The 144,179-nt window shown below is 43.0% G+C and overlaps 1 protein-coding gene across 7 annotated transcripts; it reads right to left on the bottom strand.

Annotated features, from left to right (window-relative positions):
* Positions 1–25,529: 25,529 nt before the first annotated feature.
* On the bottom strand, positions 25,530–143,286 carry SERTAD2 (SERTA domain containing 2). 7 transcript variants are annotated; one of them, XM_086700994.1, is made up of 4 exons: positions 142,502–143,286; positions 76,728–76,831; positions 51,179–51,268; positions 25,530–30,845 (listed from the first exon to the last, which is right to left on the bottom strand). In XM_086700994.1, exon 4 carries the CDS (start codon positions 30,839–30,841, stop codon positions 29,882–29,884), a length of 960 nt encoding a protein of 319 aa, XP_086557120.1. In that variant the 5' UTR covers positions 30,842–30,845; positions 51,179–51,268; positions 76,728–76,831; positions 142,502–143,286; the 3' UTR covers positions 25,530–29,881. The 7 variants fall into 7 exon arrangements, with proteins under 7 accessions (XP_086557120.1, XP_086557121.1, XP_086557119.1 ...); XM_086700995.1 differs by lacking the exon at positions 76,728–76,831; XM_086700993.1 differs by lacking the exons at positions 51,179–51,268; positions 76,728–76,831; positions 142,502–143,286 and adding exons at positions 47,855–47,935; positions 48,388–48,727.
* Positions 143,287–144,179: the final 893 nt, after the last annotated feature.

The raw sequence follows: 144,179 nt of genomic DNA, 5'->3' as shown, positions 1-144,179 counted from the left end.
CACCTGAAGGTTGAGGCTCCAGAAATAACTGAGCGCCCCGCCCCGGGGCCGCCAGGAGATGCTGGAGGGGCTCCGGGAGCGGGGAGGGGGCAGGCAGATGGCAGTGACGTCGGCAATCATCCAGAGAGACCTCACAAGGCATTTCCATAAAACGTGACCCCTGACAGTCTGCTCATGTTGTTAATTGTTTCGCGGTGAGCGTCAAGGGTAGGTGGGGTGTCGGTGTTAAGGGGCGAGTACTCAGTCCCACAGAGACCATCCACTCATTCACCTCCAATTAAGCAACTGAACGCCAGGTGCTGTGCACATTCCCTTCCGGGACACAGAAAGTGCACCCATTGGGGTCTGTCAAGTATTTAGGGCCCAGCCAACTCCAGGAAGGTGGACCATGTCCCTTGGGGCATCTCATTCCCTTCCTTGAGCCATTCTAGACCTTAGGTATCTTAGATCTTATTTACTTATTTACTTGGGTGAATAATTTCAGAATAAATTATGGATATCATCACATGTCCCTGCCACACACATCAACATCATATCAAAATACAGAGATATTCTCATCTGACCTTAATACTATTATCACACTTAAGAAAACGAACAATAATATACAAATACCATTTGAAAACCAGTCCATTTGAATTCCCCAGAGTGTCCCTAAAATGTCTTTTATAGCTTGGCTGCTCAAACCAGGGTCTGCTCAAGGAGTATGCATCCCATTTGACTATATGTTCCTTTTAATCTAGACCAGTCCTCCCATCCTTTTATTTTTTATTACAGTGTGGTTGTTTTCTTTAAGAGGCCAGGCCAGTTGTGTTACAGAATGCCCCACATTCTGGACGTACCTGACTGTTTCCTGCCGGTGTCATGTGACTTGTTTCTCTATCCCCTCTGTTTCCTCTAACAGGGTCTTAGGCCCTTCAGGCTGCTTAAACAAAAATACTTCTCACAGTCCCGGAGGCTGGGAAGTCCAAGGTCGGGACACCAGCCTGGCTAGGTTCTGGTGAGAGCCTGTGTCCTGATTCATAGACAGCTCTCTTTCACAGCATCCTTACATGGCAGAAGGGGCGGAGGGGCTGTCTGGGGTGCCTGCTAGGGGCACGAATCCCATCCCAAAGGTTTAATCACCTCCCAAAGGCCCCACCTCCAAATACCATTGCACTGGGGGTAAGGATTTCAACATACGAATTCCGAGAAGGCACAAATCACGCGCATTCAGTCTACAGCAAACAGGATAGCCTTTCTTAAGGTCAACATCTTGAAATATCGCCAACTCCATCCAGCTTTCAGCAAAAGTCTTGGGCTCTGCAAAATGTAGGTACAACAGGAGGTGTAAGGCTGAGGAAGAAACAGCCCTTGGGGTGCTCTCAGCATGGAAGAGAGGTCCAAGCACGCAGCCAGGAGGGACCTATGTAGCCCTGGGAAAGGTTCCGCCAAAGGGCTGGGGACATCCCAGCCTTGCCATCCAGAAACCCCCAGCTGGGGGAACTGACCCTGTGGGTCCTCAGTCATGCTGGGCCGTCCCAACCCAACCTGGTGGATGGCCTTCCTTCCGCCCTGGGACCCCCCTCCCAGGCCCCTGCATGGCTCTGTCCCTCGTCCCCTAGGCCTCTGCTCAAAGAAGCCTTTCCTAAGCACTAGCTAGAATAGCACCCTGCCACCCTGTCTAGCCCCTGCCTGCTGTGTCTTTCTTCTCAGTACACATTACCATCCAACATGTATCTGTTGTTTATTTTGTGTTATCTGTCTTTCCTGCCAAAACTGTAAACTTCATTAGGACAGGGACCTTTGTTGCTGTGTTCACTGCTGTATCTCTAGTGCCTAGAACAGCTTCTCATGTGTAAGGAAGGCACCTAATAAATCTTGGATGAATGAATGAATGAATGAATGAATGAATGGGCCCCACAGCATAGAACCCAATTCCAAGCCCATAATTAACCTTAAAGGGAACAGACACTGTTTGAGTTCATCATCTTCCCAGAAACATGTACTAAAATTCGGAAACTACACTTAACGTTAAGTAGATAAAGAATCACACGAGTCGTGAACAATAAAATCTCCCCCTCCAAGCTGTCTGATCTCCCCAGCCCCGTGCCTCTCTTCCCTGCTGCCGGAGTTTGGGCAACTGAATGAATTGCTCAACTTGGGGTGAGCCCAGGGCCTCTTGGTCATAAATACCATTTAGTCCCACTCAGCGAATAAGAGCCCTGTGAATTACGGCGTTTGGCTTGGAGGATGATTCCTTCTGTCTGATTTTTTTTTTACGTTGAGTCTGCTTCTTCTGTTTCTTTTCTTCCCCCCGCCCCCTGCCCACCCCCACTTCCCCCCCACACCCCGTTTTCAACCCTCAAATGCTGAACAGGTGCTGTTTTTAACTCCTAGCCAAGGGTCATGGCTTGATGTAGGCTCTGAGTGAGGGGCCCTGGGGAGAGGTAACGGGGGGGGGGGGGGGGGGGGGCACTCGAGCCAGGGTGGAAGCCAAGGTGCCGGGCACTGATGAGTGGAGGAGAAACAGCTTTTGTTTTGTTGGAGTAAGACCAACAAACAAGACGTGGAGGGTGTATCATCTAAAGAGGGGCTTGTCACCCTCACCCTCGGGCGGTCTAGGAGTCCCCTGAAATTCTGTGCAACATATTGTGAGTATTTGCTTCTTGAGCACCTGTCTGGGGATCCATGACTTTCATCGGTTTCCCAGCAGAGTTGGTGATACCGCCCCGCCACCCTCCACCATAAAGGGGAAAAATGGGTAAGAAAAACACAGAGACCGGCATCTGGCAGCTTTTTGGATAGCGAATCAACAAAGCTGTGTCAAACTCCCGCCACATGCAGCGCTAGCTAACTGCGGAGATAAGGCCCGATGAGAGGAGGCAGGTTAGGGTGTTTGGGTTTGTTTTCAAGTTATTTCATGGGGGTTTCCTATCCACACAGCTCAATGCCCAGCCCTGTAGCAACAAAGCTGGCACGTAGTAAGTGCCAGGCACAGCTCAAAGCGCTCTCTCGTTTATTCTCCCAACAGTCCTAGGAAATAGGTGCCATTCTTCTCATCTCCCCTCACAGATAATAAAACTGAGACCCAGAAAGCTTAAGTTAACTTGCCCCAAACCCCCAGCAGACAGACTGGATTTAAAGCTGGAGTTTAAAGTCCAGGCGCCATTGTACCTCTCGAGCTCTGTAATCTCATTTGAGACTCACACCCACCCCCTGAAGTATCTACGGTGATTATCTCCATTCCACAGGTAATAACACTGAGGTTGGGCAACAGGCCCCACATCACCCGGGGCTTTACAGACCTCCTGCTGTGAGGGCTGAGAGCCAAAACAATAGTCAGAGGAATCCAGAGAGGTGAGAGGTCACTCTGGGCAGGGGTGACCAGGGGAATAGCTGAGCACGGAGCAATGGGACACTGGAAGGCCATCAAGCTCAGAGGTGTGTGCCTCAAGGACAGCTCCTGGGGGCTGACAAGCAGGGATCCTAGTCCAGAGTCCCCAGCCTGGAAGAGATGGCTCGCAGAGGTGGGGCCCACCCTCAAGGTTAACAACCCCCCTCGCTCCCTCTTCTGCATCAAAGTCATGGGGTCTTTCTTCCAAGGAGTGCCTTCTCTGGGTAGAGAGAGATTCGCGAGGCAGCCTCCCCAGTCTGTCCCCTCTCAGCCCTCCTCAGCCCCCAACCCAAGGGCCTGCCGTCCCACTTTCACCCACGAGGCACCTATTGGCACTTCTTCCAAAGAGGCCCGGGTGAAGCGGTCTGGGCCTCAGCAGACCTTCCTCCAATGCTCTGCGTGGTTTGCTAAGGATTCCCTTGCTCTAGATGTTTGGAGAAGAGCTGCTGTGGTACTTCAAGTCCCTGATCTTGGGACAGCCGGCACAGTCCTGCTGCGCCCGAGCCCCGTCACGCCCCTGCCCTTCCTGCTGCCTAGCATTCAACCTTTACGGTGAATCCGTGAGGCAGATGCACGTGTCAAATGGCACACGTATTTATATATTCTATAGGTGCGCTGATCTTTAAGCCACTTGCAGGGGCATTTGTGCCACTTGCAACCGGACCATCTTCTGTACTTCTCTGAGCCATCTGGACATCCTGTGGGAGCCTCCCTTCTTGCAGAGGGGGACAGGCGTGGGCTGGGGAGGACCTGAAGGCCTCCGGGTTAATGTGTTGGAAGCTGCCGCCAAGCTCATAAATTAAGAACTAGTGTCTTTAAACTCATTCAGTAAATCTATAGGAAAAACGGATTTAAGTTGAAGATAAGGTCATTTCCACACGATCTTGGGAGCACGTGTGAAGCCTCAAAGCTTACTAGACACTGTGTTCAGGGGCTCCCATCCGGGTGGCGGCTGCGGCCCTGGATGGGGCGACCGGACAGCAGGGCATGTGATGCGGGGCCAGGGCCAAGCCGGCCTCCAGCCCCGGTGGGAGGCGCAGCCAGGAGCTGTCTCCTGTCCAGCTGGATTTTCCAGTCAAGTCTGCACGTTCCTTCCTGTTCCTTCCCTCATCCTCTAGCAAACACGTGACCCTAAACCAGGCCCTCAGATAGTGAGGGGATTCCCACAGGGACCTTCCCTTTTGGAGGCCAGGCTGCCTGCCTCCCAACTCATCCTCCTTCCTCCTCCAGGGCGTACGTAGCTCCCTGCCTATCTTAGTCCCACTCACACCGTCAAGATGGACAATCCCAGCCCTCCAGAGCTGGAAGGGACCTCAGAAACCATGCCTCTCCAACCCGGTTGCTTTACACAAGGAGAAACTGAGGCCAGAGAGGTGAAGTGAGGTGCTGAAGGCCACATGGCCGCGAGATGGTTTCCAGGTCGCTAGACCGGTGGTCTGGGGGCGGGAGTGCCCTTGAAGCCTCCTGTCTCCTCCCGTGGGCAAGGAGGCGAGCCCTGTGCCCTCGCCACAGGCAGCTGGGGAAGAGGGAGGGCTCGAGAGGCCCAGGCCCGGTGGGCCGGGAGGCAGAGCAGAGAAGCCTGAGTTGCCGCCCTCGCCCCCCCCCCCCCCCCCCCCCCCCCCCCCCCCCGCTACCCTGCGCGAGCCCCTGTGGGCTCTGGCTCTCCCCCAGCGGCGGCGCCCGAGTACGGGTCAGCGGGCCGGGCGTCCCGGAGCCGCCTGCCCGCCCGCCTCGGCCGCTCCCCTCCGAGGGCCCCGGGTCCCTGGCGCCGCTGCCCCTCCTCCGCCCGCTCGCGCGCTCCCGCTCGCCCGCGGCCTGAGCCCGTCCCGCCGCCCGGAGGCGCCCCTGCCCTCCCCGGGACTTGTTAGACCCGCAGACTCTCGGGCCAGCCCAGACCCTCGGCATCAGAGTCTCAGCACCCCGCAAGCTCCGAGACCCGCAGGCCCTCCGAGACCGCCGCGTCCGCGGAAGTTTGAGGGCAGCGGCTCTGGGGCGCCCGGCTCTGTCCCGCAGGCCACCGGGCCCCGGGAGGACTCCCATCCCGTCTTTGTTCGCTCAGTTAGCGGCCGCTCCGCGCAGCCATTCACGTCTGCTGCTGAGTGCCTGGGGACACGGGGAGAAGTGTTCCTACAGGCGGCCCTGGCGTTCTTTAATGAAAACTGTCTTTCCTGGATGATGACCAGGGGTGACTTGGAAACTGACACACATTTTCTCAAAGAACTGATCCACTTAGCATCTCTTTAGATTAACCCCAAATTGTTAACAGCAGAGCTGGAAAAGCACTCTGACTGTCTTGTCCGTGGCCCTGAGGAGCTCACAGCACCTGGGGTGGCTCCTGTGCCCAGCCTCCTGCTAAAGAACTGTGGGCCACTGCTTTATGGAGGTCATTTACAGGCAGAATGAAAATCCATCCAAGCAGGGTTTGGGGATACATTCCAAGATTCTGATCTAAAAGCTCCCTCGGGGCGCCTGGGTGGCTCAGTTGGTTGAGCATCCGACTTCGGCTCAGGTCATGATCTCAGGGTTCGTGGGTTCTAGCCCTGTTAACCTAGTGACAAAGAAGGATAGCCTAGTACTCATGGTTTAGTAGTCATGGTCTCCAGCCAGAGACGTTTTACAAGCATCTGAGCCACACTGCCCTTAACCCAAGGAATAATTCTGTTGATGGAGTCCAAGTCAGAGAGCGGGAGATTTGGGCGTAGGTTGGCCAGGCCCCTCCAGTCTCACGTACCAGGTGACCCTGCCACCTGCTTCTGAGCAGGTGGGTTAGGAATGAGAGGGGGCCCTAGAGAGTTGGGGCCTCTGGCTGGTCAATGGGCACACCTGAGTAGGTGAGACAAGAGAGGGTTTGGGAGAGCAGGGGTTTGTTCAGAGCCAGCTGTGATATGTCAAGAGCCTTGCAAATATCTCTTCTCTTTGTCCCAGCAATTCCATTTCAGATATTTCTCTTATGGGAATAATCAGAGAAACTGTAAACGAACCACAACACTATGGGAGTGTTTTAGACAGGAAGGGGACCTGTCACATGAGAGAACAAACTACAGCCATCAAAAATCCCATTTTCAAAGAATTTCTAATGATCTGGGATTTGCTCATGATATAAGGTTGAAAAGCAGCATAAAAATAATATTGTAGGGGCACCTGGCTGTCTTAGTCAGTGGAGCTTTTGACTCTAGAATCTCAGGGTTGTGGGTTTGAGCCCCATGTTGGGTATAGAGATTACTTGGGAATAAAATCTTTCTTAAAAATGGTCTTGGAGGCGCCTGGATGGCTCAGTCGGCTAAGTGTCCTTCAGCTCAGGTCATGATCTCACGGTTCATGGGTTCAAGCCCTGTGTCAGGCTCTGTGCTGACAGCTCAGAACCTGGAGCCTGCTTTGGAGTCTGTGTCTCCCTCTCTCTCTGTTCCTCCCCCGCTCATGCTCTGTCTCTGTCTCTCAAAAATAAATAAAAATGTTCAAAACAATGGTCTTGTATGTTGTTCCACTTTGTGCAAAATACGTATTTGTCTAAATTACATATATATGTTATATATATACATGTGATTAGAAGGAAATTCACCAAAATATTTGCAAAGATTTTCTCTGGGTGGTGGATTCACAGGTGATACTTGTTTTCTATTTCACTTTTTTTTGTTTTCCTTTTTTTTTTCTAGAATGAACACTTTTTACTCTAGAATTAGAAAAATAACTTAAGAACCTACAACGTTCTAAGCATTGCCAGACTCGAAGATGAACAAGATAACAAAAGCATATTTTCTGCCCTGGGGGAACTCATGGTCCAAGGAGATAAGAGAAAATACCAATTCAAGGCAGAGTAGGCTAAATCCTAAAGAGATGAGCAGGGTGCAGGGGGAGTGGGGGAGTGGGGGCGTGGAGAACACCTACTGGAGTTTAAGCTCCTTGGGGCCAGGCACACAGGAGAAGGTCAGTGTATATAATACAGAGCACAGAGCATGGTGGCGTGAGAATTCAGCTCTGTTCCCTAATGCCCTGTAATTTTAGGCAAGCTATGCAGAACTAGTCTAACTTTCCTCCTCTGTCAAATGGGATGACAAAAGCTTCCTGTGAATAGTTACCCAGATAATGCAGATGAAGCATGGTCCCAGGCACAAAATAAACTCAACAAAAATTAGTATTTACTGTAAATACTTTGGTCAGGCCTGGGTGGGAAAGCGCCAGGGCTTTGGGGAGTGTGGGGTTCTCAGGGAGTGGGGAGAAGATGAGGCAGGGGGCTCAATGCAGGTGGAGGGGTACAGCTTCTGGTGTAGGCGGGGATTGGTGCTGCCTCCTTTGCCTCGCAACAAAGGAATAAGTGGGGGACACGGGGATAAGAAAGAGGGTGGGAATTCAAGCTGGACTCAAAGGCTTCAGGTTTGACTGGTGAAGGTAGAGAAAGGATGTGGAGGGACGTACACGGAGCACCCCTGGCATTTACTCGGGATCCACAGTGAACTACACTCTGCTTTTTTGGTCCTCTTGGCAACTCTACTTCCATTTTACAGATGAAGAAGAAACTGAGGTTCAGGGTCACGTACCGGCACAAGGTGGAGTAGGATTCATGCATGGCTTCCACCTTCCTCTGGGGCAGTAACACCTAGAAGACCCAAGTTTGCTGGCCACTGCAAGGCTTCAGCCACACGACCTGGATTGGCACCCCGCCAGCCTGGGGGTTTCCAGGGAACTTCCTGAGTGAATCACCAGAAAGACCCTTTCATCCCATCCTATGCACCAGGTGGGACCTGTACAGCCTGCACCAGGGTGGAGCAGTGGGCGTGGGGCGGATCCTTCGGGTTTTAACAGAATTCTAGTAAGTTTGCTCTGACAATGTCATAATCCCTTGACAGGACAAGAGGCAGTGGAGGTGGCCCTCGAACCCCCTGGGAGACCCCCTCCTATATTCAAGGCAGACCTGTGAGCCAGGGGGATAGTTCCCTCCTAGAGGACCCGATTCCTTGGACCTACAGTCTTTTCCCATGCTGGCAACTGAAAGGGGAGCAAATGCCTTAGAGAAGACTTTAATTCTAAACCTCGAAGCCCCAGAGAGGGCAAGATTGCTGCGCGCCCGAAGGTGGATGCAACAGAGAAGCAAACATGTTGCGCGGAAACTTAATTTCATCCCCCTCCACTCAGAGCTCAGGCTGTCTTCAGGGAAAGCCTTATGGCCTGAGCGAGCATTTTTAATTTCTTCCAATCCACCTGGCACAGAGCCTGACCACAGCATCTGCCTCACCCTTTTTCCTGAAGCCCTGGCCTCCTTGATGGGATTTATAGAATTTAGGAGGGCGTGCTGTGTTGCTTCCCAGTTCTGCGGCCCATTTTTCACAAGAGAAAACTGGTGTCAAAGAAAGGAGAATAGATTCTGCAATAAAAGCATTCGGAGCCAGACAGGGAGAAATGTAATTTATAACGAGGGTTCTCAGCCACAGCTGCAAATTAGAAGCACGAGGGCACTTTAAAAAATACTGATGGCCGGGCTTCACCAAATATTTACTCTGGGATGAGGCTTTGTCCCTCCCTCCCTCCCTCCCTCCCTTCCTTCCTCTCTTTCTTTCTTTCTTTCTTTCTTTAAAAAGTCTTCCAGGTGATTCTAATATGCCAGGGTTGAGAACTATTCACTTAAATAAGACAACTATGTTAAAAAGATTATGCAATAGAAAAATGGACGCAGGATGTGAATGGGTAATTCAGAGAAGAAATAAAAATGGCTAATAGGCACATGAAAAACTGTTGACCTCAATTAATAATTAAAGAAACGCTAAATAAAACAATAATGAGATAGCATTTCATGTATCAAATTGTCAACCTTTTTTTTTTTTTAAATGAAAGAATATTCGTAGGAATGGCAACAGGGTATTGCGAGTGTGTTTGGGGGGTGGGAGGACCCCCAAACATTGTTTTATGAGAATAAATGGCCACAGTCTTGCCTGAGGGCTCTTGGGCACACCTTTTGCCCCATCAATTTCACTTTGAGATTCTAGAGAAGGATGTACTGAGATTTTAACTAGAGTTGTTAATCATAGCAAGAACAAAAAATGGGAAATTCCTAAATATTTAACATTAGGAAATTAGTTCAATGAATTATGGTGTAGTCATAGAACCGAAATGCCACACGGCCAATGAATATGATATAGTAGATGAATAAATATGTCCCTGCTTGGGAAAATGTTCAGATAAATTATTGAGTGAAAAAATGATTCCAAATAATAATGGTAACAGTTTGCTTTGTTAGAAAAATAAAGAGTTTGACAATGTGTATGTGTGAGTATGTGTCTGCACTTAGAAAGGAACTTATAAAAATATACATAAGGTTTTAGAAGTCATCACCTCTAATACAAAAGTGACATTTTAATTTTTGCTGTTCTGTATTTTCTAGCTCTGCCCTACAAAGGACATACTTGTTTTCATCTAAAGGAAAAAAATATTTTTAATTTAAAAATTTACTTTCCAGAGCAAAATTTGCTACTCCGATTTCTTCTGGGGGGGGGGGGTGGGGTCGACATCTTGAAGAAATGAACTCTCCAGATAACCCCCTGACCACTCATGTCCCTCTCTGCATCTCATCTTTGACCAAGAAGCCAAAAGAGAGGCTCAAATTGGATTTCCCCCCCTCCTTCCAGGCCTTTCCCACATTGTTGAACTCTGAAACTCTGAAATGGCTGAGGGAGGTGGAATTGGGGAAGAGAGGATCCAGAGGTCTGAGGAATCCCCATCAGGGTGGAGGAGAACCCAGGGACTGAAGTCCCGGATGCACCGCTATTTAGCTATGTGACCTTGGGTCAAGCCCTTAACCTCTCTGAGTCTCAGTGTGCGCTCACTCAGCTATAAAATGGGAATAATAGTCCTGACCACATACCTGGCACAAAGCACTCAATAAATGGCACTTCAGATCATTTCTGATTTGGGAAGCCCGACCTTTCCCTGCCCAAGCAGCTGCACAGGGAGCCTCTGACGGTCCTGACACTCACAGAGGCCCTTCTGACCATCTCGGGAAGGAAACTGGAGACAGAAGCCAAAGCCCTGACCCACAGACTCCAGAAGGGCCTTCTAGACTCTGTGCCGGACCTAGGAGGCCACCCATGGTAAGGGCTCTAAACCACAGTCCCTTCTCCACATGCCCAGTGCCTTCTTTCTACAAATGCCCCCAAAGCCCGGTGCCTCGTCTTGACCATTCCTCTGCAGTAGCTCCGTTCATCACCGCCTACTCGGGGACGCCTCAGGGCCACCCAAGGCCTGCAAACTTATCTTGCCACTGTTCGCCGCCCCCCAGCCTTGCAATGTGGAACTAAGGGATTAGTCCCACGTTCACCTCCACTCACCCATCCTCTCGACCCCCACGACCATATCCATGCTGCCAAGCCCCTCACTAGCAACCCAGAAGAAAGCTCCCACCAAGGTGGCCCAGCTCTTCAGTACAGAGTGACATGTCCGCTGGCCCGGAGTTCTCCAGTGAGTGCAGCGGCAGGGACCTTCACCCAGGCTCGCGGAGTTTCCCCAACGACAGCACAGATGCCCTCTGGCAAAACTGGGAAGAGTGGTTCTCTGGTCTTCTAGAAGGCTCCATCTGGGAGCTAGAGAAGCTGTGCCTGCTCCCTGACCCAGAGGAGGCCATCGTCCCTGGAGGCAGCAACCAGCCTACCTATTCTGCACCTCCCTCCAGAGCAGGGCTGCCTGCGACCAGGTCCTCAGAAACGGTGTTGGGGGGAGAGAGCCTTTACAGCAGCACAGTGAGCACCTGTGAGGCCCTCTTCCCTGAAGACCAGGAAGGGTTGGGGGAACAATCGAGATTTTTTAGTATAAAGGACCTACCTGGTGGGCCAGCCTGATTTCACCTGTGCTGAATGAGTGAGGGGATGAATAAATGAATGATTTGAGTTTATTTCCAGAGTTGGTTAAGATAGAAGAAAACATTCATGTAAAGATGTGACACACACACGTGCGCGTGTGCGCGCACACACACACATACACACACACACAGAAGAATATTATTCAGCCCTAAAAAAGCATGCCATCTTGCCACTTACAATAACATGGATGGACCCGAAGAGTATTATGTTAAGTGAAATAACTCAGACTGAGAAAGACAAATACCATATGTGGAATCTAAAAAAAAAAAACAATACAAATTAATAAACAAACAAAAAGCAGAATCAGACCTATAAATACAGAGAACAAACTGACAGTTGCCAGAGGGGTGAGGGGGAGGGGTGGGGATGAGCAAAACTGGGGAAGGGGAGTGGGAGATACAGGCTTCCAGTTATGAAATAAGTCATGGGAGTAAAAGATACAACATAGGGAATACAGTCAATGGTATTGTAATAGCCTCGTGTGGTGACAGATGGCAGCTACACTTGTGGGGAGCACAGCATAAGGTATAGAGAAGCTGAATCACTATGTTGTACACCTGAAACCAATGTAGCACAGTCAAATAATAATGCTTGGGTTTTTTTTTTAATGTTTATTTTTGAGAGAGAGAGAGACAGAGCACTAGTGGGGAAGGGGCAGAGAGAGAGAGAGGGAGACACAGAATCTGAAGCAGGCTCCGGGCTGTCAGCACAGAGCCCGACGCGGGGCTCGAACTCACAAACTGCGAAATCGTGACCTGAGCTGACGTTGCACGCTTAATAGACTGAGCCACCCAGGTGCCCCCAAACACTCGGGTTTGGGGGGGTTGTTTTTTTTTTTCTTTTTTTTTTTTTTTGAGAGCAAGAAAGAGAGGGTGAGCAGGGAAGGGGCAGAGAGAGGAGCAGAGAGACAGGGAGAGAGAGAATCCCAAGCAGACTCCGTGCTGTCAGTGCAGAGCCCAACTCAGGGCTCGATCTCACGAATCATGAGCTCATGACCTGAGCCAAAACCAACAGTCAGACGCTTAACCGACCGAGCCACCCAGGCACCCCAAAAATGTTTTTAAAAATATGTTAAGTGTGCACAACCATTAGAAAATAGTCAAGTAAACCCAGAGGCTTAGTTGAGCACACAAGTGTCAGTCGGGAGTCACATTTTGCATCTGCTGCTCAGCAGCTAAACCAGAACTTGGCCTGCAGAGCAATAGTTCAGTCAGCTACCGAATGGATGAATGAATGATTTTAGCAGACATCTCACAGAAGGTCGGGAAAAGGGGAGGAAGCTCTAAGTGTGTCTCCACACCACATAGAGTTAAAACCACTTGGGGCGCCTGGGTGGCTCAGTCGGTTAAGCTTCCGACTTCAGCTCAGGTCACGATCTCGCGGTCCGTGAGTTTGAGCCCCGCGTCGGGCTCTGAGCTGATGGCTCGGAGCCTGGAGCCTGCTTCCGGTTCTGTGTCTCCCTCTCTCTCTGCCCCTCCCCCACTCATGCTCTGTCTCTCTCTGTCTCAAAATTAAATAAACGTTAAAAAAAAAATTTAAAAAAAAAACCACTTGTACTTGGTTGGGATCTGAAAACTCGGTGAACATTTGGAGTCAAGCACCCACAGAGGGGAAGCTCATTTCAAAAAGTGAAATGAACAAAGCAAGGAGGGGCAGGGGCAGATCAGGGGGTTTCCACTCACACTCCAGGCTGCTCTCCCAGCAAAGTAGTAACTAGACCAGAGCTTTGGCGAAGTAAAAGAATCACATACACGCCCGCCTGTAGGTCTTCCCCCTCAGAATTGCCTGACACACCCCCCGCCCCTCTCCCCCCACACACACTCAGACCCTGTCCTGGGCTATTCTGAGTGTTTGATGCTTGAGCCAGAGTTAGGGTTTGTGTGGACTGGATTCCCTGGAGGTTGAGCTTCTGGCTGGGACCAGGTGCCCGAGAACTTCTAGGGAGAATCCAACCCAGACCACTAGGCAACCTATTGCCACAGGGCCTCTGGCCTTATTGCTGTGTTGTTGACTCCCTAGGGTGGCTTTGAGGCTCTCCCTGATCTGGACCCACCCCCACCCCTCCCGGGGCTCCAGCCTTCTGCCTGGTCCCTATCTCCAGTCTCCCAACCCTTGGACTCCCCTAGGCGATGGGCTGCCCCTTCTGAAAGGGGCAGTGCCCAGGCCCTGTCAAGCTGGAGCCTCAGCCCCAGGCAGCATCTGGAGTGCAAGGCAGACCCACGAAGCTGGTGTTTTTCTCTTGGGGAGTGGCCCCTTTTTGTGACTCAGACCCTGGGAATTTGGGAGCCTTGCTAGACTCTCGCCGAAGCTGGGCTCCCGGGAGCCCCCACCAGGCTCAGAGTGAATGCACTTGGGTTTCTTGGCTCCCCTGGCCCCTCCCATTCCCCTCAGTGGGTTCCTTTTGTTGTCACTAAATCCCCTCCAATCTCCCTTTCCAAAAGCCGGCAGATCCAAGTGGAATTCAACACCCAAACACTCACACAAAAGCTAGGATTAATAGCTGGCTTTGTCTGGGCACAGATGTGCAGCAGCTTGGAAGGGGGGGGGTCGTTTTTCCTGCCACTTGAGTCAGCCCGGCTCCACACTGGGGGAGGGAGGGGCTGCTGCGTGGCCTCTCTGGGGAGCGGGGAGACCATGCCCCACCTCTCCGAGCTGGTGTGTTCTTGGGGGTCTGGCCCCACCAAGGAGGAGACAAAGGTCCCCCCCTCAATGGGAGGCCCCTCAGTCTCTCCTCCTTCCCCTTCCAGCAAGTCACACTTGGAGGCAGCAGGCTGGTGCTCAGTCTCTGGACTGGGTCCCTATTCTTCTGGAGCCTGAGCTCTGAAACAGGGCCCAGCAATCCTCAAAGAAACCCTGTGAGCTGAGCAAGATAACAGGTCACTGATGGAAGACCTGCACTGTCAGGCAGACAGGAAGGGCTCTCGGAAGAGGTGGGGCTTAACTCTTAGCTCCAAAGGACAGGCAAGGTCTGGTTAGGTACCAGGGGAGGAAGGACTCCAGGAAGAATCCACGGGGCAGGAGAGAGCAGGGTCCGGCAATAGGAACCACCAAAAGTTATAGATCCGGAGGAACACTGGCCAGGGATGGGGGTGGGGGGGTCGGGGGGGGTAGGTGGGTGGAGGAGGGTGGTGGTGTAAGGAAAGCCCTTCTGTTCTGGAGTAGAGGATAGGCTGGTAGGGGTGGTGGCCAAGGAAACAAATGGGTGTTGCTGGGACAGAGTTGGTTCTTACCTGGTGCTCTCTGCCTCCAATAGAATTTCTTTTCTGAACAAGCCATGCTACTGTTCAACCACATGACTTTGAATTTGGTCCTCAACACTTATGGGGAAAATATCATGTTTCCCTTTTGTTCTATGTCAGATAAATCAGGGTCTGTTCCCAACAAGAAAACTGGTTGGAAATATGACGTTAGTCAAGTTTTTGGAGTGGGGGAGGCTTCCCCTTCCCTAGAATGGTATAAATATCTGGGGTCCCCAGCCCATCTGGTCTCTGAAGAATTTATTGGCCAGGAGAAGTTCCCTACTGTTAGGAGGTTTATATACTACAGGCAATAAATGGGTAATAAACAAGGAAGCAAATAAATGAATGAGATGACCTCACATGGTGATAAATGTTATGAAGAAAATAAAACCGAGTGATGTGTCTGGCTGGCTGGAGGTGGGGTTGGGTGGTCAGGGATGGCTATTCTCTGAGGAGGCAGCATTTGAGCTGAGTCTTGGAGGATGAGAAACAGTGGGATATATTAGGTAGAACCCCATGTAATCACACATATTTACTTTTTTGTGGTCTACAAAAATACTAATTTCATAGGGTTCAACAAAATACAAAGCTAGAGGGGAAAAGAACAGCAAATGCAAAGGTCCTGAGGCAGACCCAAGCTTAGAGTGGTGGTCCAACTTCAGAAAGTCTAATGGAGTGGCAGGGCACTAAGCAAGGTCAAAACACTTAGGAAAAATGAGGTTGGACAGGGGGACTGGTCAGGGAAGGAGTTGGGAGTTTAAGTTCAGTGGGAAGTTATTGGAAGGCCAGGATGTAGCTTGTTTCTTGCTTGGAATGTTGAGATGTTGAATGTTTTAGAATTCGAAATCAAAAACAACAGTGGGGCACCTGGGTGGCTCAGTTGGTTAAGTGTCTAACTCTTGGTTTCGGTTCAGGTCATGATCTCATGGTTTTGTGAGTTCAAGCCCCACATCGGGCTCTGTGCTGACAGTGCAGAACCTGCTTGGGATTCTCTGTCTCCCTCTCTCTCTGCCCCCACCCCCAACATGTGCTGTCTCCGTCTCTCTCAAAATAAATAAACTTAAAAAAATAAATAAAAACATATCACCATATCTCTCAAAATAAACAAACTTAAAAAAATAAATAAAAACATATCACCATAAAACATCACCATATTAACACTTTTTATACTTAGGTATAAATCTAACAAAATATATGTGCAAAATAGATATAGATAAGGAAGGAATAAAAAATGCTGATGAAAGAAATCAAAGAAGATTGAAATAAATGGAGAGGTATTCCATGTTCATGGAGAGGAAGACTCAATATTGTTCAGATGCCTATTCTTCCAAGCTTAACCCGTAGATTCAACACAATCCCAATCAGGGTCTGGTTAGGTACCCTGACACATATACCCTACTCTAAAGTGTATATGGAAAGGCCAAAGACCCAGAACAGCTAACACAATATTGAAGGAGAAAAACAAAGTTTAAGTTCTGACCACCTGGCTTCATGACTTAAAGCTATACTGATCAAGACAGCATAGTATAGGAAGAAGAATAAATACAGATGAATGGACGAGAACAGAGTACCTGGAAATAGACCCACACAAATATAATAACTAATCTTTGATAAGAGCAAAGACAATTCAACGGAGAAATGATAGCCCTCTCGACAAAAGGTGCTGGGACAACTGAGCATTCACAGCACACCAAATGAATCTAAACACAGACTTTGTACTCGTCACAAAGATTAACTCAAAACAAATCTCATAGGCTTAAATGTAAAATGAAAAACTACTTAAAACATCTACAAGATAACGTTGGAGAATATCTAGGTGACCTTGGATTTGGTAATTACTTTTTAGATAAAACACCAAAAGTATGATGATCCATGAAAGTAAAAATTAGGGGCACCTGGGTGGCTCAGTTGGTTCAGCGTCCGACTTCGGCTCAGGTCATGATCTCATGGCTTGTGGGTTCAAACCCTGTGTCAGGCTCTGTGCTGACAGCTCGGAGCCTGGGGCCTGTTTCCGATTCTGTGTCTCCCTCCCTCTCTGCCCCTCCCCTGCTCGCACTCTGCTTCTCTCAGTCTCTCAAAAATAAATAAACATTAAAAATAAACCAGTAAAAAAGAAGTTAAGTTGGACTTCAGTGAAATTTAGCATTTCTGCTCTGCAAAAGACACTACCAAGAGAATGAAAGGAAGCCACAGACTGAGAGAAAATCTTAGCAAAACACAAAAGTGATCAAAGAACTGGTATCCCAAATACACAAAGAACTTTTTAACAATAAGAAAAGAGCCAAACCAATTAAAAATGGGCAAAAGGTCTGAACAGACTTGAACTACATCAAAGAAGATATACAGATGACAGATAAGCATATGAAAAGACCATCAACATCATATGTCATTAGGGAATTGCAAATTAAAACAACAGTGAGGTAACACTACCAACCTATTAGAATGGCTGAAGTCCAAAGCGCTGACAACACCAAACGCTGATGGGGACGTGGAACAACAGGGACTCTTGTTCATTGTTGGCACTACAGCCACTTTGGAAGACAAGTTCGGCAGTTTCTTACAAGGAATACTCTTACCATATGATCCAGCAATCGTGCGCATAGCTATTTATCCAAAGGAGTCGAAATCATATGCCCGCACAAAAGCCTGCGCACGAATGTTTATAGCAGCTTTACTCACAACTGCCAAAACTTGGAAGCAACCATTCATAGGTGAATGGATAAACAAATTGTGGTACGTTCAGACAGTAGAATCTTATTCAACAATAAAAAGAATTGAGCTATCAAGCCATGAAAGGACACGGAGGAAGCTTAAATGTGTATTGCTGAGTGAAAGAGTCCAGTCTGAGAAGGCTACATGTTCTAACATTCCAATTATATGACATTCTGGAAAGGGCAAAACTCTGGAGACAGAAAAAAGATTAGGGGTTGCCTGGGGCCCAGGGGGAGAGGGGAGGGATGAACGGGGGATTTCGAGGTAGAGAAACTATTCCGTATGGTACCGTGATTGTGGACACATGACATTATGCACGCGTCAAAATCTATAGAATGTACAAGAGGAGAAGTGAGCCCTAATGTAAACTGTGGACTTTAGGTAATAATCATGCATCGGATCCTGGCTCATCAACTGTAACAAATGTAACACTCTAATACAAAATGTTATAATGGCGGAAACTTCAGGGGGGCAGGGAGAAGGGATATGTGGGAACTCTGTATTTTTTCACTTTTTTTCTATAAGCCTAAAAATGCTGTAAAAAGTCTATTCATAAAAAAAAAAATCTTCAAAAGCAATTTCAAAAAGATTTCTGCTGCCCACTCCTCTCTCCTTCAGGGCAGGGCTGGGCAAGCCCTCTCTCTCCCTTAGCAGCAGCCACCGGCAGATGCTGTCCCCTCCCCAGCCAGTGCCCTGGGAGGGCTGCGGAGGGAATGGCTGAGGCTAAATGCACAGAACTTTCTCAGTTGGGAAAGGGAAATATCTCTCACCTGGCAGCAAGACAAGCACGTACACTATTTCTCCCAATCAGTTATCTGGCCTAGGATGATGTCCCTTGAGCACAGCGATTCCCTCCAGGCTGGAGCCAGTGTGACCCCACCATCCCATCCCTCACCAATGCATGGTGGGGGGTGGGGGGAGACCGTACACAAGCCTGGGACCGATGTGCAGTCCCCCTCCTCCCCCCGCTCCCCCTGCCCAAGAGCACAGGGGAGTGGAGGCGGTGCAGGGGAGGCCTCTTCTCCTCTCAGCAGGTTGCCCCCAGCTTTGCCCTTGAGGGAGGATAGGGTGAGGAATTCAGGTCACTGGCCCGGGGGTGAGAAAGTGGATCCCTAAAGGGCAAGCAGAAGGCTGCCCTGAAATGGGAAATAGTTGGCAATGACAGAGCCTACCTTACTGGGCTGTACTGGGGTTAAAAGAGATACTTCATGAAAAACATTTAGCCCAGGGCAGGCACAGGAAGAGACCAGGAAGTATTCATTGACCACAACCGTTGGGTTACTCAACCCCATGCCCGTCCTGCCGGGGAACAAGGCTGCTGATGGCACGAGGACGGGTGCCATCTGTTTTGCTCAGTCCTGGAGCCACGGCGCCTAACGGGATCTAGTCCATCCATTCCATCAGCAGCAGGTAGTTACTGAGCGTCACTTCCCTCTGCCAGGCACTGGCGATGCAGCCACAGCAACACAATGCCAGCCCCCGTGGGCTGTACAGTTCGGTGAGGGAGACACCGTCATCACATAAACACGGCAAGGTATGCCATTAGGAAGCAGAGCGTGCTGGAAGGATAAGAAGGCGGGTGGGACTAGGTCAGAGTGAGTGGGGAGAGGGGAGACGCGGGGTCAGGGAAGTAGCGGGGGGCCACAAAGGCCATGAGGAGAACTTTGGATTCCATTCTGGGAAAGCCAGTGGAACACTTGGAGCCCGGGAGTGACATAATCCGACACTTGGCTACTTGATGTGTGGTCCGTGGGCCAGAGTCTCCGGGAAGCCTGTTGGCAATGCAGGTGCTCAGCCCCATCCCAGACCTGCCGAGTGAGGGTCTGCATTTCCACAGGATCCCCAGGTGATTCACGTGTATGTTTTGGGGAGCACAGCAATGATTCATATGTCTGAAGGATCATTCTGCTGTTCTGTTGAAGACAGACGATGCAGACAAGGCTGGGAGCGGGGAGACAAGCTGGGAGGCTGTGTGATAATCCTGGTGAAAGGTGACGGAGCCAGTAGGGCCCGCCTCTATCTGGAAGGCAGAGTTTACAGGGTCTGCTCATGGTGGGGGTGTGGGGGGGAAAGGGGGAAGGTCAGGAAGGACCCCAGGGATTTTGGCCTCATCGGTTAGGTGAGTGGTGGTGCCATCTGCCGTCCTGGGGATGGGGGGGGGGGGGGGGCGGGGGGTGAGCCAACAAAGGCTAATTGAATGAAAGAACAAATGAGACGCCACGAGGGCTCCCTGACCTGGTCTGCCCCCGTCGGTCTTCCTGCTGCTACCGGCCATCACATAAGCTCCCAGGTTGTTTCCAGCTGAAAAGGGGTCTGTCCCCCGGTTGTTATGACCCACAGGGATCAGTCTCATTGGGAGGGAGCTCTTCTCCCACCGACCACCCCCCCCCCCCCGCCCCAAGACCCCAGTTACCAGCTGTGCCGCCTTGGACAACTTGCCTAACTTTTCTGGGCCCCGGTTTCCCTGTATGGATCCGTGAGAGGGTGGCTAGAGAGAGGCCCGCGCCAGTGTCCAGCAGAATGAAGTTGCTTTAAAGAAGGTGGTCTCGCCTTCCTTATCTCCCTAAGGGCACAGGCCCTCAGCCCAACCCATCAGGCCTCCCTTGGGGTCCCGCGCAGCCTCGGCCCACACTGTGCAGTCTGTTTGCAGACCACTTGGAACAGAATGACCCAGGAGTCTTCCAATGTCCATTCCCCGCCGGCACCGCTGGCTCCTGTCTCCCTCAGGCAGACGCCTCGCCTCTGTGCAGAGTCCACCTCGCCCGGCACTGACTCCCCACCAGCTCAGCCAGCCTTCCCCCTGCTTAGAATCTCCCTCCCTGCCTGCAGGCCGGCTGTGCCCAGCCCAGTCAGAGCTGTGTCAGGCCAACCTGGAAAACGGAGCTAAAAAACCTCTTAACCCTGACTGACCCCGCAGCCAGGTGGCTGGGCGGCCCCAGATGGGAAGGCGGGGACTGAGGGGGCAGCACCCTGGCCCCCGATGAACAGGTGAGCCCCCCTGCCCCGGGAACCACCCCAGCCCTACCAGGACTGTGCAGGGGCTGAAGCCCAGCTTGCCGGATCCAAGGGCAGGGAGACCTGTGCCATCCACAGACTCTGGCAGCAAAGCTTGCTTTGAAGTACGAAGGCCAGAGACGGAAGGATGGAGGCAGAGAGACTGAGACCGAAAGGGCAAAGAAGGGAGACCGAGAGACTGAGAGTCAGAGACTGAAGGAGGGAGTGAGACAGAGAGAGAGACGGAGAGACAGAGAGACAAAGAGACTGAGGGCTAGCCCTTAGGCAGGTGGAAGAAATTCAGCACTGGCAAGGCTTAGGGGCAACGGTTTGGTTTGGGGGTGGGGGGGGGACTCAGAATTTGTCTCCAAGCTGGGACAACCCAGGACAACCCAGTCAGAGACTAACTTTCCTTGAGGTTAAATGTTTGGGATGGCACTGTGGGTCACGAACGGGCCTGGGCCTGCACTGGCTGTCCCCCCCACCGCCCCCGCCTCAGCTGCTGTCGCCTCCCTCAACTCCAGGGACGAAAGAAGAGGGAGGCTCTCAGAGAGAGAAAGGCGGACACCGTCAATGACTTCAGTTACCCCTGAATCTGTTACAAAGCTCCAAGACAAGGTGGGACTTCTGGCTCCAAGCCTTGCTGTTAACCACTATTCCTTTTATAACTAAGTTTCTGGCCAATTTCTTTAAGCTCTGAAATACCAGAAGGTAATGAAGGTTGGAGCCCAGAGCTTGGGACTGCCTCTCCCCCACCTCACCCACCAGCCCCCATGGGCCCCTCTGTGTACCTCAGTTTTCCCAGGCCTGCTCAGCTTCCCCCATCACCACGCCTTTCAGAACAGTCATGAGAATCGAATAAAATGAATGTATCACAGCTCTGAGCTGTACACAAACGTCGAGGATGATTGTCCCCGTCGCTGGAACCTCTCCAGGCCCGAGGACACGTTCCCTAAGACACGCATGTGGATTGGATCGACTTCGAACAACACCATTTCAAAAGCACTTAGCCACCTGGCACTGTTTTCAGGCACCCGGCTGGGAGATAAGTGACCAAAATTCCTTTTCTAGAGGCTGCCTGACTGTGCACTACCCCCCAAAACCAGTGACACACCCTTCCACGGAGGATCACGTCTGGAGAAGACGAGTGAGGAGAACAGGGCGGTGGAGGGGGTGGGGGTGGTTACATGTGTTTGCCCACCGGCTCCTGGGGCGTGCGGTCGGGAGACATTTCCCCTGCTCGCCCCACCCCTCCCCCTCTCCTCTCCAGCCTCCCCGGCCTGTGCTCCTGCAGCCATTGCCTGTCACTGCTGAACAATAGGCCCTGCGAGCAGCTGGCGGCTCAGCCGCCCTGCCTGGTGGGGTGGGGGGAGGGAGGGGGGCTGCCAGCAGGCTGTGGGGCTGGGGTTCCCAGCTCCAGGGACAATGCCAGCGTGTGCGCCTTCTCAGTCATGCACACACTGCGCCATCCCAGAAGCCCCCAAGGCTGGCACTGGTGCCCTCAGAGCAGCGGGCTCCTCCTACCAAGTGTTTCTGCAAAATCCCCGAGGCCTGGCCCCAGCGTCCAGAGATGCTGGCGGAGTCCCCAGGATTCTAACTTGCAGCCAGGGAGAGCCACGGGCCCCAGCATGTGGCGTGTGCGCAGTCCTGCCCCCTTCTTTTGCCACTGAGCCAACCGAGTCCCCGAGACAGGGAGTGGCTGGTCCAAGGTCCACAGAGCGCCAGGATGAGGGAACGTAGGTGGCATTCAGCCCTGTAGAGCGGTCCTAACTGCTGGTTCACTGCTGGCCTCACTGGGACATCTTCCTCTTGTCCCTCAGGGCAATGCCTCAGTGTGCCAGAGGGATCCACACCCCTATGAAGAAGAGGAGAGGTGAAGGGGCTTGTTGGAGGTCAGGCAAGTGGAAGAGGTAAAGCTCAGATTGGGATGATGTCTCCAGATTCCCTCACCTTGCCCGGCCTCGGGGCATTAGCCCGCTCCCCCCCCCCATCCTCCATGACAGCAGGAGCAATGAATGATGGGCCATAGAAGAGGGTGCTAAAGGGATTATAAGAGTCAGAGAGGCCCGCCCAACCCACAATCCCAGCTCTGTGACCTTCGGGAAATTTCTTAACCTCTCTGAGCCTGGACTCCCTCTTCTGGAAAGCTGAGGTGGTAAGATAAACCTCAAAGGGCTGGAGCAGAGTCCATGAGATCACACGCCAGCACTCATGGATGTCTGGCACATGTGAACGCTCAGTAAGTGGTAACCCTGGAGACCGTTACTCGAGATTCAGTCAAAGATTCCTTTCCAAGAGGAGCAAAAAGGAAATGAAAAGCAAAGATGAAAGAGGCAACAGGCACGCTGGGACCCCAGATTGCCACACACGCTCAGAGCACAGTCCTCAGTAATCAAACGGCTGACCACCATGACAAGTATGGTGTTGGGAAATGGTAGTGTCCCCACACAACGTGCCTTCTGCATCAAGATGCCCCAGCTTTGCCTTGCGGCTCAACCTGAAACACACTGAGTGGAGACGTGGATTTTAGCCTTGCCCACTGTTGTGCTAAGCCACAGCTAATGTTTGTGGACTTCTTTTTTGAATGTCCTAGAACTAAGTACTTTACCTGTATGGACTCATTTAATCACCACCATCGCGTGAAATCAGCTCGGTCATTACCCTCATCTTCTAGATGAGAAAGCCAAGGCACAGGGAGATTTGGGAGCTTGCCCAAGGTTACAAGCTACGAATGGCGGCGCCAGGATTCAAACTCAGGCAGTCTGGTTGCTGAGCCAAACTCTGAACCCCAAAGCCGTAAGCCATGTCTTGCATTAGACAATAATCACCTTCTCTCTCTGCGTCTCAGCTTTCATATCTGTAAAATGGGGCCTTTTCGCCACAAGAGCCATGTCTAAGCCTCCTCCCAGGTCTTAAACTCTGTGAAGATGTCCACTCTTGTGTGACTTTGCTGACTGTTCTGCCTTCTCGGGCCCTTGCAGCCCCACCCCCAGCACCCGGTACCCTTGAGACTCCTGCCCCTGAAACCTGTACTGTATCCAGTCTACATAAGCCTTTGAGCACAGGGACAGTGCCCTGCCCCACTACGGGGCCCCAGCTATGATCAGACACCATCCTAAGCATTACATGGTTTGCATAGACCAGGGTTCGGCAAACTTTTTCTGTTAAGGGCCAAATATTTAAATTTTGAGAGCCATATGGTATGGTATGGTCTTGTGCCGTTGTACAGGACAGCAGCCACAGACAATACACAAATAAATAAATGCGGTTGACTTCCAACAAAAGTTTACCTGAACAGGCAGTGGGCAGGATTTGGCCCAAGGGCTGTGGTCGGCTGACCTCTGGCAGAGATGGACATCACAAGGTCACAGAACAGCAGAAAGTAGTGGAGGGAACAGATGGTGCAGAGCTAACCTAAGACAGGGCAGGACTTGCTAAGAGCATTTACAGAGGTCTGCAGAGCCCCCGGCAAAGGAAGAGGTTGGCTCTGAGTCAGGAGATGCAGAGAAAGCTTCCTGGACAGGCTCCTGAGCTTGGCCTTGGAATGACGGGTAGAATTTCTACAAGCAGAATAGGGACACAAGCAAAGGCACACGTTGTGCTGGGAATGGGGGCATCTAGAGGGTTGGGATGGGAGCGGCCCTGGGACCCAGACAAAGAAGACGGAGTTCTGTGCTTCTCCCATATGGTAGAGAAGAGAACAATAGGGCTTTTCTCTTCTTTTAATCCAACAGAAATCTTGAGTGCCTACTATGTGCTAGGCACGACTGTGGGCATGAGGACAGACCGTGCTCGTAATTTGCGTTTTCATTGCACCGTTAACATTTTCGAAGACTTAGGAGCTACGACTTTATCTTGCCCTCACAAGCTCGGAGAGAGTGAGTGATTTGCCCAAGTTCTATCTCTAATTAATAGCAGATGCTCGTATTCCAGAGACAAACCACTCTACCGAGCAACAGATTCTTATTTCTAGCTGCCTAATGAGTATCTCCACCGGAATGTCTGGAAAGAGCTCACCCTGCCTGTTCCTCTCTCCTACAGGAGTTTGCTAGGGCTGCCCTAGCAAAGTGCCACAGACCGAGAGGCTTAAACCACAGAAATGTTGCGCGGGCTGGAAGTCAGAGATCCAGGTGTGGGCTGGGCTGGTTCCTCCTGAAGGCTGTGGGGGAGGATCTGCTCCGCGCCTGTCCCCTAGCTTCTCGTGCTTTGCTGGCAGGCTTTGGTGTTCCTTGTAGGCCGATCTCTGCCTTCATCTTCACATGGTGTCCTCCCTATGTGCTTGTCTGTGTCAAGATCTCCCCCTTTTTCTAATAAGGCCACTAGTCAAATTGGGTTAGGGCCCACCCTAATAGCCTCATTTTAATTTGATTATTTCTGTTGAAGACCCTATTTCCGAATTAAGGTCACACTCTGAGGTACTGGGGGGGGGGGGTTAGGACTTCAACACATTTTTTGGAGCACACAATTCGACCCATATCACCTCCCCAACACCAACCCCCCCCCCCCAAATATTCCACTGCTGGTTGAATGGAACCCTCATTATACAGGCCCCTCGTCTCTAGCTCCATTTGCTCACCAGCTGGTATGGTGACCCAGAATTGCCTGGGCCAGGCAAGGCTGGACCCCATGACTCCCATCACAGATGGCCCAAGGAGCTGGCACAGGATCTCCTCCATGAGCCTCTGGAAGATGAGGGAAGGCCAGATTGTGTAAACTGGGGATGGGAGGAAGGGGCACCGCTGGAGGACGTGGAACACATTCACGAACCACTGGTGCTTTGTAACGTCAACTGTAGCAGCAAGGGTGTTAGAGAAACCACTGTGGTGGTTACAGTAGATAGGAAGCTAGATAGGAAACGGCTGCAGGCAGGGAGGGGAGAGGGCCAGGGTTTGGGGAAACTGTGGTAGGGATGGAGAGCAGGAGGCAGGAGAGCTCGGACATCGGGGAACAGAGTGGCTGGCACTGGAGAGAGGCCCGAAGGGAAAGGATCAGCCCCCCGTGGGGAAACACGGTGAGTGTGAGATGGCAAAGGTTGGCAGATACTTAACTCCAGAGCTCGGGAGAGAGGCAGGAGCTGGAAACGAGTTTTCAGAGTCATGAGCGGATTAGGTCCCCCTGGGAGAGAGACAGCTGGGGGAGAGAAGGGAGAATAGGGAGGTCAAGAAGAGCCCAAGAGGCGGGGGGGGGGGGGGGGGGTGCGGAGAACCAGGAGGGAAATGTGCTCCTGGGGCTGAGAAGGTGTGAGAAAGTCAACGGCCCCAACTCTGGCACAGGCCGAGGGGGGGCTGTTCCTCAACACAAGCAAATTGTGACGAACCAACGAGCTGGTTGCGCTCCAGTCAGAAGGAAACTGCGAACACGCCTCTCTCATCTTTTAACTGTTTATTGTATAATATAAAACTACAAAAGTAAGACTGCTCATTTCCATGTACATTTAATCTGTCCAATTGTTTAGATTACAGCCCAAACCTACACGTGAATACAGCTATCTGGGTTCCGATGTAACGTCTGTAATATTGCATAGAAAAGGCACAGCTCTCAGGTCTGTGGGGGAAAGGTGACACCTCCTTTTTGACAAAAGGCTTCCTCAAAAACCATGCACCAAACATGTCACTATGTACATCTTTTCCAAAAGCTTGTTTGCTTGTATGGACTGCACTTCTCTTCCAAACTTGGTATCCCCAAAAGACATCCAACATTTTTATTGGCTTTGTCTGCAATAGCATTTGATCCTGGCTAATTTTCAAGAACCATTTAGACTCACCCTTAAGAAGCACTGAGAACAATTGTACACAAGCAGGACGCACACACCTCGCTGCCTTCGGCAGTCGCAGGAAGTTAACCATTTGCAGCCAGAACAAGTTATATATGCTCTTTTCAATATTCTCAGAAAATGGAGAAAGGTCCAATTTGTAACAGCAAGGTTTTGAAACTAAGACAATTCATATAGCGGGTAACAATCGCTGCACAAAGTAGAGTCTTTTTTTTTTTTTTTTTTTTTTTTACATCTGTCATTTAAGAAGGCTGCCCTGCAGTATTCATAATTCATTGTTTACCACAAAGGTGGTTGATAAATTTAAGCTTTAAAAACGATCTGTAAGATGATACTTTGGCTCTTTGGAGCTTATGTATTCAAGAAATTTTCCTTGATTGACCTCAGGGCAGTTGGGATATTCCACGGGGATATGGCAATAAAAGCTCAATTGATAAAGACACTCGAGGTGCAGTGGAGGCTCTGGCCAGTTCCCACCCTTTGGTGTGAACGAGGGTGTCGGTGTGATTGCCCCTTCTGTCAGGAAGAGAAAGTGTTACTAAAAAAAGTTTTAAAAATATCAACCCTTTGATGCTTGATTTTCTTAAAAATTTGGAGGTATTGAAACATTCCTCATCCATACCTTTTGCATATTTCAAATAGACCTAGATGAGAGAAGAGGAGAAAACTGAATGTGGGCTGAGCATACACGATGAGAAGACCCAGGGGTCTGGCTCGGACCCCCTCTGAATACAGATTGACATTCCTACAAGAGAACACATTCCTACCATACATTCTGCACATGTTACGATCCAGATGTTGTTAGAGCTCCACAGTAAAATAAATATATTTACATGGAAAAAAAAAAAAGGAATAAATAACTTATGAAAAAAAAATCACTTCAAATTCAAAGCTCTTATTATTCTGCTCTCATCTTGTCACTTCATTGCACATCACTGTCAATAATTTTCCTCTCCCAGCCCCACCCGGCACGTCTTTCCCATAAAAGCACCTCCAACCGCCTGCCTGACTCTGAATGCCACGCGATGTCCTTTAGAAAGGGGGAAGGCGCTGCTGCCCCATGGCATCTGGAAGCACATCCCACACTCAAGACGGGGACTTGGAGATCACACCCAGGCCCGCGTGCTTCCCCGCTGGGACACCGCCTTGTGAAAATAAGACTAAGATAACTTGAACACTCGATGGTTTTGTTCTTTTAGAAACAGGCCACCGATTTCCCATGTCTTCCTCAGCAGACCTCCAATGTCAAGCCTTTGTGGCAAGGGTGTCCAGAGTTAAAAAGCATTTGCCCGCTGTTGTTGGGGGTTTTCTGTTTTGGTTTTGAAGCCCAGCCTTACAAATATGAGAGAGTCAGAGAACCATGTTTGGGCAACACTTTGCTGTGCTTATTTGAACTGTTGCCCAACATATGGGATTTGTTTAAACACACGATTTGCTAATCCAACCAAAGTACAGTTGTTGTAAGTTACTGTAAATCAGTTTTTAACAATGGCAAATCAACCGCCTTCCCGTTATTGTTCAGAATAATCAACACTATTGTGTCTGTATACGTGTGTGTGTGTGTGTGTGTGCGCGGCATGTGGTGAGCCCGCCGGGTCCTCCCGTTATCGAAAGCATGGCGTCTGGGCTGACTTGTTCTCCACAGGAAAAGGAAGCTCTTAAAATGGACAGGCACAGTGACACCGGAAGCGTCTACAACAACCCTCACCTTAACTCTATGGTCCCCGGTCCTATCAAAGGAGATGACGCGTCTGCAGCAGTAAGAGGTGTCCAGGCAGAGGGTGCTCGTAGGAGAACAAGTGCAATTTGATCTGTTTCTCACTGCTCTACTGAGTTGACAATTAGCCTTTAAAAACACATTCAAGGGGGGGAAAAGTAAATTCGAATACAGAAAAGTTTAATCATATCATACAGAAATCGTTTGCTTAGACGAGCAGTTCCTTCATCACAAATGTGTTTGCTTTGCCATGTGCATTATAAAAATAAAACTATCTATGGCTTGTTTAAAGTGCCATTTTATAAAGCTGTCTTTTTTTAATTGGCCAGAAGGACTCAATTTTTATCCATGGCAAGAAGTGAGCAGAACTGGTGACTGAATATTGACAAATGACCAACAACAAAGACAACAACAACAACACAAATCCCATAATTTAAAAATTCTTAAATAAATATAAAAGTTATTCCTAAAGAAGCCATCTGCATTTCAACAATATAGGTTGTAACCAGCTAAAGTACCATTGGAAGAAAGAAAAAAACTGAAACGAAAAGGCCATCAACAATTTCGGCAACAAGCATGACACACTGCAAGTGTTTTAAAATTAAATGTACACCACTAGGAATAAAGAGCGACTTCTCAAGTGTTCTGGGTGGGGGCGGGGGAGGGGGTGGCAGGGAGGCAAGGGGAAGGGGGAGAAACATGCATAGAAAGTCCTGTCTGTGTTATTTGGGTAAAACAGCCTTGTAAAAGTGTAGTTAAAGCAGTTGATTCAAGGAAGCAACCAGATTGAAAGCTGTGACATAATGGTACCAACTCCAGGTTCTAGAGCCACGGCTGTTACAAGACAGCATCCCCAGGCTGGGCAGAGGTGAGCGGAGCTCGCTGTGGTGATCATGAAGGTGACATTTTCAGCACTTAGCAACAGAGGGAACAAAAGCTCTAGGGAAGGGAAGCTGGAAAAGACAACTGAGCAACACGGTGGATGCCTTCTGGGGGTAGTTTCTTCCTTACGAGCCCTAAGCATCTGCAATAGGGTTTCGTTCCACAAAGAGGTTGGTTAATTTTCAGAAAATTTTGTTCTCATGTAAAATTTCAGGTCATCGTAAAAATTACGCCAAAAGGGAAAGATCTGGGGTTTTGTTTAAAAAAATAAAAACAATTAAAAGCACAAACTTGGCATAAATACAGTGAGTATTCAGTGGGCTTCCCCTCAAGAGAGGGAGCTAAAGAGAACCATCACTTCAACCCCCCAGCTCCGTGGCCATCTCCCGCCAACTGCTTAATGCAAGTTTGATGAGCAGACGCGGCTCTGGCTTTGGAAGTCACAGTGCTGGCGGGTGTTCATGCCAGGGGGTTGGTGCCTGTGAAATTTGGGTGTGATATTGCCTGGCCCTTTCTGAAAGCAGTGTGTGTGTGTGTGTGTGTGTGTGTGTGTGTGTGTGTGTGTGTTTGCATTTGGGGACATCAACTGCGGATTAATTTGACCCAATTTTCTCTTTGCACCAAACACATATAAAACATTACAACTCTATAAAAGTACAAGTGCAACTTGTACATCTGAAGTTTGCAGGAACTATGTGAGCAAATCCTATCAAAATAGCTATCTCATATGTATAAACAGCATTTGTTTTTAGAAAAACAATATCATAAACTGCAGAATCTGTACAAAAATATAAAATAAATTTGGGCAGCAGTTTCTAAACAGCCATGTAAATGCAACACTTAGGAGGAGTAGTTAATGCCTCTAAAAAGGCTGAATTGCCAAGTCAACCTATACAGGGCGAAAATGCCAGAAAAGGTACTGAGATTATCTAAATAATATATATATATATTTTCTCTTTTTACCTCTTGCAATAAAACTTATAGAAAAAATAGACAAATATGCACATGCAATTTACAGCTTTTCCAACTTATTCCTTGTGCTTCACTTGAACTGTTTATTTCTGTCATTCAGCATAGCCACATTGTCTTCAAAAGCATTCTTTCCTACTCCAGGGCAGTAGGTCTCCGAGGACCACTCAAAAAAAAAAAAAAAAAAAGCATATTAAAAGTGGTCAGACGTGGATGAAGGCACTCCAACTCTGCTCAAAGCAAAAACTAGTGTGATCCTTTTGTAAAACGATCTTTTCCTCTGAAAAAGGCAAGCAAGGGTGCATGCACAGTGCGGAGAGCTGTGGGGTGCAGGGACACTCGCAGGGTCTGGGCGGCGCGGGCGCCGGGCCGGGGCTCTTAGGACCCGACCAGCACCTCCATGATGTGGTCCAGCTCCGTGAGGTCCATTTTGAAAGGCTGACTCGGGGCGACCGGCTGACTGCTGTAAGGGGCCAGAGTCTTGAGGAGGTCGTCGGCCGACACCGGGGCCATCTTCGAGGCCGGCCCCGAGGCCGACGTGCAGGGGTCGAAGTCGTACATGGACGTGTCGATGTCGGCAAACAGGATGTCGTCCAGGGTCAAGTCTGTCAGAAACCCCGTGGACGTCGTGATTTCGAAGTTCCCGGGCAGAGAGTCCATCAGCTTCGGGTCTTCGGGTTTCGGGCCGCCCGGCGCGCCGCAGCCCCCTCGGGAGCTGTCGGGCGCTGCGGCTGCGGCCCCGGGGGAGGTAGACGTGGGACAGAGCTCCTCGATCTCGTCCAGGGCGGAGGAGAAGCTGTCCTTCTCCGGCGGGGGCGCTGGGGCCGACAGTCTGGCGGCAGCCGCGGGCGGCGCGGCCGGGGAAGTGCAAAACGTGTCGTCGGCGTCGTCCTCGAGCAGCGAGGCGGGCGTGAGGCAGGCGTCCAGCGGCGTAGTGCTCCCGAGGTCGCAGGCGTGCGCGGGCGGGGGCGCGGGGGCGCTGAGGGCGGGCGGCGCCGCCTCCCGGTAGCTGTCGCTCAGCGAGTCGGGCGGGGGAGAGGCGGTGGCGGCGGCGGCGGCGGCGGCGGCGGCGGCGGAGGCGAACACCGGCCTCAGGCTGCCTTCCTGTTTGAGCTCCTCCTGGATCCGCCGCAACATGTTGTTGATCAGAACGGTCTTTTGCAAGCTGGGCTCGGTGAGGGGCCTGTGGTTATAGAGTTTCATAAGGGAAATGTTGAAGATAGTCTGGCGCTGTAAGGTGTAAGACACCTTGGATGGCCCATCGGAGGGAGACAGGATTTTGCCTTCCAGCCCATCTTCATGCTCGTCAAACTTCCGTTTTTCTCCTTTACCCAACATATATCTGCGAAGGAGAAAGGAAGGAAATGGAATCAACGACACGAAAACTAACTTCGACCCTGAAAAAGACGCTGATTCGGAGGTCGGGCCGGGGCCTCCGGTTCCTTGCCCAAGGTTACGTAGAAGAGTCAGATTAACTGGGGAGAAGATCTTTCGGAATACGAGAGTATTGGGAAATCTACCTTTGTATGCTGGTGGAGCAATTTTTATCACTAGGTAGTCTGGTGAATGTATTTCTTGAGAAATGTGTACGACACAGACAAGTTAAACGTTACCATGGAAACCATGATTTTGACTTTCTCCACTCGTGCGCTTGCGTTCGCTTGCCTAACATTACCATGCAGGTTCAATTTCCCTCCCCTAAACAGATTTATTTTTAAAGCCCAAGAAAACACTTACAATGCTAGGACCTAACAGATAAAGGTGTCACAGATTACATCTCGAACACATCTTGAACGATTAAAAGAACCAAGCTGGAAAAGGGGGGCGGGGGGGGGGGGAGGGATGTACAATTTTGGTAGAACCTTGTGTGCTTTCAAAATGCCTTTTCCTTCCTCATTATGCATAGAGACTCTCTGCCTGTTTGGTGACATGTGGTGAAGCACTTGGCCTGTGTTAAACGACCACAGCGATGGAGCCTCCACTGCTTTTCAGCCTAGAATAAAGTGGAGGAATGCGGTTTTCCCAGTCCAAGTTCCTTGGCTCACTTTGATTGCATACAGTTACGTCTGAATGCAACTGGGACGAGTTTAAAAGTACTTTGTTCTGATTATAAGCATTGTTGTTTGAGGACGTGAGACACTTCATAACAAAATACCTACTGTGATTCCAGAGATACGTATGTATTTCAAAAAACCCAAACCACCTGACATCTCAGACCTTGATCATCTGGGAATGGTTTGGCTCTGAACTGCTGCCCCGCCTCACCTGAGGCTCACAGCCTAGGCCGGCTCCTCGCCTGCCCCCCCCTTAGTGAAGACCCCCCTCAGCTAGCTGCGTCTACTGGAGAGGGGTCCTTCCTTTCGGAACTTCTGCCATCTAAATAGAACGATTCCAAGTCCCCTGGCCTTTGCCTCACAGACCTCACTTTCGAACCATTTAATCAAGAAAGTTGTTCTCGTGCCATCCAGACCAGAAGACGCGGTTCCAACTAAGCCAGGCCGGTGCTTGCTCGCTCGCTCACCCTCTCTACAGCACCTACCCACAGGCGAGTGTTAATCCTCTCATCTGTGCCACTCACTCTTTGATATCTTCACATACAAGCACTTTGTACTTCGCCAATGTTTTCTTCTAAAAGTGACCTGCATGGGGCGCCTGGGTGGCGCAGTCGGTTAAGCGTCCGACTTCAGCCAGGTCACGATCTCGCGGTCCGGGAGTTCGAGCCCCGCGTCGGGCTCTGGGCTGATGGCTCAGAGCCTGGAGCCTGTTTCCGATTCTGTGTCTCCCTCTCTCTCTGCCCCTCGCCCGTTCATGCTCTGTCTCTCTCTGTCCCAAAAATAAATAAACGTTGGAAAAAAAAAAATTAAAAAAAATAAAAGTGACCTGCCTTTTACTGGAATGCTTCAGTGGATTTTGATGGAGCCTCATTCAGTCCTTTAGATTTACTCGTTCTGCATCTATGCTGTCTTGGGCACTCTGCCCAAGAGTCCCATCTAGGAGTCCCACAGATGAATAAAGCCTGGTCTTCAAGGGGCTGAGTATCATCTCCTACACCTCATTATCATTTTGAATTGAGTCTCATCCTAAGGGAATAAGGCTAACCATAACAAAACTGCACAGATCTTCCTTGCAACACTTTGTTAAGGAAGGCCACGCTGCCCCCTCCCCCCCGCCAAGATGGACAAACAACATGCAGGGGGTCACAGAGCCTGGTACACAAGTTCCACTGGGAGTGACTGCCTTCACATGCCTCGGTCTCTGGGAGAGAAAGATGGCCACGACCCGTCAATGTCAGAATCAGCCTGAGAACTTGTTAATGTTCATAAAGAATATACAGTTACTTATATGAAACGCCTTCCTTCATAAACATGAAGAAAATGGATGTCAATCACAAGGACCAAAGACCAGCCCACAATGTTCTCTGAGGGAAGGCAGATGTGACTTCTGTATCTAATACTCCCCATGACAAAAACCTTTCCTACTGTTCAGTACTAAAAAGTCTCATTTGTATATATACTTTGCATAGAACATTTCCTATCTAAAGTACCTGTGCTACTATTAAATGTGAGTGTGCATCAGAGAGGTGATTTCACTTCACATTACAGGACACTTTCCCCTTTAGGCCTTAGAAGTGTTACTGGATGGCTGTGTTTTGCGACAGTTACACTATTGTATCTCCTTAAAATTTAAGCATTTAAATATTCATTTCTAGAAAAATTCCATTTTTGCCAAAGAGCTCACTGAGTGCATTTAATTCTCATATAAGGCTGTTAGATGGTCTATGTTGTAGGTTATAATGTAATCTCACCCAATACATGTGAATCTGTGTGAGAATACACAAATTCATACAAATACACTCTAAATGTGTGTTTCTCAAAGTGTGGTCTGTAGAACGTGCCGGTCTGTGAACTGTTACTGGCCCACGATGAGTTAAACAGAGATACTGTATTATTTAGAAACGTTTACAGCAAATTTACAGAGTAACTGTATGTCTGTAAATCTAATTTCTAAAATGAGGCTTCTACTTTGTTTTTGTATATATTTTTTTTTTTGAGAGAGAGAGAGAGAGAGCAAGCTTGAGTGGGGGAGAGCGGCAGAAGGGCAGAAAGAGAGAGGGAAAGACAGAATCTTAAGCAGACTCTACATGCAGCACAGAGCCCGTTGTGAGGTTTGATCTCACAATCATGAGATGATGACCTGAGCTGAAATCAAGAGTCAGACACTTAACTGAGTGAGCCGCCCAGGCTCAGTACTTTTATTCCATTTCTCTAGTAAGTATTTTTATGTTTTACTAGAGTAAAGGAAAGAACAAGCAAGATGGTCCTTCATCACAAAAAGTTTGAGAAGCACTGTCCCAAAAATGTAAACCAAATAAATAACTAGAAAAAAAATTAGTATCCTCACTGCCACTTGGAATTTTCTGGGGGAGAGGTAACAGGTAAGACATCCTTTTCTTTTAGTCATCATTATAGGACTGTCTTTTTAAAGAGTTGTTGCCAGGTTAACAATAGGACTTTTTCAATAACTTTCTCAATAAGGATTATTTCTCTAGAAAGAAACACTGGATCTGTGAAACTCGAATGTTTACCAAGCATGCAGCACCACAGGCATTTAGAGGAATTCCCACAGCTGAAGGAGATCGGTGGAGATGTTTTCAAAGAGATTTCAATGTGAGAAGCACTTAATTTCCAATTAGAATGAGCCAGCTGGTCATAGCTGTGTGATAATCCTAATGCTTCAGGGGCAGCCTGATAAGACGCTGTAATGCTGGAAGGGGAAGGAGGAGGACCCTTGTAAGCAAAATTTGTGGGCAGGATAGACAAATGGAAGCTTGGATGCTTTTCAGATGTGTAAATAACCCATGATACAGTATGTCTCAAAGCAGGTTTGCCTTCATTTCTCTATAGCATTTTATGAGGCAAAACTGGCTGCACACACCCAAGTGAGATTGCAAAACACACACAATCCCCATCTGTAATCCTGATTCTATCTAAATCTTGCTAGAAAGGATAAAATGCAACATAATAGAATGGAGTCCGCATCTTCACTTAGAAACTTTAACTCTTAAAACCATGTTTTTAATTTTTTTATTTTTAAGAGCTAAAGTTTCTGCAGAGTTTGCTTAACACATTGTTTGAGTCAAGTCCTCCCACTGACCACGTTCAGAAGAGGCCTCCAACTCCTACAGGAGGGAGGTTTTGAGAACTCTCACTCTCAGTGCGGTGTTAACGACCACCTCCGGGAGCAGGGCACAGTTCAAAGAAGGAAAGACAAGCCACTCAAGAACCTGAGGGCAAAAAGCCAAATGGTGTCTCTGGGCCTGGGGCTCAGGCTGGCCAAAGCCAGGGTCAGCAGCTCCTGAGAAGCCTCGCTCCCCAGGCTCGCTAAGAAAACAACAATAGCTCTTTAAGCACGCTATTGGCGAAGCACGTGACCTTTTAAAAGGCCTCACTGGGCTGCAGCTTGAAGACCAAGCAGTAGCTGGGGCTCATTAAGGGCTTCAAGGTAACACTTGAGAAGGGGGTGTTCTGCTGTTCCTGCCTGAAAGGCCCCGGCTGTGGAACAGGGACACCTACACCGGGACAGAAAGGAGGGGCTTGTGACAAGTGTGGCTTCTAGGTCATCCAGAGACCTGACACCCCTCTTTGTCTCCTCCCTTGGCTTGTGAAGACTTAAGCCCAACACACATGTCTTTTACCCAGTTTTGCAGCCAAAGATCCAAAAAGGGACCCCGAACCTCAGGGCTGGTTAGAGATCCCCGGATGCAGGAGGGAGGTGGTTGTTTCCTCCCTTTTCTGCCCCTCCAAGGAGCCTAAAGCCAACCATACCCACTCTTCTCTTGCATATTCGGTGGTTTCTGATACAAGGTTCCCGATAAAACACCCCCTTCCCAATAAACTTGCTAGAAACAAACTCCTAGCATCCTCATTTTTCTTAACATAAACTTTAACAAGTGTTAACTACAGCAAATTAAGTTTTAAAAATAAAGAACAAAACTCATGGGTAGCAATATAAATGAAAACCTCTCTTCCGGAGTTTTCCAAGAAATTTAATACTGAATACAACTCTCTGGACCCAACTTGGCTCTCAGTGGCACGGCTTTCATCAGAAGGGACCCTGCCCTCAAAAGCTACAATCTGCTTGGGCAGATGATCAAAAGTAACACGGGGTCACTAGGACATTCCATAGGACCAGAAACACAGGGGCTGATATTACCTGACTACCTGGGGGTGTGCAATTTCAGATTCTGAGTGACTCCCATAGCAACGCATCAGAGAGGTTATTATAAGCTGGAGTGATTAGGGAAGACTTCTGGAGACAGGGTTTGAGATTTGTATTAAGATGGGATGGTCTCTTAATGCCTATTTCCTACTCCAGACAATAAGCCCCATGAGGGCATAGACGGTGTTTCATTCACCTCTGTATCCCCAGGACAGGGCAGTCCTCGCCACACACAAGATGCCCCACAAACAGTTGCTGACTGAATGAATAGTAAATGCAATGAATGAGAAAAGACTGCGGGACAGCCAGGGAACTGTAAGACGGTCATGTGTGTGTCTTTGTCCCTGAGAGGGAGGATCTGAGAAAGAGGAGAAGTGAACAGACCTCAGAGGTGAGAGCTGTACAGGGCGGGATGTGGGTCAGGAAACTTGGTGGGACTGAGACACATGGGGTGGGCAGGGAAGGCTTAGCTCAGAAAGCCGTCTAGTGAATGCCCGTCACACTTCTCCAACTTGGGCGAGTATCCCACTCACCTGGAGGGCTTGTTAACACAGAACGCTGATCCCCCTACCCCCAGGATTCTCATTCAGCAGGTCTAGTGTGGAGCCGGGGAATCTGCATTTCCGGGTTTCCAGGTTATGCTGGTCTGGGGACCCTAACTTCCTCTTTTCCCCATCCAGCCATTTCATGTGTAAGCCTGTGGATATTTTTATCCAATTTTACTCCCAATAGGGAGTCTAAAGGTCTTCCCTATTTGTGTCTAAGCAAGTAAGGAAAAAAGGAAATGAACAGCGTTTTTGCGATGGCAACTGACAACTGACATTAAAAAAAAAAAAAAAAAAAAAAAACAGACTATATGCAGAATTAAGGTGCCTTCGATTCAATTTTAATGGTAAAGCCCAGCTTCTCAGACTGATATATCACATCCCACTGGCTAGCAGGACCCAGATTCTTCTTGCCTGATCTTAGAGTGCATGGCAGTGAGGCCTTAAGCCCAGCATCCAAAGAAGGAACTGAAATAGTACCTATGTGTTAAAAGCCTAACATTTCATAGCTTTTATATTTTTAAGGCATTAAGGAAACAAAATGTAAACTTAAAAAACAATCAGAAAGTTCTCTTTACTCAATGTTTTTCAACTTTTTAAAAGCGATGTCTTTAAAATGAACAAATGAACACTCTCCTTTAATGCTATTTGAACTGTCAAAAATAAATGTTCTATTTAAATTAAGAATATTAAGAAGAATTAAGAATAAATTAAGAATATTAAGTCTACTTTTGCAAACTACCACTTCTGTCGTCCCCCCCCCCCCCCCCCGGTTACTTTAACCTGCAGGGTCTCCAGAGCCCTCTGTGGCCTCCCACAGACAGGCCCACCGAGGGCAGTGATGCCCCTGTGGGTAGCATCCCTGCTGGGGCCCCTGGGGGCCTGAATGGGAAGCCTCCTCAGCCCACCATGGGGGCTGCCTTTCTGACTACCTACTGGTGAAAAAAGGATGAAAATCATTACTTAAAAATACCTCCACGCCCAACTAGGTCATACACTGTGTCCATTTTTTTTTTTTTTTTTTTTTCAACGTTTATTTATTTTTTTTGGGACAGAGAGACAGAGCATGAACGGGCGAGGGGCAGAGAGAGAGGGAGACACAGAATCGGAAACAGGCTCCAGGCTCTGAGCCATCAGCCCAGAGCCCGACGCGGGGCTCGAACTCACGGAACGCGAGATCGTGACCTGGCTGAAGTCGGACGCTTAACCGACTGCGCCACCCAGGCGCCCCCACTGTGTCCATTTTTAAGAGCCTGTTCTGATTTCCTTTTGTACTAGTAAATAAAAACTAGAAGTCCAGTGTGATCCCATTCAGGAGCGTAGCAGGCCTCACCATTAAGTGACACATTGTTTTAAAAGGCAAGTAACAAGGCAGAACTAAGCTGTGGTATCTGTGGTCAGGAAAGGGTAGTTCCTTAGTGGGTCATGGCTTCTGGGGAGTCTGGTCACTGGCCTGCACACTTAGGATCTATGCGTGTTTCTGTATGCATGCTAGACTTTACTAAAAATGTATTTAAATTTATTTTTTATTTTTTTAATGTTTATTTATTTTTGAGACAGAGAGAGAGAGAGAGAGAGAGAGAGAGAGAGCAGGGGAGGGGCAGAGAGAGAGGGAGACACAGAATCCAAAGCAGCCTCCAGGCTCTGAGCTGTCAGCACGGAGCCTGATGCGGGGCTCGAACTCACGGACTGTGAGATCATGACCTGAGCGAAGTCGGATGCTTAACTGTGCCATCCAGGCGCCCCATAATAAAAATATTTTTAAAAAATACTCGTTAGTAGCTCTCAAGGAAAAGCCTCCCAATTCAAAGGGGAGCTTTAGGAAGCCATCTCCCTAATCTCTGCGACTACATCTTCCTATGTGACTGCTGGTCGCTGAAGGGTACAGAAGTACCAGTGCTGACACTAAAACTCCTAAAAGTGAAAAAACATTTACAGTGATGCCAACAATTCAGAGCAATGGTTTGTCCTCATGGATCAACCTCCCTTGAAGAGAAAAAAAAAAAAAAAAAAAGCTAAGAGAAGATGTGTGACAAGTGTCTTCAAAGAGCCTAGCAGGGGTGATTTCCTCATAGGACATCCTGTGCCACCAAAACCCACAGCCCTTTAAGTGGAAACACACACATTCTTCCAGTTTCTTATGGGGGTAGCAGCAAGGGCCCCTGGCAAAATTGTGCGTGTGTGTGAGACTTCCAAGACCCAGAGAGAGGCCGGCTGGAGAAATGGTTCTGAGACAGCCTCTGCAACACGGGATGGTCTCACTTCTCTTCTCGAGTCTACCTGCCTTAAGGTGCATTCTGGATCCTGTTTTTGAGGCGGTCCAAACGGAGAGCCTCTGGTCCTAAGAAAGGACTCCTCCCACCAGCCCCAGGGCAGAACTCTGAGAAATGGTGCTTCCACTGTCAAGAATGTCACACAGCAACTCCCAGGCAGGAAGGAAAAGCCTGATCCAACTTCAGTGGGGGGAAGCCACATTTGCTTAGACAACTCGCTACACTGTTAAAATATTACACCTTAAAAAACACACGGGACTCAGAAATCTGATAACGTCGGCGCTTTTAACACTCTCCCTGGCGCAAGTTAACAACAAAACACACCCGGAAAACACAAAGGCCACCCTGAAATGGACATAGTAGGTGGCGGTGCTGGCGAAACAGCTCACAGAATCAGGCCCAGTCCTCCAAGGGCTCCCTACCCGCAGCTGTGCCACGCCACACGCTCCTCCTCGCAGTGACCACGGATCCCCTAGCATGGGGGTGGGGGTGGGGGTGGGGAGATCCGCTGAGCCTCCAGGAGGGTGCAGAAAGTGGGGGGTGGAAACCGCCCTCCCCAAGGCCGCCTTTCAGACCCCAAAGTGACTGACTGCCTCTGGCCTCGGGGAATGGCGGAAACACAGGGGCAAAATTCCAACGGGGAGAAAGCCTCCCTGCTTATTTACAGGCAGGGTAAGGACTCCCCGAAGACAGGGGAGAGTGTTACTAACACAAGCCCTAAAGCTGCCTGCACCGGGAAAGCTTTTTTAGCAACAAAACAAAACAAAAAAAACAACCGAAGCTCATCCAGGACGAGGTCCCCGCAGTAACATCCATGCTAATTGGTAAGTAAGACAAAGCCTTCCCTAACAAATCAGCAATGTAATTATGAAGCCAGTCACTGGAGGAAGCCAGTTCGGCGCGCTCGGGCGCTATTCTGAAGCTGTAACCCGACACCACTGTTTGCCGCGGCGCCGCCTCCCGGCTCGGCCCGCTGCGCAGGGGGCTCCGGGCCGCAGGGCTCTGCACCGGCTGTTTGCTAGGCGTCAGACACTGCATTTCCACGGAGACCCGGGGAACAGTCCTCTCTGCTTTCTTGACACAGCCTTAAAGCCTGGAGACAAAACCGAAATTCGGCCAGGAAGTCAACCCCTAACTAAAGTAACAAAACAAAACAACCCCCAAAAACTTGGACTGTTTGGGAATGTCTTCTAATGTCCACATTTAAGAAACTCTAGCCGCCTCTCTCGTGATTTTTGCATACTTCTATTAAATTGAAGCCTGCTTCAGACACTGTCGGTTTGTCAAATATAATCTTTTCTCTTGGAAAAAGAAAAGGCAAAATTTAAATGTTGACAACTAACTGCAGTTAGTAAGCAAAACAGACTCAAATTCTGGGAGAGAATGTTTCAAGTAAATATTTCTTTGGAATATAGTATGGCCTTGTTAATAAACATCTGGAAAGAAAAATAGGCTTTTTCGAATGTTACTGTTAAGTGGTATAAAATGTTTCTAATATCCTGTCTTATTGGTTCCTCCACCAGCTGGGAATTTTAGGTTTTAAAGCTAAATCTTATGAAGCTAGGGACATCAGTCACCTTCTTCCAAAGACAGTGGAAATGCTAGCAGTTATTTTATTTTACTGAAGGATTCTGGCCAAAAGCACCCCACCCTTGAAGTAAAAGACTGAGCAGAAATATACAGTTTCTGAAGTTAAGTTTAACAACAACATACTCAATATTTGCTTCAAAATCCTCGAGAGAAAACCTGGACACGGAGCTGAAACAAAATTGACGAAATGTTGACAACTATTGAAACTGGGTAATATGTACAAAGGGATGCATGACACTCTTACTTTTGCGTGTTTGGAATTTTCCGTAATAAAAAGTTAAACACACACACACACACACACAAAACATGTCAATACGTATGTTTCAAATTCTACAAACTAAAAAAATCAAATAAGCACAATAAATTATTTACACCCTCAGCGAGAACTATTCTATTAACTTGAGAGGTTAGTTTACACAGAAGGCGGCTATTAATGCTCCGTGTAAACTAAGTACGCCAGCCCAGTACAGGTCAACTCCTTTCAAACTCTGAAAGACAGCACATCACATTCAGCCACAAGGGGGTGCAGGAGAGCAACAAGGCACGCCTGAATTCTGATTATTCACTGCAATTCTACCTATAGACTTCTCAAAGTATACACATTTCAGAGATTGTTCCCAAATTGCAGTCTACACAGGACACTGTTAAGCGAGCCAAGAGGCTTGCCAAGGCCAAACTAAATTACATTATGCTATGGTTCAGACTGAATAATAAACTATATGTAGAAAAAGGCTGTTGCCTGTGTATGTGACACTGATGTTTCAAAAACCATGGTTAAAATCCCTGGAGGATTTCTGAAGTGAGAACACACACAACAACAACAAACATACAAACCCAAGTATAAGATGAGAACTTGGAGAAGCCAACAGTTCAAATTTTCCAGTGGAGGTCCTAACCACAGTGGACTCCCAACCACACGAGTTAGTCTCAATGGTAGCATTAAGAATTTTACTAGTATTGAAAAGCCTTCAATAATCTTATTGCTTCTTAAGAACTGGAAATTACTTCCATACTGAACAGATATGGCTTCGGGCAGTTATTTGGGAAAACTTCAAAAGGGATATTGGGGGGGCGCCTGGGTGGCTCAGTCGGTTAAGCGTCCGACTTCAGCTCAGGTCACGATCTCACGGTCCATGAGTTCGAGCCCCGCGTTGGGCTCTGCGCTGATGATGGCTCAGAGCCTGGAGCCTGCTTCTGATTCTGTGTCTCCCTCTCTCTCTGACCCTCCCCCGTTCATACTCTGTCTCTCTCTGTCTCAAAAATAAATAAACGTTAAAAAATTTAAAAAAAAAAAGGGATATTGGGGAGGAGTCATTTAACTATAAAATGTAACAGAGTTAACCTTAGAGAGATAACGAAACCAGTTACTGTGTAACTACTTGATGAACTATTTTTCTACTCAATTACAAGTTGATGTTCTATGATGATGTATGTTCCATAATAATGTTCATAAGAAATTAACTACTATCACCAAACTTTCCATTTGAAACTTTGTAAATACAAACATTATTATTTTTTATAATAATTTATTATAATCATTTAAATTCTGATGGTAGTAATTCACGCTTATTTGGTGTCAGGATCATCTTTAGCATGCTGAATTTAAAGATTCATAATCAATTAAGGAAAAAAAATTGTTAGATTTGAATTTCTTTCCTTCTCTTAAGATAATGTGCCTGTAAAGTCTAGCCAGCCTTGCCCCACCCCCATTCCCGTACATAATGAAAATATTTTTTTCTCCTGTATTTATAATTGCTTGGATGGGATTCTGGTTTCAACCCTCCTATAGCACCTTTTCCCCAAAGATACCTTGTTTTTCCCCCTCACACTAGAGACCTTTAATAAACAATGTCAGGGGGAATAAAAGGCTTTGGGTAGAAACCAATGCCTTGCCAAAAGTAAGTGACAGGTTTGCTTTTTGTTTTTTTGTTCTGTTTTTTTTTTTTTTTTTTTTAAAGAGGGCCATCAGATATATAAAACAGTCACACTGAAACAGGCAAATGTACTTTGTTCAAATAAATCTGTGCAAAATAAAATTGCATCTTTAGTTAAAACAAAAGGTTGCCTTCCACGTTTTGTTAGCCAACTAGTTACCACTAGTAACACCATCAGGAAGTGTTTTTATGGAAGTGTTTCTTAAACATTATGGGGCGTTTTTAATCTCCTTTGCGTTCAAATTCAGAATACTTTACTGTATACTATACTGTATTCTGTATTACTGTGAAAGATCACTTTAAAGAAGACAGATTATAAAATATTGCTCACAAATATTGAACATATTTCATCTTTTAACTTCCACATGCAGTCTAGTTATTTTTTTTTTTTTTAATTTACTTACTGAGTCAAACTAAACCTTGTACTGTATGGTCCAAATCTGGATTCCTTCAAAAAAATCTCTACAACATGACACAAGAAGATAAAAACTGAAGGTATAGGGTAATAGAAATAAACTTAAGAGACATGTAAAAGGGAGGGAACTATTTTGCTGTGTAAATCACAGTCCCATATAAGCCACATCCATACTCAGAATGTTTTAGTCACTCCTAAGAATTGGGCAGGCTAGTGATAAGGTCTTACAAAGACAATTTAAACTTTATATAGTATACTTGAGAAATTCACAAAGTAGAGAAAGAAAATGAGGACACAAACTAGACTCAAGAGCTGTGAATGATACTTTATAAATATGGCAGCCATTCATTTTTACAAATAATACTTTGGGGCCACTTTGAGATGAAATGTGTTTCTTTCTGAAGACTTCTACGTATTGATAATTAATGACCCATGGAACACAAAGTCACTTAGTCAAAGACAATAAAAATAATCAAAGTACCACACTGAATATGATAAATATTTATTTTCTAAGGAACTGACCTCTTAACACTTCAATGGTCTCCAATGATCCCTAAGGAGAGCGGGCCTCCAGTCTACCACACTTGCGACCCCTGACATTCCAGTCCTCCTGCCTATCTTCAGGGGTTTCAGAAGCAAGAAGGCAGGTGCCACTTGAGGAATCCACATTTTGAATTTAGAAACCAGCTACCATCAGGCAGCTAACAATCATCATCAGGTCAAATCTACTTTATTTTACATTCCTGGATTCGGTAAAAAATGCTTTGAAGAAAGCAGCCTGTTTTAAAAACTATTCAGAAAGGACCACCACCAGGTTCAAGACAAGCAGAAAGGCAGCACAAAAATTTCTTGTTCAGCTGCAGACCACAAAACTCAAATTCCTCTGCTGGATGGCTTCTCCAACCGCGGGGAAGACACGGAGGTACACACGCACATGGAGATTCCCTCCTCAAAGAAGGAGAGAAATCTGAAAAGCAAGTCTGTATCAGGTATTATAAAAATGGGATAACCACTCAGGGAGGCTCGGTTTAAAACAGGTGCCGCCTCATTATCTCCTTACTTAGCGTGGCTAGAATTTTACGCAAACCTGTTCTGGTGTAGAGATGACCTTGGGACTTTCAGATTCCCTGAGCTGAACTCAGGCAGCACTTCTAAACACCAGGGTGGGGTACTCCAGCAGCCCTGCTCGAAGCCCCAGGAGCCCCGGCGTGGCAGGGAGTGATAAGCAGCAGGCCAGGAGAGGAGAGCAAGGAGCTAAAGGTTGATGTGCAGCAAGTGGCGTATCCATCCGAACGTAATTTGAATGCAATCGTCTAACCACGGCATATCCAAGCGGTTCTTTTCACTTTCTGTTCAGCAGATTCACACAGCCCACTGTAAACATGAGTGTGTGTGTGTGTGTGTGTGTGTGTGTGTGTATACATAAAATGCCCTTAAGAGCTAGAATCCCTTCCCCTTCACTATTCTACGTGAAACCCCCTAGAAGCACAAAAACGCTTGGTTCAGCATCATCTCCTCAGTTAACCGCCTATGAAGATTGTTAAAGCAGAAACCTTGGAACTACTTAATAACTCTGCAAAGTTACAGGCTTTTTGCAGAGAGACAAAAAGATAGTAATTCAGACACGAATTCGTTTTAAGAACATAGGTTTGCTGCTACCTGGAGTCACTAGAGAAACAAAGCTGCCTTTGGGCACCTAAAACTAGTCAGACCTGCTGTAGCAGTTGCACAGTGGCTCCAGACCTGCCCTCCACTCTCCTCCCTCCAGCCCCCACCCCACGCATCCGCATAGCTCACTCCACTCCGGGCGGTGCCGGGCCGGGCACACTCACCCCTCGTCCTGCCGTCCCTGCTCATGGCCAGGGCCAGCGCTCCACACACAGCGTGCCAGTGTAAGGAGAGGCCACACAGGCCAGCAGGAGCTGACTCCGGTCTGAGCTGAGAGCAGCCCTGGGCATGGCATACAGCTTACGTGGTCCTGGGTTTCTAAAATAGATAAATCAAATTGTGGTTGTTTGTGTCAGTGAATCCTGGCAGGTATTTCTAATTAAGTTCAGATGAGGGACAGAAGACCTTGAGAGGAGACAAATGAGGCTTTCCAGCTTTTGGAGCCATCAGACCACAAAGGGAGCAGAATTTCCAAAAGGGAGTTTGCATGGTCTATATGAAGTGCTTAGTTTAAATGATAAGTATTTGTTTTGCTCTATTAAAAGTCATACGTTTTCAAAGATACTGTGAGGTTTTTATTTTGAAATTTTTATTTGTATGTCAATGAAAATTTTTAGACAGCCAAGCATGTTTTGTCTCATGATCTTTGAGAAAAAAGAAAAAAAAAGAAAAAAGAAAAAAAAAAACCCACAAGGCATCTATTTATTACCCAGAATAGGAATGTCGTCTTATTGGCCTGACATATGCCATTCACAGATTCATACAAAGAATGAACTGCCACACAGTGCTCATGGAGAAAGACACTGCTCCACACAATGAGTGATGGGCGCTCCAGGGGACAGTTCTGTTCACAGGGTTTCCCAGCATCTGCACAGAGGGCAGAAGTTTGCTTTTCATACCAATTGCACTGGCCATTGGAGACAATAATTGTTTTAAAAGACACGCCAGCTTTGGTTAGTAGCTGTTTCCTTCAAGAATATTAAAACTAAGTTGAAAACCCACATACTTTTTAAGCAGGAGTCCCAGCTTACGGGTTTCTATCATTTGTTGAAGTAATACATAGTAGCAGCAGGTAGAAAATTATGATTTATGCATATGCAGTGGCCAAATCTTAGATTTTCATGTTCTGCTGGCCAGTATTAATTCATGGAAAGACCTATGAAGGTAGGTGTTACCTTTCCTGCGAAGCCATTTTTCACTTAAAACTGGAAGCTTGCCCTCTGTGGTGCCTTTGGCATACGTGTGATCTTTGGACTCAGTAATCAGAGATACCTCTCTCTTTCTCTTTCTGTCCTTTGCCAAGAAACTACTGCAACGAGAACCATCTCCTATAGGATAGATCTTAACAGTAAATATGAAATTTCTGTAGCAACAAAGGTTTTAAAAAATTCTAAAAGTGAACTAAGGTTCACACTCCTCAATGCCATATTTCCCTCTACATGTATTTAATCCACATAGAATATTGACAAAGTGGTCTTCATTTTTCTGACAGAAATTAAATACAAAATAAAACACCATGCTTTTACTATAGGTGTTAATGAGGAACCACAGCAAAAAACAAACTCAAAAAGTTTCTGTTGTAGCTTTTACCTTTCTCAGTTAATTAAAGTAAAATATCGAGGCACCTGGGTAGCTCAGTGGGTTAAGTGTCTGACTTTGGCTCGGGTCATGATCTCACGGTTCATGGGTTCAAGCCCCACATGGGGCTTTGTGCTGACAGCTCAGAGCCTGAAACCTGCTTCAGATTCTGTCTCCCTCTCTCTCTCTGCCCCTCCCCCATTCACACACCTCACTCTCTCTCAAAAATAAATAAACATTAAAAAAAATAAAGTGTAAAATATTTTGACGGAGGGTAACCTTGTAGTAAAACTTCATACTGATAATCTGTAGTATGCTACTTTGACAAAACAAAAAGACCACTGTATGCATTTGTCTGTATTTTTGACCTCCTCCACACCTTTTTTTTTATGTTTTGTGTATGTGTCTTTCTCAAGTAGTGTTGTACTTTTATTCTGCCATTAGAGTGTTATGTAAAATAGTGGATGCCAAAAGCTATCAGTTGCTATACAAATTTGAGTGAGTTTTAAAATATCAAGATTTTTATTATTTTCTATACTCATTATTGATAATTCAGTGCATGACAACTGGGTAAAATTCACATTTCACCTTCTCACTGAAAAAGCTTTCAAGGGGGACAATTCAGCAAACAGGAGTCTAAAGGATTTCAAAATCTCAATTAATATCCTTCTCTTAGTTCTTAAAGGGAAACAAACCTGAGCAGCTGTTACCTAAGAAGCTGTGACACTTGCCTGACAATAAAACTGTTCCTTAGGACATCTTGTTGTATACTTGGCTGGTATTATAAAATGTGAGTCCTCTCACCTATCCATTGTGATAAAGCAAGGAACACACGGAGTGTCAAAAAAGAAAAGAAAAGAAAAAAAAAAAAGGCTCTCAAATCCATTTCCTAAGATTTCTCATCTGACAGCAACACAGTTATGTACGTTTCAATTAGGAAGAGAGGAAAAAAGTAAAAATTATTTTCAAGGATTCCAAACTTGAGGAACAACATAAATAACTTTACATTAGCATATAATCCCCTCTAAGTAAATCAATGAAGCTAAAAGAAAACTTTCTAACATTCATCTTTTTTTTTTTTTTTTCTTTCCACAAAGAAACGGATGAAATTTATAGGAAAGCAGAGATCCGTGAACAAGCTATTCCTGCTCATGCCAGAAGCTGGGTCTTCGGATGGGTATTTTCATCCTCGCAGCACACTCTAGCTCACTCAAATCAGAATAGACTGCTATAAAAAGTGGGAGCAATGGGAGGAGCTCTTGGAGTGAGCCGTGCCTTCTGGTTAGCTGAGCAACTATCCCCTTCACCCCCCTCAGCACAACAATGAAGAGACTCTCAGGTGGACTGCCCTCCAGGGGTTGAGTGGAGCCAAGAGCCCACTTCAATCTTGTCAGAGGCCAGTCCCTAATTACAGAACGCTACTTTGAACACTTAAGGCCTCGAGGATCCTATTGGCTACTACAACTTCTAGGTTCTTTACACACATTATGGCCATTTCTTAACAGATATTGGGAAATCAAAAAGCGTATTTCATGAACAAAGCTTGAAAACATCGACTATCTTCCTTAAGACTGAGGCTGCCCAATTCGATTCAAATAAAAACTGCTATAGTCTGAGGCTGTATGTCTCACCCTGCTGATTTGCCCTTCCCTATTCAGTGCCTGTAAAAACTTACTTTCTGCCACCCCAAACATCCTGAAACTACCCGGTTTGAAAGCAAAAAGTTACTCTAAGACAAACTATACCTAATCTTTTTGTGAAATTTAGACTAAAGCCCAAACCCTACTCCCTTCTCAATCTATTACTACTACTTCTGCTAAAGGCAGGATGATTGACCACCAAGAATAAAAATAAGAACAATTTATGATTTTCTTTAGATGCAGTGGCCCTCGGACGGCACCCTCTGTCTTAATGGTACAAAGTCCAGGGCCAGGGCCAGCTGGCTCCCCGCAGCCCCCTCCCTTTCAGTCAGAGGCGGTTACCACCAAGATGACTTGTAGATTTCTAACTTAAAAGCCAGTGAGACGTTAAGTTGAATACACACACATATTCAAAATCAACTCACTTGTCACGGGCGAAAGCAGGGAAGAGAGGGAGGATTTCAAGCTAAAAACACAAGAGAAACTCACAGAAACACACTATAGCAAGTTGGATGCAGACCCGGTCACGGAACCCAAAAGTGAAGCAGCCTTCGCTCCAGCAATCCGAACCTTAAAAAAAAAAAGTCTCGTACGTTCACAACAACACAACGGCCACAACACGCACACACATCCCAGCTGTAGAAGCGACAGCTCCAAGCTCCCTTCGCCCCACTGCTGGGCTCCGGTTAGCTCCCGACCCCCTCCTGACCTGGGTCCGTGACTGCCCGTCCCCTGCCCTTCCCCCAGCAGATCTGCCCGGGTACGCCGGGGGTCCCCGGCCCTCGGCCCGAGGGTCTAAGGGCGCGGGGCCGGGAAGCAGTGGGAGGGAACGCTTGTCCGGGTACCTGCTCCAGGCCAGGTCCCTCTCGCCGAGGCGCCCGCGACCCCCGCGGCCGCTCGGGCCCCTCCTCCGCCCTCCGGGCTCTCCCGGCCCTGGCCGGGTCCCAACGCTGCCCCCCACCCATCGCCGGGAGCCCGGCGCATCCGAGGATCCCCTCCAGCCTGGCGCCGGGAGAACTTACCACATGCAGCTCCACCTGGGAACTAACGCATCAGGAGGGGTTTCTGCCCACTCCTCAAGCTACTCTCTCTCCATGCGGAGTCCCCGCTCCGGGGGCCCGAGGGTGGCGCCGGGGAGCGGGCAGGAGACGAGACCGAAGCTAAGACTCCGCAGTCCTCTGCCGGCGCGCTCGGAGCATTATACAATGGTGGAGGAGGAGGCGGCGGCGGCGGCGGCAGGCAGGCAGCGGAGGAGGAAGCGGGAGGCGGGCGGAGGGGGCGCCCTGACCGAGGGAGCGGCAGCTCGTGCTCCAGCACTCGCCGTGCAGGAGTGACGTGCGGCCAGCGAGCCTCCCGCGAGCTCCGGGCCCCTGGCTCCGCAGGCCCCGCCCCTCTCCCGGCCCCGCCCCTCTCCCGGCCCCGCCCCCCTCCCCCGGCGGTCCCGGGAGGCGAGATAAATGCCGAGCCGGGCCCCGGCCGCTGCAGGAGCAGGAAGGGGCAGGCAGAGCACGGGAGACGTCGGGTGGCAGCGCCGCCCACGGCTCCCTCCCCGGCCGGCGCGCCCTTTATTTTCTCTCAAGGAAAGGCTTAAAGAGAAGGCGAGACGAAAAGAGACACTCCGGCCAAGGGACCACAACTAACCACCAATAATCCCCTCACACTCCAGAAAATACTCATGCAAATGACCGAGCGGCTAGTGACAAAGGCGGCGGCGAGTGCAGCGCGCGCACAGCCCGCTGAGTCGCGCGACCGCAAATATGACAAGCATCTGAGCTATTCGGCAACTTGGGGCCGGTCAGCAGGGCGGGCAGGGTCCCGCAGGGGAGGGGGGGATAGGAGGTGAGGGGCAAAAATTCGACCCCGAGGCACGGCGTCCACGCTGCCTGCGCGGCTTTCGAGATAGGCGTCCCTGGAGGGCGGGGGGCGGCAGCGTCTGCAGCTGGGACACTCCCAGACGGCCAGGTCTCCGGACGCACGAGTGGCCTGCAGAGATGTCCGAATGGCAGGACGGGGGCTCCAGCTGGAGCCGGGGGCAGAAAATGCCCCTTGCGTGCGACAGTCTCGGCCCAACACCTCGAAATGGGTCACCAAGTCAACAGTACTTTCGGAGTAGGACGGAACCGAGTTGCATCCTTCGTGGCCGGCTGCGCAGCGGTGCAGAGCCGGCAGCCGGCCGCCCGCGCTGGCAAAGCCCACGCAGGTAGAGAAGCCAGGCTTGGAGACGCAGCGGGGTCAGAGGCCCCCGGTCCTCCGCCCAGAAGTTTCATGTGGATAACCTTTTCCCTCTCCTTAGGAAAGCTCCTGCTTTGAACTACTTTCATTTAGCGGAGAAATTTATACTAACTGGGAGAGCTGTGTGTGTGCCTAAGTGGTGCGAATTTAAAACACCAGGAAAAGAGCTCCCCCGGAAAATTAATGATTATTTTAAAAGTTAAATGCGCGTTCAGTGTAAAGATGTTACAAAAAGTAATTGAAGCATCTTAAAATTCTGGCTGCCACCCCAATCAGTATCATCTCAGATAGCTGGCGTTTAACGGTCCACTCTACTAGTTATATTTAAGAATAATAAAGCTTTAAGACCTAACATAAAGGTGATTATAAGTCGTTAACATCAAGACAAGTTTAGACCTATTCGAACTGTTCTGCAATGATTTGTTATCAAATTGATGATCTTACTGAAATTAAACTTGGTTTAAACTGTTGGTAGAGGAGGCAGTGTTTGTGTTTAAGGAGAATAAAAAAGGATTTTACTTGACCCTCAGTATAGTTAAAATCTTATAGATTTTTCTTTAAGTATAACCAATGCCAAAAGCTAATTATTTGTGGATGTCTTTAGAAAGTCTCATTATAATGGCGCTCCAAATGACACATCATGGAAGTACTGTGCCGGGCCCTCTGTAGGTCCTGCTCAGTCTGTGCCTGGGCGGCACAGCATTCAAACATTTTGCTGTGAAGCCAAGATATTTTTCATTTCCAGAGTTCTGCCTTTTAGAGACAACACTAACTTCTAACAGTTTCCTAACCACCCACTCCCTTATACTTTCTTTCAGCGCTCACTTTTAAGGAAAAGCCATTGAAACAGAAGCTGCAATAATCTCTTCCTGTGATATCTTTGTGGCAGAGGCCAAAGGCTCTGTTGAATTTAAAATGAATTTAAACCGTTTACCCATGAACTGAAGTTAGCAGCAAGTTAGACCTGCAGAATTTTTGTGACACTTGAATATTTATTCTAGCAAACGGGTTACCAAATGCAGTGTTCCTGTAAAAAGAACTAAGATCTAAGTGACAATTTTTGTGTCTCCAGACACAGAGTGGACCAGTGATTCTGCTAAGGCATGTAATTCAGGAAAGGTTTGCATTCTTAGGAGAGAAACTTGAGTTTTCAAGTGAAAAGGTTTTCGCCTTTCCACACCTTGGAAGGTAGTAACATCTTAACAGTGTGCACGTTATATAGTAGGAGTTCCACTTCCCCCACTTTTAGAGTCTGGTATCTTTTGTCAAAGCGTGAAGTGGCAGCTTCAACAGCTGCCGATGTGGTCAGACACAAGGTGGTTAACCACCCCTCCCCCAGCCCCAGCCCCCGCAAGCCAGCACAGCAATCCCTGCCTGGCCCTAGGAACCCAATTCCACCGAGATAAGGAAAGGCTCTCCCTGAGCTTTTGAAGTCAAGTCCCTTCAGTATGCAACGGCACGCTTTTTAAAAAATCATTGCTTATTCCCAGCACATGAACAAGAAATGTTTAGTGAACATGTAAGTGTGGTTTTCACTCCCACTCTTTGGGACATTAACAAGCCCATTTAAAATAATCCTACCCTCAGGATTTAGAGTTTAGAGTTTCTCCTTCTCGCTCTCACATTTAAGAAATTAGACCAGTCATCCGCATTTAACTATCAGGAACATATCTGTTTAGGGAGAAAACAAACATTGCTTTTGTAAGTACAGAACTGTAATGGTAAATTATAAAAATACTCACTGGTTTAGTTTCAGAAAGCTACTTCTCAACACGGCTTTGTAGTTCTGGCTACTAGTTCGCACTTCACTGCTTCTCTTTGAAAGTTTCTGTACCTTCACATCTTGCAAACTACTAGACGACTTCACTGACTGAAGGCCACTTTTAGCACTTAATTAGCATGCACCCAAGAAATGACACCAGGACAAGCTGGTTATATAAATTGAGAAACAAAGACTTTAAAACAGTTTTAAACTTTAATTTTTCTTTCTCCCTTATTACATTTTATCTTTCCGGTTCCACTTGAAATACTAGTAATAATCATCCACGTATACACCTTGAAACTATTGGTCTTCGGGAAAAAAAAGAAAATAAACATTTCAGTTATTGAAACATATTGTATGCGGCCAGCTAGGCTAAATAATCTCTTTATGGAAAATATAGACATCCTTCCTGAACCTGGATTTCTCATTCACTGACAACTGAAAACTATTAACTTAAAAAAATTTTTTTTAATGTTTTATTTATTTTTGAGACAGAGGGAGACAGAGCATGAACAGGGGAGGGGCAGAGAGAGAGGGAGACACAGAATCTGAAGCAGGCTTCAGGCTCTGAGCTGTCAGCACAGAGCCCAACGCGGGGCTCGAACTCACGAACCGTTAGATCATGACCTGAGCCGAAATCGGACGCTTAACCGACTGAGCCACCCAGGAGCCCCTGAAAACTGTTAACTTTAAAATAAACTTCTGGGAGTCACGTCACCTCATTGATTACCAAGGAGTCATACGGGACAGAAGGATTTGGAAACCTCAACACTCTAGAGAAGGTGGCACAGACAGGTTCAGTACTTTGCAGCCACTAGCGATTTAAAACGTCACTGTGCCAATGGAACATGTTAACACATCCACTTCTGCAGACTCCCCTCCACCTCTTCCTCCACCTACTTTTGTCAGGTTTTTTTCCCCGTTTCTCCCTGAAGTCATGGTTCATTCGCACAAGCAGAACTTCAACTCCAGGGAAGGGCTGCTTTTGCAAAGCTTCCTTAATTATTATGGGACTGCTTTGCATTGACAGCCCCTTATGTTCTGAGAGAAGGTTATTCTTCTGTTAGAGATATGCCTTCTTCCCTTTTAAAAAATCTGACAATACTTAAATATTTAAAATATCTTAATGATAATATTTGAAGAAAATGCTTTTAAAACCTTTTTTTCCCCTAACATTGTTCATTAGTCCCTTCTCACCATTGCTAGAAAAAAAATGGCTTCTGCTGGGCATTAGTTTCCTTCTTATTTCATTTGCCACTATTTTCCACTAAAATCGTCAGATAGGGACACCCGGGTGGATGAATTGGTTGAGCTGAGCATTCCGCTCTTCATCTCAGGTCATGATCTCACAATCCATGGCTTCGAGCCCTGCACCAGGCTCTATGCTGACAGGGAGAAGCCTGCTTGGGATTCTCTCTCTCCCTCTCTCTCTGCTCCTCCCCTGCCTGTTCTCTCTCTCTCTTCTCTCTCTCTCTCAAAATAAACAAATAAACTTAAAAAAAACCTTCAGATAAACTGCGAGGTCCAATTTGGAGCAGCCCTTCTTAGGAGACTACAGCTTTTGCTCTCACCCTCTCCTCAGTTGGAAACCACTGGTAACAACTCTACGTTTCTTTCCTGCTAGATGCTGCTCCACTAGGACTGGTGGTGGCTTCTCATAAGCATCTCTTATTGTCCTCTGTTCCCCACACAGCACTACCCTCTCGAGGGCCTCTGCCTGTCGACTCTGTACTTCCTGTCTATAAACCATTCTCCCTTCTTGAGCACTTCATACTCTTCTCAAGACACTCAGCACCACTGGCACCCACAGAAAGCGGCAATGAATGTTTGAGACTGCACAGCCTCCAGACCTTCCCTGTCCTCGGGAACCAGTCTGAGGGGGATGATGAGTCCCGGCGTAGGAGTTTGAAGATCTTGTACAAATAAATCACTTAATTATGACTGACTCTTTAGTTTCTTAATCTGCCATGTCACAGGTTTAGGGTCAGCCCCAGTTCTAGGGAAAACAGCACAGGTTGTTTGTTGGTCGGGAGATTTGGGGTCTAGTTCCTCAGCCACAGCCAGGCGTGAGGCTGAATCAGACGCTTAGCATCACGGGGCCTGCTTTCACACCCTTCAAAAGGAGGTGCTCAGGGTCAACAATTTCTGTAGCCCCTTCCCAGAGCTAGGAGTCTATAAAAAAGTGATTACAATGTAGACTACCCCCATAGGGGAGTTTTAGACTCAAATGAGATAACCTGCTCAAACTGGAAGAATATAAAACCAACTTCACATTCACAAATTTCCAAAAGAAAGGAGAAGTACAAATAATGATAATATACTCCATTCAACAGAATATGTTCTTGGAATTATTTTCCTATCTAGAAGACAGATTTGAGCAATCTATCCACATTCTCCTGGATTTGTTACCCGTTATGGTTCAAGTCACCCCGCCCCCAACCCCAACGTTTGGATAGAAGCAGGATGGTTTGTAAGGCATTTTCATACGGATTTACTTGTCCGCTCTTCAAAACACCTTTCCTGTACCACAGGCAGGACAGGTCCTCCTTCCCATGTCTTACAGAGGAGTAAACAGAGGCTTGGAGATGAACCAGCCAATTGAACTCCTTTATCAAGCTGACTCCCAGGGACAAAGAAGGTCTGGAGGCTGTGATTCCTAACATTCACTGAAATTGTGGAAGCCAGGAAAGACGCAAGCTGAGTGTCTTGAGAAGAGTATGAAGTGCTCAAGGAAGGAGAATGGGTTATAGGCAGGAAGTACAGAGTCGACGTGCAGAGATCACCAGGAGGGTAGTGCTGGCCAGGAGCTGGACACGACTTTGCTTCGACCCTATACTAGAGTTGTAAAATAACAATTCTACTTCTTACCCAAAGAACCCCAACCCTGCTTGTCAGCTTTGTTAGCATCCCTTTTTAGCCCACAAAATTAATACCCCATAAACAACACAACAGAAAAGAAAGAAAACTCATCACACCATTCAGTCCCCTCACTCATGTTTATCGCTTTGTCTAGAACCTGACACGGCAGATATTTGTTAAGTTTTCACTGAATGAATAATTTAAGGAATGCTGAAGTGTTTATACCCAGTTTCATAAACTCAAGGGGTTAATCTTTCCTGCTGTGAGCAATACAATATTGTCCTTGTAACTGCTTTTCAGCAATTCTAAAATATGCATTTGGGTTTAACATAGCTAAAAGGACCAATGGGCACTCACAAAGTACTATTAATCTATACAGTCTCACGACTGGGGAAGTAACCTCGCAGATAAATTACTGCTGAAATTCCACCATTCTGTATTCTTTATAAAGGTTTTCTCTTCCTACTTACTTTAAGAAATAAAAGTCTTGGTCAAATGGTATTTAAAACCACAGCAGCATTTGATAATTATGGGGGGGAAAAGACTTGCCTATGCAAATTTTCCAGTGATTACCTGGATGGTTCAAATGACCACTTCTTACTGGCACCTTCCTGCCCTCTTGGTCATGGAATATAAAAAAAATATGCCAATAACCAAATATGTTATGAACATCATCAACCAATATTAAATTGCAGGAAAACTTGGTAAGACGATGACAGCAAAAATAATTGGTTTTAACAGTATTACTCTAATGCTGGCCATCTTTTATGTTTCAAAACCAAGCATTTATATGACTGGCTAGACTAAATTCTCTTTTCTGCTATATACATGGTCTCATATCTACTGTAGAAACTATCTAGGATTGTGTACATTTAAATCACCTATGGATAAAGAAGTCACTCAAGAAAATGATGGTAATTTGGGGAATGTAAATAATATATTTAATCCATTTTTGAAGTCCCAGCTATGAAAATTCTACCCTGAGAAGTTAAAAAATTTCCAAGCTTTAATGTGTAGAGATGCCCAGGAAATGCCTCTAAGTTCAGGCTATGAGGCATCATTAGAAAAGAAACATGTTGACGAGAACCCAGCTTAAATGGAAACACAGTATACAACTAAAAATAAATCCACTTGTTTGACCTTTGAATTTTTTTTATTGGATTTCCTGGAAGAGGCAACACCTAGGTAAAATGGTGTAGACCTTATCTTTTCTTTTAGTCACCAATGTAGAAGTTTTTATTAAGTTTATTAAAGTTTAAGTTTATTCTGTTGCCAGAATAAACAGTAAGACTTTTTCAAAATTATCAAACTGTCCAATCATACCGGTCCCTTGCTTTAAATTGAAAAAAGGTTGTATTTTTAAGTTACAAGGTTTTTTAATTTAAAATTTCAGAAACACACAGAGTGAAGTCAAGTAGGAAGAAGTAAAGCAAGCATCCCAGCTAAACACTAACACATTAGATACCCTGGTGTCACCAGTCAATTGTTTTGCTAAACATGCTTTAAATATTGAACCAAAAATTCAATCTTGCTAAGTAACATTTGTTTCAAAACTGTTTCCTCAGAGAAGTCTTGTTTGAGTTATATGAAACTCCTTAAATGGATAATTATCAGAGAAACTGGCTTTTAAGGGGAAAATAATAGTGTGAATGAGCTATATGTAACTTCCCTTTTTAAAAACAGAAGTTGAATCTGTGTGACACCAAATTTAGAAAGGAGAATGAGAGAATATCATCTATAGCATAGACGCCCATTGCCGTTCTGTTCTGTTACAAATTACATGCTGCGAACTTGAGTTTGCTCAAACAATACGTATACCTAATCATTCGTAAAAATGATTCTTTTAAAAGAAAACATAAATGTGAAAGGATTACAGCAAATAAAAAAAACTCACTTAAAAAGTGCCAGATTCCCTGACTTTCACTAATTATTCATTTGGCCTCCTTACACACGGCAGCACAGTCCTTCCTAGCACTAGCTTTTGTGGGAATGATACTGGTAATTTCAGCACCATTTATATTTCCTTTTAACTTCATTTTAGAAATTAAGACCCAAATTACGAAAAGGTTGACAAAAATTGTAATGCATCAGATGTTCATTTTCAATCCATTCTCATTTGTTACCACTTTAGAACTGTTAAACATCATACGTCTAGTTTTTGTGATAAAAAAAATAACAGCTATAAAGACTTCGGATTTACTATTTTCACATGCGGCCAAAAATGAAAAGTGAGAAAACATAAATCTTTCCAAAAGTTCATCAGATGAAAAGAGCAGAATTAATGGGGAACTATACCACTTATGAACAAGAATACTTAATACTTTATAAATATCACTTCTCTCTCCCTTCAACTCATCAATAAATTATACGCAATTCCAATTTAAATACCCCTTTTCTTTTCATGGAACTTGGTAAGCAAATCCAGAAATCATCTGGAATAGCAAAGAGCAAAAGATAGCTGTAGTAAGTTTAAAGAACAAAATGGGGGATGCGTCCTGTCAGATACCGAGGCTTATTATAAATTTCTAGTAATTAAGAGAGTGTTGTGTCATAGGGATAGATAAATAGATCAACAGAGGGGCGCCTGGGTGGCTCAGTCGGCTAAGCATCCGACTTCAGCTCAGGTCACGATCTCACAGTTCGTGGGTTCGAGCCCCACGTCAGGCTCTGTGCTGACAGCTCAGAACCTGGAGCCTCTTTCAGATTCTGTGTCTCCCTCTCTCTCTGACCCTCCCCCGATCATGCTCTATCTCTCTCTGTCTCAAAAATAAATAAACGTTAAAAAAAAAATTTTAATAAAAAAAAATAGATCAACAGAACAGAATTGACAGTGCAGAAATAGACCCACGCATATAAGAAAGTATATAATATGACAGGTCTGATATTACAGATCAGGGGGAAAGAGCAGACTATTCAATAAATGGCTAAGGGCCATTTGATTAACTGCATGGAAAATAAAATTAAGTACCTAATATCTTTCCAAAACATACATTCTGGTGGACTAAATCTAAATACGTAAAACAAAACTTTAAAACTTTTCAGGAGAGGGGCGTCTGGGTGGCTCAGTCGGTTAAGCATCTGACTCTTGATTTTGGCTCAGGTCACAATCTCATGGTTCGTGAGATCAAGCCCCACATCGGGCTTCGCGGTGACAGCATGCGAGCCTGCTTGGGATTTTCTCTCTCCTTCTCTCTCTGCCCCTACCCCATTTGTGCGCTCGCTCTCTCCCTCTCTCTCTCTCTCTCTCAAAATAAACATTTTTTAAAAATAAAACTTTTTTTAATACAAATTTTTAAAGTCTTTATTTATTTATTTTGAGAGAGACAGAGACAACACAAGTGGGGAGGGGCAGAGAGAGAATCCCAAGCAGGCTCTGCATTGCCAGTGCTGAGCCCCGCGTGGGGCTCGAACTCACGACCATGACCCGAGCTGAAATCAGGAGTCAGACACTTAACTGACTGAGCTACCCAGGCACCCCAATAAATAAAACTTTTAAGGAGAGAATATAGGAGAATATGTTTATGGCCTCAGGATTAAAGAATGTGAGATTATGGTCCGATTGCTAAGATTCAGACTCACTCGCTTTTGCTTTGCTCTGTGCCTTGAAATGTTGACCCCCTCGGGACTAAGCTCTTTCGCCAACTAGCTGCCAGCTGGATTCAGCAAAAGCAAGGCACCAGAAGGAGGCCAGTGGGTCAGAGGGGAAAGAGGCTTGGGTGTTTCTTTCGTGACCCTTCCTGCTTTGAGCCCCTGTCATGGCAGTATCCATCCCTCCACACCTACAGCTTCTGCGGCGGCCCCCTTCTCCAGGGTATCAACTCTGCCCAATTCAAGCAACACCATTTCCTCCCCTTCTCTCAGATCTAAGGACAGGAACAGCTTCCTACTGTTGTTGGTCTTCCATGCCTCAACTCTTGTCACATCTCTGTAAAAAGTCCCTTTAATAAGTCTCATAAGTTGTATCATTTGAATGAAATTGTTTCCTGCCGAGATTTGGACTATTCAGAAACTAGACACCCAGTGCAGAGACCATAAAGAGAAAGATCAATAATGTGATTACGTTAAACTTAAACACCTATTAAACAAAAGACACTACGAACAAAATAAAGGGAAGCTAAAGGCTGTGGAATGACATATGTGATTCATATAATCAACAAATGATTAGTATCCAGAATAAAGAGCTTTCTGAATCAAGTTTTTAGAAGTCCTGAAACCCAACAGAAAAGTGGGTTAAAGAGGAAAGAAACTTAAATGTCCAACAAACATGTGAAAAGATAACTCAATCTCATCGGTAATAAGAAAAATGCAAATTACAAAAAGATAGTTCACAGCTATCAGATTGACTGTTTTGGAGATAATCTGACATGAACTAGTAAAGTTGGAGATGCATCCACTCTACCCACAGACATGCAGTCTCTCTTACTGGGGTGCCATGAAAAAAATAAGCCCTACAGAAAATGATTCAAGTGCCTATTTCCTCAGTTCTCCCATGGATGGTATACAGTTAAAAACCAGTCGTGTGTTGGTAAATGTTCACCAACTGGCTGGGTCGATGAGGAAAGAAGCCTTTATCTGTAGCATGTACTGATTTCTGTGGTGTAAATAGCCCCATCACGGCTGATTTGAAGCCTCCCAAATGAACTCAAGAATTAGAAAGGGATTCACACGATCGCTCTCAGGGGCAGGTGTCAGTCCCTAGCTCCAGCCCAAACACAGGAATCATTCTAGATTTACAGGAAGGAAGTTAATTCATTACATATAATGGATGTCTTAGGGTACTGGGGCTTAATTCTCTGGAGGAATTCTGGATGAGAAGAGCGGAATCTAGAATCTTAGAGAAACTCTTGTTTTTATCCCCCATGAAAACATAGACGAGTATTTGTAGCCGCTTTGCTTATAACAGCTAAAAATTGGAAACAACCTTAATGTTCACCAAGGTAAGAGTAAATTGATACACTTGAAAACCATAGTGGTTAAGAAGTACTAAAGGTACCTATATCAATGTGGCTAAATCTTAAAAAAACATAATGCTGAGTAAAACAAAGCAAGCTGTTAAACATGTACAGTATAATCTCACTATATAAAATCTTTTAACACATGTAAAATATGGCTATACATTGTTTACAAATACATAGGTATGCAATTACAGAATAAAAACATTAGAGATAAAAAAACGTTTAGGAAAGTGGTTACCTCTGGTAAACAGAGGAGGGAAATGGAATCAGGGAGAGACACACAGGTGGCTTCTCTTTTATCTATAATGTTTAATTTCTTTTTTACAAACATGAAAAGCCAAGTAAGTATGCTGGAATACACAGTGTGAATTTATTGATTTAGATTTCACCAGGTTAAAAAAATACACCTTATTTTCTTTCTTCCTTATGGTCCCCATGAAGTAGAACTTCAGAAGTTTTTCTCCCACAATTTCTTAATCTCTATTAATAAAGCATTGAGCAGTATTTACATTTAATGTATTTATTCATTCCCCATTATTTCAGTAATAACTTATTCCTTACACTCATTTTGATATATTATCCTTCTCTCTCTCCTAATAACAGACTGTAAAATCCAATGATGACTCTACAGTAACCTAAAGTTCTTAACAGGAAGCCCAGCTGACAGGTCAACTGTAAGAGAATAACTGGGATAAAGTCCATGTATTTCTCACCCAACAGGCTAACTTCTATCATGCCAGAAAAGATCAAAGTTTCCTCACAAAATAGGAAGGCTTGTTACTTGATTAATATGCCAAATAATGCACTTAGCACTAAAAAAGTGAAATCGTGTGCACGTATGTGTCTGTGCATTCTAAAACAACGGAAACACACTTTCCCCATGAAATAAATATCTCTCACTTGGTGTTGAGGTGACTACTGGCTGCTATACCAAATGCATTTTGATTCTTTCTTATTTTGTGTCTCTCCACATAGGCATAGAAATAAAGCCCACATGCTCTTCTGACCTTTGGGGACATGATGTTGTCTCAGTGCATGGGTAATGTGACTTTTTTCAGAGATCGTCTTGAAATAAGCCTATGTTTTAAATACACACTTTTCTGCGTGCTAGCAGGCATTCTGAAGCTAGGTGGTTCTAAATAAAGAACTCTAGTCAACAACAGGAAATAACTCCCACAGAAAAAAGGGGCAGAATACAAACTCTCACCAACTCTTGTACACAGTTCACAACGGCCTTTTGTTCTGTGCACATTAAGCCTGAAATCTTTACTTTTCAGAGCATGTCTGGGCCTTTGCAGAGCAATTAAACCTTTCTTTTCCATTTGCTGGTGTCCTTGCCTTCTTCTCTCCGAGGAAGTTAACCTTACAACTAACTTCTTACTATGAGGTAGCAGATCAGAAAACGGAACAGTTTCTATTCTGAAACTTAAAGTTTTTTTTTTTTTTTTAATGGAGCTTCTCATGGGGGAAAAAAATCAATTCTCAGTTTAAAACTCACTTTTCCTTCTAAGACATACAGTACTGCATAAACACACACATATGTGTTCTAAAAGAATAGATTCATCTACAGTATGTGCTTCTAAATCTATCAACAAGGATATATCATATCCACCCATAAGTCTAGCTTGATGGTTTATTAACACTTTGTTAGCGACATTTCAGCAAATCAGTGCAACTGGGAGATGAATTTATATTCTAGTCAAAGGTTTCCATCTTGAGTCTTCTGTAAAAAATTGGGAGAAAAATCCAGACCCCAGGCTAACCAAATAAAAAGATATCTGAATGATAAGTTTTTCAAAGTCAAAGTGACTCCTACTGGAATGGGTTGGTGGCATTCAACTCTAGGACAACACAGGTATTCCTGACAAGAAAACCAGTCCAAGGAAAACAGCTTAAATATGACTACAAACTGCTATTTCTTCCCTCTCGTCTACACCCAGCCTTGCCCTCTCCACTGGCTCCTTCCTGAAGTCAACAAATTGTGGACCCAACACTCTCTGTCTTCAGTTTTAAAGCAAGAAGTAATCTTTCTGTGCTTCAGTGCTGCAGGGAGACCAGTAGCTGCTCCTGTCTCTACCCTTCACTGCTTTAGCCCCTCCTCCTTCCTCTGGTGTCTGCAGGACAACACTACTGACCGCCCCTAGAAAAGAGCACCAGTGCCCTCTAAGCACCAAGGCCAATGGACACTCTTCCCAGTTCCTCACATTACTGAGCCTCTCAGTAGCATTTGACATTACTGACCACCTCTAACCATCTCTCAGTGAGTTTGGTTAAACTATAGCCTGCTGGTTCTTATCTCTCTGGACACTTAGAGTTTCCTTTGCTGGCTCCCCTTCGTCTGACCTTCCTATAAACCTATAGTTCTTGACTTTTTTCCAAAATCACCTCCGGTTGCAATTTGGGACCATAGAGGGTAATTGAGGTGAGTGGGGAATGGGCGTGGTTGGTTAGGGTATCAGAATCTTCAGGAAAATGTGAAGACACGAGTGTTTTGAGAACATTCTGCCCACTGATAATCACTATCCAAATGTTTGTATTCCCTATGGTTTTCTTTTTGCTCCTTCTTCTCTTCTCATCCTATAAACTCCCCCCAGGCAACCTCACCCACTCTCAGGGCATCTATATGCTAATGATTCACAAACCATTAACCACATTCCAGACCTTTCTCTTTGAGCTTCATATCTGACCTTTATATAGAGAGAGACCATATATCCCAGTTTGTCAGGGTCATTCCTAGTTTATGCTTGTCGCGGCATAATTACTAATAGCACCCTGTTTCAATCTCAAAACGGTCCTGGTTTGAACAATAAAAGTATATAATTAGCCTATTTCTATCCCATTGCCTATTAGACATCTCCACTGGGTACCATAAAGGCACCTCCAAGTCACAGCACATCTAAAATTGTCCTAATCATATTTTCCTTAAATCTGCACCTCCTCTTGAATGCCTAAGAATGGTTAAGTTACCAACAAGGTACCCCTGGTGTCTAGGTTGGAAATCTAAGAGTCAAAGTATCTTCCCTCTCGCTTTCCCTCGCATTTAACCAGACACAGAGTCCTGCCAATTTTCCCTCTTAAATACGTTTCAAATATGTCCCTTCCTCTCCATTTTTCCCATCACGGCCCTGGTCAAGACCCTAATCATCTTTGATTTTGATTACGGCAACAATCCATCTCCCTACTTCCAGTCTTGAATATTCCCCCTCTAATCCATCTACACCACCTGCTGCACGACTGGTAGCACACGAGGTACTAAGAATACGAAATGAACAAGAGATGCTCCCACCAAGTTCACGGGAAAAACTAACTCATCGATGTGATGCGGTGGGTTACGTGGTGATAGAGACACACACAGAGTGACAATGGACACATATGCGTGGCCACAGAGCCTGGCCAGTGTGAAAGCCATGGTGTCAGGTTTGTTTTTTTTTTTACGTTTATTTTTGAGACAGAGAGAGACAGAGCATGAACGGGGGAGGGACAGACAGAGAGGGAGACACAGAACCGGAAGCAGGCTCCAGACTCTGAGCCATCAGCCCAGAGCCCGACGCGGGGCTCGAACTCACGGTCTGTGAGATCGTGACCTGAGCTGAAGTCGAACGCTTAACCGACTGAGCCACCCAGGCGCCCCAGCTATGGTGTCGGTTTTAAGACAAATGGGGATTAGTCAAGGTCATTAGCAGCAGAGACAGGGAGGTGAGAAATAGCAGTGGATATGGGTACAGATCCGAAGTTTAAATTGCAAGCAAGAAGTAGCTACACACAAGACTAAGGAGTTCAGCTGGGCATGTCTAGGAAGGCCTTGGGTGCCACATTAAAGAGTTTGGACTTTATATTCCGAAGGCAGTGAGGGATCATTAAAATATTTTCTGTGAGACAGTGGCATCATCTGACTTTTATTTTTGGACGTTAATTCTACATCTATTCCTGAATTTGACAGAACAATCTTAAAAGTTATTTATAATAACCAACAAATGAAGAAAAATAAATTTTATAGAAGATGTTAAAAAGCTGTAATAATAGAGTTGGATTCTGACAAAAGAAAATTACAAATGGATGTGCACTGAAAAACTTGAGGGGCGCCTGGGGGGCTCAGTTGGTTGAGCGTCCGACTCCTCATTTTGGCTGAGGCCGTGGTCTCGCAGTTCGTGAGTTCGAGCCCTGCATCGGGCTCTGCAGTGACAGCGTGGAGACTGCTTGGGATTCTCTCTCTCCCGCTCTTTGCCCCTCCCCTAAACGTGCTCATGCTCTCTCCCTCTCTCTCTCTCTCCTCTCTCTCAAAATAAACTTAAAAAACGAAAAGAAAAACTTGAAACACGCCACAGTATAAAGATCTAATAGAGTCAAAGGTGGCATTCTTATTAGGGAGAAGAGGACCGCCTGTACAGTAGCTGACTATTTGTGAAGAATGGATGTTAGATTTTTGCCTCAAACAAGGCGATAAAACACTAGAGATTAACTAAAGAGTAAAATATATTTTAAAAAATGTGAGAACTAAAAGAAATTACAGAGGAACAACTGATCTGAAAGGTAGACAAGACCTTTCCAAACACAAAGCAAAAGAAGAAACATAGGGTTAAAATGATTATACTACAAAACTATATGCCAAGAAGCGCCATAAGCAAAATTAAAAGAAAAATGACAAACTAGGAAAAATATTTGTAACACGGTTAACAAAGACTTAGTAACCTGATAGCCAAACAAGTACTTATGAATCAATTAGAAAAACATCAACATCGGGACACCTGGGTGGCTCAGTTGGTTAGGCATCGGACTCTTGATTTTGGCTCAGGTCATAATCTCATGGTTTGTGGGACTGAGCCCTTTGTACAGCCCTGCATTGGGCTCTGTGCTGACAGCGTGGAGCCTACTTGAGATTCTCCCCGCCGCCCCCTTCCTTTCTCTCTGCCCCTCCCTTGCTCTTTCAAGCTCTCTGGTGTGCTCTCTCTCTCAAAATAAATAAATAAACTTAAAAAAAAAGGGGAGGGCGCCTGGGTGGCTCAGTAGGTTGAGCATCCGACTTCGGCTCAGGTCATGATCTCACGGTTCACGGGTTTGAGCCCAGCACTGGGCTTGCTGCTGTAAGCGCAGAGTCTGCTTCAGATCTTTTGTCCGCCCCCCCCCCCCCCCGCTCTCTCTGCCCCTTCTCCACTCATGCTCTCTCTCTCAAAAATGAATAACATTAAAAAAGAAGAATAAGAAAGAAAAACACCAATACTAAATTAGAAAAACACCGACGCTAAATTAGAAAAACGAGCAAAGGATACAAGCTAATGGTCACCAAAAGAAGAAATGAATGAAAAAACCAAATACAAATTGATCTAATCAAAGTAATATAAATTAAAAGGAAATATGATTGCCACATCCCAAGCTGACTACAGACGTGTTAACCCTGATTACAATGTGCGGGCACAGTGGGCTGGGATGCCAGAGCCACTGATGAAAGTGTGACTGGATTCAACCTTGAGAAGACAGGGTTTGGTCATGGGTATGAAGAGCCTTTTAAAATATCCATATGCCGGGGGCACCTGGGTGGCTTAGTTGGTAAAGCGTCCAACTTCAGCTCAGGTCATGATCTCACGGTTTGTGAGTCCGAGCCCCGCGTCAGGCTCTGTGTTGACAGCTCAAAGCCTGGAGCCTGCTTTGGATTCTGTGTCTCCCTCTCTCTCTGCCCTTCCCCCACTCACACCCTGTCTGTCTGTCTCTCTGTCTCAAAATAAATAAACGCAATAATTAAAAAATATATATATCAATATGCTGTAATGTAGTCTTTTCATTTCTAGGAATTTACTCCTTAGAACTAATCAGAGCTGCGCATAAAAATTATATTCATTCAACAACTATTTATTGAATGCCTACTCTGCCCTAGGTTCTGGGACTTGGGTATGTGGCAACAAACAAAACCCGCAACAATCCCTGTTCTCATGGCTCTTACATGCTAGTGAGAGGAAAGAGAAAACACAATAAATTAGTAAATTATATGGCATGTTAGAAATTAAGTGCTATACGGAAAAATAAAACAGGAAGGAAAGCTGGGGAATGTGTGCCTGGGCGTGTGTGTTGGGGGGGTGGGGGAGTGATTTTGAAGAGGTGGTTAAGAAAGCCTGCTGAGAAGATGACAAGAAGTAAAGACCTGAAGGAGGTAAGAACTGAAGCCCAGCACAAGAGTTTTCCCAGCAGAGGGAAGAGAAAATACTAGCAGTGGGGAGCATGCTCGAGGGCTCCACGTCCATAAGGAAAGGAGGCGCGTGAGCGAGTGGAGGAGGAAGTGAAGGGGAGAGTGGAAGGAGAGGAGGTATGAGAAGGGGGCAGGTTGTGGAGGGCCTTAATAAGCCAACGCAATGACTTTGGCTTTTACCCTGAGTAAGAGGGGAAGCGATTATTGCAATAGTCTTGTCGCCTATGTATTCTCGAGACAGTGGCCAATGATCCTTTTAAAACAAAAGTCAGGTCATGTCCTCCTCTCCTCTCGCAAAACCCTCCGATGATGGTGATTGTGTTGTAATGACTGATCTGCTTAGTGTTGCTTTGTGTTTTGAATCTCGTCAAGTGTGCCAAAAGCTCTAGCATTTGAGAACGTGCCACCAAAATCAAACAACTGAGAAGCAGTTGTGTAACCAGTGGGTGTAATGGTTAAGGGCTTGAGCTCTACAGTTAAGACAGACCTGCCACTTAGGAGCTTTCCACCAATGAACCCTGGGCATGTTTCTCAATCTCTGATTCTTAACTGTAAAAACAGGGGAAATATTATCGACTGCATGGTGTCACAAAGATTAAATAAGACAATGCATTTATTTCTCAAAGTGAAGGGTGCCAACGGTGGGACGTGAGATGATTCAAAAGGACAAGGAACTGGCACTAAAGGGTCACTTTGGAGGAGAGAGGCCACAGCTAGGTTAAGAGGGGAGTGTCGTTTGAGGGGATATACGAGGAGGAGGAGAACTCAAGGATTCTCGCTGCCTCCCATGTTACTGGAGGTGGGCAAGTGATGCGGTTTTGGCTAGTGGGCTGTAAGGGGAAGTCAGTCTGCTGGGAGCTCTGGGGAAGAATTTACCACCCTGACTAAAAAGTGAGGGGCACACAGGCCTGCAGAGAGAGCTCTCTCTCCCCTTCCTGGCTGTGTGAGGATGCGGTGTCTTCCAGTGCACACAGTTTAAGGAGGCTAAAGACAAAAGTCCAACGCACTGAGGGTGGTGGGGTAGAGGTTGAAGTGGAGCCTGGGCTCTTGATGACGTCACTGAGCTGAAGAGAACAACCAAAGGGCGCTTGGGTGGCTCAGTCAGTTAAGTGTTTGACTTCGGCTCAGGTCATGGTCTCATGGCCCATGAGTTCAAGCCCCGTGTCGGGCTCTGTGCTGACAGCTCAGGGCCCGGAGCCTGCTTCTGATTCTGTGTCTCCCTCTCTCTCTGCCCCTCCCCTGCTCACGCCCTATCTCTCCCTCTGTCAAAAATAAACATTAAAAAAAACAATTTAAAGAGAATAATTGACCTAGGAATGCCCACCTCTGAACTTCCAAGGGAAATAATAAATGATTTATGGGTATATTATAACTCTGTAGGTGAGGTCCAAGGACCACAGGCCAGTGAATCACCTAGGGACTAGTTTAACCCCACATCCCTGGACCCCACCCACCTCTGCTAAAATATTATCTCTGTGAGAGAGGCTTAAGAATCTGCATTTTAGGGGCCCCTGGGCGACTCAATCAGTTAGGCGTCTGACTTCAGCTCAGGTCACGATTTCGCGATTCATGAGTTTGAGCCCTGCGTCAGGCTCTCTGCTCTCAGCACAGAGTCCACTTCAGATCCTCTGTCCTCCTCTCTCTGCCCCTCCCCCATGTGTGCTCTCTTAAAATACATAAACTTAAAAAAGAAAAGAATCTGCATTTTATACTTCTCACAGTGGTATTGGTTTCCTTTTGCTGCTGTAACAAATTACCATAGACTTAGTAGCTCAAAGCAATGCAAGTGTATTGTCTGACAGTCCTAAGGTCTAAAATCGTAGTGTTGACAGGGCTGTATTCCTTCTGTAGGCTTCAAGGGAGAATCTGTCTTCTTGTCTCTTCCAGTTTCTAGAGGCCACCTGCACTCCTTGGCTCGTGGTCCCTTCTTCCACTTTCAAAACACATCATTCCAACCTCTGCTTCTGTCGCCTCATCTCCTTCTTCTGCCCTTGACCTCCTTGCTCCCTCTTACAAGGACTCTTGGGATTACAGGGAGCCCAGCCAAACAATCCAGGATAACCTCCCCACCTCAAGATCCTTAATTTAACCTTATCTGCGAAGTTTCTTTTACCAAGTAAAGTAACTGTGGGGCTTGGGGGCTCGGATGGATGAAGGGCACTATTCTGACTACACTTCAGTTGATTATTGAACCATTAAAAATCATAGGTTTAAGCCACTGTTTGTTGGCTTTCCTGTAACCTGCACATGAAAGCATCCTAGTAAATCACTTACTGGTCATAAAAACTTAACCCAGCGGTCCTCGATGGGAGCAGAGGTGGGGCATGGAGGATGGATAAAAGGGTCGGGGAAAGCTAGGCACGTTAGAATTGTTTGGGATCTTTTTCCAAAATAATATATGCCTGAGTCCTGCCCCAGACCTACGGAACTGAGCTATCCAGGTACAAGCACCAAGCACATGCGGGTGAATAAACCTCCTTGGGAGACACACCTGGCACCCCTGGCTAAAACCCACTGAGTAAGCTCCAACTATGCCTTAGTTTTCTTATTGTAAAGTCTGAAAATAATGTATGTCCTGCCTATCTCCCATGGTCATATGAAGATCAAGCAAGGCAATGTATGTGGGAGCAATTTATAGTTGGTAACGAGTTATATAAGTATGATTGATAATTATTAGAGGAAACTGATGCAGACTGCAAATGATGGTAACGGGCAAGACAATTCGTCCAGAGACATTCCAGGTACTTGGAACTAACAAAGTAAGCAAAAATCAATCTTTGAGAAAAAATAAGAAATCACAAAGCTCATGCATTATCATGTATTTCCCGAGTGTCTATTTAATCTTAAAGATGATTTTTATTTTTTTCCCTTCAAACCACAGATTATAAACAGAAATTAGGAGGGAAAATGGATTGGACATGATACTAGCCAAAAGAAAAAAAAAGACAACTAACAATTTGAAACAGGAGGAGGAATTAAAATGTTGATATTATAATTCAGGGGCGCCTGGATGGCTCAGTTGGTTGGGCATGCGACTCCTGGTTTCCACTAAGGTCATGATCTCACAGTTCATGGGATCGAGCCCCGCGTGAGGCTCTGTGCTATCAGCACGGAGCCTGCTTGGGATTCTCTCTCCCCTTCTCTCTCTGCCCCTTCCCCGCTTGCGCATGCTCTCTCTCTCAAAATAAATAAATAAAATGTTAAAGAAAAAAAGAGAATTCAAAAAATTGAGTGACGTGGGATTATTCAAAGTCGTGGCAAATAGCACCATGCCCCTCCCTCACCAGCCTTGCCCAAAGGACTCTGTTCCAACAGAACGCCTTAGCAAACTAAATGATCCTGAATCGTGAATAAAAGGTACTACTATGCTCAATGCTCTCTGTGGGAAAAATGTAATTACAAGAACAATAACGGTATAGGGAAAGATTTTTATCAAACAAGCTCACATGAAACAAATTTGGGTGCTTAAAGAGAAACTTCAAACATCTATAGAATGCTCATGTATAGAATGCCTGTATGCTATATAAAGTGCATCACTGTATAAACCATAGCTGTTATAAATCTATACATAAGTTCTGCTGATGTGAATTAGTCATCATGCGTCATAAGAGCTCAATAAATCTGTGTGGTTTGAGAGACCAAAACTGACATTGTCACCTTCATGAAGGATGGTATTAGATCAGGCCATCTGCTGGCTATAGAGTATACAGTAAGGATACCCCAGCTTTAAATCTGTACAATTACTTATTTACAGATTATAAAGCATGTTGACATCACCATCTTATTTGCTCCTCTCCCCCTAAAACCCCAAAAGCCAGCTACTACTATTGTGTTTTACATTTGAGGAACTGAGGTTCAGAGAAAACTTTCTCAAGATGCCACAATGACTGGGGCTCCTGGGTGACTTAGTCTGTTAAACATCCAACTCTTGATTTCAGCTCAGATCATGGTCTCATGGTTCATGAGATAGAGACCTGCGATGGGCTCTGCTCTGACAATGCAGAGCCTCTTTGGGATTCTCTCTCTTCCTCCCTCTCTGCCCCCCCTCCACTCTGTCTCTCTCAAAATAAATAAATAAAGATTAAAAAATAGGGGCGTTTGGGTGGCTCAGTCAGTTGAGCGTCCAGCTTCGGCTCAGGTCATGATCTCACCGTTTGTGAGTTCGAGCCCCGCGTCGGGCTCTGTGCTGACAGCTCAGAGCCTGGAGCCTGTTTCGGATTCTGTGTCTCCCTCTCTCTCTGCTCCTCCCCAGTTTGTTCTCTTTCTCTCTCTCTCTCTCTCTCTCTCTCTCTCTCTCTCTCTCTCCCCCAAAAGTAAACAAACATTTAAAAAAATTTTTAAATAAAAAAAGATAATAATACTAATAAAAGACCGCACAATGACCAAGCAATAAAGCCCAGACTGGAATCCAGATCTGATTCAAAATCCAATTTTCATTTTCAAATTTACTATTGTAAATAGCACTTCACTTAACCTGAATTTCTAAAAACAAATTCACATGGGCACTTCAAGTGTGGTGATCCACCTATCTACTTATTTAGAAAGCAGCACGAATCAGAAAAATTTCAGTATCTTTTAAAATACATATACATTATCTCTTTCTTTTTAATACACACACACACACACACACACACTGGCTAAGCTTCTATAAACAGCTCTAGCACAGAGTGAAATTTTATGACTGAACCTCAAACACTTAAATAAATAGAAAATGCTGAGATGGTCTAAGCTAGTAAACAAACTCATTAGCTCTAAAAACAAAAAGCTCAAAATGTACCAGTTTCACAAGTATTTGCTTGCTCTAAGAAATGCTGCAGTTATTCCAATGGTGTATTTTACTCTTATTTATATTTCTAGTGGACTACTATGTTTCCATGCAATTTCAACCCACATACGTCGATGACACATGCAGAGCTTAAAATGCCATGATTCATCAAGGCTGCCACAGTCATGCAGTTCGGTGACATACCGGCTGGATGTGAAGCTGTGCTCTGTGTAACATATGCACATGCTCTCCTGCCCCCGCAGCACAGCGTGTGTAACCCCAGCAGAGCATATCTGTCTACCTCTGACCCACCCTCCCACTCGAGGGAGAGACAAACCGTGAAACTGAAGTGAATAAAAAAGGATTATACAAAGGCACCCTTAGTCAGAAGTCACTTTTTCCACGTTAACAATAGAAAAGTCCTTACTACGACTTAGGCCACTTGTGCCATTACCTTTTGGTTCTTTGCACAAAAACGAAAGGACACAGTACAGACTATTTAGAGATTATTTCCCATGTAATTAAGCAAACTGTAGTCAACATCTTCTCACGTGCCTAACAACACGAACTCTGGAGTCAAAAAGCCCCGGGACAGACAGGGTTTCAAGTTCCAGCTTGACCACATGTTGGCTATCTGACCTTCGGCAACTTGCTTAAGCCTCAGTTTTCTCAGCTGTAAAAAGGGGCTAGAGCCAGGACCTGAGGCAGGTGTTACTGTGAGGGTTCAGTGAGATTTATGTATGTAAAGAAGTTAGCACAGCCCCCTGAAAATGATACACAAAGGTCTTCGTTTTTAATAATTACTTAAGTTCAGCACCGCGCTAGGAGTCGCTGGTGTTGGAAGGAGAGCTAACTTTGTTCATTCCCAGTAGGCCTAGTCTTCGCTGCTATGATGAATCTCATGTATGGGGTTGGGACACACATTACAGCACGCTAGACATTAGATGGAGCCCTGTAAACTTAAGGCATCAGGCCAGACTGAAGTGTAAGAAAAAGGCATCTTTACTGAATAAATCTCATCATCTGACCTCTACCTCTGTACCTGTAGTTCCATATAAAACCAACTCCACTTTTTTTCTTTGCTTAACATTTACTGCCTATCCACTGTGCGAGGCCCTAGTCTACCTTTTAGAAAAGATTCTCTCACAAATATTTGAGAGAATGTCAGATGTCTGAATTGTTATTTGTAATTCCATCCTTCTTATTCCTTCGATTTAATTATATTCTGATGTGATAATGTGTACATAACAAATTATAACAAAGACTGAGAAAAATCAGCTACTTTCTACAATGGCTTTAAAATATAAGTAACAGGAGCAACCAGCATGCCTCTTCCTACTGTCATTGCTATAACTGAGCTACAATGCTTTCTTATTCCACCTAAAAAAAAGTGCCAGTAATGTCTGGCAAGTGAACCCAAAGAAACAGAGAATGAACACCAAAAATGTAGAAAGCCTGAACACCTCATTAGAAATAAATGTACTCCTTGTTCTTAAATATCCACTATACCTCTGAGTAGCTGAATCTCCAACCTCTTGCATTGCTCTGAAAAATATTGGTGCTCATCTCCATTGGCTCAAACTTCTACCCCTAGGTTGGTGGGTTATGGTCTCGAATGGTATAGCAGGATTTACATTTGCCTGTGAGTGAAGAAATACTAACAGGGGTGCCTGGGTGCCTCAGTTGGTTGAGTGTCCAACTCTTAATTTCGACTCAGATCATGATTGTGGTTCGTGAGTTCAGGCCCCATGTCAGGTTCTGTGCTGGCAGTGTGGAAGTCTGCTTGAGATTCTCCCTCCCTCTTTCTCTGCCCCTCCCTGTTCACTCTCTCTCAAAATAAAAACAATTTTTAAAAATAAATTAAAAAAAAAAAAAAGAAATACTAACAGTGGTTGAAATAACAAAGAGTTAATTTTTGCTCACAAAATTAAAAGTGTGGGGTTAGGCAGTCCAGGACTGGAAGGATGGGTCAAATGTAACCTTCCACCTCATGGTCCTCAGAGTCACATGAAGGCTGCTACCTACCAGCTATTTCATCCACATTCCAGATAAGAGGAAAGTCAAAAGTCTTGTCTTCATGAGGTTTTGTCTTTTTATCCAAGAAGGGATATCCTCCCCTGAGGAAGGGGGAAGAATCTGGTTTCCAGAGTTGCTACAATATTAGACTCAAATGTCCAGTGTTCAACAAAAAGAAATTACAAGGCATTAAACAAAACAGAAGAGGAAAGTATGGCCCATTGAAAGGGAAAAAAATAAATCAATGGAAAATGTCCTTGAAAAAGACCTTGAGACATACTCGACAAAGATTGTAAAACAACTATTTTCAAGACACTCAATGAACTAAAGGAAAATGTGAAGACAGTCAAGAAAATGATGTGTGAAACAAAATGAAAATATCAATAAAGAGATAGAAAACCTTTTAAAAAAAACTAAAAAGAAGCTCTGCAGCTGAAAAGCACAATAACTGAAATGAAAATTTCACTAGAAGTATTCAATGGTAGATTTGAGCAGAAGAAAGAATCAGCAAATTTGAAGATACGACACTGGGAATTATTGAGTCTGAGGAATAGAAAGAATAAAATTGAAGAAAAGCAAGCAGAGCCCAAGGGAGCTGTGGGACAAATGAAGCAATAAACTCATCATGGGATCTCAGAAGAAGAGAGACAGGAAGGGGTAGAGAGAATATTTGAAGAAATAATGCTGAAAACTCCCAAATGTGATGAAAGACATCAATATAAACATCCAAAAAGCTCACCTAACTCCAAAGTTGATGAACTCAAAGAGATCCACACTGAGGCATATTATAATAAAACTTTCAAAAGACAAAGGGTGAATCTTGAAGGCAGGAAGAGAGAAGTCAATTGTCATGTACAAGGGAATCCTCAATCAGGTTATCAGTACATTTCTCATCAGAAACTCTGCAGGCCACCAGACCAGAAGTTAGCCAATATATTCCAAGTTCTAAAAGAATGAAACTGTCAACCAAGAATCCTACATCTCACAATACTGTCCTTCAAAAGGGAGGAGAAAGTCAGACATTTCCAAATAAATACAAGCAGAGGGAGTTCATGACAACTAGGCCTATCCTGCCAGAAATGTTCTCAGGAACCCAGCAAGGTTAAAGGAAAAGACTCTGAACAGAAACTTAAAGACATCTGAGGAAATAAAGATCTCAATAAAGGTAAATACAAGGACAATTATAAAAAACAGTATTATTGCAAAACTGGTTTTTAACTGCACTTTTTATTTTCAATATGATTCAAGACACAAATAGATTTAAAGAAAAAAAAATATTAGTAGAAAAGCTAGTATTACTGTAACTTTGGTTTGTACTCCAAATCTGTTTTTTTCTGCAATTTAAGACACTACTGCATAACATCAACAACCAAAAGGGGTTGGGATGGAGCTACAAATGAGCAGAGTTTTTGTATGTTATTGAAGTTGGGTTGGTATAAATTCAAATTAGAGTGTTACAACTTTAGGACGTTAAACGTAATCCCTATGGTAACTACAAGGAAAGTAGCTATAGAATATACACAAAAAGAAATGAAAGAACTTTAAACATTTCACTATTAACAATTGTCTCAGCACAAAAGAAGACATTAATATAGGACATGAGAGACAAAAACAGCTATTAAGTCATAGAGAAAACTAATACCACAATGGCAGAAGTCCCTCCTTATCAGTAATCACTTTAAATCAGTTGCATTTCTATACATAACAATGAACAATCTGAAAAAGAAAAACAATTCAATTTACAATAGCATCAAAAAGAATAAAACACTTAGAAATTAATCAAGGAGGTGAAACACATGTACAATGGAAACTAGAAAACATTGCTAAAGAAATTAAAGAGAACATAAATAACTGGAAATACATCTCATGTTCATGGATTGGAAGACAATATGGTTAAAATGTCAATACTACCCAAAAGACCTACAGATTCAATGCAATCCCTATCAAAATCCCAAAGCTGGTTTTTTTTTTTTTTGCAGAAATAGAAAAACCATCGTAAAATTCATATGGAATCTCAAGGGATTTGGAATACTGAAAGCAATCTTGAAAAAGAAGACAAACTTAGAGGACTTATACTTCCTGATTTCAAATTTTACTACAAAGTGACAGTAATCAAAACTGTGGTATTGGCACAAAGACAGACATACAGATGAGTGGAACAGAACAGAGAGCCCAGATACAACCCTCACCTATATGGATAAATGATTTTTGACAGGGGTGCTAAGACCCTTTGGTAGGAAAGGATAGTCTTTTCAACAAATGGTGTTGGGAAAACCAGATATCCACATGCAAAGGAATGAAGCTAGACCCTTACCCTAACACCATATACAAAAATCAGCTCAAAATGGATGAAGTACCTAAATGTAAGACCTCAAACATAACTCTCAAGATGAAAACATATGACAGAAGCCTCATGACATTGAATTACGCATTGATTTACTGGATATAACACCAAAGGCACCGGTAACAAAAGAAAAAATAGACAAATTAGACTTTAAGAAAATTTACAAATTTTGTGCATCAAAAAACCCTGTCAACAGGGGTGCCTGGGTGGTGCAGTCAGTTAAACGTCTGACTCCTGATCTGAGCTCAGGTCATGATATCACAGTTCCTGAGTTCGAGCCCCACATCGGGCTCTGCTGATGGTACAGAGCCTGCCTGGGATTCTGTCTCTCCTTCTCTCTGTTCCTCCCCTGCTTGTTCGTTCCCTTTCTCTCTCTCTCTCTCTCAAAATAAATAAATAAAAACTTAAAAGAAAACCCACTGTCAAAAGAGTAAAAGGGCAACCCACAGAATGGGAAAAAATATTTGCAAATCATATACTTGATAAGGGATTAATATCCATAATATATAAAGAACTCCTAAAAGTCAGCAACAACAAAAACAACCATCCTGATTCAAAAATGGGCAAAGGATTTGCTTTGTTTTGTTTTGTTTTTAAAAATTTTTTAATGTTTATTTATTTTTGAGAGAGACAGACAGAGCATGAGCAGGGGAGGGGCAGAGAGAGAGGGAGGGAGACACAGAATCCAAAGCAGGCTCCAGCCTCCGAGCTGTCAGCACAGAGCCTGATGCAGTGCTCGAACTCACAACCATGAGATCATGACCTGAGCCAAAGTCGGATGTTTAACCAACTGAGCCACCCACGCTCCCCAAAATGGGCAAAATATTTGAAGACATTACTCCAGAGAAGAAGTATGAATGACCAGCAAGCACAAGAAAAGGTGCTCAACATCACTAATCATTAGAGTAATCCAAATCCAAACTACAATGAGATATTATCTCACACCCGGTAGGAGGGCTACTATCAAAAAACCAGAAAACAACAAGTGCTGACAAGGAGGTGGAGAAACTGGAACCCTTGGGCATCATTGGTGGGAATGTAAAATGGGTACAGCCATTGTGGAAAACAGTATGGCAGTTCTTCAAAAAATTAAAAATAGAATTACCATACGACCCAACAATTTCTTCACTTCTGGTATATACCAAAAAGAATCAAGAGCAGGGTCTTGGAGAGATATGTGTACACCCAAGTTCGCAGCAGCATTATTCACAGTAGCTAAAATGTGGAAGCAACCCAAATGCTCATCAATAGATGAATGGACACGGGAAATGTGGTATACACATATAATAGAATACTATTCAGCCTTAAGAAGGCTGAAGTTCCTGAAAGAAATTCTGCAATATGCTACAACATGAATGAACCTCATGCATGGATGAAGACATTATGCTAAGTGAAATAAGCCATCACAAAAAGACAAATACTACATGATTCCACTTATTTGAACAAGTACTTAGGGTAGTCAAAAGCAAAGACAGAAAGTGGCTACCAGGGGCTGGAGGTAGGGGAGAATAGGAAGTTATTGTTTAATGGGTATGAAGTTTCAGTTTTACAAGATGAAAAGAGTTCTGGGAATGGATGGTGGTGATGACTGTACAACAGTGTGGATGTATTTAATACCCCTGAACAGTGTACTTAAAAGTGGCTAAGTTCGATGCTATGTTATATGTATTTTACCAACAAAACCGAAATGAAAACCACCACCACCACCACCACCATGGAAACAGAATGAAGTAACAGGGGGAATAGATATAACATTGATAATTAACAAAATTAGCCATAAGTGGTAAAAGACTAGGCTTAAATTTATGATTTCGTTGAGGGGGAAAAAAAGAATTAAAATGTCAAATGATTATTAACAATTGAAACAGCTTTGTATTGGTCAGTAATCACCACAATGGCATCTTGGACTTATTCATATAACCCTTGTCCCTGAGGAACTCCATATGTTTCCTACATATATTAACTTTTCTCACAAGGTTAAATGAGACATTTTCCAGAGGATATCTGCATAAAGTAAAGGAAAGAAATACAGAATATAGAACCTCCGAATGAACCCTTGGGCCAAGTACTATGCTAAATGTGTAACATACGTGCCTCATTTTCTCCTCCCAGAGACCCTATGAGGGGGATTCAGAAAGGTTAGGTAAGCTTTATTTAAAGGCCGTCATGAGAAATGCAAACTGAGTCTCGTCAGGTTCACTAAACCTGAGTGTGCTGAACCGAAGAGACTCTTCATTAACCCAGTACTCACCCGTTATCAAAGAGGTTTGCAAGAGCAGGCCTTGTGAGCAGTATGTACAGTGAAACAAACAAAAAGGTCTCAATACTGAGGTCCACATGGTGAAGTCGTCAGTGCTAGACCAGTAGAAGAAGGGAGAGAAAAAGGAGGGAAGGAAGCAAGAGAGAGGCAGAGCTTTGGTCACTAGGAAATAACTCCCAAAGACTTACAGGAACTAAAACCACGTCACCTAGGGTATTATTCCCTTTAATTCAAATATCAGTTCACAGATGGGTAGCTTTAACTCAAGGGAATTCAACTTTAAAGAACATGTATGCAACATACTTAAGTCCAGAATATATTCAAACTTGGTAGGGTATCATGTAGCCATTAGTTAACATTAGGATGTGCTCCTGAATATACAGAGTTTCTAACTCAATCCGAGCTTATTTCTAGGTCTTTAACCATTCTGTAGACATCCCCCCCAAAAAGTGGTGTCACAACATTATTATTAAGCAAAACACTAAAAATACCAAAACACAATGGAAGCTATTCTTATTTGAGCACATATACAACTCCCATTGTTATTAAGAGAGCCAAGCACACACTCATTTGGAGGAAAAAAAAAAAGAAATACCGTGTAATGCCTCAGAGTTATTATAAGTGATGCATTAGCTTCCTACGACTCAATAAAAAAAAGCAGAGACTGGTTAAATTTACAGTTTTCAAATATGTACATGTCCAATCAAATTATTTATTTTGTGTTAATTTTAACTTAAAAAATTACTCCACATGAAATGGTTGCATCACTGATAGATTAGATCATAACACTCTTTTCAGAAAAGCAAAGATAAGTTTAGTAAGTTTAAATAATATACTAAATAAAGGTTCCCTTTCACATCTGAGAAAACATGTGAGTTAAAATCAAGTATGGGGACTTCTGGAGTCAGTTTCATAATTACTTATGACCCCACAAGCAGTAAGAGCAAAAATTCTTTATAGGAATTGTTTTTTTTTTTAATTCACAATTATGTGGCTGCGTACATATTCACCACTAGCTATGCAGATCATAAGGGCTGAAAAGCAAATAGGTACACTCTCTGGATTTTGAGACCTTGGTCTTTCTTTGAAGAATGGGTGTGGTAGTGGTGGGGGAGGGGGCCCTTAAAGCTGGAAGAGGCCTGGGAAGCTCACCCAAGACTTTGATTTGAAAAAGACAGATAAACCAACATTGGGTCCGCTTACTGCCTGGTTGCAACAGTGGATGTATTTCTTTTACCGCAGCATGTGTGTGGAGGGGGTTGACGTGATTTTTAATCGGATATTACCAAAATGAGTTTACAACACTTTTTGTTTTTCAACTAATAATTTTATTTATTTATTTTTTGTTTACTAAAACATCTTCCCCCCCAGTGGACAAAGACTTGGGCCCTCTAATGGCTTCGTACGAGTTGGTTTTTAAGACCTGGAAACTGATTGGGTGATAGTTAATCTCCAAGATTAAAATCACTTAGTGAATATTGTATTGTTCCACTGTTCTCACTGTCATTTTGGCATTTGGGGCCTCGCTCTGCTGCTTCTGCTGGCGCACTTACCAGCTAATGAAACCTAGCCCAGGAGCAGCTGCCTGAATCTATGTCAAACTGCATCTGGCACCCATCTATCTTCCAGCCATCTAAATTCACCTCTGAAATCATACAAAAGCAGCGCAGAGCTCCCTGCAGCCACACCAGCACACCGGTCTTTGTTTCATCCAGAGTGTAAAGCAATTTTAGACCTTTTGTTTTTTTAATTTGCCACATATTTTAGAGCGGCAGCTTTTGAAAGGAATGACGGAAAAGTTGTTTTTGCTTTTTCGTTTTTTTGTGTTTTTTTTTTTTTTAAATCATCAGACTGTCAAGTCTTAAAAATATCCTGTTAAAATTTGGTAGACCATCATTAGCACAGTTTTGGCTGAAACAGTACATTTAGGGGCTTGCCAGTAGAGACACACTGGTGCCGACAGATCCCAGACAAGGAGGCGAGTCTGCTTAAAATTCTTGAGTTGTCACGGTTATTAAATATGCTGTGCCACAAAACCTTCCAGTACTCAAGGTTTGCTCCGTATCGGCTCTGCTAAATTATCAAAAATGCTGGTTTTAGCAGGAAAACACTTAACATGTGAACCCAAGGAACATTATTTTCAAGGGTCATTGTACGAGAAACGTTTTCCTGAATGAATATATATTTAATACATATGGAATACATTTATTTAATAGATATAAAATGTAAATATTTTACAGATGAACCTTTTTCCAAAAATAGTAATTAGTTGGATCAATCTCAAACAATTGACTCTTCTCCTGCCCTCCTGATGATAATGACCTTTATAAGAGAATACTATTTTCTTCTACTTCAATGGCTAAGGCTTGTGCCATTAAAAAGGAGTGTAACAGGGGCACCTGGGTGGCTCAGTTGGTTGGGCTTCCGACTTCAGCTCAGGTCATGATCTCGTCTTTCTTGAGTTCGAGCCCCGCTGTGCTGACAGCTCAGCCTGGAGCCTGCTTCTGATTCTGTGTCTCCCTCTCTCTCCCCCCAGCTTATGCAATGTCTCTCTGTCTCTGTCTCTCAGAAATAAACATTAAAAAAAAAAAAAAGAGTGTAACAAAAAAAGAAGAAGGGAAGGGGGGGAGAGAGAAAGAAAAGAAAGAGAAAGAAAGAAAAAAGTGTAACAAACATGTACTAAAGGATCTACAAGGAAAGCCAATCTCAGATGATGCCTCAAGCAAGCTTAGCTCTTAGATTAGAAATAAGTGAAAAAATGGTGGGTTTTTTTTTTTTTTTGCTCATTCATTGATTTTATTCTAATATATATGTTCGAAGCATACATATATATATAACCAATTTCTCTTTAGACAGTATTCTGTCTGCATCCTATACTTTCTTTTTATTATGCATTTACCATTCCAAACTTTTTGGGTGTACAGTTCATTGGCATTAATATTGTACATTCATATTGTTGTACAATGTACAACATTCATATTGTTGTACAACCATCACCTCTTATCTGTTTCCAGAAATTTTTAAAAATACTCTCAAACAGAAAGTCTGTACTTACTAAACAATAACACTCCATTCCTTCCTGCCCCCAGCCTCTGATAACCTCTATTCTACATTCTGTCTTTATGAGTTTGACATTTTAGGTGCCTTATGTAAGTGGAGTCATGCAATATTTGCTCGTTTGTACCTGCGTTATTTCACTTAGTATGTTTTCCAGGTTCACCTATATATATGTTGTTGCATGTATTAGAATTTCATTTCTTTTTAAGGCTAAATAATATTCTGTTCTATGTATATACCACATCTTGCTTAACCAGTCATCTGTCGGCAGGCATTTCAGTAGCTTCTACCTTTGGCTACTGTGAGTAATGCTGCTCTGAACATTGGCATACTAGGATGCGAGTTCCTGCTTTCAAGTCTTTTGGGTATGCCCTAGAAATGGAATTACTGGATCATATGGTAATTCTATAACCTTTTGAGAAACTGAAGAGTAGCTTTTTAAAACAAAGCTCCTAAAACTTAAATTTGTCCTTGTAATGAGTCATACATCAGTTTCACGACTAAAATTCTCCCTCTCTCTAGTGAGGAGGTTACCGGTTCCCTCCATGTTACTAAACCCAATGGTCATCCTCAGTCCTTTTCTTACTTGACCTGCACAGCTGATCGGCCGATCACTCCCTCCTCCTCCAGGAAACGCCTTGTCCACTTGGCCTCCAGGATCCCACCCTCTTGGTCCTGCTCTGTCACTGGCCACATCATCTCAGCCTCTCTCAGCTGGTTCTTCTCCCTCTCCCTGACCTCTACAGGGTTCCTGGGGTTCAGTGTTTGGAATGCTTCACTATACACCTTCCTGGAGATCTCATCTAGTTTCATGGCTTTAAATACCATATAAATGCTGGCAACTTGCAAACATAAATGTCCAGTGTGTATACTTCTCTGAGCTCCAGACTGGAATACCCAACTGCCCATTCAACGTCTCCACTTAGACGTCTCAAATTCAACATGCACTCCTCAACTTCCTCCCAAAGCTGCCCCTCACCGCCCCCCCCCCCCCCAGATTTCTCTAGTTCAGTTATTGGCAACACCATTGGTCAAGTCTTCTGCTCCAAAACCTTGGAGTCATCACTGATTCCTCTTTCCTTCATACCCCACATCCAATCTGTCAGCAAATCCTGTTGGCTCTGTCTTCAAAATCTAAATACAAACGGATAATTTCTCATACTTCGATTGCCACCACCCCAGTCCACTTTTTGCCCTAAAGTACTGAGATAGCTTCTGAAGTACTCTTGCTTTTACCCTGTTCCTCTACTGTCTATTCTCAATACAGCAGCCGGAACGACCCTTTTGAAAATGTTAAGTCAGGTTGTGTCACTGCTCCACTCAAAATCCTCCAGTACCTCCCCATTTCACTTGAAGTAGGACCCAAAGACTTCACAACATCCTAAAGCACTCTCTAAGCTCTGCATTCTCATTGTTTCTCTAATTCATTACCAAACCACTCTCCCTCACTCATTCTTGTTCCTTCCATGCTGGCTTCACTTCCTTGCTAGTCCTTGAACACACTAGACACCTTTCTACCTCAAAGCCTTTACATTGGCTGATCCTTTTGCCTGGAACTCTCTTCCTCCCCATACCTGCATGAGTTTTCCCTTAATTCCTTCAAAATTGTTCAAGTGACACTGTCCTTTGTTTTTAAACCCTGTATAAAATTGCAAATTACAACCCTCTCGCTCTTGCAGTCTTTTCTGTATCCCCAAATGGCAAACCCTGAGCAATCCTTTAAAACTTTTTTTCCACAGCACTTAGCATCTCCTCATATATTATATAATTTATGTATTATGTTCATTGTCTTTTGCCCCAGTTAAACTGTAAGCTCCATGAAAGCAGGAGATCCCCCACCCCTCACCTACTGATTTTGTTCACTGTTGTATTTCGGGCATTTAGAAGAGTGTCTATCATGAGGCAGATGTTCAATCGATAGTTTTTAAATGAAGAGGTCAGCAGAGAGACCCCCTTCATTTTGGGATGTGCCTAATATGGTTACATTCAAATGTTCAGCCTCTCTCCCTTAAAGCAACCCACAAACAGTTTTTAAGCACCTCCTATGAGTCAGCCACTGTACTAGCTGCTGGTGAAATACAGTTATCCATCCCTTCCTTCATGAGGTTCACAGTCCCATGGAGTTCTCAGGAGTTCATAATTTTCAATTTAATTTTTTGAGATAATTATATTTCCACACGCTGTTGTAACAAACAACACCAAGAGATTCCATGTACCCTTTACTCAGTTTCCCCCCAGGGTGGCACCTTACAAAACTATAGCACAGGATATTAGCATGGATATAGTCAGGATACAGAACCTTTCCGTCACCACACTGATCCCTCGTGTTGCCTTTTGATAGCCATATCCACTTCCCTCTCTTTACCCATCACCTTCCTTAACCCCTGGGAATCACTAATCTGTTCTCCATTTCTGTAATTTCGTCACTTCAAGATCATTCTATGCATGGAATTATACAGTATACAACCTTTCGGGACTGGCTTTTTTCACTCAGCACAGCTCACCCAAGTTGTGGCACGTATCATTCGTAACTAGTATGCTGAACATACGAGTTAGTTTCACCATTCACTCATTGAAGGATCTCAGCTGTTTCCAGTTTGGGACTACCATGAATAAAGCTGCTATAAACATTCATGTACAGGTTTGTGCATGAACTAAGTTTTCATTTTTCTGGGATAACTGCACAGGGGTGCAACTGCTGGGCCGTGTGGTAGTGGCATGTTTAGCTTTTGAAGAACCTGCCAGCCTGTTTTCCAAAGTGTCTGCGATATGTGACATTCCTACCAGCCATGTATCTGTAACCTACTTTCTCAGCATCCTCGCCAGCATTTAGTGTTGTCACTATTTTTTTTATTTTAGCCATTCTGATAGATCCGTTTGTATCTCCTTGTGGTTTTAATTTGCATTTCCCTAGTCTAATGATGTTCAACACCTTTTTGTCATCTGTATATATCCTTTGGTGTAATGTCTCTTCATGTCTTTTGCCCATTTTTAAATTGGATTGTTTGGTTTTTTTACTGTTGGGTTTTGAAAGTTCTTTATATATTTAGATATTAGTCCTTTGTCAGATATTTTCTCCTACTCTGCAGCTTGTTTTTTCATCTTATTAACATAGTCTCTCATAAGGCAAACTTTAACTTCGATGATATAACCTGTCATTTCTTCCTTTCACAGATCATGCATTTCATGTGTACTGCAATTTATTCTGTAATGGATCAGAGTCTTAAATGAGTCAGAGTTTGCCAGCCTGAGAAAAGGGAAAGAAAACATTCAGGGCTAATGTATCAGAATGCTGATACTAGCTATGATGCCAGTGGCTTAAAATATATGAGAACTGCAGAACTCTCTGACAATCCTATACTTACAATAATACTCTATATGTATAACTTCTTTATAAGAGGATGGGAAGTAAGAGCTCTGTGTTTATAATATCAAATATTTGGGGCTTGGCTAATATAGACACTTTCTATAAAAACAAGGAAATTACTAATGCCAAGCTCTCTGAGATAATATACAATTCTAGATACTAGAAATGGAACTCCGAAAGAATTTTTCTGTACAAATAATGTGGTGGTAATTAGATTTAAAAAAATTTTTTTTAATTTTTACATTTATTTATTTTTGAGAGACAGAGACAGACAGAGCGTTAGCACGGGAGGGGCAGAGAGAAGGAGACACAGAATCTGAAGCAGGCTCCAGGCTCTGAGCTGTCAGCACAGAGCCCGATGCGGGGCTCGAACCCACAAACCATAAGATCATGACCTGAGCCGAAGTCAGACGCTCAACCGACGGATACTCAACCAAGAGTATTCTAAGTAGAGGGGCTTCTCCTTTATTTGACAGGATCATGTTTACAGAATGCTCTACAAAATTTTCTAGATAATCAATGAAGCTTACCTCTTTCAGAATGCCAAAACGTTTTCTCTTCACCACAATGGAAGACTCTGGATCATCATTACTAAATCTAAGTATTTTACTATGTGGTAATGTTGTTAAATGAGCAAAGCTTTGGGGCTACCTTTCGGTTGCCCCTGTATCAAATTCCTCTGAACTGCCAGCTTAGTTTTAGCTTTGGCCTTCTGCACCTCCCTATTTGTGACTGGACATTCTGTTGTCGATTTTTGCAGCTGTCACGATGCCTACTTCTCACTATACTTCCTCCTAACCTGCAGTGGTTTGGGAAGCCCTGTAACTAAGCTAATAAGAATTCTATCTGTCTAAATTAAGAGTAATAGGCTCTGAACGAGGACATGATTTTACTCACCTCTGAGTAAAATGCATTAGTGCATTTCATGCGATAATCATTTTAATGCTGTTGAAAGCTTTGGGCAGGGCCTTCCAGCTTCCCCCAATATGTATTCTTCCTTTTTTCAGGAACAACGTAATTTTTAGTTGAGCTCATGACTGCTCGGCCAAAGCCTGAATTTCCTAGCCTTTTTTGTAGCAGGTGGGGGTGGTGGTGGCCGCATGACTATGTTCTGGCAAATGGGATAGAGCGCTTAAATGACGGCTTATGTGACTTATGTGTTGTGCCCATCTTTCCCCCGAGTCTGTGCTCCCTTTCCAGTGGCTGTTTTCGTGGGTGTTGCGCCATCCTAGACAAAGGTAATGCTCCAGGGTAGTGAAGTGAAAAGATAGAAAGGGATATGATAACAGTTCTAGTGTATTGTTCCCTGGTCCTTTATCTATTACATCTTTGCGTATCACTAATATTTTCAAGAAATGCCATCACATTCTTAAAATGAAATGAACTCTAAGTTAAAATACATACTATGTAGAACTTTCTGAGAGGACTGTTGTGGTAGGCAGCCCCTAATATGGTCCCCATTGACTCCCGCTTCCTGGTATTCAGGTTCTTGTGAAATTCCCTTCTCTTGAGTATAGGCCGACCTGGTGACGCACTTCTAACAAACAGACGCAGCAAATGTGACGGGATGTCGCTTTCAAGATTAGATTTACAAAAAGATTGTGGCCTCCATCTTACTCACCCTTTCTTGCTCAATTGCTCTGATGGAAGCCAGACGCCATATTGTGCTATTCTAGACAGAGGCCCACAAATCAAGGAATTCCTTCCAACAGCCCATGAGGGACTGAGGCCTTCATTCCAACTGCCTATGAGGAACTAAATCCTGTCCTCCTGTCACTCACCAGGTGAGTGAGCTTAGAAGTAGATCCTCCCTCAACCATGTCTTCATATGAGACCACAGCCCTGCTTGGCATTGAGAGACACAAACACAGAGGCACTCAACCAGGTTGCACCCAAATTCTTTACTCACAGAAACTAAAATGATAAATACTTATTGTTTTAAACTAAGTTTTGGGGTAATCTGTTATATAGCAATTGATAATTAATATAGCTGTTCTAAAACAGAAATATCAATGATAAGAGGTCATAGTTTCAAAAAGTCATACATAAATTTCATTTCATGGTTTTGCTATTTTTATACATACTAGAAATTTGTAGGTAGTGCTCATGTGAAAAAGAAATACATAATATAGACTATGAAAATAACTTTATCTTTATACAATTGGACACTAGCAAATCAGATCTTTGAAGGTAACCAAACAACTAATTTTACTAAATATTTTGCAACTAATGATTTCATATCAAAACAATGATCTCTATGACATAGTCATAAAGATTTCTTACTCTTTTCCACCAAAATAAAATAGTATCTTGATTATAATATACTTCAGGATATTATATATAATATATATATATATAATGAATATAATATAAATCAGGATCAAGCTCTAATTGTGTGACATTTATAAAATGTTATAAAATCCATGAGATACCAATAATAACAAGTATATTTCTGAATGTTCAGATTTGGAAATGTTTAATGATTAGTAATTTAAATATTTGTATCTTGGTAATCCCAACTCCCTAAGTAGAGAGCAATCAACTTTTTTTCTCCAGATTCATTTTTTTTTAACTTAAGTGGAGCAGAGAAATTTTTTTAACAGGTTTACTGAGATAGAATTCACATATCATACAAACCATCCATACAAAGCATCTAATTCAATGGCTTTTAGTATATTCACAGAGTCATACAATCAACTGCTTTTTGCACTTGGTGTTTTGAGAGGCCAGGATGGAAAGAAAATAGAAGGAAGGGAGTTTTACGCAATCTACCACCCTTTTCAAAGGCTAAAGCCCCATCTTCCAAAGTTAAACTGCAGGAATTTTCTCAAAGTTTATTCTCCTTCAGACAACTGGCCCAAACTCCTAGATTCCTTTTCAGTCTTTAGTTTACGGACTCTGCCCTCCATGCCTGCAGCCCTACATTTGCTCCTGGCCACCACTCTTTCCCCTTCCCTCTAGCTGCAGATTCAAAGCACATGGTACTCTCTAGCACAGAGCTCCTGTAGAGTGTGTAAAATGCCACAAATGGGAGACAGGTATGCTGAGATGCTGATCCGTCAGTCTGCAGGGCAGTCACAGAGGGCCCAAAGCAATGGCAAGTCTTCAGCCAGTGCCTCTGCTCGTGCTCTTCAGTATTTTTTATGTGTCACAGCATGAAAAAGATCGTGACACATTACTCTAATTTGACTTATTTGGTGAACATCGACACCAACTAGGTTCCATTACGCTGCTAGGTACTGGGGCAACAACAACAACAAAAAAAAGACAGTCCCTTTGAGTCTGAAAACGGGACATATAAGTAATTACACTGTGATGTGAGCTCCAGAGTAATGGTGTCACAGATCGCAGCAAAGAAAGCTCCTAGAACTGGTTTGCAAAACAAAAGAGAAGAGGGAAGAAAAAAAAAAAAAAACAAACAGGTGAGAAATGGCCGCCTCTAGGTGAGGAATTGCCTTCTCAGGGAACCTGGAAGGTAAGTGCCACCTTCTGTACCTTATCACCCTATCCCACCACCAGCACAGTGCCTGGCTTATTCTAGGTAGTAAACAACTTGGCTGAAGGAACAGAGTTCACACGCCTTATGCAATGTGACCCAATAACCAAGGGTTCTCTTTTGCCAGACTCTGCAGAATTACAAAACTGTTGGAACATGTGATCTTTGTCTTTAGTCTCCCTTAATTGATCCTTTGGGGGGACTCCTATGAGCTGGTATTTCTCAATTCTTCGTCAAATGTAAGCATAAGAATTCATTTAATTTAATTCAAGAAATAATTAATGATTGCCCACTATGATAGAAAGCCTTTTACTGGAAAATTAACAGATTTCACAACACTCATTTAAAAAAAAAGCCACTATCTGCCAAATAAACTTGGTAAGAAAAACTAGGTTCTAGGAAAGTCATGCCCTTTTTTATCTTTTTCCTTTCTTTCTTTTTTTAAATGTAAGGAAGAACTTCTGAGAAGAAATAAACAAGAACTGCCTTGCCCAAGAGGAGACACCTAGGAATGTTAAGAAAGTAGGAAAGCATAGTAGAGAACTTGAACTCAGAACAGGGAAACACTTATAACAAATCAGAGAGAAAAGCAAACTGAGTGCAACCGTCACATTCATTTTATATATCCCTGGTATTTGCGATGGCTTTAGACTTCATCCTCTGCAACAATGTATCGTAGAATTCAAGTTTGCTTGGTGTTTATTTTCCATTACCTTTTAACTTTTTTTAAATTTTAGAGTGAGAGAAGGGGGGAGGGAGGAGAGAGGGAGGGAGGGAGAGGGAGAGGGAGGCAGGGAGGGAGAGGGAGAGGGAAGGAGAGAGAGAGAGAGAGAGAGAGAGAGAGAGAGAGAGAGAGAGAGGATGAATGAATGAATCCCAAGCAGGCTCCATGCTCGGTGCAGAGCCCGATGCAGGGCTTTATCCCAAGACCCTGGGATCATGACCTGGGCAGACATCAAGAGTCGAGGCTCTACGGACCCAGCCACCCAGGTACCCTGTTCCCATTATTTTTTAAATACAGCTCCAGACAAACAAAAACAAGCCCTCCTACTAGAGAGCAAAAAAGAAAACTACAGAAAATACAAAGTGACAGCTATAGCACATTCTATTTATTTTGAACTACAAAAAATACCACTGATGAACAGCTGTCAAATATAGCAAACTCAAAAAATGTAGAAAGAGGACATGCATACAGGAAACAAGAGTGCAAAATAATAAGAAGTGTAACTATTACTCTGTCACACTTAATCCCTGGGATCCACAGCACTTAAGGAATTCCTGGTAGCTGAATCTATACAACAGGAAGAGTAATACTGCTCTCCTTAAAACTAACTCTTCTCTGGGCTGGCCAAAATTTTCCTTCTAATTGTGAACATTGTGCCCCATCTAATCAAAGCAACAAAATTCCCCCAGAAAAGGAATCCTCATAAAGTTTTCCTTGAGTCTGCCCTTGCAGTTGATTACAATCTCCTGCTTGGGGTGAAAATTCATACTTCAGAGGGAGGACTATCAAAACCAGAAACTATTCTTGAGAAGCAGGTGGACAAGCATATTACAAACACTATGAGATGATTAAATGAAGTTAAAAATTGAATTTGAATTCCACCTGTAACCCTGAACTCCTAATTTTGGTTGTCTTCCTTCCTCCACCCCCACCCCCTACGTGAAGACACCTTTTAAAAACTCTATTAGAATGTAGCAGAACTGACTGGTTTGGTTTTAAGTATTTCTTCCTGTATCTGGCAGGCTCATAATCAGTGAGGTGTTTCAAAAGATGAAGAGCAAAAGGAAACTGAATGAGGGGGCTGGATGATGTAATTTGACTCTAACAGAGAACCTGTAAAATCCATGAACAGAATATCAGACAATGAATAATCAAGAAATGATTTAAAAATTTACCAAATATCCTAGTGATTACGTGTGAATTTTACCTGATTTTATTTTTTCCTCGGGCTTGAATGCATTATTTGCTGAATATTACAAGTAAGTAATTTATTATCTTCCAATTCTGATAAAACTGAATATTGAAGATCACTTTCACTAAGGACAAAATGATTCCTTATACATTCTTGCCTCACTTCATTCTTTGCTTTAGCAAAAGTGTTTTTGTCGTGGGTAACACTACAAATCGTGGCACAGATTATTTATCAATGGATTTGATAACTGAAGAGATCAACTATTAAAATTATGCCTCATCATTTGGCACATTTGGTTTTGGTCTCTAGTTTTCTTTTGGCAGGTATTAGTTCATAATGGTACCGAATAACACTTTGCAGGAATGTATACTTTGAAAATATGTTCCTTGTAAATGAAACTGATAAATGCTCAATATGTACTTTTCAACATCTTTAACTGGATTTTCCTGGAACTTATATTATTGCTTGTAATCTCAAACTTTTTACTGTCTTCTATGCCTTTTTTGTTCAAAACTGAATTCAAAATACAGAACTTTCAAATTGTGGAGAGTTTTTCTTCTTCTTCTTCTTCTTCTTCTTCTTCTTTTTTTTTTTTTTTTTTTGCAAATACTCTCTCTCTATAAGTATAACTCATTATCTTTCCAAGGAATCTTTCTGAAATAAATTGATCATAACTAAACTTGTATCTGAGACCTGTTTAAATAAATTTTATTATAGCTCAATGCCTAGTTCTCAAAATAATGCCATGTATTTTAAATAAAAGACAATTAAGGAGTCAACTTTTTAGTTTTCAAAACTTCATTTTAAAAGTGTACTGTACTGTATTTTAGGGATGCAACAGGAATAAGACTCATGATACATTTAATCAATTTTATTGTTCTTTGCCAAGAACCAATTTTTTTTTTTAACGTTTATTTATTTTTGAGACAGACAGAGACAGAGCATGAACGAGGGAGGGTCAGAGAGAGGGAGACACAGAATCTGAAACAGGCTCCAGGCTCTGAGCTGTCAGCACAGAGCCCAATGCAGGGCTCGAACTCACGGACCGTGAAATCATGACCTGAGCCATCGGCCGCTTTAACCGACTGAGCCACCCAGGCGCCCCTGCAAAGAACCAATTTTTATTTCACAGTTTTTAAAATATTCTTTGCTCTTTTTTATTTATTGATTTCTCTTTATTATTTTCTTCCATTTACTTTGGGTTTCATTTGCTCTTCTTTTCCTAGTTTATCCAGGTAGAAACTTAAGTCATTGACTTCGGATCAGTTTTCTTTTCTAGTGTAAGCATTTAAAACTATGCATCTCCCTCAGCACTGCTTAACCTGCGTCTCACAAATTTTAATACATTGATTTCATTTTCTTTCAGTTCAAAATATTTTCTATTTTCCCTTACGATTCCTTTAAACCAAATGTTGTTTTAAAACTGTAGAGTTCAGGGGCACCTGTGTGGCTAGGTTAAGCATCCAACTTTGGCTCAGGTCATGATCTCACAGTTCGTGAGTTTGAGCCCCACGTTGGGCTCTGTGCTGACAGCTCAGAGCCTGCAGCCTGCTTTGGATTCTGTGTCTCCTTCTCTCTTTGCCCCTCCCCCACTTGTGCTCTGTGTATCTCTCTCTCTAAAATAAATAAACATTTTTTAAAAGTTTTTTTTTTTTTAAGTGTAGAGTTTAATTTCCAAATACTTGGGAAATCTCACAGGTATATTTCTGTTGTTGATTTCTAGTTTGACTCCATTGTGGTCAGAGAATACATTCTCCATGATTTCAATCTTTAAAAATTTACTGAGACTTTTTCTACAGCCAAGAATATAGTCTATCTTGGTGAATGCTCTAGTTCACTTGAAAAGAAGATGTATTCTGCTGCTACTACTAGGTGGAGTATTCTATAAAAATCAATTAAGTTGGTTGATGGTGTTTCTCAAGACTTCCAGTTCTGATTTTTTTGTCTATTTGTTCTATCAATTTTTGGGTAGAGAGTGCTGAAGTCTCTAACTCAAATAAGGATTTATCTATTTCTGCTTTTAGTGCTGTCAAGTTTTACATTATATAATTTGAACTTATATTAGTAAGTACATACAGATTTAAAATCTGAATGTCTTCTTGATAAAGCAACCCTTTTTATCATGCTATTAGGTCTATTATTGTGTAACAACCCTAAAATTTAGCAGCTGAAAACAGCATTTATTTTTTTAATATAATTTATTGTCAAATTGGCTTACATACAATAAATACCCAGTGTTCATCCCAACAAGTGCCCTCCTCAATGCCCATCACCCATCCCTTCCCCCCATCAGTTTGTTCTTGTATTTAAGAGTCTCTTATGGTTTGCCTCTCTCCTTCTCTGTTTGTAACTATTTTTCTCCCCTTCCCTTCCCCCATGGTCTTCTGTTAAGTTTCTCAAGATCCACATATGAGTTAAAACATATGATATCTGTCCTTTTCTGACTGACTTATTTCACTTAGCATAAAACCCTCCAGTTCCATCTATGTTGCTGCAAATGGCATGATGTCATTCTTTCTCATGGCCAAGTAGTATTACATTGTATATATAAACCACATCATCTTTATCCATTCATCAGTTGATGGACATTTAGGCTCTTTTCATAATTTGGCTATTGTTGAAAGCAGTGTTATAAATATTGGGTACATGTGTCCCTATGCATCAGCACTCCTATATCCCTTGGGTAAATTCCTAGTAGTGCTATTGCTGGGTAATAGGATAGTTCTACTTTTAATTTTTTGAGGAACCTCCACACTGTTTTCCAGAGCGGCTGCACCAGTTTGCGTTCCCACCAACAGTGCAAGAGCATTCCTTAAAAAACAGCATTTATTATCTTACACAGGTTCTGAGGGTCAGAAATCCAGGGACAGCCTCAGTTCCTCAGCATATGAACCTTTCTACAGAGAGCAACCAAGTTGTAAGCTACAGTATCTTTTATCTCTTCCATCATATTCTATTCATGGTCATTAAGTCCAACCACTACTCAAAGGGAGAATTAGCCTCCACCTCTTAAAGAAAGGAGTGTCAAACAATTTGAGTATACACTTAAAACTATCACAATCATTAGGAAATGTCTCTCTTAATCCCTAGTGATATTTCTTACTCTACGATATAATTTGCCTGATAATGATATAGGTACTACAGCTTTCTTTTGATTAGTGTTTGTATAGTTTTTTTTTCTATTCTTTTACTTTTAACCTATCTGTCTTTATATTTTAAGTGTATAAATAATATATAACTAGAGATGTTATTATATAGTTGGGCCCTTCTTAAAGACAGTACATATAGTTGAGTCTTGTTTTTTAATCCAGTCTGATTCCTTTTAATTGGATTGTTTAAACCACTTAACACTTAATGTAATTATTAAACTAGGTTGGCTCTAAGTCTAGCATCTCATCTGTTCATTGTTCATTTTCCCTCTTTTCTTCCCTTCTTTTGGACTGTGTGTATTTTACGATTTCATTTCATTTCTTTATTAGTATTTGCAATATGCATTTAAACTTAACAAAATATACCTTCAAATAATATTATACACCTTCACACATATTGTAACAACCATTCCTGGTACTGCTGATGCCATTCATTTTTCTTCTACATAAGTAATAAGACCCACAATATAATATATTTGTTTGCTTTGAATAATCAATTGCTAAGAGTATTTTTTTTTTAATATTACATGGGGAAGTCTTTCCTATTTATCCACATATTTACCACATCTATTCTCTTTGTTCTTTTGCACACGTCTAAGTTTCCATCTGGGATCTTTTTCCTTCAGTCTGAAAATTTTCCTATTATATTTCTTGGTATGCAGATCTGCTGGCCATAAATTCTCCCACTTTTGTTGTTTCAAACATTTATTTTGTCTTCATATTTGAAGGATATTTTCACCTGGTACATTTCACCTGGGTACATTTTCCTTCAGCATCTAAAAGATGTTATTTCACTGTCTTCTGATTGTGTAGTTTCTGATGAGTAGTTTATGATACTTAAAAAAAATTCCCTGTATGTAAATGTCTCTTTAAATGTCTTTTTTCCTTCTGGCTTCTTTTAAGACTTTTATCTTCATATTGGTTTTCAACAATTTGGTTATGATGTACCTTGGTGTGGTTTTGTGTTTGTTCTGCTTCAGATTCATCTAGTTTCTTGAGTCTGTAAGGTTTAGTTTTCATCAAATTTGGCTATTTTTGTCCTTTATTTTGTCTAATTTTTTTCTCCCTCCATCCTTAGAACGTCAAAATTACATGAATATCAGACTACTTCTACTGTCCCACAGGTCACTGAAACTTTCATCTTTCTTTCTTTCTTTCTTTCTTTCTTTCTTTCTTTCTTTCTTTCTTTCTTCTTTCTCTCTTTTCTTTCTTTTTTTTTTGTTTGCAGTCATTTTTCTCCATGCTTCATATTGAATAGTTTCTGTTGCTATGTCTTCCAGTTCACTGACCTTTTTATTCTGCATTTCTAAACTGCCAAGAATCCCATCCAGTAAAATTTTCATTTCAGACATTGTATTTTTCAGCTCTAGAAGTTTCTGTTTTTAAGTATCTTCCATTTCCGTCCTTATTTATGGTTATGTTTTATTTTAAGTCCTTGGTCATATTGATAATAATTGTCTACTAATTCATCATCTTAGTCATTTCTAGCCCCCCCCCATACTGAATAATTTTTTTCTCCTGATGACGAATCATACTCTCTACTGCACATGTCTAGTCATTTTTTATTGAATGCTGGACATTATAAATGTTGCACTGTTAAGTGTCTGGGTTTCATTGCCTTCCTTTAAAAACTGTCATTTTGTTTTGACCAGCATTCAAATTACTTGCAGATCAACTTGATCCTTTTTAGGCTTGTTTTAAACTTTTGTTAGGAGAGCAGGGTTTCTCAACCTTGGCTCTACTGATATCTTGAGCCACATAATTCTTGGTTGTAGGGGGCCTGCTTTGTGGATTACAGGTTGTTTAGCAACATTCCTGGCCTCTACTCATTAGGTATCAGTAGCAACTCCCAGTTATGATGACACAGAATGTCTCTAGATATTGCCAAATGTCTTCTGGGGGGATAAAACTATCCTTGTTGAGAACCATTGGTGTAGGGTAGCTTTTACTCTAGGGCTGGTTTAGACCTATTTCCAAGATGTGACCTTTCTGGTACCTCTATTGAATGACCCCCTGGCTACTCAGAACTCAAACAGCATAATGCCATAGGTGAGGTCTGGGAATCATTAGCTTACAGGTCTTCTCAGTTCTTTGGTGTACAGAAAACAGTTAACATAGCAGGCCAGATTGCTATCTTTTGAAAGGCCTCCTGGAAACTTGGACTTCAGAAGTGTTCCCAACATACTAACTGATAAGAGTGGCTCACTGGGCCTACAATGTTTGTACAAACAATATGGTTTATGCTGAACATCTGCTTTCTTCACAAAAATCTGGAATTTTGGTATGTGTCAGGTAGAACATGCCTACATGACCAGCTCCTAATAAAAACCCTGGTACTAGCCTCTAATGAGCTTCTCTGGTAGACAACATTGCACACATGTTACACAGGAAACTGTGTCCTATGTGACTCCACTGGGAGTGGACTCTTGGAAGCTCACACCTAGTTTCTTCCAGACTTCACCCCATGCACCTTTTCCCTCTACTGACTTTCTCTTTGTATTCTTTCATTGTAATAGATATTAGCCAGGAGTTTGACTATATGCCAAGTCCTATGAGTCCTCCTAGAGAGTCATCAAACTGACAGGGATCTTGGGACCACCAACACAACCAGCTTTGTGGAGTTTAACCACAGACATGCATAGCTTAGTATTCAGCAACAGATTCCAGGGACCCCTATGCAGATGTCTGCATAGCTCCCCCTCTCCAGTACTTGGCCTCACAAATTCCAGTCTCTTCATCCTCATTGAACTCTAGTCTCTCTCTCCTCAGCTCAGCTACAATGTGGACAAACAGTGCTCCAGGCAGAAACCTGTGATGATCTCAGGGCTTACTCCATTTTCTTCTTTCAGAAATCATAGTCCTACACTGCCTGCTGACCAGTTATGCATCTTCAAAGAACCAGCCATCCATAGTCACTAACACTGATTATATTCCCTGTTCCCCTATTTATCAATGCTTTATTTTATTCATTTTGTCTACCTTTTGATAATCTTTTTACTTCTTACCCACATCTCATTGAATAAGACTATTTCCAGCACTCTGTCCCACATGCCTCTTTATCTGAATCCTATTCATTTATTCAACAGATATTTATTATACCTACTATAAGGGAGCCTAGTGTGGTAGTTAAGAGCACAGAGTCTGTAACCAGGATGCCTGGGGTCAAATTCTGTTTCCTCCCCTTAATAGCTATGTAGCCTTGGAACAAGTACTTAACCTCTCTGTGCCTCAGTTCCCTCATCAGTTAAATGGATACGACAGTATCTCCCACATAGGGTTGTTATGAGGGCATAGCAACTATGTACCACTACTACTAATGCAAGCATCGTCGCAGATGTTGGACAAAAGTAAGGCATAGTCCTTTTGTACAGGAGTTTAGAACCGATCAGAGAGCACACAAAAAGGAATTATGTAATATTTCAGTAGTTCAAATAAGTACTGTAACATAGCATTTACTGAGCACTAAACAGTTTTATCTTCCACTTAATCTTCATAGCAACCCCCCAAGTTAGAGAGGATGATGTCCATTTTACAAAGAAGGAAACTGAGTACTTGAGGGTTTACATAATCATCCAAAGTCATACAGCTGCTACACAGCTGGGATTTATACAGCATGCTACAGTTAATGGATGCACCTACTGGTTGCTAGATGAGACCACTGGAGACTGTGGCTACCCAGGGCTACCCACCACTGCCCCCTTCTCCACTCAAGGCCTGAGAGGACTGGATATAGGGTGTGAGGAAGAGAGCTGGGGTTCCAGTTGAGATGACAAAAGCATGGAGAGAGATGCCACAAGCGGAGACAGAGCATTTAGGAGGGTAAACTGGAGTCTGGGGAGAAGTAACAAATTTAACTCCGGATATGCTGAGGCCTGCAAGACAAAAGAATACTTTGTAATAACTTACTGGACACTGGATAAAAGGTGTTACCCATTATCTCCTTCTCTTACCTTAATTAATTACCTTTAGTGTTGTTTTCAACCCACATGTTCAAAGTCTTCTGGATGTATGAAAAAGAACACTACTGAATATGTTTGGAGCAATATGTCTATGAGTTTGGGGGAAAAAATGGAAGGGCAAGAAGAAGGGTTGGAATGAAAATTATCAAATTTTTAGAAAAAGTGACACATACACACGTACACAGCTTCTGCTGTGCCCTTACAATAAGAGCACAGTCAACAAACAGTTTTTAAAAGTTAAGTAAACAGGTGGTAACCAAACAATTGGATTTACTACGTATTAGGGAAGGTAGAATGCAATTGTGCAACACTGGAATTTGACCAGACCATTGGGGTCAGGCAGTTAAATGTAAAAGGTGCTTCTGATTGCCTAGAATGTAAAAATGACTGCCATCTCATGCATTAACACAAAATTTCTAATCATACTGACTTTCATTTCAGTTTTTCCTTAATTCTGTAAGTAATCAACCACATTTGGACAAGTGGTACACTGAAGGACAGAAGAGATAACACCCAAAAAAGTATACATGGGAAAAATCTTTTAATTAGTGATTTTGAAATAGTTCAGTATGTGTATTAACAACAGTAGTTCTGTAAAAAAAAAAAAAAAAAAAAAAAAAAAACATGTGGAGAATATACCAACATTTAGTTTATGTTTTCACAAGTATATGCTCACTGTCTCATAATGAAGTACACAGAGCTCAAAACAGCCAACGCTACAGAGTGCTTACACTGACTGTTAACCATTACAGAAGAGGTTGAGAGATATTTGCTAATGACTACCATAAAAGGAATGGATGACTAAGAACGGAGAGGATGTGTGACTAAAAAGTCCCACTACAGTTCTTTGAAAATTCCCTGAATAACTAGGCATGCCAAATGTGGTCTGTCATAAAATTATTTGATGCTAAACTCTGTAGTTAGACAACAAATGCATGCTTTGCCCAAAGGATAAAGCCTTTGTGTAAATCATTCAATTGCAGAGTGCCAAAACAGCAAGACCACTAATAAGTGAAAGTGTTAATCAAATTAAAGTGTGGCCCCAAGTTCAAATGCCGCTAGGCTAGATTAGTCTAACTCCACAGATAGTTCCTTCAATCCCTAGGGTGCTGGACTACAGTGCAGTTACCGGGCACATCAGGCTCCTGCTGTTTTCTCCTAGACCTGAAAATGTACAGAAAGTTTCTCGCAGATCTTCAAACACTAGAATAATCCAAGTCAACACATTATGGCCTATCTTTGGTAAATCAACCTCTTCACCCCAAAGGCTCACCACAGATATACTCAAACTGCAGCTATCAAGAGAAAATCCCAGTACACAGGTGGGAATGTATTATATTTCTTTCATATACTCACTGTCTCTGAACGTGCTGACACAATTGATTTTCCAAAACACTGTTATCTTCCCCCAAGTAATAATTCCAAATTGTAATAGCAATGATACTAGTTACTATATAAACAACATCATTTCATTCTTAAACTCATGAAGTAGGTATTACATCATTTTACAGAGGGGGATACGTGCTCATGGTCACATCATTTAGGATCAAATTGAAACTCAAGTTTGACTGACTCCAAAACTCATGAAGTTTCACTACGCTTCACTGTTTCTTGATATTTTTCTGTTTGTTGCCAGCATTCCCGGTAGAAAATACATTGAGCAAGTACTGACTCAAATGGGGAAACAGTTTTGAATGACTACAGAAATACCTTGTAACACACAACAGTGACTTTTCATGCCATGTAATTGAGAGTATAAGTACTTTTCTTTTCAGTTTTATATTTTTGGCTTTCCTAAACATGTTTATAGCACGTTATCATATTTTAATAACATGAGTTTTTTAGTAAAATATACGTCCCCACCTTGTATGAATCTTGCATCTCTAAGAACCCATGTTCTATATATACAATAAAAAAGAAAAAGTTCTTTATTCCTCTACACAGCTGTCTTTCATTCAGTATAACTGATTCAAAATGAAGGATGAAACTTACTTTCCTTATTAGGATTTTAGTATTTCCTCTACCTAGTGACTGATGTACAGTAAAAAAAGAACTTATTTAATAAAAGGACATTTTAATTTTCTGGAACAATAAATTACAAAGTGGCATTTTGCTCTACTGAATGAATGCAGAATCCTTCATTATTTTATGCAGAATAAATGCAGAATCCAGCATTATTAAAAATGTCAAATACCATCATTACAGAGAACATCTGTTGCTTTTGTTGCATCTATTCCCCTTCTTCCATAACAGCACCCCACTTTTTCTTGTGAGCCACCCCTCCCTTTTTCTCAGCCCAGCTGATTCTACTCTTGGTACCAGGGACGGGGCACATGACCTAGGCCTGGCCAATCAAAGCATTCCATCTCCCTAGACACAGTGATTGGTTCACAGATGCATACATGTCCCAAGACAGACCAATGAAGTCTAACGCCAAGATCTTTGCACAAACTACTGGGAAAGAAGTGCCCTCTTTCTGCTAAGGATGCCAAAAAGGTAATAAGACCATGGCTTCTGGCTGTCCCACTACTGCATAGGGACAATACACCTAAGAATGAAGACACCACAGGAGATAACAATGAAGAAAAGTGAGAAAAGATTACGTATTCCTGATGCTATTTTTGAACAGTAGCAGGTTCAGAATGGGAAGATTGGTGTTAAGAATCTACCCTTGTCATGGGGCCTTATTCTGCTACAGACCACCCAGCTTCTCTTGACCTCTTGTTTCTAGCCTTCCAGGCAATTTCTGGCAATTCAGGAGAGCACCTGATACCATTTATGGCTTAAGTAGAATGCAAAGTCAGTTTCTGGTTTTGCAACCAAGAACTCTAGCTAGTCCAATGGGCAAACAATTTTATGATCTCAGGGTGAAAAAGGCCTGCCTAAAAAGATAGAGCTGACCATAAAACAATCTAAAACTAGTAATAAATAAGAAAAAATAAATTACAGAAAAACAAGTATGTGAATACACAATTCATAAAAGAATACTAGTCAATATATACAGTTTAAAATTTTCAAATTAATGAGAAGGAAAGAAATTAAGACTTAATTCAGTTAAGTCTCCCCAAACAACAAATCCTGGGAAGGCAAAAACAATTTCTGTGTTGCTTATTATTGAAGCCCTAGCATACCCTGGCACATAGTAGGCACTCAGTTGTTGATTAAACAAATGAATCAGCTTAGTGAAGAAGCAATTGGGCAAAATAAAACAGATCTCTCATGTGCTGTTAGTAGAAGCACACTGTAAGACAGTGGAAAACAAACTGGCAATATTATAAAATGTTTTAATGTACATTCTACTAGACTCAGCAAACCTGTAACAAATTTATCTTACTGAGAAAAATGGAAAAGCGTGCAAAGATGTAAGTGTAAGTGATATTCCCAGCAGTACACTGCTTCCAAGAGAACAAATGAAAACCAATACAAATGTCTGGCAATAATGGTTTAGGGAGTAAGTTATTATGTACCCATTCACATTGGAATACAATGCTGCTATTTAAAAAGATCATCTATATTGACATGGAAAGGATTCCCTGCCTGAAAATAACATAAAGCAAAATGGCATCTATAGTATGACTTTATTTAATAAAGTTATTAATTTCTACGTATCCTCTAGGGGTGGGTCCAGAAGTTTATTCATCAAAATGATGCCAGCGCATTCTGAGCGGAGGGCTTAGGGGGATTTATACTTTTATGGTTTGGATTTCTTGAACAAACACGTATTATCTTCATAAACATACAAAATAATAATAATGACACATCATGCATACACATGCATAGACGCAGATTTAATTCCTTTAAATCCAAAGGAATTAAATTCAGTATGTATCAGATAAGACATGAGAGACTCTTATTAATCATTATGGCAATGAAGCCTAAAGCTGACCAAATTGGCTTACTAGGGAATAAAATCCTCCCCTGACCCCACCTCCGTTCTAGTGATGTAAGGCCCAGGGAAAAGACAGGTGCTAGAGAAGCCACCCAGGTAAAGCATCCTGAGAAAAGAATTTGCTCTATCTTACAAATGATGCTATTCTAAATCAACACAAGAAGCAAGTAAACGGAGGAACTGTAAGGAAGCAAACCAAGGCCATGAGGTGTTCAGATGGTCACCGCATCAGTTCTGACCAGTCAGAAAACCTACACTTGAAAACACATCCAAAATGCAATGGAATTCTTTTGTCCAACACCACGAAAATGTCTCTTATTTTGCTGCAAACTCAAAAATATTCACCCACAACTTATTCCAAAATCCCCAAACGTAAAATCATTTTAAAAAGTAGTCAGTAAATTGTTTGGCATGTAATATGGAGAGCAAGACTGATTCGGGAAGAGGTAATGTAACACAAGCTGTCGGTCTAATACAAATAGCAAATAGCACAGCCAGCACATCTGAAAAGTCTTGTTTCAATGGCCTGTAATATCCTGAAGTACTTAAAATCTCAAGAATTCTGCCCTTGAAACAGGGCACCTGAAACAGAAACCTCTCTGCAGGGTATCATAACCTGTACAATAAATCCAAGTTAATACTGTGAACTCTCTCCATTTCTTTAAAAAACAAGATATATAGGGAATTCAAGCGTGTTAAAGTCCACCTCAGAATTTACATATTTGAGTACAGGCAGTGTAGCATAATGGTTAAAGCCTTGGAGCCAGATGGTATGTGTACAAGTCTCGGCTCTGCCCACATACTAGCTATGAAATCTTGGGCAACATAAGACCTGCCTCAGAGCTGTAATGATTAACTGAGTTAATACGTATAAAGCACTTGCAACAGTTCCTTACACAGAGAATGCTCAATAAATGCTCGATGCTCAATAAATGTATTAGCTATCGTATGATTACAGGGCATAAATGATTCTAGTACTCTACTGCTGTGGGATAGCCATGCAACTAACCAAGCTATATTTAAGTTTTAAGGCATCTATAATTCAACTCATTATGGTTCTGACTTTTTAAAAAAGTGGTGAATAATTAATTTTAAATCTTTGAGGTGCTTTAAAACTCTGCATTAACTAAATTTTATTCATAAGGTTATATAGTACAATTATTTCAAAGAGTTCAGAGGCTTAATCTAATTAATTTTCTGAGCCAAAATGTGGTAATTTTTTTTTCAAATAGACAATTTGTAAAAGTGAATATGTTTATCAGCTGCAGGTTTTATTCTGGAAAAATAAAAAAATCTTTGCCAATGTGACACACGTACTTGTTCAAAGAACTGGAAATGAGTTTATGCCAGCAATTACCACAAGTTTAAAAGGTACCGTTGCAAAATCCAGCTATATAAAAAGCCTAGAACTAAGAAATGCTCAAATCTTAGAGGTATTTCCCCCCCGCCATTCTTTTACAACGAAGCTTCCTTCTTTTTATGTCTTTATCACTCCATTTTGAGCCATCCCTTAATTTCATTATCACATCATTAGACTTCATTTCATTGTCCCTTTACAATAGGGGTGTTCTTTTAAAATAAATGCCTGTTTTTGCAAAAAAATCACGAGGCCTAAAATCTGGGCAACTCATCGTATCGTTTCATTTACAAGAATGCCTTCAACACATAGCACAGTTTTGGTAGAGACGACCTGTAAAACATACGATACTAGAAAATCTACTACCTCCCAGCATATGTACCATTTATCTTCGTGTAAAGACCGTGACTTGGTGTGATGACTGGTGATCTGTTTTGTTCTGAGATTTGACGAAGACCCCACTGCAGCAAGTTCGATTCTTTAAAAGTCATAAATATGGCTCCTTTTTTTTTTGTTTTAATTTTTTTTTTTAACGTTTATTTATTTTTGAGACAGAGAGAGGCAGAGCATGAACGGGGGAGGGTCAGAGAGAGAGGGAGACACAGAATCGAAAGCAGGCTCCAGGCTCTGGGCCATCATCAGCCCAGAGCCCGACGCGGGGCTCGAACTCACGGACCGTGAGATCATGACCTGAGCTGAAGTCGGACGCATAACCGACTGAGCCACCCAGGCACCCCTATGGCTCCTTTTTTGGTAGTAAAACATCTGAACTTTGCCAGCAGCTCTTTCACCAAGGCCTTGATGTGAAAGGCAAAGATCGTCAACTGGGCCATAATCTACGGTCTGGGAAAAGTCTGACCTTGTGATGTAAGTTGTAGTCTAACATCAGATCACACTTAGGAAGCATCACATGCCACTGTTACTACAACAATAATAATCTCTAACAGTATTGAGTGCTTTCCATGTATCCATTTGGTCCTCACAATAAATTTATGAAGTAGATAGTATTTTCATGCTGACTTTACAGATGAGACAGGTGAGGAAAAGCGAGACTAAGTAACATGACCAAAGTCATACATGTTGTAAGTGACGGTGATGTTTTGTGAACCCAGGTGGACTAAGCCACAGCCCATGCTCTTAACTACTGTATTATATTCTCCCAAAGATAATAGCAAGGGACAAGCAAGAAAAAAAATACAGTAGTGTGAGCTGCATTACCATGCATTTAACTTACTCAAATTCAACTATATGTGCTCAATTAAAAAAAGGAAACTGGGGGCGCCTGGGTAGCTCAGTCACTTAAGCCTCCGACTAATGATTTCGGCTCAGGTCACGATCTCACCGTTTGTGACATGGGGCTCCATGTAGGGCTCTGCGCTGAGAGTGCGGAGCCTGCTTGGGATTCTCTCTCTCTCCCTCTCTCTGTGCCCATCCCCAGCTTGCGTGTGCATGTGCACATGTGCACACTCTCTCTCTCTCAAAAGTAAAAAAACAACCATTTTTTTAAAAAGGAAACAGGAAGACAACAATTTAGCTAGTAAAGGCAACTCCTCCCGCTCTACTCATTGTATGCTCAGGACACAAGAGGGGAAACTAATTTTGTACCGTTAGTCCATTTCGGTATTTAAGTACCCCTCTTTAATGACTCAAGACAGTATTTAATTAGGTTGAGTGGGGTTTTAGCATAAAGACACATTTTTTCATAGAACATTAGTTATATGCAAGTCAACTATTTTATCTGTGCTCGACTGAAGAAACAGTGATTATTCCACTGCTGCTAGGGAACACTAGCTGTCTGGGGAGATGGAATGGCAGTCCCCACTGTGCACCTTCCTTGGGGATTTACAAGAGCAGTTTTGACCAAATGCAATTTTGGCCTTACATGCTACCTTCGAAACTTATCTCCTGCCTCAGATGCAACTCCACCATACGCATCAGTGCCGTATGCGCTACTTCAGTTAACAGTGAGGAACAGAGGCCAGATAATTACAGAATGCAATTCACGCTCATCTTCACCATTACGGCGGCTTTACCGTCTCTTACAATTCCTCATAGCATCTGTTCGGTTTCTTCCCCACTATCCACAAAGTCTCAAATAGATCCACACCCCACTTATGGTTAGTGGCTGACAACAACGCCTACTTTTAAGAAGATGGGGGCCACGCGGCCTCAGGTCTCTCCATTTACTTTACTTTCCCCACACTGGCTGTGTCCTCAGCCAGCCCCTCCTCCCAACGGATTGGAATCTTGTCTCCCCACTCTACGGCAACCGCTCTTCAAAAGACACTGATAACTTGGTTGCCAAGTCCAATCGCATCTCAGTCTTCGTCATTTCTCTCTCTATAGCAGTGATTCTCAGCCCTGCTACAGTACAGTACAAAAAAAAAAAAAAATACTGATGCCCAGGCCCCACCTGCAGATTGCAATTTAACTGGTCTTGGGTTGGCAGAGGGCTGGGTCCCTGTGTGAAGTTCCCCAGCTGAATCTGATGTGCAGCCAGCGTCAAGAACCCCAGCTCTACACTGACTCTATTCCTCAGCTCACCCCTTCTGCTTGAAACTCTTAGTCACCGTGACATCACACTTGCTGGGCATTTCTATTTCTCCTACTATTCCCCTTCAATATCCTTGTCCGGAGTCTCTTTCTCTGATCTATCTGCTCTGCCAATTGTTCATTTTCCTCTCAATCCTTAATTTAAGGTTCCTAACAATCCCAAATCTTGTGTCTCATCTTGAACGGAAGCCTCGGCTCCAGACCTTCAGCTCACAAAGACGTTGTCCCTACGAATTCAAACTCCACGAGCCCAAAGCATCATACTGTGCTAGTTGCCCCTCTTCATTCTACACAGTAGCTATTTCAAACTCTGTGCATTTTTTCTTAAAACCTTCATTCTACCACATCTCTGTTTGCAGAAGAAAACCTTGCTCCTGCTTCACAGGGAAAACAGAAGCCTTCATACTCTCTTAGCTTGACCACTACCTGACAGGGTCATCTACACACGCACTCTGTCTCTGCACCCCAACCCCTCGGGGCTCTTGTTTTCAGCCACCCTAGAGACCAGGACCTGTCAATTTTTCCTTTCCCTCATGTGGATCCTCCCCATCAGCATCTAAGTACATTGAAACCTTTTCCACTTTCAAAAGAGAAACTCTGAAAACTGTTCAACTCCAGTTGGCCATTCACCTCTCAGGTCCCACCATCTGTCTTCTCTTTGCACTCAAAATTCTTAACAAGTGCCTATCTCCACTTTTTCCCCTTCCCATTCAGTGCTCAACTCACTACAAGTTTCCACTCCACCACTCCATCCAACCAGTTCTTGTCATAGTCAGCTACGGCCTCTTTGTTACTAAGTCCAGGGAAATGTTTCAGAGCTTAGCTATCCAGATCTCCTTGCAGGACAGTATACTACCAGACTACATTCTATTCTATTTATTTATTTATTTATTTATTTATTTATTTATTTATTTAAAATATTTTTTTTTAACATTTATTTATTTTTTTGAGACAGAGAGAGACAGAGCATGAACGGGGGAGGGGCAGAGAGAGAGGGAGATACATAATCGGAAGCAGGCTCCAGGCTCTGAGCCATCAGCCCAGAGCCCGACGCAGGGCTCGACCTCACGGACCGTGAGATCGTGACCGGAGCTGAAGTCGGACGCTTAACCGACTGGGCCACCCAGGCACCCCCATTCTATTCTTTTTAAATGAGCTCTTCCCCTGGCTTCCAGAACACTTCACTGAAATTTCTCCCCGCTTCTCTGGCCACTCGATCTCAGCCTCTTTTGGAGGCTCCTCTCCCTCATGTATTCCTGAGGATGCTGTCCTCACCTGCTCACTTACGTCCTTTGCTGTACTCCCTCATCTGCTCCCACTCACCAATTGTGGGCTATCTGCTGATGCCTCATAAATATTTCTTCCCCCAGATCTTTAATGAGATTTGGACTCACAAACCCAAAGGCCAAACTCTACTTCTCCCCTGAGAAATCTGTCTTCTTGGTATTTCAAATTCAGCATGTCCAAAACTGAACTCATTCTCTTCTCAAGCCCCTCCTCCAATCTGCTGCTCTTCCTCTTTCTCAGTGAAAGGCATCATCTTCATCCATCCAGTTTCCCAAGCCAAGAATATGGGTTCCATCCTCGTCCCCTCCTCTTTCTAAACCCACAACATTCCAGCAAACACCAAGTCCTGCCCATTCCACTCCAACTGCTCTGGTTCAGTTCTGGCTGAGACTCTCCTGCTTGAATTTCACTGGGACAGAATCCTAACCGACCACTGTAATCTCCCGACAATGCAAATCCCATCATGTCCCTCTGCTGCTTAAGACTATTCAAGGTGGTGCATTTTATATAGAAACAGGTTTATGGAATGGAATACACTTCAGTAACAACCCCAGAAAAATAATTTTGTACGTGAGGACATTCAAAGCAGCATTTAAGGGGTGCCTGCGTGGCTCAGTCAGTTAAGCATCCGACTTCGGCTCAGGTCATGATCTCACTGCTCGTGGTGAGTTTGAGCCCCACATCGGGCTCTGTGCTGACAGCTCAGAGCCTGGAACGTGCTTCAGATTCTGTGTCTCCCTCTCTCTCTCTCTCTCTCTCTCTCTCTGTCCCTCCCCCACTCTCCCTCTCTCTCTCAAAAATAAACATTAAATAACAAATAAAACAGCATTTAAAATCAATGCAAGAAGATTTCAATTCATAGAGTTGGGATAATTGGTTATTTAGTTAGGAAAGATGAAAGTTGTATCCTTAGCTCATGTAATGAATGGGTATAAGTTCCAAATAAATGAAAGATCTAAATGTAAAAAGAAATCATAAAAGAACATAGAATAAAAGGTACGAGAATATTTTTCCTAACCTGGAGATGAGTAAGGCACGTGAATAAAAGGCCCAAACTCTTTAGAAGGATGTGTAAGGACCCTTGTTCACCTCCTTAACATCATCTCTCCCTACTGCCCCTATTCCTCCTCTCCAGTCATGGGAGTTTCTTGCTTCACGAGATGCACCGTGCACATTCTCTCACTTCACAGCCTTTACAACATTCTCTTTATCCTCTTTCTCTCCAATTTATTGAACAGCCCATTCTCTTCCCTCTGATTACAAAAGCTGTACTTACCATATATTAACTTTGGTTCTATGTCTTTTTTTTTTTTCCTGGATTCTGTTCAGTTCCATTGATCTGTTAGTTTCTCCCTGTGCCAATGCCATAGCTTTTTTTGTTTGTTTGGTTTTTAATGTATTGATTATGTTAGGCTTAAGATAGAAGTATACCTGGTAGGATTATTCCTTTCATTCTTCTTCATTCAAATTTTGAGAAACAATAGAATCAGCTTATGAAATTCTATTAAAATTTTTATTGGGATTTTGGTTGTAATTGCATTGAATATATAGACCACTTTGGGGAGGACTGGCATCGTCTTATCTTGGAATGTGTTTCCCCAAATAGTCAGTCCTTCAGCAAAATTTTCTTATGTATCTTACAAAATTATTACTAAAAATTTTTATTTTATTTTATTTTATTGCTATGGTGATTGGGGCTAATTATGTCATTACATTTTCTATTTTTTTAAACACTTAGTTTTGAGAGAGAGAGACAAAGAGTGTGAGCGGGGGAGAGGCAGAGAGAGTGGGAGACAGAATCTGAAGCAGGCTCCAAGCTCTGAGTTGTCAGCACAGAGCCCAACGTGGGGCTCAAACCCACAAAAACCACGAGATCGTGACCTGAGCCGAAGTCGGATGCTTAACCGACTGAGCCACCCAGGCACCCCTATTTCATTATATTATCAAAGTGATCACTGATAATGTATAGGAAAGCTATTGAACTCTGCATATTTTCTTTGCATCTGGCCACCTTACTGTTTTTTTCTTACTAGTTCTAATAGTAGTTAGTTACTATTACTAATAATTATTCCAGGAAAGTGAAAGAGTATTAGATTCCACAGGAAAGAAAAAACACAAGTAGCTGAAGAAGGTTTGTATGCAAGATAATGAGGTCCATATAAGACAAACTAAGTTTAAAGTGATAGTCTTATACTTAACTGGAGATGTCCTAAATGTATACAGAAATACAAAACTGGAACAGGAGAGATGAGGGCTGAACAAAATATAGGAGTCACATGCATACAGGTAAGAGTTGAAAACACTCCTTAAAAGCAATGCTGATGCCAGGTTTAATGAAGAAAAAGTGTTTGTTCTAAAATTTGTTAGAAAAAATAAAATGAAAAAGACATTTTTTTTTTCATTGTGTGGTAGTTTCATATTACAATTACTGAGTACAGACCTGTAAAATGTACTTTTCCAAAAAGAATTTCAGGAGACCAAGGGTGGGATCTTCCAGTGGTGGGTCTATTACATTACTACCGTGGGATTCATGTGAAAAAAAAATCCTGATGATCAAAAGCAAAGGCAGGAAACGGGTGGAGGGAAGGGGAAATGCTGAACTACAAGGTCATGGTCAGGAAACCAATTTGGCGAGGTATGTGGAAAACCAGCACATATAGAATCAAGTACCACATACAGTAGTGCACAGTCCAAAGGCAGCTTTGTTTTCCTAACAGGACTCAAATGGCAGGGGGAAGGCCAGCGCCTCTGATCCATAGAGGGAACCACCTCGAAATTCCCTGTCAAGCTTGTTTTCTTTTAGTCACTCTTACTGCTGAGACAGACTTCCAAATGGAGCTCAGACAAAAGGCTGCCCAGGTCCTAGGAAATGCGCTAGTAATAAATGCCTGATGTGGATTGTCAGCAATGTACACAAAGTGCCTTTACATTCATTTCCATTGTTTTTTCAAACAAGTCCGTGGACGATACTTACAAATCACACAATGAGAGATAATCAAGATATAGTATGTGCAGCCAAATGCTAACTTTATGAAACGTTTCTGTGTGTGTATACGCTATATACATATGTTCATATCGTGTGTGTGTGTATTCATTGAAAAAACAGTAGAAGAGCACTTGTCAAATTGTTAAAAGTTAATATCACTAAATAACACAATGCAGCACAGTTTTATTTTTTAACTTATTATTTTCTGCATTTTTATAGTCTTCTACAATGAATATATTCTGATTCTGTAATTTAAAAATACAACAGCAGATGCTGTAAAAAAAAAAAAAAAAAAAAAAACAGAAATCAAAGGTTCAGATAAAATTTTAATGTCAAAGGACAATACTCACAACTGTAATACAGAATTCTGGATTACTCAGGAAGATAAGTATTCTGATTAAATCTCCAAAATTTCAGAGTATAAGTAATAAAGGAAGATGTACACCTAAATTTCTCCTTTGGAGAAAGCTAAAATAAAAGGGTCTTTTAGGGAGTAAGTGTGAAATCCATAAAGTAAATGTAACAGCATGAAAAGATGTAGGTGACACTCTCATTCTGCTGGTAGACTGGAAAGAGATCAGAGAAGACAATCACCTCCAGATCGACCCCTTTAAACAGCAAGTCGAAATAGGGTCATCCTTTTGGGAAATGAACGTGGTGCCTCCCTGAACCCGATGAGGCGTCCAGGGTTAAGTGTGAGGCGTACAGGGTTAACTGCAAGGGGGAGCTGCTTCTTGGCGTGGTCACAGGGGAAGGGCAAAATGGGTGGCAGCTAACCCTGCCTTCCCCTGAGACAGCGGTTTCCCGGGCTGGACTCTTACCTTCCAGCACCACCCCGCCCCTCCCCGACCAGGCTGCCTTCCAGGTGCCTAGTCCTCACGGAGAGTCCCTACCAAATCCTATCACCCAGACTCCCATCCTCTCCCCTTCAGGGCTCAGACATTTTTTTTTTTTTTTTTTTAATTTTTTTTTCAACGTTTTTTATTTATTTTTGGGACAGAGAGAGACAGAGCATGAACGGGGGAGGGGCAGAGAGAGAGGGAGACACAGAATCGGAAACCGGCTCCAGGCTCCGAGCCATCAGCCCAGAGCCTGACGCGGGGCTCGAACTCACGGACCGCGAGATCGTGACCTGGCTGAAGTCGGACGCTTAACCGACTGCGCCACCCAGGCGCCCCAGGGCTCAGACTTTTAAAGCTCAGAAAGAAGAGGCTGGGACAGCAGCTAAGTGCGTGAATTAAGAGTCCTCTGATTTGAGGCTGGAAGACAGTCTGCCAGGAGACAGCTGCCTAAAGCCAAAAGTAGTGTACCTGTGATCAGATGTGAAAAATGGGTATGTTTATTGTACTCAATTGAGCACACACTTGTTAAGTGTCTTCTACAGATGAGCTACTTGCTAGGTGCTGCAGGGGGTGTAAAGAAAAATTCCTCACCTTCCTAAGGGAGTTAGCACTGACACAGGTGGTGGGGGGTGGGGGAATAAAGGAAGTCAATAATAACGCAATACAAAAATGAGAAGGAATACTGCACAGTGGGTGAGAGTGGGCTCCGGGGTCAGAGGACTGAGTCTAAATCCATGGTTTCCCAGCTGTGCGACCTTGAGCAAGTTGCTTAACTTCTCTGTCTTAGCTTCTTCATCTATAGAATAATGGGAGTGGTGGTAGCACCTCAGAGCGTTAATGGGAAGGGGAGTTAAAACATAAGTACCTGGCATATAATTGTGTGCCCACTGTAGCAATGTGCTAACATTTTATATATATATATATATATATTTTTTTTAAAAAGTTTATATCTTATATGTTTTTTAAAAAGGGAGGCATTATTAGCCCTGTTTACAGGTGAGGAAACTGAGGGTCAGAGAAGTAGTTTATTTAGATAAGATCTAGAAAGAAGAACTGAGTTGTGATATGAGACCACATCTCATATGGGCTTTGCCTGAATGCAAAACTTTTGATTTCTATTCCTACTACTACCAAACAGTAGCAGTCAATATTTGTTTAGTACTTACCCTGTACCGGTTATCATATGCAGAGCTGCGATTATCCTCACAAGGTACCACTGGACCCCATTTTGCAGAGAGAAGAAGAAAGCTGAAGCAAAGAGCCCTGCACCCACACTAGAAATCATTAAGCTAGTATGTGGCAAAGCCAGGGTGTAAGTCTGTGTCTGCCCTTTTCCAGGTACAGAGTTCATCACCCCTGTCCAGCGGTGCTTCAACTGGGGAGCTTTAAAAGAGAGAGAGATTTCAGAGGGTCCTACCCCTAGAGGTTTCTGGGGTAGGGAACTGTGGGAACATGCGAAATCTCCTCACCAGTGGCTCTCGTGAGCCTGCAAAAGCATGTTTTGTCCCAGGTCTTCAATGCCAAGGTGAAGAGTTTATACTCAATTCATCTAGAAACGGGGAGTCAATTAAGGTTTTTCAGTGAGGTTTTTCAGTAAGCAGTGTTTTAGGAAAATTAATCTGGGAGTAATGAATAGGATGGACTGGAGGGGAAAGAAAAGTGTGACAGAAACCACTGCCACAACTGGCAAGGAGACTATTCTCAGCCACAAAGCTTATTTCAGTCTTAACGTGGCTATATATCAGACACACAGAAAATAAGTCCTTGGAAAAAGACCCACCTAAACACAAAATGACTTGCACTTGCAGGAAAATGTATTTTAATATACCAGATCAATATACAACAGCTCAAATAAAACTTGGGTTTTTCCTTTATAAAATTAACAAGAGAAAAATATACAAGTGTATGCACAAACACCAAAATTTTTCAAGGAGACACAGACCTACTAGGTATGTAAATATGACTGAATTGACCTAGCGTATTGTGAAGAAAAGAAACAAAAGGAGGATTTTAAAGGGATTTATAGTTCTAAAATATTAGTCAGATAAACTTTCTGGAAATATTGAAGAAAAGAAGATAACGTATGGGGTTTATTTTATGTCATAAAGGATACAGGTTATTTAATTAAAAATTAATGAACTGAATTTATTTTTAATTTATATTACAGCTATAAATACACTTATGGGATCCTAAATTTAAGGAAATAATAGTTGTTACCAATTTGAGATTAAAAAACTAAAATCAAAATTGTGGCAAAGTAAGAAAATGTTATAGTTTCTCGGTTTATTACCCTTAGGGCACTGAGCAAATACAGAAAGTACTCGTTTTCAGAAAGGAAGTGAGACAAACACCATAAAGATACTGTACCCTTTGACTAAATAAATCTACTCCTAAGAATCTATTCTAGGGAAATAATGGAATAAAGGCAAAATGGCACATGTGGAAGATATACAATGCAGTGTTTCTCTAGTACCTAAAAACAAGAAACAATCTAACAAGCCAGTATTAAAGAGCTGCTTGATAAATTATGATTTATAAACCCAATAAAATATGTATAATACTAAATAAATTCCTATCATAAAAATGATATAAAGACATAAGATAATCATTGTTATATTTTAAGTGCACATTCCAGAATACATCATTGCATGGATATTATCTACACCTACATGTAAACATACATATGTGGAATAAGGCAAAGGTCAAAAGTAAAAACAGTAGTTCAATGGCTGTAGTTAATATCTTTCCCAAAATAAAAATTTTTAACATTGTTCTATCACCTTTACGTCTATACCAGTTTTTCAATTTCTTTAAGGTGGAAGAAACTTCCTAAGGCAAGGCCACCTCCCGGATGATAACTTCTCCCATGGATGGTTTTGCCTAATTAGTCTCTCTTCTAAGGCAGCAGTAACAATAGCCTTTCTTCTCATTCTTAATATTTATATTAACTGGAAATAACATAAATCGCTGTCCTTTCTCAAGATTCCAAGTCCAGGGCAAATCCAGGCGAATCCAGGAGAGGTGCCCCCATACCCACACGCCCTCCTGAATTTTGGGATAGCAGAGCTGAGCAGCCACACGGGTTGGCTTGCAGCAAAACCCTCCTATTTCTAAATAAAGTATTTCTCTGTGCTCATAAGTGGAAATGCACTCAGACTCTCCCAGAGTTCATTTTATCTGGGCCATTAGATAAAGAATGCCTGACAAAGGGAGAATGAGATTCAGGGAAGTGAGAGCTGCAGATGGTTTTCCAGAGAAGTCTTTCTATTGCCAGGTTTTCAGAAATAATTTGGGGGTGGGGAGGGGATCAGCAGTCATGAGCAGGTTGCAATAGGAACACCTTATCTTAAACAATTTTCCCAAAGTTCTATTCTCAATTTCAGTAAAAAAAAAAAAAATCTCAGGGGAGAAAAGGTAGTTTTCAAAAAATTTTTCCAGCTTTTTTCTGCACCTTTGAATCTTGAGGAATAACCCACATAGTGGTTTGAAATGGGCCAATGTAGATCTTGCAGAATAATATGTAGACATCAGGCGACAGCAGGTTGAGTAAAAGAATGAATTTCCTCTCTTCTGATCCAGCCGCCTCCCCTCCTATTTCCCATTCTCTCCATGTACCCCACCACCACTGTCCACTGTCCAACGGGTGCCGTTCCCTCACTCCTTCACGCAGCCTCTTTTCTTCAGAAAAGACACACGACTATGAAAATGCATCTGCATTCCAGCCCTCTATCCTCAGAACCATCAGGAAGATTCACCTTCCTTAAAAGATAGCTCTCTCCACGTTACCCTCCGCTTCAAAACCCACATTAAGTTGCCAAATTCCTCAGCATAAACTTCAACTCACTCCCTAGCGGGTCCATCTATTGTTCCCATATATGCCTTGGGCTTTTCTATCTCTGCATCTTTGTTCACAACATTCCCTCCCTCTGAAATCCCTTTCCTTCTTCATCCTCACCATCCAGAACCCTACCCGCCCTTTAAGATTCAAGTCAAATTGCACTTCCTCTAAAAAGCCTTCCCTGCTAGCGCTCATGAGCACTTTGTCCTTCCTCTGAACTGTCATCCTAATTTATGCCTCTATTAAAGGCACTCATGGTACCTTGGAAATTTTATAGTTATTTGTAAATAAACGTTACTTCTCTACCTTAAAAGCATTGACAATAACATCTCTTCTACACTCCTCATGAGTGTAGAATCAGGACTAAGTTTTGGTGAAGTTAAGACTGCATATGCACACACGCATGTGTGTGTAAGAAGTTCCCACTTGTTTAGAACTTAGAATGGGCAGGTTTCCAGGCTAACCCTCACAAGTATACTCAGCCCACACGTGGCTCGAGTGTCTCTAAACCCTGGCTGCACATCAGTTCCCTAAGGTGCTGCAGGGTCTCACCATCTAAGATTCAGATCTGAGCGACCGGGGCAAGACCGAAACACGGGCACTTTTTGTAAGCTCTGTGACATACACAACGTGCAATCACAGGGCAGATATAATATTAACAGTCCCAACCTGAGTTTGGGGTCCTGGCAACGATGTGTATGTGGTTTAATAGGGAAGAATTCTCTGCCTTTTCTGGGGGAAGACTCTACCCAGTCCCATTTCTTAATCTTCTCCCCGTTTAACAGGACCTTACGATGCTCTGAATCTCCTGAGTTTCCCACCTTGGCCTGCCCCTTCCCTAGCATCTCTATGGTAAAAGTTCCCTCCTGTCCTATCCCTCTTGAAATGTCAGTTCCTCCAGGGAGTAGAGTTCAATGAGAGATCTGCAGTACAGCACTGTCACAGAGATCATATACGCTGCAGGGATCATTGGTGAACCATTTATTTTTTTGCATATATGATAAGAGCTACCGTCTGCTGACAGCTTGCCACATCCTAGGCACTGGATCATGTACAGTGTATGTACACAAGTTTTATTCCCACTCACAGAAGACAAAACAGACCTGGAAGGTGAGGTAAAACAACCTGCCCAAAGGTTACACAGCCGGAAAGTGATTAACACCCAATTTCGAGTCTGAAGTGTCAGAATCCAAACGCATGCTCTTCGCCTCCTTGCTATACGTTAAAGAAGACTCTTGCCACCCCACACCTGTTACTCTGGTCAATGGCGCTTGACAAGGATATGTGAGGAGAACTCTGGTAGCGAACAAGAAGGCAGGCAGCTGCCGCGGTACGACCAGCCCAGCCCTGTTCCTGGGGTCCACTCCCCTGGCCACAGTTTCCACGATGTCTCCTCCTCCCGCTACTCTGACCCTCAGATTCTCTGAGCACAGACAACGGCTTCCGTGGCAGCAGCATCTGGGCCTGGTTAGAAGGGGAAAACTGGGGCAAGGGCGGCAGCCATTTGTGTGTGGGGTTGCTTATAATTAGACGGCCCTATTTGAAATGCATCAGTAAAAATGCAATTAGTAGATTCATTTCTTAGATTTCTGTTATATCTCACTTACGAAAGACTTGGATCAAGACCTAAATCTTAGAAATAACATGCTGGTAGGAGTTAATGAGAAAAATACGCGCTGACTGTGGGTCCTGGTTGTGAAACCCAAGGCTGATAATATCCAAAAATGTTTTTATTTATCCGGGGACACTAACCCTTAACGAAGGTAAATATTACTTACAAAAAAAGATTAGCCTGGACAAACTATAAAAAGAGCCTTAATTTATGTTCTGTTGCCAGAGAATCTCAGCCACTTTCGTGAAGACTTCACATGCCCATTGAAATCAGAGCTCGTTCTACAGGCATGCCCATCCACACACCCTCCAGAGTCCAGCAGGCTTTGCCTAATCTGCTGCAATCACGCTGGGTAATTCTGTTCTCTTCGTGCACACACTCTTGCACACACAAACCCAGAGCGTACGACCCTCTGCCCGGGAACAAGAGGCTAGTCCTGTTGGGAGATCGGGCACATCCGAAAGGTAACCGGTTTTACCTGCCGTCCAGCTCCATCACTCTCCAGTCATCCCGACGGCTAAAAACCGGACAGTAAACACTCCTCTTGCTTACAGTGCAGGGGTTCACGTTGAAGGTTATGATTAGTAGCAGAGAATGCACACCTCCACGGACACAGTTTCTAACGGACAACACTGAAATTATTTTGGTCTTTGTGGTTTTCTAAACGGTCTCATTCCAAGTCTCAGAACGTAAGGAAGCAGGGCAGATGGTGCTGAGGTACATACAGAACACTGACTGATGTTCCTGGTCAGAAGTGGGAGAGCCTGAGCTCGGCTTGCAGCAAAGAGGGCCAAAGAGGTCAAGATGCAAGAGTCCACATTTTGGGGACTATCTTGAACTCCTTATAATTCAACTAACTTTGTGGGAAAAGCAAATTCTAGGAGTCATGAAATCAAGAAGAGTCCTGGCTTTGCTACAGAGTTAATTACTGATCTTTTCTGTGCGTCAGTTTTCTTACCTATGAAATGCAAGTCTTAGTACCTGGTGGGCTTAGTTCAGTGTTCCGGAGATAAAATTTGACCACTAAGAATAGCATGACCAAAAGTAAGGTAATACAGTAATGCCAAAATCTCACTACTATTTCTTATTTCATTTACAGTCACCAGAGTTTCATGATTTAATAACAGCAGGAGTTAGAAATGGTTTTAGTCTCCACTTACTCAAGTCCTTACTCAAGTCATTTTTCACTTTGTTCCCCTTCCAGAAAATAAGGATATGGGAACAGCTTCTACAGAAAGGTTCCTAAGTCTCAAATAACTAAGCACTATATAAAATTTTGAATTAAAAAAGTTTCCTCATCGTAATTTTTACTGCCTTGGCCACATCTGTAACCGAAGGGGAAAACACCCTTGCAGTATTTGAATTTCTGCCTTAACTGTGATAGAACCAAAGGAACCACAGCCCAAAAAGCAGAAAAGGTGGGACAAATACATCCGGCATCCAATACAAAGAGGGGAGCACTGGAGGGTGGTTCCTCCCTCCTCCACACCCTGTATTGCTAAACCAGAGACCAGCAATACTAGTAAAAGTCAGAGAAGTGGATTCTTAAGTAACAAACACAGAGACAAGTGCATAAATATAAATGGACAGATCTGTATATTATAAAGCAACAGCCCCACCCAGGTCAAGAAACAGGACGCTGTCAGCATGCCAGAAGCACCCTCCCCACCGCGCACCCCTCCTCCATCATACGCCCGCCCCCCCACTCCCAGTGACATGCATGTATCCGGGTGCACGAGAACTGTGCTCTCTCTAGGGCAGCAGCTCTCAAGCATGGTCCAACTAACTCCTGGGGTGGAGAGGGGTCCTAGGACCCCTGGGGGTCCCAGACTCCTTCACTATTGAAAACCAGTGAAAAACTGGGATGGGTTCAAGATGACATGAACAAAGGCAGCAGCACCAGACTGTACTAACAATCACTGTATTCCTCACCTCCACACACTAAAGAAAACATGCCAGGTTCACATTAAAATGTCCTTGGTGGAGCAGCAGAGATATTAATTGTATTCAGTCTCTACCCTTATACATGTCTTTTTAATCGTCTGTGTGTCAAAATGGGAGAGTACACATAAAGCACTTTTGCTGCATACCAAGGTTCAAAGGTTGCCTGGAGAAAGGCACTTGGGCAACTGTCTGCCTTTGAGCTGACAGTAGCTGCTTTTTTCCTGGGACACCATTTTTACTGAAGGAATGACAGTCAGACAAACTATGGTTATTCAGACTTGAGTATCCGGCAGACAGGTGAGCCTATCACTTCAGAAAAACAACTGACAGTTTGGGTGCCACTGATAAAATTCGGGCTTTCAAGTGAAAATTAGATTTTTGGAAAACTTGTATCTGCCACTATGTGCTCGACAGCTTTCTGATACTTAAACACTTTTCTGATGAGATCAGTGGTGAAGTTAAAGAATGTGACATCATAATATTGTATAATGAAACATGTCGGCAATGAATAGATCCACGTAGTTCGGTAAACCAAGATTTTCAAGTAATCGACGTTTGGTGTTACAAGATCATGCGTGAGTAAAAATCTATGCAAAGTGCAAGATAAACTAAAATAACGTAATTAATAAATAATTACAAGTTTGTTGATATGCTTGCAGGTTTCACATTGCCACCAACCTTTAAGAAACTACCATTTGCAGTCTTAGTTGAGTATCAAAGACAAGTATCTACAATTATTTGGAAAGGTTATTAAAATACTCCTCCTTTTTCTGACGACATATCTGTGGAGGGCCACATTTTCTTCATATACTTCAACCAAAACAACGTACCACAAAAGATGAATGCAAAAGTGCAGATATGAGGATCCAGCTGTCTTCTATTAAGCTACACACTAAACAGATTTGCAGAACTGTATAACGATGCCACTCTTCTCACTAATTTTTTTTTGTTTTGTTTTGGTAAAACTTAGTTATTTTGCATTGAAAATGTTATTTATGTTAACACATAATGAGCTTTTCAATGAATAAATATTTTAACAATTTCTCTGTTTTCGGGGTGCCTGGGTGGCTCAGTCGGTTAAGCATCTGACTTCAGCTCAGGTCATGATCTCACAGCTCATGAGTTCGAGCCCCACATCAGGCTCTGTGCTGACACCTCAGAGCCTGGCGCCCACTTCGAATTCTGTGTTTCCCTCTCTCTCTGCCCCTCCTCTGCTCATGCTCTATCTCCTTCTCTCTCTCTTAAAAATTAACATAAAAAAAAAAAACAATTTCTCTGTTTTCTAATATGGCAGATGACATCAATAGATATAATCCATGCAAACAAAAGTTCTCTGAGGTCCTCAATAAGTTTTAAAAGTATAAAGTGAGATGGGGCACCTGGGTGGCTCAGTCAGTTGAGCATCTGACTCTCGATTTTGGCTCATGAGGGTCATGAGATCAAGCCCCACGTCGGGCTCTACACTGAGCATGGAGCCCACTTAGGATCCTCTGTCTCCCTCTCCCTCTCTCCCCCACTTGTTCTTTCATATATATATATGAGATATATATATATATATATATATATATATATATATCTCATATATATATGATATATATATAAATATATATATAGTATATACATACTATATATATATATTATATATGTATGTATAAAGTGAGATCAAGAGGTTTGAGGAGCTGCTGTTCTACAGTGTAACCTGGGGGTGAAGCTGCTGGACCACAGGGCATGTTATCTTCAGCTTCATTAGATACCACCAGACTTTTTCCTAACGCGGTTGTACAAATTTACACTCTCATGACAGCTCTTTGTATTCTGACCATGAGTCCTTTGTCTCATGTCTGTTGTATGTGTTCTAAAGACTTTTCCCAAACCTGTTTTGTCCCATCTTTTTAGTAAACAGAAGTTGATCAACTGTAGTCAAATTTATCAATCTTTTCCTTTATGGTCAGTACTTTTTGCATCTTGTTTATGAAATCTCTCCATATTCCTAACTCTCTCTGTATTCTCCATACATTCTTCTCAATTTACCACTTGGCATTTCACGGTGAGATTCATGGCACTGCATGCTTATCGGTTATCTCGGGCCTCTACGGGCTCTAGACGGCTTACAGAAAGGAGCATTTCCACGTCTCATTCAAGAGTCATTCTGTATGTACGACTGCTCTAACTTTCCATCTGAATACCTCAATTCAACTTGAGAGATAGAAGCCTGGCGATTCAAATGTTTCAGGAGAAGACAAAAAAGAAGACACCTTAGTTGTTCAACTGGCTCTTGGGTAAATAAATGTATCATCCATCTCTTTACAGTGCCCCTCATGCTGCCACAACGAAGTTTTCAAGAAAGTTGTGTTGGGGCACCTGGGTAGCTCAGTCGGTTAAGCATCTGACTTCGGCTCAGGTCATGATCTCGCGGTTTGTGGGTTAGAGCCCCACATGGGCTCTGTGCTGACAGCTCAGAGCCTAGAGCCTGTTTCGGATTCTGTGTCTCCTCCTCTTTCTCTCTGCCCACCCCCCACCACCCCCCCCCCATGCTCATGCTCTGTCTCTCTCTGTCTCTCAATAATAAATAAACGTTAAAAAAAAAAAAAAAAAGAAAAGAAAGTTGTGTTGATGTTTTGTTTTGAGAGAGAACTGAAAGCACTTTGGGAAATTTTCTAGGTCCAGAGATTTCAGTATTTCTCAGCACAAGGTAAACCCAAAACAGAGTGAAGTGCAGCTGCTTCCATACAGTGCTTGTTTTCTTTACTTTAATTTACAAAGGGCTGGGTAGTGGCTCCAGGACGTTCCTCAGTAGGAAAAGCACCAATCATATCCACCATGGGAATTGGAAAGGGCATTCATGTCACATACTTGTCGCCCTATGAGATTCCAGCATCTTTCCAAAATGTAAGTTATTTCTTCAGCAAGACTCAGTAAATATTCACATCCAAGTATCGGCACTTGAACTACCTGCTCACTTTTATGTCTAGCATAGTATTTTTCAAACTACAGATCATTATCCACTAATGAGTCATGAAATCAATTAGGTGGATTATAACCTGTATTTTTTTTTTAATGAACTACAATAGAATGTAATAGAAAACATCAGAATGCCTTAAATTATAGTGGGGGTGAATATTCCTTCATGAAATGTATTTCAATTAAACATGGGTATATATTGTGTGCCGCAACGTGAAATGTATTTTTTACTATGAGTTTCTGTCAAAACGCTTGAAAAGCGCTAGTTTAACATGTTGTAATGAGCATACATGCTAGGGAATTTTCTTCCCAACAAACATGTCTTATCCGGGGAAACACTCATCCACCCACACACCCACTTCTCGTTGTATGGGTAAATACATGTGTCACCATGTTTCTACATGAGCCCCACCTCCCTCATCCCTGCTGAATGTTCCAAGGATGGACATGTGATCTATATTGATCTGATGAGTTCCCTGTGATTTTTTTTTAACTTGACCCCCAGAGAACTTTTCAGTGACAGAAGCTATAAAATAACCTGCTGGTGGCCATGTTTCCAATCACGTGGGAAAATGGTCTGCCATGAGAAGGAATGAAACAACATGCAGAAGGAGGTGAAAGGAGAATTCTGTCCACTTTCAAGCCAACCTCAATGCTGCCCTTCCCACAGTTTGGTGACTCAAGCCTTTCCTAAATTCTGTAAGTCAAGTCTCTGTTTTCTAAGTTAGCTTGATAGGTTTCTGACAATTTCAGTCAAGCAGGTAGACGTGCAATGCCTGTTTTTCTATTCTCAAGTCTTGGGGGCTGAAGTGATGAACTGAAAATTTAAATCCCAATGAATGATGAACTGGGTTCTTGCCCTAATATCTATGGAACTCCCCCCCCCCGCCCCCCGCCCGGCTTCACTATTTATCATCTAAGAGGGAGCACTGGCACAACTCACAAAAAGCTACAAATATAAAAAGGCTGTTATTGAAATTCAGCTTTGGTCTTCACTACCAAAATGAAATAAAGAACACTTTGGGATAAGCGTGGTAAATGGAGGTAGGGCCCTCAAAGCCCCTTAAGCAAAGTTCACATATGTACCATTTATAATATTTTGTCCATCTTTGGCCAGACTTGAAGCCAGGAGCATTAGTAGAAAGGTACTGCACAGATCTTAGTCAATAGGATATCTTTTTATTTTATTTTTTTTTAAGTTAATTCAAAATCATTCCAGCGAGTTCTTAGGCCCTGGAGAACAGAGGGAGGGCAGAATCTCCTGATTATAACCAAGTACTGCTGGGTGTGATTCAAAGACTTGGAGGCAGAAACGTGAGAGAATGAAGAGAGAGACTGCTAAAGGGTAGAACCCGGAGCTGAGAGGTGAGCACGATCCGAGCCAAGAGACTGGGAAATTGAATGCAGCTTTTAAATTAAAGGGAAACCCCTCTTTCTCTAAGAATATAACATAGCTTCCTCCTATATCTGCTTTACTGGAGGCTAGTTTGCCCTTGAAATTTATAATCCAACTGCCTTTGTGTGTACCTGAACATTTCATGCAGAATACTGCACAAACTGACCCATTTACACAATGCAGTTTATTCAGCTTTGGAAACAGCTACTGAGAAAGACAAGTTTAATTCTGGTGCAAGTAAGGTCTATAAAGACATTCCCTGAGTGTTTTGGTTGGCAAAGTGATCTCTTATATAATGGGACTTGTAATTATTCTGATCATTTTCTGCATTCCCTATCAATTCAGCTTGACTTGGAGACTGCCCAAATTATCAGAGGTTTCAAAAAGGCTCTCCAGGTTCTCAGTTGAACAACATTCATAGAGGGCTAGGGAGCATGTGACTTGCTTGCCTTTAGCTCTCTGAAAATGTGTGCTAAGGAATGAAAACTTATCAGCAGAGCTTTTACAACACAGGACAAGTAATGTAGAATGTTCTCAATCAAAACTTGTAGGGACAACACCTGGGGCGCCTGGGTGGCTCAGGTGGTTGTGTCCACTTTCAGCTCAGGTCATGATCTTGCTGTTCTTGAGTTCGAGTCCCACATCTGGCTCTCTGCTGTCACCCTGTCAGCACAGAGCCCGCTTTGGAGGATCCTCTGTCCTCCCTTCTCTCTCTCTGCCCCTCCCCCACTCATGCTCACTTGGGTGCATGCTCTCTCTCTCTCTCTCTCTCTCTCTCTCTCTCATGAAGTAAATAAGGCATTAAAAAAAAAAAAAACTTGTAGGGACAACACCTAAAGAAAAATCTGGTGCTAACAATCTCAATTTCATTTGCTTTTCATTTACTTTTAATCTTTATACTTCAGCTTCTCAGGGATGAGCAGCATTTTTCTGAAATGTTCCAAAGTGGTCACAATTGTCATTTTTTTTTCATACAGCTAGAAGGTTATATAAGAAAGAGCTTCTTCATAAATGTTTACAAAAGACTGAGACCAAATCTGGGTTATCCATGAATCTATCTGTAACATTCCTAGTCTGTTTTTCAAATGTCTGAACACTTAGCACTGGGTGCACCTTACCTTGGATGGAGTCTCCCAAAGTAAATCCCACACTCCTGCACGTCTGGGTCCAGCACAGGGCAGATGCTCAGGAATGTCTGCTGGAAGCTCAACTCCAATCAGCTCCTGGGATGGGACTATAGCCTCTGCTTGGGGAGGTGTACTTTTTTTTAAAAGAAAGAGCACACTGGTCTGGGTCTGGGGAATGAGTCGTAACTCTTAGTCTCTGAATTGACTAAAGTTGCACTTTCCTTATGGAAGATATTTACTCTAGATTTAAAAAAAAAAATTGTACATTACACTGAACAGTACCTAAGGTTCATTCTGCACTACCATTCTGATTCTAAGTAAGAATTAAAAAGACTCTTAAAAAGAGTCTTAAAAAGAATTAAAAAGACTTTTTTATCGGAGTATTAACTTCAAAGTCAATCAAGACGCTGCCCATTGATGATATTATACGTGCTCCTACTTGGCGCAACAGGAACTGGTCGCTAACCTGGATTTGCCGACTGTGGTTTTCTGTGCAGAAACGGGAGCGAGGGGTGAGGAAGAACAGGGATCTGGGTGTTATCAAAGTGCATATTCCTGGTTTGGTGAAGGGAATACCGGAGCAAGGGGTCAAAAGACAGGGATTCCAGTCTTGGCTCTAGTACTTACTCCTATGTGCCTTGGACGAGCCATAAATGCTCAGAATTCTGCTCCCCATCAGAAGAGGAAAGAGCACGACTCACGAGGTGGCTGTGGCTGTGGCTGTGGCATAGGACAATGTCCCTGAGGGTGCTTACAAACTGCAACGCACCATACACATCTGCGTGGTATCATTATTTGTAACAAATCTGCCAAAATACTATTTTTCAACCAACTCTGAAGTGTTAAAATAAAAAGCTAATGCTCTCATGAAAGGTTAAAATTAAAACTCTCCTTTGGTTTCTGTTCATATCATATTCGCCATGGAACAGACAGCAAGATCATTACGTAGGAGTTAAAATCTAAGCCCCACCTGGCGCTCCCGCTGCTCCCCGCCACTGACTTCAGTTCTCGAACATCTGTGCCCTGCCCTTCCTACTATTTGTCTACAATTACAAACAGCTTCTTGCAGCGATGAGAAACTGCACTGCTGCTAAATGCTAAACTGGGACACTTCGGGCACGCTTTCTCAACTTCAAGCTGGCCGGGCAGGCCGTGGGCGCGGGCTTCCTGGGGCAGCGCCGGGGAAGCCCGCGCTGGGCCGCTGCTGCAAAGGTGGCTCCGCTCGGCCGCAGACCCAGACTCACCGCACAGCAGAAGTGAGAGGCTTGGCCTGGGAGCCGTTTCTTACTCCTTATTCTCGGTCACCCACAGAAGAAGGGGAAAGACGGCAAAAAGGCGGTCACTCTGTTCTCCTTGTTAAAGCAGATTTTACGCACTTCAGCTCTATTCCTTCGGCCCGCCGTAATTTGAAAAGCCGGCAGCGTCAGCTTTTAAAGGCCAAACTATTTTTTCCCATTTGATAAGATAAAATGCAAAATAAACAACACTTTTGGTTCATTTTACGTGATGCGATAAATTACATTTCTTTCACCCCAGGTGTACTTTTTTTTTTGGGTGTATTTTCGTCAACTACTGTACAGACGCTACCTTACAGAGGTCGCCAACATAGTTAACTTCTGATTACCACCACCTCATTTTAAATTCATTTTTGAGGGGCGCCGGGCTGGCCCCATCAGTGCAGCATGCGACTCTTGATCTCGGGGCTGTGAGTTTGAGCCCCACACTGGGTGTAGAGATTACTTAAAAAATAAAAAGTCTTTTAAAAATCATTTTTGAGTGCCTCCTGGGTGCCAAAGTGCAGTTTTAGACAGCAGCTTTTCTAAAGATTGTATTTGCCTGTTTAATACATAGTTTTAGCCATTTTTCTGTCAGGGTTAAGCTAAAATCAACATCAATTTGCATTCCCTAAACACACACATCAGAATCAGGGGAGCTGGCTCAAGGTGGGGGAGTCAGCAGAGAAGTTAAAGTACAAGTAATTTCTCGTGGATAAGTCACACATATTTAAACACCCTCCCTGCCTATTCTTCTTCTTTTTTTTTAATGTTTATTTTTGAGAGAGAGAGACAGAGAGAGAGCAAGCAAGGGAGGGGCAGAGACAGAGGGAGGCAGAGAATCCCAAGCAGGCCTCCGCGCTGTCAGCACAGAGCCCAGAGCCCAATATGGGGCTTGAACTCACGAGTCATGAGATCCTGATCTGAGCCGAAACCAAGAGTCAGAAGCTTAACCGACTGAGCCACCCAGGTGCCCCCCTGCCTATTTATTCTTAATGTCACACTGAAAAACCAACTCAAGAGTCACAAACAGAAAACCATGAGTTATCTACAAATCTAAAGTATCCCCAAGCCACATATGCAACTGTAAGTCATGGAAGGTAAAACTGTTCTTTTGCTTTTTGTAACTGCCTGAAGTGGGCATGTGAGAAAAACAACTATTTTACGTAACAAATAAATTATATTTTTACCAGTGGCTCAATCCTCCCCTCCTTCCCAATAAAAATCTAACTTCTAACTAATAGAACGGTTCTTTCATGTTGGTTTTGTCTCTCCCAGTTAACAACACAAAAGAATTATAATCATTCATTCTCGCAATTCTATGTCACTTTTGGAGGCCAAATGAAAAACAGGATCATCTTGTTAAATCTTTCCAATTACACTGGAGAGTGTAGACTTACACTCGATTTTTCAAAAGGCTCTCTCTGAGGCAAGGGAGTGGGTTACCTTATTGTCAAAGAGTTCCCAAATGTATCAAGACTCTATCTGATTTTCATGCACAGATGTCTTGACTGGAAAAAAAAAAAAAAAAAAAAACTCATAAATCATCACCTCCACACATTTTAGACAGGAGGGGAAGTAACAGATTCGAACAGTTAACAATTACTAAAGAAGCGATTTAACATGGTGGAAAGACAGACAAAACCGTGTTTGGAAAACCTGAATGTCCATCCTTCCACCACTTGCTCACTTTTTAATTCTCTGGACTTGAGTCAGCTCATTTCTAAAACAGGAACAACTCCACTTCTCCTGCTCATCACACAGGTTTCTTGTGAGGATTCTCTGTGCCAGTTCAAGGATAAATACCTGACCGACAGCTTTAAAGGGCTCGCCAGGATCCCGGACATTAATGAACCTCCCTGCATTGCATTTACTCGAGCGTGGCTGAAGATGACCAAAGCCAGCGACAGGCCTTCAACAGTTCTGCCCATTGAGAATCTCTAAAGTGGGTCCGCTATCACCACTGCGTGGGGTGACGTCAGGCTGTTGTTTATAGGAGAAGAAAGGCTGCCAATTTCCACTGAGCAGAAGACCGCAGTGGCCAGCCTCCTTCAGCTGCTTGTGAGCAAGAATGGACTCTTTATGTGTGGCATGTGTATACATGCAACGGTTCACTGGGGGTGGGGGGACACCAAAACATGAAAACTGCTTTGTATGTGCCTACCAGCACACGCTTCAGGTCTGGGGTTTTCACTAAGACGACTCATCAAAACTGATCAAAATGCAACTTTCACTTTTGTCACTCTGAAGAAAAAAAAAAAATGCCACTCCCAGAAACCTCGTTTGATTTTCTAAAGTAAATTTTATTTTTAAAGCAGAACAGTCAATTCTTCTAGTTTTAACAGACTCCTCAAGTTCGATGAACAATCACTAACAGAAAGAATTACACAAGATCTATTTCAAAGCACAAAATATGTTCAGACTGCACTAACCAAGTTTTATAGGAACGACTTCAATTTCGGAGTGCTTGGAGCTGCTTCCTCCTATAAGTTCAGGAAGTACGCACTCAAGTATTAGCATACACCAACTGAATCCACTTTGGGGAGATGCTTTGTTAGGTCTGTTACTATCAAGGAGAAAAAAGGTCTGGCTTATTAATATATGCCCATTCATGAAAGTTCCTGGCAGAAAGCAACCTTACGTTAAATCAAATTTAGAAGGGCAAAAGAAAATAGGGGTTGCATTCATTATATTCTTTCTTCAACTATCCATCACCTTCTGGGACACCAGTCAAATCAGGAATAATATGGCAACAGATCATGTTTATAACTGGCACTGAAACTTTACTTCAGACAATAAATCTAGTGTATAGCCTAACATTTGAACACTGAAGAAGAAACGTGGGAAATACTTTTGGTACCTGAAGATGTATTTTCTTTGGTCCTGTTGTGAGTATAGCCGAAAAGAAGAGAAACTGCGGCTCAGTAACAAATGAGGTTGAGGACTGAGGACAAATTCTGAGTTCTGTTTTTGGCTCTGAAACTGATGATAGTATAATGCAAGGTCAAACAGTTAGCCAAGGTGAGCCTTACCCTCAGCATCTGAGAAGTGGGGACGATAACGGCAAATACTAGTTTCCAATTTTTAGGAAGACATAAGAAAAAAGAAGTCAACCAGTGAAAGCCTTATGTAACATTACATTACCTTACAGGAATTAGAAAATAATAGAAACATGGTCTGGGAACCCAGCCTGATATTGGCCAACTCCTTTGAGAGCTGGGGAGGAAAACGTGCTAAACAAGTAGGAAGTGTTATTAGCACTTCTTTCAATTTATGGTTAGACATAACAGTAGCATGAAAAGTATGGCGCCAGTTCAACTTTTTTAGGGCCAGTTCCAGCAAGTAACATTGGCCACATATTCTTAAATACATCAAGAAACCTGAAAGGCCATCCCTGGGCTCCTCCTCAACATGAATGATTAAAAAAAAAAAAAAAAAGGATGCCAGAAAACCTTGTAGAAAACCATGGAAGCAGGTATAGATTATACTTGAAAATGGCTATTTACCAGCTTCATTTCTTCATGTAGTAAAGAGCACCTGAACACACAAGTCAATGATGATGCAAAACAATGATAAGATGGTGGCATGCAGGAACATTAAGAGTCTAACAGCCACAGATGTTTCACGATTACAGGAATTTTACTGACCGAACAGAGCAGTGATTACAGCAGAGCTTGCCACATCCTGAATCGGTACAAAATTCATGAACTTTATTTAAAAAAAAAAAAAAAATTTTTTTTACATTTATTTATTTTTGAGAGACAGAGTGAGACAGAGCATGAGCAGGGGAGGGGCAGAGAGAGAAGGAGACACAGAATCTGAAGCAGGCTCCAGGCTCCGAGCAAGCGTTCAGCACAGAGCCCGACCGCGGGACTCGAACCCCCGAACCGTTAGATGGTGACCTGAGCCAAAGTCGGTCAGTTAACCAACTGAGCCACCCAGGCGCCCCATGAACTTTATTTTTAAAAGAAATAAAACTTCACATAAAGTAAAGCAGCCAACTGATACGGAAACCAGCAAAAGCCAACATTTCCCCCTATCCAACTTACTTAAAAATTCTAAAGTCAACTATTTGGGATTTATTTTTTTTTTTTTTACTCTTCCTGGTTGTCAAATCGGGAGGATCACTATAAAGCAGTTATAAACGCACACTGAGAAAATGAGCGCGCATGAAGAGTAGATAGTTATCACTGGATTGACCAAGTGCCTGAGTTTCCACTTGACATGTCAAGGTGTAACTGTGTTACACATGGTAGCAAAACATCATCCGCTCTGTGGCACACTATTTAGAAAAGTCATAATATACTTGCCTGCCATACATTTGCTTCATAAACTGCCTCCTTGGGAGTACAACAGGTTCCAAGAACTCGATACACTAATGCTCACAGGTGACTACTGAATCATTTCAACTTCAAAGACACACCTAATAAAAGGAAACTCATCAGTTCCATCTCAGTAACTGACTGAACGGGAGAGAACTGCTCTTTGCCAAAAAAGTTCTCGCGCGTCATAAACATGTCTCCTTTCTTCCCATCACATGATGGTGTGCTGAATTTATACTAATACCTGCATCCAATATTCAAAAGTTAAAGAATAAATATTCCAAAGTGCATCTCATTTTGTATTCCTCAGGTAAAAAGCAGGGATACTGCTAATTGGAAGGTCACCACTTGGAACAAAAACCAAACTGAAAGCTTTCAAAAGAGTAATTCTCACACCAACAATGCCTACAAGTGTGCAAGTGGCTAATAAAAGATGAAGCAGAATAAACAGACAAAAGGCTTCCACTTTATTTCAGGAAATGGCAAATCCATTTTTAAAAAACACTTTCTTATTCATACGATTATTCAAAAATAAAAGTCAGAGTTTCTGCGAAGGAAGTGAAACCTAGGTCACCGGAACAGTTGCCAGCAGCCATATGAAATGATTAGTAGATCACACAAACAAAAAGTGGTAGCCACAAGCAACTCTCCTCCATCACCCCAACAGAGATTCTTTGCCCATCTCCCCATCCAGTCATCACGCGAGAGCAAAACATTAAAAAAAAAAAAAGGTGTGTGTGTGGGGGGGTGGTGCCTGGGTGGCCCAGTCAGTGAGCATCCGACTTCGGCTCAGGTCACGATCTCCCAGTTCCTGAGTTCGAGCCCCACATCGGGCTCGCTGCTGGCAGCGCATAGCCAGCTCCGGATCTTCTGTCTCCCCACCCCCCCCCCACCCCGCCCGTCCTTCCCCGGCTCATGCTGTCTCAAAAATAAATAAAACATTAAAAAAAAATTTTTTTTTAATTTAAAAACCCAGTCAAATGCCTCTATGTGTCTACTGATGATCCTAAAACAGACCAAAGAGAAATGCTTCCGTTGTCATCGCATTGCTCGGACGGTGCGTAAGTACCACAAAGAACAAAACCAAAAATTTGTGACCCGTGTCAGTGTAGCGCACTCACCACTTGGTAGCGTGTCAGCAATAACATGTGAAAGGAGCTGCTGCGAAGATGCTGAGGAGACAGGCGCGTTCCTGTACTAGCAGGTTTTCATGCTCAGCTGGGAGAAAGACAAGCTGCGTCACCAGCAGAGTCCACGACTCAGTCCACAATAAAACTAAATATATGGCTGATTACAAATTTTCTGACAATCAAGCTTTTTCGACCATAACACAATCCCAATAATATTCTCAAATGACCCTGTGCTTGTGTCCCGCTGCAAATTTTTAAAAAATTACTTCTCAAAACTCAAGTTGACCAGTAAGTATCCCCAAATACTTCGTGACTCAGTCACACAGCATATAGCTAAAGAAGGATAAACCGAATGGCATAATGCTCAGTATGGCTAAATGGACTCATGGCCCTGAAACTTTCTGTGGTACTGGGTCTTTCAGAAATAATAACAAAAATGATTCTCCAAGTATAATCCCTTTTCTGAATAAGTTTTTAAAAGCTCCTGTAAAGGGGCACCTTGGTGACTCAGTTGGTTAAGCATCTGACTCTTGGTTTCGGCTCAGGTCATGATCTCACAGTTTCGTGAGTTTGAGCCCCATGTCAGGCTCTGGGCAGGCAGTGCGGGGCCTGCTTGGGATTCTCTCTCCTTCTCTCTTGACCCCTTCCCTGCTCGTGCTGTCTCTGTCTTGTTCAAATAAGTAAATAAACTTTAAAAATAAAATAAAATAAAATCTCCTGTAAATATATTTTTCTTAGCTGGGCAAGAATTTTTCACTGATCATGTTGTGATTTTCAGTCAAAACAAGAACTCTATATGAAAAGTGAAACGATAAATGACTTGGGACAAAAGCAGTTTGCCCTTAGAATCTATTCCAGACAACTTTAGACCCCTTACATAAGAAGCTCCAAGACAGAATATAGAAATGATAAAATCAGAAAAGAAACAAAGACAAAGCTCTGGCAATTACTCTATCATTAAAGTCCTGGGTACTAAGAGGTGGATAACGCATGGCTCTCCAACCCACTATCACTTACATTTTTGTTCCATTCTCTCAAGAAGCACAGTTGAAACATTTCTCAGTAGGGAGGTAAAAAAAGTTGAGTCAATCCCAACTGCTTAGCCTTCATTGGTTTTTACGTGCCTGACGGAGTGTCTGAAGACAAGAATACATGCCAATCCAACTACTAATCCCAGCAATTAGCATGGCCAACTGTATAGCTATGAACAAATGTTTCCTACACATGACTGTTCACATCATGGCAAAGCCAGCCTTATTCTAGTTAGGAAATTAAATTTTAGTTTGAGCTTTTGGATCTTGATCTTTGCTTTCATTTCATTTCTTTTTTTAACACTGGGTAGTGGAAATAAAAATAAAATCTGTTATTAGATGGGAAACAACAGCCATTTCACTTTTCATTTTAGCCTCTGAGCCACTGGTAGCAAACCTTAACTAAACAGTAAAAGCATTTGTTACACAGCAAAGGGAATCCTGTCCACAAAACTTTCCGGAAAAGGACTAAAATTAAAAATCTGCCCCAACAAAACCAAGCTTCGTAAGTTATAATCATATATCACCCTTTTTAAAAGTAACTAATTCGAGACAATGCAATACAAATTTCAAATTTATTTTTTCCCCCAAAACTCTAGCACTTTTAACTAACGTTATGGCCACAGTGTCCCTTATCTGGCTTCTTTAATAAAATTATGATCTGTATCAGAGTTCTGCTTTGATTGTGCTGCTTCATAATTAAACGTATAAGAAACATCAACACACATTTAAATTGTTCCTTTAAAAAAAATCTCTCTGGCTGAAATGATTCATGCCAGCAGAAGGTTTGAATTATGAGGGAACCACTCAAAATCTGACCATTTTCAGTATTCAAAGAGCTTACTAGACCAATAGATACCTCATCAACAAAATTAAAGACAAAGCAAAAAAACTGTGACTAAGACAGGATAAGCCTAGGTCCAGCATCTTCCAAGTCAGGAGAGACGCTCGGCTTGTCACTGTTCTTCTATTCCCTAGCCATCCATGGAAGTTCGCAGGAATTAAATCTTCTACTTGAGGGGTCAAGAAGGAGCGGTAGCTCCCCTTCAAAAGAAATCCCATCGTTTAGGGAGAAAATTCAAAAACAAAGTGATGATCTTCCCATGTGATTGGGCTGTAATAATTTTGCAGAACTTCACAGGTGTTTCAGAAGTGCTTTAGAAATTCCATAGGGAGAACAATATGACAACTCTTCTTTACGTATTTTGAAAACGGCATGCCTGAACAAAGACCCTCCAGTGTTCGCATATATCGGAAAACATGACTTTGGAAGATGACTTTCTCACAGTGGGGAAAGGAAGGTTCAAGACCAAACTATCAAAAAAAGATCTGCTGGTAAACAAGATTTTTTTTTTAGAAAGTAAGTTCTGGGGAAACCAGAGTGGCTAAATGATGGTTAGCCTAGATCTGCCCCACGTATCAAAGACCTGGTCTATCCTGGACAAATAAGATACTATGTTTCAAATATAACATTTTATTTTGTTGACGTTTTCACAGATCATGGTGCACGTATTTTAATAAAAGGGGAAAACCTATTTCAACTTTTTTGTTTTTACAGATAGTGAAATTAAAGATAGTTTTTGTTCACATTGGATCTGGATCTTGATCTTGATAAATATGTACCCACTGTTGACAGTTTCCCTTCTCTGGCTTTGCAATAATATAAAGTGAAGATGAAATATGTAAGAGAAAATAAGATGAGCCAAAATAGGTTAATGGAGGGTATCTGACAAATCTGAAAAGTTCACCTAAAATGTTTTGCCTAGGGGTGCCCGGGTAGCTCAGTCAGTGTAGTGTCCAACTTCGGCTCAGTTCATAATCTCACGGTTCGGTTCGTGAGTTCAAGTCCCATGTCAGGCTCTGTGCTAACAGCTCAGAGCCGGGAGCCTACTTCAGATTTTGTGTCTCCTCTCTCTCTTCCCCTCCCCCACTCTCATTTTCTCTCGCTCTCTCTCTCTCAAAAATAAACATTAAAAATGTATTTAAAGGGGCGCCTGGGTGGTGCAGTCGGTTAGGCGTCCGACTTCAGCCAGGTCACGATCTCGCGGTCCGGGGTTTCGAGCCCCGCGTCGGGCTCTGGGCTGATGGCTCAGAGCCTGGAGCCTGTTTCCGATTCTGTGTCTCCCTCTCTCTCTGCCCCTCCCCCGTTCATGCTCTGTCTCTCTCTGTCCCAAAAATAAATAAACGTTGAAAAAAAAAATTAAAAAAAATATATTTAAAAAAAAAAGTTCTTCCTTACATGCTGAGGTGAGAGTACACAAAAAAGACCCGTTAAGGGACAATCACTTACACGCGCTTACTAGTGGGCAGTGCAGCAGTGTCAGAATTTTCTCGAAGATGAAAAGGAGAGGAAAAAAATAGAAATTCCCATCATTAAATTATCGGCTTTGTATTTGTTGCTTTACCTATTTCATGTCAGTTGATAACCACAGAGATAGACATCACTGTTCCCATTTTACAGCAAAGAAAACTGGGATCTGGAGGAGTCCTGGACACTGTTAGTGGTACCCAAAGTCCATTCTTCCCTTCTTCTCCTGAAGAAAACCCCATCCCAAGGTACTGGTCTGGAAGTGGGCAGAGATGTCCAATCAGATACGAAGACAGACAGCCCACACCTGTGAAAAGGTTTCTGACTTCCTCTGAATACCGTACTGTATAGATGTGAACCACCTTGAGGAAGAAGCCAAAACAGAAGCTGGAGCCAACAAGGCATCCAGTGGAAAGATGCTGAGTACCTGAACTACAGAACTGACCAACATGGAGCCTGTCCTGCCTCTGGGTTTCTTGTGAAATAATTAAATTTCCTGATCACTCCAGTGAGCCTGAAGGTAGTTTCTGACACTGTCCTAACTGACACAAGAGTTTTATTTCTCCAAGGTCACCAGCAGTAAGTGGCAGAGCAAGTGTTTGAACCAACATTGTTCTGGCTTGAAACTGGGCTTTTTCCACTAAACCACACTGTGGCATGAACTTTGACAAGTGTTTTTTCTCATCATACGATCATGCGATGTGAGAGCTAGGAAGGATCTTACTTCACCATATGTAGGAAAATACGTTTACCTCATCAAAACGATTTAAGCAAACACAGAGGAGAAACATATTATTGGCAAGAATTCCCAGGATTTCATATTCTGAAGAACTTCTCATTTCATATGCATTTAATTTTTAGTAGAATATGAATTCACATGCCTTTAATAAATGGAATTGAGCTCTTAAAGAGCATTCTAAGTTATTGTTAATTTTCTTAGGTGTGATAATGGTATTGTGGTTATGGAGGAGAATGTCCTTGTCCACAAGAGAGGCATACTGAAGTATTTAATGGTAAAGAGTCACAGTGTCTGAAACCTATTTTCACTGGTACAATAAACTATTACATGTAGAGAAAAAGAGAGAGAGAGTCATAAAGCAAATTACTGAGTTTAGGTAGAGGAAATATGGGTGTTCACTGAATTACTCTTCCAAGTTCTCTACATGTTTGAAAGTTTGAGTGTGGGGGAATATGATGCAGAGACAGTGTGGATGTTACTGGAATAACCTGGGGACTTTAAAAAATACTTACAGGAAGGCCTCACCCAGGATTGTGGCCTAGGCACAGGTAATTCCAATGTGTACAACTAGTATGGTGGAAAGAGCCTGAGCTTTGAAGTCACAACTCTAATAGTCCCAATCCCAGAAAGACAGCTCTGAAAATTTTTCTAGGCTATGTTTTATTCATGAAAAATTGCCAGTGTTTTAAACTTAACATAAGCATTAATCCAACAATAAAGAAATTTCCCTCAGACGTATACTGGGTGACACAAGAAATATTCAGTTAATAAACCATAATTTTAATGAAACATATATTAAGTCTTCTGTGCATGGGGCACGAAGAGAGGAGTTGACTTAGTTCTTCCTAAACAAATCTACTCATAGAGTCTATGGCTCAACATGCCAAAAGTTAGTTTACAAAAATGAAAAAAAAGAAACAAAAAAACAGAGAACAATATTTAAGAAGAAGCATTAAGTAATTTAACCTCTCTTAAGAAAAAAAAAAAAAAGGTCTTACTAAAATCACGTTCTTTATTCCATGCCAAAGATGAGTCATAATCTGTTAAACTATAAGGAAAGGAGGATTTCTTGAAAAACACACAACTCCAATTCTCCAAATTCAAATTTGTGTAATTTACTTAAAGATACTCCAGTGAGCCTTACATACGGAAAAAAGCTCTCTAAGGTCCCATATCTAAATTTCAGCTGGAGCAGAGGCCTCCTCAGTTCTATTTGTCTTTCTTAAAACATATGTGTCTGGGGTATGGGATAGAGGTGAATAAATGGTAGATAAAATAGAGAAATAAAAAACAAATGACAAACTTTAAAATATAATTCCTATAATACGGATTTTATCTTGAAAATATACCTTATGACCTAGGTGGCTTTTTAAAAGTTTTACTGATATACAATAAATGCACAGATTTAAAATGTATAATTTGGTAAGTTCTGACGTATGTATATATCCCTGAAACCATCACAGCAATCAAGAAAATGAACATAACTATCCTAGAATAGAATCAAATAGAAGTGTGATGATTCTTGTCCAGATATAGTTTTCAGGAAAAGAAATCCTTCATAGAAATTGTTATTTGAAACAACAACAACCACCACCACAAAGAAATCTATATACAAGTGTCCAAATAGTTTCATCAACAGACAAAATACACATTGAGGCTTTGGATTTTTTTTTCCCCCAATTTAAATCTAAAAGACAACAATGGATGTTATTCCATCTTAGATTTAGGCCCAAATAAACAAACAAATATACTCTAAAAACAAAGAGACTCTTAATACTTTCAAATGTCCAGGGAAATGAAAACAAAAGTCATGGGCACACAGCATTGTTTGAGAATTTAAATACACACACATATCAGGAATTTTGGCTAATTGTGAAGCAAAATAATTTAGAAAGATTGTATCTACATATTATAGCAATACAGACTTCCTAAATTTGGCAAATTAGCCCATCTCACAGGCAGGGCTGTTTCAGGCAAAACTAAGGAAGAAAGAGTGCTCTCCAGTAACCGCCAAAAGGCTCTTTCCTCCCTTCTTGGTGCTTCTTCTGTTTCTCAGGGAACACCCCTTCTTTACAGGACCCTCATTAATATATCAGTCCTCCCAAACCTATGGAATAATTTTTGGCCTCAAGAACCTGAACCATGTCCATGGTGTGTCTATATACATTCCATTCTCAAGTGCAGAGTTTCTGCTTCCAGCAGGCATAGCTAGTGAATGCAGTAAATGGCTAGGATGTATGCTCTATTCCCTTTCCTTCCCCTTCCTTGCTGAGCAGTTGCAGTAGCTGGAAAGGGGACTTCACTACCCTCAGGTGCCTAAGGCACAAAGAAGGCCTGCTAACCATCTTTGCCCAAAGTGAACAGAAAAGATGGATTCCCATGAAATCGAGCCAGGCATGTCCACTTGACCTAGGACTCAGCTTACTGTAGCAGCCTACAACAGACTTCCCATCAAGCTAAACCCCATATTGCCTAATACAAGAGATTTAATTTTCATGTGGGGATCTTCTGTCTCCCCAAATGGACTGTGAACACCGTTATGAACAGGTGTGATGTCTTACTTGTCTCTGATACCCCCAAGTACTTGGGACATGTATTAAGTATTTATGAATAAAAATTTAAAAATAAACATCATTATAATACATTATATCATACTAATGCTATTTGTACTGTAAAAACACTTAGATATATCTACTTTAATATCTGAGCTGGAAAGGTACACTTGAGGGTTTTGTTTGTTTAGGAAATTACATGGTTTTGACAATCATGGAAACAAAAAATTAGTTCTTTACATATACTAGACAAAGCAAACTTAAGATTTTCTTGTTAATTGTGCAATATAGCCAAGATGACTACATTGCCATTGTGCAATTTTCAGTGTTACACATTTTTTTCAGGCTCTGTCACAAAGAAAACAAAGCAAAGGGAGAAAACAACTTTAAAAGTATAAAGAAAACCAAGGAGAAATTTCAAACAGTATCCACTGTCAGGTTTCCCAGGGTTCATAAATGAGGATGATTTCATGATTTCTAGTGGAAACATCCAACAACATTTTAGGTGTTTAATATTTCAACTCAAATTCAAATTGTACATTCAAATGGAGTTTCGTTTTAGGAGTTAGGATTCCTTTTTTTTTTTTTTTTAATGTTTGTTTATTTATTTTAAGAGAGTGAACGGAAGCAGAGGAGGGGCAGAGAGAGAGGGGGAGAGAGAGAATCCCAAGCAGCCTCCATGCCCAGCACAGAGCAACAACATGGGGCTTGATGCCACAACCGTGAGATCATGACCTGAGTCGAAATGAAGAGTTGGACATTCAACCGACTGAGACACCCAGGCAGCCTCAGGATTCTTTTATACCAAGTCGAAGGACATAAAATCCATACAAAGGAATCTTACCTTTTTTTTCCAATTGTTATTACACAATGTTTAGTTATGACTACTTCACATAGTAAATAAAAAGCTCTATACACACCAGAATGGTTTGGAATGTAATTCCTACAAGGACGAGAATATTTGTCTCTTTTCTCCACTGCTGTAATATATGTGCCTAGTAAAAGTAGCTGGCACATAGTAAGTGTTCAATAAATATCTGCTGAATGAACTGAATAAATGAATAAATAGAAGCTAGGAATGAGATATAGGTGTACAAAAAAAAAATCAACTTTTTTCTATAAGGTACAGATTTCATAAAATGCAATTTCTGGAAAACTCTCTTATTTAATCAACTCTAAAATGCAGTTTATCTAATCTTATATTTTAATTGTTTAAATAAAAAGTAACAATGGTCTGCTTGTTTTCTAAATCAAAAGGAGGAGTCATTTTGTTTAATCAAACTGAAAGGTTTCCTACTACTGATGTCTGAATAATGTCAGGTATTTAGAGAAACTATTACACATTCACTCCAAATCAATGGATTTGGGTCCTTAGGAAACTTTCTACTCAAGGGATTTTTATGTAAATCTTTTTTGTTTAAAAATACATATTCATTTTCATACCCTTTGATTTTCTGGGTGAAAAGAAGCCTTAAAATCAAAACAAAAGTTAACTCAAAGGGATACATTTCATTTGAGTTGAAGCCATGGAAGACAATAAAGCTGATGGTTACTTTACTAGGAACCATTAATCATTCAACAATGGTGAACCCTGGAAAACCTCACAGTGGACATGGTCTGATGTTCTGTCTGGTTTTAAGGAGTTAACAACAAAACAAAACAAAACAAAGGAGCTGCTCTTCCCGTCTAACTCGATGTTCTCAGGCCAGCCACCCCCGAGGTGGTCAGGTGGCGACGGTCATTGCTGAGACAGCTCCAGGACTCGCCAGCGCACTGGGTGCGGAGCGGAAGGAACACAACAAAGCTTGGATGTTTAGATGTTTCAAGGTAACGTGGACAGAAAAATGCTGTGGGTATCCTCCAATGAAAGAAATTAGTAGAAAAATAGTAAATAATGAACACATCACAGTTTTCCCTTTTCACCATCCCACATAAACTAAAACTTGGTTTTAGGTTTACAAAATGGCCCCTGAAGTTTTGCATAGATAAGATGATCAGAGAGCTCCTCTGCTGAGATAAGGCAAATTTTATAGAGAGAAAATTTTACATTTTGCCTCAGTCTCATAAGAGCAGGCTGAACTAAAGTGAAAACCCCTACTCCATACCTTATGCAGAGGCAAAGGCAAAAGAGAGCTAAAGAAAAAACGTGCTGTGATGGGGGAAAAGAAAACAGATGCAAAAAGAAGACAGAGCAAATGAGAAAGATGCTGCATTAAAAGACACACAAACTCATGTGGAAACACTAAGAAAATTGAAAACAATGGTAGAACAAAGGGAAGGGGGTTGCGAAAAACAGATCAAGTTTAAATAAAGGATGGGCTGTTTTAATCATTTTATTTAATATGTTAAAAGTAAACATTCAGTACTACAGAGTTATACAGACCACCACCCAAGATTACAAACATCAATGTAGACTTTAAATTCAAAAGTGGAAAAGAAATCTGATCGTTCCAAGTTTCCATCAGTTGGAAGCTGAACAATAAGGACAAAAAGACAATATATTTTTAAAAGTTGCTTTCTACTTAACAACCTTGCATTTGAGGATCATTGTTCCCTATACTTAATATTAAATGGGATGAATAATATTTCTCGTATGTGCCACTCATCTGAATAGGTCTTACTCTGAGTACACTAGAATTTCATTTCCACTTAAAAAAGTGACATCGTGAGGTTGTGACAACTCTTCTCTAATAACCAGAGAGGAAACGCTAAATTCAAAGAAACTTACATAATGTGTTAACTCCAGCTTTTGACTTTTAAAGACTGTTAACTCACTTTTAGGGACAAGAGGGTAAAAAAAACTACTTCCATAAAATACAGCCTTTCCACGTGTGTCTTCACTCACCTTCCTAAATAAAAGATTAGCTGGAATATGAGAAATCTTCCAGGCCAGTGTACATATTCTGAATTGTGCACATTTCACTGCATTCGAGGTATAAATTAAATGAGCAAGGGAGGGGTCCTACAGCCGAGTAATCCTTTTGAAATTTAAAAGTAAATAATGTGATTAATCTTTCCCTTTGGATATACTTCTAATGGAATCTGATGTATCTGAGCTTTTTTTTTTCCTGAAATGCACGTGCAGGTTTTACAAGTTTTCACCTAATAAAATGTGTTATCTTCTCAATACGTAGTTTATTCTTCAACATCAACATCTGCTATAACCCAGGATAAAACAAAACTCGGTGTTAACATTAAAGTCCCATTCAATTAAACCAAAGTTCCTTGCCTCTTTAGGAGTTACCTTACATAATCTTGTGAACACACCAATAAGAAGTCTCTTCAAATACAAAGTTAAAAGGAAAAACGCCCTTCAGACAAACAAGCTAAAAGCTTACAATTTTTAAATAATGATAAACAAATATCCATTTCTAAATCCTAATGTTTATTTTGTATTTGCTTGCAACTTGTCCTTCTCTAATGCTTTTAAAAAGCACTTATAACCCCTGCAACGTTCTCTCTGAGTGAGGGCAGGGTAACTGCCTTCTCTCTTCCCGCTGAAAAGGATAAGAACGTGAACAGTAGTGGAAGTGAAGTGTACCGCTCAAGGTCACGTGCCAATCAGTAGCACTGCTCAGTCTAGAACTCCATGGACCTCGATTCTAAGTTTGTCAATAGATAATGCATATATTATTTTCCTCTCCTTTGGATCACTGACAAAGCACACAGTTAAGCATTTTCCTAATGTTAGAGGACAAGGATAGAAATCACAAGTCCTAAAAGTTATTTCTATCTCTCTTTCCTCTTCTTTCCATGCAATTCTTCATCAGAAACACTGCTTCTTCAAAAGTTGGAGACATCACAAACATCTGTAAAATGCTAATCAATATTCCAATGCCTTCACAACAGTGTTAAAGAAAAGAGATATGAGGTGCGGAAACAATGTCATGCTAAAATGTATCAAGCGAAAACAAACCACTTTGCATCTCACAGACCAGACCCTTAAGTGTAGTTTCTAAGTGCCCATAACTTAATGTTTTTAAGTTCCATCTGAGATTGGTTGCTTTAAAAATATATGAACAAAAAAGGGCAAGTTTACTAAATTGTTTTAGCCAATAAAAATGCAATATATTCAACTAAATTGGGTAACTGAACAAAGGACCCACACTGTAGTAGACGGTTCACATTTTTGAAAAGTTTTAGTGAGTTCGAGCCCCGCGTCAGGCTCTGGGCTGATGGCTCAGAGCCTGGAGCCCGTTTCCGATTCTGTGTCTCCCTCTCTCTCTGCCCCTCCCCCGTTCATGCTCTGTCTCTCTCTGTCCCAAAAATAAAAATAAAAACGTTGAAAAAAAAATTTAAAAAAAAAAAAAAGAAAAGTTTTAACAATGTTATGAAACACTATACACTTCTGAGTAGATTAGTATTCAGATTTCTTTGCTGAGGATATCTCTTTCATGAAAGCTATTTCTTGCATTTTATAATTTCAGAGAGCACAGTAATTAAACTGCATTATATTGACAGGTAAAACAGAATGATTCTATAAATGAAGCAGCTGGAAGGTCCCATCAATTTTGCTTATTTAAAAAAATATATTCTCCCATTGTGTAATGCCTATTAAATGTGCAGTCAGGTTTAAAGTTTAAGTGTTTTACCTCCTAATTACATATACCTCCTTTATGATTCCTGTTACACTATTTACTACAGCTATTTCAAAAGTTAATTATTTATTAAGACTGCTCAAGAGAAAGAGTCTCACTCTTGAATGGAAAGAGAAATAAAGCTTTGGTCCTTAAGGAAATGATACTACTTTATTTTCACAGTGTTGACTTGAAAAATTTTCTTTATTATTATTAATTCTGAAGCCAGTAACAACATCACATCATCATCTGGGACATCCAAATTAGAATCTGTATAGTTCATGTTAATTGCAATGACATCCAACTTAGTGGCAGGAAAGTGTGGGAGTCAGAAAGTTTTACAATAAAAAATGGACATGTCAGATAACAAAGAAAGACATTCAACATGTACTTTTCAGACTATTTTAAGTTTAATTTTCAAAATGAGAAATGTTTCCTTAATAAAACATAAGTTTTACTATAATTCCCCTTATTTACTCTCAAGTTACAAAAATAATAATTAAGAATGTAAAAATTCAATTCAGCAATACTAATAATAGCATTCTCCACAGTATCACTTATAATGTCATTCAACTACTCATAAACAACTTGAGAATAACAGTATTTAATTCACTATACAGCATTCATTAAGCTTCTTTATATATCCAGCACTCTGCTAGGCACCAGAGATTAAATTATGAATGATACACTATTCTTACCCTCAAAGAGCTTTTTCTGTTTAGTAGAGGAGAAAATCACAGGTAACAGCAAATGTGTGATAGGTACCATTATAAGAGAGTTTTACAGTCTGTTATACAGTCATACAGTCTGTTATGTATATTTAAATGAAAGAGCGATCAACTCATCTAATAACTAAATTTCATAAAGACTCATATAAACTCTGGTTTAAAAGTATAAATTCAATTAAACATCATGCATATGGATAGGAATTCTGCATATTTCATGATGGCTATAATTCTCTATCGTTACCAAAATTTATTTCTTTTTAAATTTTTTTTTTAATGTTTATTTATTTTTGAGACACAGAGAGACAGACCATGAACGGGGGAGGGTCAGAGAGAGAGAGACACAGAATCTGAAACAGGCTCCAGGCTCTGAGCTGTCAGCACAGAGCCCAACGCGGGGCTCGAACTCACGGACCGCGAGATCATGCCCTGAGCCGAAGTCGGACGCTTAACCGACCGAGCCACCCAGGCGCCCCACCAAAATTTATTTCTAAAAAATATAGTCATCCATGGTTCAAGACAGACAAGAAACACTACACAGAATTAAATTCGAAAAGATGTACCAAACACTAGTCAAGATCTTTGAATATATGAATTCATTCCGACCTCACAATAACCCTATGAAGCAAATGCTTCTATTATTCCCATTTTACAGATGAGGCATCTGAAGTTCACTTGACCCTGGTCACAAAGATAACAAGAGGAAATTCTGGGACCTGAACTAAAGACTGTGGTTCTGAAGGCCATACTCTCAATTTCTACACTAGACATCCTCACTGCAGATGGTGATGATGAGGGACAACACCCAACACTCTGTGACAGGCACTCTCTTATTTACCTTTACAGCAACCCTTTGAGGAAAAGTCATCCTTTCCATTTACAAAAGAAAACTGGCACAGACCGGGTTTGAAACTTGCCCAAGGTCAGACAGCCCTCAAGGGTAGGCGGCAAGATTCAAACGCAGGCAGCACAGCTCCACTGTGCTATGAGGTCTCTCAGTGATTCAGTCTTAGATTCAAGAAAAGGGCCCCAAGAAGAAATTTATTAAACAATTCCAAAAGGCTTTGTATAAGTCTTCCTGAAGCACTTTGCAAGGTTTTGGGGCTTATGACAAGCACTTCCTTACGACAGCATTTACATTTGAGTCAACATTACTACTTTGGGTTGATCATAAACACATTTCTGCTCTTTAAAAAGAAATCTCTGTAGAAACTTGGCAGATTTCAGTACAGGAACAATCTATTCTTTAAAATTAAATTTAGTAACAACTTATTCTGGTTAGTCTGAAAGAGAAGGAGAGAATGAACTACTAAGAGGCCTTTCTCATACTTTAATATTTCAAAACATGTTTGGTTTGGCCTAATTTGAATCTTGTGGACAACTAGACCAGACCTTGATTCAAAAAAGGTACTACCATTTTTAAACAGGCTGAATTCTCAAAAGTGACCTCAGATGCCAATTCAGAGTAACTATTTTTCATAATTTTTCTCCTATCTCAAATTAAATATTAAAGATCCATAAGGCAAGATTCTCATAAAGCATACATGGGCAGCAGGTAGGTGTACCTTTGAACCACCCACAACCAAGAAACCAATTAAATTTTACAAAATTCCATAGCATGACATTGTTTAAGAGCAATCAAGTATACAAAAGACAGATATCAAAAGAAAAAAAAATCCATATTTATCCCACTGTGCCCAGTGCCTGAGAAATAAAAAATTCTGTGTTGTATGCCTCGCTTGAATAGAGGGGAGAGAAAGATGAAGTGTCAAGCTGGATTTCCACCTTACCTTGCACTCCTCCAACAGGTTCAAAGACTTCATAGTCTTTCATACTGAAATCATATTTTTTTTTCAAAAGGGAACCCATAAAACTATTTTAAAATAAAAATACTAAGCCAGGCCACTAGACAACCTGTCTTCCCTTGCTCTATCCCCACACATCCAAAATAAAAATACCTTTTGCTTTGCCTTCATTAAATAAAAGTTTAACTTTGATTTAGAGTAAAATGTACCCATTAGACGTTTTACACTTTTTGCAGGTTATAGAGTCTATTAGATCCCATCGCTGACTATTACCGCTCACTAAGCATCCTAAGACAGAAAACATGCCATTACCGCTCATTTTATAAGCGTTATAATGCCCCGATGGTGGAAGTCTGGCAATACCTAGAAATACAGCAAGGCTGGTGAATAAGGAGTCGAGGGGCGGGGGAAGAGAGAGCGAGGGAGGGAGGCAGTCGCCACCTCAAATCCACGCCGGACCAGGAACCTCCAGCCCACAACGTGATCCCTGCCCTCCTCAAAGTGGACCGGCTACATCTTTCCAGATCCCCCCCCCCCCAAAAAAAAACACCCAACACGGTACTCACCCTTCTGCGAAGAAGTCGGCACCGGGTCCAGCTCCGAGTCGGGTCGGGGTGGCAGCGAGGGAGGGGACGTCTGGGCAGTGGGCGGGGGGTGTCGGTGCGTCACTCGAGTGCAGGACGGTGAGTTCGAGGGGTGGGAGCGGAGAGGAACAGGGCAATCAAGTCACGGCCGAAAAAGGAGGAGAAACGGGGGTGGGGGTGGAGAGCCCCTTCCCTAAAATAAACCCACCGTTTCCTGCGACCCCTTACCCCAGGGAGGGAAAATAAATCAGGGGAAATAATAGACTGACAAATTTCTAAAACGACGAGGAGCGAGGAACAGACTTTAATTTAAAGGGGGGAAATTGAGCGAGGGCTGGAGGGGAGACAGAGAGAAGTGGCTCTGGATCTATCCCATGCCTTTGCAGTCCCCAAGCAGAGGAGGCTGGCAGAGGGGAAGTTGCAGCGGCTCCTGAGGAGAGGGAGGAGGAGGAGGTGGAGGAGGAGGAGGAGGAGGAGGAGGTTACACCGTAACAAGTACAGACAGACAGCCATGGATCAGAGGGGCGCTGCGAGCAGGGGCGGCCGCGGCGGGGCGAGCGGCGGCGGCGGCGGCGGCAGCACCCCCTGCTCGGCTCGCTCGAGACATTTAATTGGATTGATGGGTTGTGCAGTGACTCACAGACTTTACAGAGTCGTACAGCAGTCCCCGCCCAGCTGGACAGGGGAGATGCGGCGGGGACGGGCGGGGAAAGGGGGCCGAAGAAGAGCCGGGAGGGGAGGAGGCGACTGAGAGGGCGAGGCGTTGGGGGGGCGGGGAGCGGAGCGGAGAAAGTGGCGAATGGCAAATCCCGCCGCTCCGACGGGCGTGGGCGTCGGCCAATCACGACGCGGCTCCATAGGCGGCTGGCTTCGCCCCTGGCCCAATGAGTCTTCTAAGGACACTGCCGCGAACGGGGCGGGGGAAGTGGAGTGGGGGGTGGGGAGAGGTGGGTGGACGTTGAAGTGGGGGGTGGAGGGAAAGATGAGGCGCCGGAGACCGGCGGAGTCACTCTGCCCTCCTAGCTCCAGAAGTGCGTCTTCCGCCAATCCGAAGGCTGCGTGGGGGTGATGGACGCAAGCGTGTGACCAATGAGGAGGAGAAGGTGCCGCCCCTAGCCGGAGGGGAAGGAGTGGGCGGGCCAACGCCTTCCCCTCCCTCCCGCTCGGTTCGGGTCAGTCACGCAAATAACAGTGTGAGGGCTGGGGCTGCGCGGGGGGGGGGGGGGGGGGGGGGGGGCGGCGGAGGGGCCGCGCTGCTGGCGGCGTGACAGCGAAAGGGACTGGCTGTGCTGCCGACTCCGCACCGGCAGGAGGAGGCGGCGGCGGAGGCTGGCTCCTTACTCAGCTTGCAGGCTGCTGCTGCTCATCTCCTCTGCCTTGTGCTGCCGGAGAGCCCCTGAGGTCGAACTCCACTCCCGAGGGGCAACCAGATGTGGAGTGAATCGGATCAAAACTTTGCTCCACATCCCTTGCAGTGCCCACTCTGAAAGACAGCTCCTTGTGACGTCCTGTGGGGCTGGGATCTGAGGAAGCTGGAAGCCAGAGACCCGAGGCTTGGCAAAGGCATGAGCGAGCCTCTTTGCTCGCCTGTTTCCTGGGGAAGTCAGGGTAGGGTGTGGACAGGTTGAAACAGCTCCCGAATACATACCATTTCTTTACT

The sequence above is a fragment of the Puma concolor genome, chromosome A3 (genome assembly GCF_028749965.1).
Source record: "Puma concolor isolate L17-30 chromosome A3, mPumCon1.1.hap2, whole genome shotgun sequence".
NCBI lineage: Eukaryota > Metazoa > Chordata > Mammalia > Carnivora > Felidae > Puma > Puma concolor.
The sequence above is the reverse complement of the archived record's forward strand: the minus strand, read 5'-3'. Positions and strand labels throughout refer to the sequence as shown.

What these genes read in the sequence shown, in the direction of transcription:
- SERTAD2 (XM_086700990.1), bottom strand. Translation starts at nt 44,442, where the DNA reads ATGCCATGCCCAGGGCTGCTCTCAGCTCAGACCGGAGTCAGCTCCTGC. An exon ending in CAGGGACGGCAGGACGAGGG is followed by an intron (nt 30,846 to 44,311) that starts GTGAGTGTGCCC and finishes TCTCCTTCGCAG; the next exon opens with ATATATGTTGGGTAAAGGAG.